General features: G+C 47.5%; 4 protein-coding genes and 2 long non-coding RNA genes across 56 annotated transcripts; 3 read left to right on the plus strand and 3 right to left on the minus strand.

Annotated features, from left to right (window-relative positions):
* Positions 1-4,295: 4,295 nt before the first annotated feature.
* Positions 4,296-55,151, plus strand: MACROH2A2 (macroH2A.2 histone). Of its 2 annotated transcripts, XM_005602433.4 has the most exons (9): positions 4,296-4,782; positions 24,170-24,400; positions 37,572-37,678; positions 38,962-39,159; positions 40,217-40,327; positions 41,771-41,870; positions 46,114-46,203; positions 52,100-52,274; positions 54,364-55,151. In XM_005602433.4, exons 2-9 carry the CDS (start codon positions 24,229-24,231, stop codon positions 54,527-54,529), a joined length of 1,119 nt encoding a protein of 372 aa, XP_005602490.2. In that variant the 5' UTR covers positions 4,296-4,782; positions 24,170-24,228; the 3' UTR covers positions 54,530-55,151. The 2 variants fall into 2 exon arrangements, with proteins under 2 accessions (XP_005602490.2, XP_023499980.1); XM_023644212.2 differs by lacking the exon at positions 46,114-46,203 and having other exon boundaries at positions 4,565-4,782.
* Positions 54,583-70,463, minus strand: AIFM2 (apoptosis inducing factor mitochondria associated 2). 50 transcript variants are annotated; one of them, XM_070226761.1, is made up of 11 exons: positions 70,340-70,417; positions 65,059-65,127; positions 64,267-64,457; positions 63,779-63,894; positions 62,270-62,389; positions 61,422-61,514; positions 59,670-59,778; positions 58,523-58,675; positions 57,188-57,388; positions 56,723-56,893; positions 54,583-54,804 (listed from the first exon to the last, which is right to left on the minus strand). In XM_070226761.1, exons 3-10 carry the CDS (start codon positions 64,442-64,444, stop codon positions 56,742-56,744), a joined length of 1,122 nt encoding a protein of 373 aa, XP_070082862.1. In that variant the 5' UTR covers positions 64,445-64,457; positions 65,059-65,127; positions 70,340-70,417; the 3' UTR covers positions 54,583-54,804; positions 56,723-56,741. The 50 variants fall into 50 exon arrangements, with proteins under 50 accessions (XP_070082862.1, XP_070082841.1, XP_070082832.1 ...); XM_070226740.1 differs by having other exon boundaries at positions 64,267-64,460; XM_070226731.1 differs by having other exon boundaries at positions 64,267-64,478; positions 70,340-70,407.
* An 8,158-nt stretch (positions 70,464-78,621) lies between these two features.
* Positions 78,622-86,666, minus strand: TYSND1 (trypsin like peroxisomal matrix peptidase 1). Its single transcript, XM_023644215.2, has 4 exons — positions 85,342-86,666; positions 83,472-83,602; positions 82,217-82,402; positions 78,622-79,558 (listed from the first exon to the last, which is right to left on the minus strand). Exons 1-4 carry the CDS (start codon positions 86,505-86,507, stop codon positions 79,341-79,343), a joined length of 1,701 nt encoding a protein of 566 aa, XP_023499983.2. The 5' UTR covers positions 86,508-86,666; the 3' UTR covers positions 78,622-79,340.
* On the plus strand, positions 86,219-94,444 carry LOC106782049 (uncharacterized). Its single transcript, XR_001378887.3, has 4 exons — positions 86,219-86,846; positions 87,517-87,644; positions 90,893-92,401; positions 93,017-94,444. It is a non-coding gene; the product is annotated as an uncharacterized lncRNA (long non-coding RNA).
* On the minus strand, positions 88,852-103,427 carry SAR1A (secretion associated Ras related GTPase 1A). The gene is given in 7 exon segments (NM_001301290.1): positions 88,852-91,287; positions 93,038-93,169; positions 95,980-96,083; positions 98,628-98,693; positions 99,117-99,236; positions 99,362-99,435; positions 103,295-103,427. Coding segments are annotated over 6 exon segments (597 nt in total). The 5' UTR covers positions 99,420-99,435; positions 103,295-103,427; the 3' UTR covers positions 88,852-91,170.
* Positions 103,428-103,498: 71 nt separating this feature from the next.
* Positions 103,499-109,682, plus strand: LOC138916202 (uncharacterized). The gene is made up of 2 exons (XR_011423117.1): positions 103,499-103,725; positions 108,291-109,682. It is a non-coding gene; the product is annotated as an uncharacterized lncRNA (long non-coding RNA).
* Positions 109,683-119,291: the final 9,609 nt, after the last annotated feature.

Consider the following 119,291-nt stretch of genomic DNA (forward strand, 5'->3'; position numbering starts at 1 on the left):
CAGTTTTGTTTAGGTGTGAGGCCGCATTGCAGAGATCTCCTGACGCAGATGCTACCATCCAAACTCTCTAGATGTGTCCTGCCACTTCCCATCACAATTGTTGCAAAAAGCCCTGCCTGGAGGTAACCAAACACCTACCCACCTACCGGCACACTCCCCAGCTCCAGGTTCTGTTTCCATTAAATTTAATGACACCACGTGCCTTTTTGTCCTAACGGCAACTTTGCATAATTGGGCTGACAATGTATTTCCCTTAAAAACTTGAAACATTTTATTTTCCTTTACAATATAGTTCATCAGCTAATTGCTAAACATTTGTAGATTCCTTTAAAATCCAAACTAACCCTAACTCTGAGCCTACTGCAATCTCAGTTACTACCTGTCTTATAACGCACACACACATGACACACACACAAATATTAATTTATTCACTAGAGATGTATATACATAGATATGCATCTATACAGACACAGACCTACTTATGTAAATCCCCTTTCCCAGAACCGCAGCATCAGGACTTAGTATCCAAAAGGATATATTTTGTTGTTGTTTATAAGACTCAGGACTAGTAAAATGTTTCTTTTGTTAGGAGATGAAGATGTTCTCTTCAGCCAGAGATATGAAGAATGGGCTTTGTTGGCGTAATGATTGCCTATGTGTCCTTTTTTCTTTTTTTCTTTTTTTTTTTGAGGAAGATTAGCCCTGAGCTAACTGCTGCCAATCTTCCTCTTTTTGCCAAGGAGGACTGGCCCTGAGCTAACATCCATGCCCATCTTCCTCTACTTTATGTGTGGGACATCTGCCACAGCATGGCTTGACAAGAGGTGCCATGCCTGCGCCCGGGATCCGAACCTGTGAACCCTGGGCCGCTGAAGCAGAATGTGCCCACTTAACCGCCAAGCCACTGGGTTGGCCCAATATGTCCTTTCTTTAAGGAAGGTATTCCCTTCCACAACTGATTAAGATCTGAAAACCCACCAGTTCTGATCAAGGAAATAAATGTTTAACAGTAATCATTTTCACTATTTAAAAATATAACAATGGGAAAGACTTTCCATATTTCTAAGTAATAAAAATTTTTAAAGTCCAACTGCCTGGTATCTTCCAGAGGTACATTTAGAAGCTGTATTTACCTCTCAGAATAGTGGGGCACTGCTTAGCTCCGTGCTTTGTCTGCATTCGTAACCCTAGGACCCCATGTTGCTATTTAGAGTTATGCCAGTTGGTGCCTTGAAGGGATTAATACAGCGTCTAGAATTGCCTAACTTACGTTCAAAGAAGACCTTAAGCCAATGATTTCCATCTGTTTTTATGACACTCCCAGGGACTCTCAGGTTACTTCAAAGGAGATCAGAAATCCTCAAATGAAATTAATCTGGACATATAAATCTCACACACAGATACATATGTCAGATATAAATATACACCTACAAGACATAGTCCTTCTGGAAGTGGCGAGGGTCAGAAAAGGAGTAGGGTAATTGCATACCAAGATCTCAGAAGGGTAAAATGATCACAAATTATAATAGGAGTCACAAACTAGATTACAACTAATCACGGAAAATGAAAACCCACTCAATTCACACAACATCATAAATTTGGATCAGAGAAAGTAAAAAGGTTTTGGGGGGCAAAATCGATGAAGCTGTTTCTAAAATAGATGATTTTGTGGATGAATTACTCGTAGACTCAATAGAATATGAACCCAGCTGCACGGCTGATTCATTCTTCCATCTGTAATCACGCTGCGTGCCCGTCTCTCAGTGGAGAGGCAGTGCATCCTGCGTCTCAATAAAATATCTACTAGACGTTCTTGTCGCTCATAGAGTCAACTTACAATGGACACATTTATTCATAGGATTACACACTCATACAGGTCAAAGGTTAAGAAAACATTTTCAGTGCAATGGTAATCCACCAACCTCCTGGAATTAGGCTTTTCACTGACTTCTTGAGGATGTGTACTGGGAACGGCCCAAGGGACTTTCGATCACGTGACCAATCGCAAAATTCCTGTGCTTAAATGAATGCCCACATCCCTGCGGCCAGATTAAGGGAGGGGTGACGAGCATGAATCTGCCACTCCTATCTCTGTAACTGTGGGCCAGTTCCTCATTCACTGTGCCTCAGTTTCCCCATCTGTAAAAAGGAGAAAATAGTGCCCACCCCCCCGGGAGTTGTTGTGAGAATTAAATGAGTTAGTAAGGGTAACTTGCAGCGCACACACTAAGCATTCAATACTTGTAAACTCTTATTATCTCCATTTATTACCCTGTCAAGGGTTTTCTGAGCTAGAGGCCATGGCAGAACTCAAGATCACTGATGAACTTATAATCATGTTGACTATTTTAAATGTATTTTAACTACACAATTATTTGTGTTAAATTTTTGTGCATGCGTTAAATGCTCAATATTAAATACATATGATTTAACTAGAGCTGCATATTAGGCTGCATATTTGTCTCCTATGCATCCTAAGAAGTTTGGAGGTGGTGGAACTGCATTCAGCAGTGCATCTGGAAAGGCACCGGAGTCTCTGCCACTAATTAATTTCCCGTGTGGCCTTGGCTGAGTCCCTTCACCCACCTGAATATCAGATTTCTTCCTATAACATAAAGGGTTTGACCAAGTGGACTCTACGATCCCTTCAATTCTAAGAACAAGAGAATTATGAAGCTGACATTTCCCCAGATTCTCTGAGTTGCGATGGCATCATCTATTCGAAGAAACCAACCAGTAGGAAATGGGAGAATCCTGACTAGTAAATTCCTTAGACCCAGCCTTTCCCTGGATAGCACATAACAAAATCTAGGATGAAATGAGTTACATAAAAGGCACATAAAAATGACCACACATACAATTTTTATTGGGAAGTTACAGGGAGAATGTGAATCTAATATATACGATGAATTATTCAACCATATCTCAGTCAGCCTGGCTGACTGGGTCACAGGTAGGAATATTTTTCAAGCGCTTCCAGAAGGCTCCTGAACCCTCTTGAATGTTGACCTGGAGGTTATTTCTGATCAAGAATGGACACCAGAAATCCATATAAGAAGGGAGATAGGTGCTACCTCTAGGAAGGGGAAATCAAAACCATGATGAGATGCCCCAGGGGATCATTTGAAATCCTTTAAATATATGCCTTGGGAGAAAAGGACTTTATCCTGCCTGGATTTCTGACCTGGAGACTGCGTTCAAAGACAAACAACAGTGAGGGCACACATAGAGGGTAAAAGGAGTGGGAAGAAGAGTGGAGGAAGACCCCGTAAACTGAGACCATTGGGTCCAGGAGGGTTTGAGAAGCCATATGGGATTAAAAGAGAGAGAGGTCTATTTATACCTTGATGATACATGTATGATCTTTTGGGAAGCCGACTGATTTTGCAGCAAAACACTTGTTTAAAATACACATGATCTAAAGCGCTATCTACTAATTCCACCAATAGCCCTGACTAACTAGTATGAATCCAGAGGTGGAAGGCATTTGGGTTCTTCCCACTCAGGCAATTGCAAGCTCTGTCACCCCAAGGTTCCTCATTGCCTAAACATTTACAAGTTTATGGGGCAAATATACACAATATTACCAAATGGGAAAGGCTTTGAAAAGCATCCCTTCCACCAATGCTGGAGAATTGTTTTCCTGAGAGTTTCTTTTTTTTGAAGAGATCAAAATTTTGCTTCTCACGATCCTTTGACTCATCAGGGAGAAATCAGAGGAAGTATGGATGGCCTATAGCAAGTTAGCATTTCCCACTAAAATAAATTCTTTTGACACTCCCCACCTACCCAACCCCCCAGCCATGGAGCCCTGGCCAACATGGCCAGCTCCAAAGGACAGCACTGGCTTCCAGTAGGAACAGAACAACTACTAATCCCATTATGGCAACTGATTTTTGTCTACCATACCCCCATAAAAATATATTTTCTAGAAACTAATAAAAATTGGTCCTTAATAGACTCTTGCTAATCTTAATACCCGCTGCGATATTACAAATTAACACACTATAAAGCAATCAAATTAAAGATTATGTCCATGCACACAGTCTTACCCACCAAAGCATACATCTGCTATTCCCAATATTAGGAATTGCTGGATTCTAAATCGATCTTAATTTATAAAATGCCCACAGGCATGGATATAAATTCTCAGTTCTCGTAGCTGTGGCCACCTTATGCTACCGTGGTGGACATAAACGTTAATGTATTTGTTATTATTTGAGGACCCAGGACGATCGAAGGTGGCATTTTTCGCTTTCACCTTCTAAGGCTCTCCCCAGAACTGCCCGATGAACGCCCACGCCGCCTTCTTCCACCAAAGGTGGATCCTGCTAACAGGAGCCTGGATCGTAACCAGAGCCTCTGTCCTCAGGTCTGGAGAAAACCTCATCTTAGCAAGAGGCCCTGGGCACATCCAGCAGATCCGCCAGCGGCGCGGAGGCCGCGCGGCTTCATCTTTAATGCTCCTGAAGGACAATAGCTCATCGAGCCCCACCGAAAGCCCCGGACCCGTCGCGGAGCCTGGGCTGGCGGGGGATGAGGCTGAGCGACTCCTCCTAGAGGTGGTTATGTGGAGAAGGAGCAATCCCTTCTCCCTCCTCCTCCTCCCCCCGCTACTATCCGCGGCCCGGAGAACTGCCGCTTGCCGCCATTGACACGCACAGATAGAACCCAAAGAAAGGCAAAGAGTCCTGCCCGGCACCGGCGCCGCGCGGGCCGAACCTGCGCCCGGGGAGCGGCGCGCAGAGGGACGGGCGCCCGGAGCAGGCGGCGCAGCACCAGGTGAGCCCGCCATGGCGATGGCATTATTGTTCAGGGGCTTCGGGGTCTGGAAACAAAACGCGCTGCTAGGGCAGTGCAGGGGCCGGAGAGAACCCCCTGCCTCTCTCCGCCACCCAGCCCCCGCGGGCGCACCCCGAATAGTCGACCCTCTCCGCAAAAATGAAAAAAAGAAAAACAAAAATTAAGAAATCAAGCTGCCCAACTTGCTTCCTCGGAAAATAAAGGGGGGTGGGGGGGGGGGAGAGAATTGCTAAAGAAGCGGTAAAATTCCTGCGGTCGGCGAGGAGCCAGGGGCATCTCGGGCGATGAGGAAGGGAGGTGGAGGGATGCCGGGTCCAGCAGCGGGCCCCGGGCGAGGCTGGACCCGGAGGAAGCGCAGGGCTCCTGGGGATGCGGAGTTTGGGGCGCAGAAGAGGGAGGAGGAAGGCGCCCCGCCGCCGAGGGGGACTGGTCCGGGGGCGGTGGGCTGCGCTGGGGCCCAGGGAGCCCGGGCAGGGCCGCTCGGGGGCCTCCGAGGGTGCCCGCCCGAGTTGGGCGCCGGCTGCTCCAGGCTGACAATGGAAAGGGCGCAGAGGCGCCGGGCGGAAGAAACCGGGGTCCAGGGGCGGGCCGCGCCAGGAAGGTCAGGCCGGGGACGCGGGGCGGCGGGGACCAGCACGGGGGGCTGCTGCGCGGCGGGCCGGGCGCCGCGGGCGGCCGTGAGCCCCGGGCCGGCGGGGAGGAGGGCTCGGGGCCGGGCACTCCCCTCCGGTTCCCTTTCCGGGGCGCCCAGTGCCGACGCGCGCTGCGCTTTCCCCGGGAAATGGCGGCCCCTCCGCGGCTCGCTGGGCAGCCCAGGGTTCCCGCTTTGCGCGGGAAAAAAAAAAAATAATAAGAAGGAAAGGGGGAATAAAAGTAAAGTGGCTGCGATGCAGGAAAGGGCTGCGCCTGGCGCCAGACGCTGTGCGAATCACGTTTGGGGCGCGGCGGGCGGGGACCAGCCCTGCCTCCCCGGGCGCCCAGCCCGCTCCGCCCGAGCACCCTAGTTCCAGCCTCGCCCGCCTCCTAAATCGCGCCCGTGAGTGTCTTTCCCCGCCTTTCCTCGTGGGGGCGCCCTCCGCTCCTGCCCTCTTTGTTCCGCACGACAACGGCCCCAGGGGCTTTAAGCCCGCCAAGGCCCGAATGCGCCTCCTTCTCCAGGAGTTTCCAGTCTTTGATTGTCCCTGTTGGTTAGTGGGCCACCGCGGGCATGATTTAGGCCCGGTTACTGCCGGAATTTATCGGCAAGGGGCCCAGGTGGCTGAAGGGATGAAAGGAGGAGAGAAGAAGTGGGCCGAGAAAGGAAAGCGCGGGTCCCTGTGTGTTTGAGGGGTGCGGTGGAATCACGGCCCCGCCGCCCTGATTGTAAAGGCAGCTTTGGTGTTCCATCAGCGCTGGGGAACCGAGGGATCAGTCCAGCCTCTGTCCAGCTCCGAGGAATTCAAACCAGGGCGGGGGTCTAAGCGCCCAGACCTCAGGAGCCCATTCCCCTAGGAGCAATCAAGCCACCATAGCAAATGGTTTCCTCACTTTCCTCATTTGTGTTTGTGTCTAAATACAATTGGACCCTCACTGGGCCGCGCAGTTGCTATTGAAACGGTTCAATAAGTGAGAGAAAAAGGAACATTATTAAGAGCAAAAATGTGTCATCGTTATGTTGTTTCTTATTTAGGACCAGTTCCTTTGTGAAACACAAATTAAGCTACACCTAATTCTCAATTCGTTCATCTTTAACTAAAAATTGTCTCTTATCCCTTTGGAAAACTCCTATTTTCAAATAATGTTCAGAGCACCAAGATTTGGAACCACGCTCATGGATTTTTAGAAATGCTTTAGCCCAAGATTATCATATAAATAAATATAGACACCGCCTGGAGGAAAAGTTTATCTTGAATCGCATAATTCACACCTTTAAAACCTCTCTTTTCTGTATCCTAATTTCCTTTAAAAATATGCCCTGTTCTCCACTCGTTTTTCCTACCCTGCCACATCTTCTCCTCACCTGGGTCCATTTATCGCCATGCTTTAGACATTATTAATGGTTTTCTCTATTTCAAAACTCTATAAAAGAATTTACCTCCTTGGATCCAGAACGTTCCAAAGATTCTGACCTTACTCCCTCACCATTCCATCTCTGTCTAGCTCCCAGGGATTGTGAGGCGCCTCTAGCCTGCTGTTTCCCAGTGGGTGGGACACCCTGCTAGCTATTGTCTGAGACCACCAGGTCTGTTTTCACTGCCTCCTGCCCTAAACCAGGAGGGAATCCTGTCTTAGGCAACTTGAAGGATGTCTGTAACTTGTTCCATGGGAGGGAAGTGCAAAAATTCAACCAACTTTCTTTTTTAAAAATTTTTTTTAATTTATTTTTTTACTGAGGTAACATTGGTTTATAACATTATATACATTTCGAGTTTACATCATTCTGTGTTGACTTTTGTAGAGACTACATTGTGTTCAGCACCAAATGTCTAGTTGCCATCCATGACCATACAAATGTGCCCCTTTACCCCTTTCACCCTCCCCCCAACCCCTTTCCTCTCTGGTAACCACCAATCTGTTGTCTGTATCTATCTGTTTGTTTGTTGTTGTTGTTTATCTTCCACATATGAGTAAAATCTTATGATATTTGGCTTTCTCCATCTGACTTATTTCACTTAGCATAGTACCCTCAAGTTCCATCCGTGTTGTCGCAAATGGCAAAATTTCATCTTTTTTATGGCTGAGTAGTATTCCATGTGTATGTATCACATCTTCTTTATCCATTTATCCTTTGATGGGCACTTAACTTGTTTCCAAGTCTTGGCTATTGTGAATAACGCTGCAACAAACATAGGGGTGTATATATCTTTTCAAGTTAGTGTTTTCATGTTCTTTGGATAAATACCCAGAAGGGGAATAGCAGGCTCATATGGTAGTTCCATTTTTGATTTTTTGAGGAGTCTCTATACTGTTTTCCAGAGTGGCTACACCAGTTTGCATTCCCACCAGCTGTGTATGAGATTCCCTTTTCTCCACATCCTCTCCCACACTTGTTATTTCTTGTCTTTTTAAGACTAGCCATTCTGAAAGTGTGAGGTGATATCTCATTGTAGTTTTGATTTGCGTTTCTCTAATAATTACTGATGTTGAACATCTTTTCACATGCCTGTTGGCCACCTGTATATCTTCTTTGGAAAAATGTCTGTTCAGATCCTCAGCCCATTTTTCACTTGGGTTGTTTGTTTTCAACTGACTTTCTTAAGAATGTTTTTCATTCTGCAGAAATAACGTCAAAGTTAGATGCAATCTCGGTAAATGCTTTGGAAAGGTGTGGATTGTTCAGAGATGAGCAAAGAACTTATGGTTAGAGACCATTCAACAACCATTCATTGAACACCTACCAGATGCGGGAGGGGATGCAGACATGAGGAGGTCGTGGGCCCTGCTCCCAGAGCACTTACAGACCCAAACCTAAGAGATGAAATATATACGCGCCTAAAACAGAGTAAAAAGTGATTAATATGGGCAAGCTAGTGGGAAATGGGTACTTTCATGTACTGCTGACAGGTGTGTAAATTGGTGTAGTCAATTTGGAGGGCCGTTTGGCACTGTTAAAATCAATAATGTGCACATTGTGTAACCCAGCCATTCCATTTCTTGATATGTGTCCTAGAAAAGCAGGCACAGGAGTGCACAAGTTATGTATTTCCCTTCCATGGCAGAGTTTTGGTAGTACTGAAATTGAAAACATCGAATGGCCATCAACAGAGAATGGCTAAATAAACTCTGGTAAATCTATCTTCTGGAAGATCAGGCAAGAGTTAAAAAGAATGGAGTCTGTATATATTGAGATAGAAAGCTCACCCAGACATGTTATTAATGAAAAAAAAACCAAATTGTAGAACAATAATACTGTATAGTACCATTTATGTAAAAACAAAATAAAACTGCATTTCCATAAGTGGAAATGCATACATAAATAGATAGAGAAGGTGTAGAACAAAACACCCACTGGAAGACAAGAATTGTAGGAATTGGCAAGGGGGCATTTAGTCATATCATTATTCGTACCCATCCATAACCATTGTTATAGTAATTGAAATTTTACAATTTGAATTAATTAACGTAAAGCTTGGCTAACTAAATACAATTAACAATTTAAAAGTGATTGACAGTGTGTAATAAAAGTCACAAATAGGGGCCAGCCCTATGGTGTACCGGTAAAGTTCAGGCGCTCCACTTCAGTGGCCTGGGGTTCAAAGGTTCGGATCCCAGGCTCAGACCTACACACTGCTCATAGATCCATGCTGTGGCGGCATCCTACATACAAAATAGAGGAAGATGGGCACAGATGTTAGCTCAGCAACAATCTTCCTCAAGCAAAAAGAGGAAGATTGGCAAGAGATGTCAGCGCAGGGCCAATCTGCCTCACCAGAATAAAAAAGTCACAAATAAAATGCTACAACAATTTTTTAAGGGAAAAGAGAGTTCTAGGCTGGAAGGGAGGGATTGGGGCAGACGGCATAGAGAATGTAGTAGGATTTGGAGGAAAAGGGGAAAAGGGACAAGGCAGGGAGAGGAAGCCTGGCGCAGACACAGAGCTCTAGCCAGCTCTTCCCCTTTCTTAATAAGATTGTGTCAACTCCCTTGCAAGGCTGAGTCCTGGCCCACCCTGCCACAGTTCAGGTTAAGGAGTGAACTGAAGGAATAGTTCACAGTCTCTTCCATCTCTAGGATTCTATGAATACCTTAAATTAGACTTGGGAAGAAAAAAAATGAATAGGAGAGAATGGGAGTTCTTTTTTTCTTTTGAGTAAGATTAGCCCTAAGCTAACTACTGCCAGTCCCCCTCTGTTTTTTTTAGCTGAGGAAGCCTGGCCCTGAGCTAACATCAGTGCCCATCTTCCTCTAGTTTATATGTGGGATGCCTACCACAGCATGGTGTGCCAAGCGGTGCCATGTCCACATCCGGGATTCAAACCGGTGAACCCTGGGCTGCTGGGAAGCAGGACATGTGCACTTAACCACTGTGCACTGGGCTGGCCCCGAGAATGTGAGTTCTAACAATGGTATTGGAAGGTGGTATTTTAAAAAGGAATGCAGTGAAAACTTGAGGATGGGGGATTTTTCTCTCCTGGATGCACACTGGGATGTGTATTGGGAATTAAGCTGGAGGGAAGGATAATGTTGAGAAGATAATTCATTTCCCAAAAAAAATCACAAAAGGAACCCCAAACTGCTGTTGAAATAAATATTTAAGGCTGGTTTCGTTTATTCATTCACTCATTTAAGGAATATTTATTGAGTATCAATTGTGTATGTAAGTGCCATGGGGGATGAAGCATGTGACAGACAGAGTGTAGGAGAAACAGCCCCAGACAGGGGCTCTAGAAGTGGGGTAGGGGCTGGTCCTACGTCTGCTCTCACACAGACTGTGTGGCCATGGACCCATCGTTTCATGACCTCCACCCCTCCCATGCCACACCTTTTATTGTGGCTAAAATTAGGAGGGGTGACTAAGTGATTATTACTTCAGGCCCTTTCAGTCTAAGATTATGATTTTGTGAAATCCTTTGATTCTAACATTGTGATGATTGTGAATTCCCAGGCAGATGGAATTTGGGTAATAGGGGATTGGACTTGGAGGGGCCCAAAAGTGCCCAGCCTTGGGAAAAACCAAAGCGTTCGGTGTCATGAAAGTTCTCAGTAGATTACGTGGCTCTCAGAGTTTTCCCAGGGTTAAAATTTCATTACCATCCCTTTACACCAGCTCCTAAGATCAGTGAGGGAAATAGAAAGATGTTACTGGGTTTTAAGCTTCACATTACCATACACACATCGTCAAGCACTATGGTGTTATAGTACAGTCGTGCAACACATAACAACATTTGGGTCAATGACTGATCAATATACAACGGTGGTCCCATAAGATGAGCACCATACAGCCTAGGTGTGTAAGAGGCTATACCATCTAGGTTGATGTAAGTACACTGATGTTTGCACAGTGACGAAATTGCCTAATGACGGGTTTCTCAGAACGTTTGATTGACAAATGACTGTGGTTGCTTTTGAAATGGAGGGACAACGTTAGCCTGCCTTCTATGAAAATAATTCTCCAAAATTGTTTCCTTTGTGGAAATAGTCATAATAGCTAACGTTTGTTAAATGCCTACTACCTGCCAGGTCCTGTTGCAAGTACTTTATATGTATTAACTCATTTAATTCTTACAACAGCCCTATAGGTAGGTACTGTTACTACACCCATTTTATAGAAAAGAAAAGAGAGGTTAAGAACATGCCCAGGTCGCACAACTAGAGGGTGGTGGAGTTAGGACTCCAGCCCAGGCACCCCCACTTCACAGCCCTGTAGCCTTACATCTGTGTGCTGAAAACAAGGAGCTGCCAGCATTCCAATGATTCTCAGATTATGTCCATTAATATTAGTATACGCAGATTTTTATTTTGACTCCTTTTTTGCCTCACTATTTTATCTATGTCAAATGAAAGATAAAGAGCATCAGATTGAGCCACATAACACTGTACTTTAAACTGTCTTGTCAGAAGTATTAAATAAGATAAATTTGGTGGTTTCTCTGAAGCCCTCGCTGTTCATTTATCCATCTCACCATCCATCATACTTTGCCCGATTTATTTGACTGGCATTGCCAATTTGGACTTGGAATGGAGTGAGTAATTCAAGTCAGAATTCTCGTGCTTTGACAGGAACGTGTGTGGAAATATGTGTAGGACCACCAGCTCAGGACAGGAATGTTTACTTCAGCTGACTCTGTGATGTCAGAAGAATTAGCTACAGCGACCATATTGTTTACAGCGACCAAACTGTGCCACATGGTCTGACCAAAGATTTGGGGGTTGTTTCTGGATATGAGAGGCAGTCCTGATGATATAGTTTAGATGCCTAAATTTGGGATATTTCCATAACAACAAGACAAAAATATAACAAAATAAAATCAAACTTACCCTGGAAAACCCAGGCCCTGTATTTACTGCCCTGGCACTACTAATGGTATGTACACAGGATTATGTAGCTTGTATTTTGTGCTGCCTTCACTGTTCAGTAAAACCATTAAAATTAAATAGTGGTGGTAGACTATGAAAAGGTAAATTCCAGTAGCTTATACATTACACAACATAAACTTTTAGATCAGACAATAATTCACTGGCTTCCTCACCAGAGTGCTAGACTTCCAGATTGATTAGTCTTCCAGAATTTCAGTGAGGCGGTAATCAACTCCAGTGTTGGCCCCTTACTACTAAAATGGATTTTCACCTCGGCTGTTTTTTAGTGAATAGCGTAGATCATTGTCTTGGGGTGGAGAAGAGGCAGCCCCGCAAGCTAAGTAAAGCAGATCTTTTCAGGTCCTGTTTTTGCTTCCTGTGGTTGTCATGGGCGATGAAATAGTGACTTCAAAGGAAAGATGTGACTTAATTCTACCCAGTTGTTCCATCTCTATGAATGTAAGTAACAGACGGGGGTCAGAAGGAGTGACGTTTTTGGCATCTTCGTAGAATAGTAGCTAGCATCTTTCAGGTTAGAAAGGACGTCAGAGGTCACCTGGTACAATGGTTCTCAGGTGAGCTCCACAGAGCCCAGAGTTCCTCAGAGGCCCAGGGCCAGAAAGGTGGGAACCAAGCCATGGAGGTTCCCAGGCACCTCCCCATTCCACCCAGCACAGCTCCCCTTCCTTCCGTTTATTTTATTTATTAGAGCTCCTGAAAGGTTTTATTTGAGCAAATGGGAGGTTATGAAAAATCAACTGATTTGCCTACAGGCCACAGCTAATCAGTGCAGAACTGGAGCCCGCCCCACACACTCTGGTCTACTGCACTTTCCATTCTCCCTCCATGAGGCCCCCTGGAGCTCTAGCTGGTTCCACCCACAGATAGAATGACACTATGGCTGGTGGTTGCCTTTGCCTGGTGCAGCTGATAAAATAGGCCAGGGCCCAGGGGCTATGGGGGACCCACACAGCCATGACCAGGGAGCTACACTGCCTGTCCCCAGCATAGAATACTACAACTGAAGCCACAGCCCCCCAGCCGCTTGTCCCCATAGTACAACCACTGCCTGAGGACTGACGGAAAGGAAAACGGTAGGGAGGAGCAGGCAGGGGAAAGGATGGAGAAAGAGGGGTTCCTGGGCAGCTGCCTCTGCTTAGAGCAGTCTCTTTTAGCTTTGAGAGCCCACAGCTGGTGCCAGCTATGTACTCAGTTGCCCAGCAGACATGGGTGTCTCGGGAAGCCCCTGGTGGGTCAGGCAACACCAGGGGCTGCAGCCCACCTGCTGTCTGGTATTGGTACACTCACTCCCCCGACAAAGGGAGCTCCCCCATCCCCTCACTCCCACCTAAGGAGCTTGTCTTGGCTCAGACAAAGCCAGTCCCCTGCTCAGAGAAGCAAGACAGGCCGCTGTTTATAACCATAAACCTCACTACCAATTTGAAACTATTAGATTTTGAGGAAACAGGACAGCTTGCCCACTGTTTCTGTTTGTCAGTTCTCAAAAAGCAAGATGAGAGACCAGACTAGACCCAGTAAAGGGTTTTGTTTTTGTTTTGTTTTCCATGAATAAATAGATTCAGGAAGGCACATGGGTTCATTTTCTCCTGGCATGCATTACTCAGATTGAAAGAGAAACTGAAGTTATTTTTATTCATCCATTTACATTCATTTCTTGTCCAACTGGTACCATAGGTGGTACCATATTTATATTCGAAATAACGTGCTTAATAACAAAGAAGCAAAATATATATCAACAACTTGTACTTTCAACCTTAGCTCAGGTTCAACAAAGACAACAAAACATGTTCGAAGTCACCGTGTGCTGCAGTAGGAGCAGATACCCTAGACCCACTCCCTGTCCGCCCCCATCCCGGGCCCTGCTCCCCTCCAGAGGGCCCAGACGGCCAGGCAGTCTCTGCCTCTGAATTACAAAGAGCGTGCTGGCAGCTGAGCTTCCCGATACATTATTCCAGGACATGACTTGAAATACTTTTTAAAAAGAGAATGATTTGTAATCCAATAGTGTAATTTAAATAAATTGGGTTAATGCTTGGTTCTAACGTTCATGGTTGGTTAATTTGGTTAATTTGATCCCTGTGTCATTTTGATGAAATTCCACTTGATATAGCTCTTTACATTATAAATTGTTAATGTACTTTAACATATATGACGATAAAATTATTGACTATTCTCATTCACTTAAAGGTGGCCTTGGAAGAAAATGGTTTGGAAAGTATTACTCGTGCAATAATGATTTGCCCTTGGAGTTCATAAATGGAAGTGTAATAGAGCAAGTGATTTAGCTAGTATTACTGAAAATGGTTTTTACAGCTACAAAATAATACTAACAAACTATTATTATTGTAATGCAGTACTTAGGGTAACACACCAAAATATATTAGAATTCTGTTAGGTGTGAGGCTGTCTAAGAGATTTTTTTATGCCCTTTAAAAATATATTTCTACATATAGTCAATATGTTTATATTGAATTCCCTTATGTCCTACCTAGTTTTATTTCCTCTCATTTTATTCTCCCAAAGGATAGTTTTGAACTGACAGAGTAAAGATGCTTCTTTGCAGTGTCTACTTCGTTGTTTCATAAATATTTACAATATAAAATATTCTGAAGCACAGTCCTTCAGATTAGGGAAATATCACGGGGACTAAAATTGAATAAATTGAATAAATTTCAGCAATTTTAAAACAGTACACGAAACCATTAGGGGATGATGTTATGAATTTCATGTTCATGAACATTTCAGAAAACAGTATTTAGAGTTTTTTTAAAATTCATTTCCATCATTACAAATCTATAAGACCTCTTATTTCTAGATTTAAAATAAGATATCTATGGTAGCATTTTGATTTGTATACTTTTGAGGAGAATGATCTCAAATGAGTACTTTAAAGTAAGCTGTCTTGTAATTCCAGATCCTTTGTCAGGGTTCATCGGCCCAACCAAACCTCACCCGTGACACACTGGCCTGTAATTATTGCTCCCAGTCTCCGATGACTGACTGCTCTCTCTTTTTAAGAGCCACTTTGCAGAAGCTTGACTGCAGAGAAATGGTCATTTAACTCAGGATTGCTGGTGGCTAGTTTACCATGTTCCTCATCAGTTTACATATAATAAAAATTTCAAGAAGTTGTTTGAAGCATGAAATAATGGTTTACTCTATCAGCTATTTACGCTTGACAAAGAACTTATTTGAATTAACGGGAAATTTTGGTCTAAAGAAACCAGGCTCTCTTGTCTTTTCATGAAGCTGTCAGTGTATTAAGTAAAGTTTACTGTTTCTTACCAAAAGCAGTTCATTCAATACGGGCAAATGCTTAGGATTCTTCCTTTATTTCCTCTCCTCCCTTCTGGGATTACAGCATAATTTTAAATATTGTTTATAGAATCAGGCAAATACAGACACACTGAATTTTATTCTATTATATTAATGTCTTATATAATCTCTTGGTAGGAAATTTTATACTCTTCAATTATCTCAGGACCAGTTCGTTTCCAACAGCTCACCTGGTGGTGGAGTGATCTAACTTTTTCAGTCTGACATTATCACTCAATTAGAAACCAGTGGAGCTTTTCCTCCTTACCAACACACTCATTTCTAGGCTAATTCCAAAATTATGTTTGTTAAGATGTTGAATTAAAATGACATTTTCAGTTTCCAGTTCAAAATGATGGGCTTGAGCCCTTGTAATTTCCTTCTCTAGAGCCCACAGAAATCATGGTCAAGAAGCACAAAGAAGGGACTGGCCCCGTGGCCAAGTGCTTAAGTTCGCGTGCTCTGCTTTGGCGGCCCAGGGTTTCACCGGTTCAGATCCTGGGCGCGGACACGGCATCGCTCATCAGGCCATGCTGAGGTGGCGTCCCACATGCCACAACTGGAAGGGCCTACAACTAGAATATACAACTGTGTACTTGGGGGTTTTGGGGAGAAGAAAAAAAAAGAAAAGAGGAAGATTGGGCAAGAGCTGTTAGCTCAGGGCCCATCTTTCAAAAAAAAAGAACTACAAAGAAAATCAACAATTAACAGCAAAGGGGCGGGTGCTGGTGTTGGTCATCAGATGGGAGATTTCAGCAAATTTCTGGAAGACTGAAAGTACGTGGGACCAGGGGCACAGTGTCACATGGAACGCCTCAGTAAAAGCAGGAGGGAGCTGCCCTGGAGGTGGACAGAGGAGAAATGGGGTGTCATTGAAGGTCTGTCTCCAAAACAGCCAGGTGAACTAGCCTCTTGCCCTCCCCTACTTCTGGTAGAGTTTCTGGCAATCTGGCATTTATCCTCCAAACTAACAATCTGAGGTTTCCTCTCTAAAGAAATCAAACAACTACAGGGCAAGTCTAGAATTTCTAGGAGTAAAATAAATAAATAAAATACAGCTCCCTCATTCTGGCATTTGGGGGCTCTCACTTCCTACCTGGGCACTCTCAGGTGACTCCTGCTAACTGGCGAGATCTACACACGCGCCCAAACAGATCCCAAACAGGAACCATGCCTTCCAAACCGTAGTGGAGGAAAGCTTTCCTATCCGCTTGTAACATCAGCCTTGTCTTTCATTCTTAACTATAAATGTATGACCAAAGATCACCAAGCATTTAAGGAAAGCCAAGAGAAAGATAAAAATAAATAAATAGGACAACTGACTGGATCAAACAATTTAGAGAACAGAAGATAATGTAAACACATCCTGACAAGTTTCAGAAAGATTTGAAGCCGTGGTGCATTCATGAAAGAACAGGGTGCTATGAAAAAGGAACAGTCAGAGAACAAGGGCAAGCTCTTGGAAATTAATGATAGGATTGCCAAAATTAGATACTGAAAGAACAGAAAAAATAAGAAGGAAAGGATAAGAGACTTGGAGGAGATCAACACCTGGTCCACAGGCCTCCCGGTAAGCGACAAGTAGAGAGAGGGGTGGAGAAATAAAGAAACAGGAGGACATAATCACATACGTAAGAGAAAAGAATTCCTGGAGTTAGGAAAGACGCTAGCCCTCAGGTTGAACAGGCTTATCACCAAGTGTTGAGCAGGATGACCGGGGTAGGGGAGGACCCACACTGGACACATCCTTGTGAAATTTTAGAACATAAAGAGAAAAATCTAAAAGCTTGGAGGGTGGTGGCACCAAACTTCTCTGTAACTCTCGATGCTGAAAATGATGGATCAATGGCTGCAAAATGTTGAAGCAAAATGATTTTGACGCTAAAAATTATTTACCCACTAAACGATAATCCAAAGATCATTCAATAAAGACTGTTCCATTTGTGTAAGAAAACAAAGTTTACATCTCTGTACTGTCTCGGAAGAATGACCAGGAAAACAAGGGAAAAAGCCAAGAAAGAAGTCGAGGGGTCAGGGACGAGCCGGGAACGCAGTCCCAGGCCGACCGCTGGGTAAAACCATCCTTCCAAATGGAGCCCGAGGTCAGAGGGTGCAGCATAAATGTCTCTGGGAAGAAAGTGGCCCCTGCAAAGAGCAACACTGCATGTGTGAGAAGCTGAGTTATTTTTAGGATATGGTAAAGGCCCATTTCTCTTTTGTCAACAAGAACAAAGGAAATTCAGCCAATCCTCGTTATTCGTGGATTCCGTATTTACAAATTCACCTACTCACTAAAATTTATTTGTAACCCCAAAGTCAATACTCATGGCGCTTTTGTGGTCATTCAAGAACATGCAGAGAGCAGGAAAAATAATTGAATCACCCACTGCACACCAGACCCAGCTGAGGTCAAACTAGACCACGCTCAGCCTTTCTGTTTCATCTCTCACGCTGTAAGCTAGTGTCCTTTTCATGGTCTATTTAGTGCCACATTCTCACGTTTTTGTGCTTTCTGTTGGTGATTTCACTGTTTCAAATGGCCCCCAAGTGTAGTGCTGAAGTGCTGTCTGTGTTGTAAGCACAAGAAAGCTGCGAGATGCCTTCTGGAGAAAATGCATGTGTTGGATAAGGGTCATTCAGGCAGGAGTGAAAGTGCTGTGTGCTGCGAGTTCAATGGTAATAAATCAACAGTAACATTAAACAAGGTGTCTTTAAACAGAAACACACACAAAACAAGGTTGTGTGTTGGTCTGCTGATGAAGAAGCTGTGACTGGAGCCTGGTGCACCCTAACCCCGTTAACCCGAGGAGCAGGGCAGCACCCCTGTTCCGGGCTCCAGGGTCCCGGCTGCTTTACAGAACAGAACTGCTGCTGGGAAGAAGTGACTGTAATCAGTAACTCGGGGGTGGGAGGGGGGGCTAGACAAGAAAGACGTGATCCACATGCTGAGCCAAGTAAAATGTGGAATGATTTTGAACAACTCGTTTTCAGAACAAAGAGAATCCACTTCTTATTAAGACGTACGGGTCCTAGCGTTGGACCACAGAGAAGGAATGTGAGGCTAGCACCCACTTGACTCTGAAGGGAACGGTATTTACAAAGTCTTGATCCTATAGATGCTGCTTGTAGGCATTTAATTTTCAAAATAAACCTAGAGACAAAATGAAGATTTCACTGTAATTACAGAACAAAATATAAACTTTATGGGGCCAGCCCAGTGGCATAGTGGTTGAGTTCCTGCGCTCTGCTTCGGCAGCCTGGGGTTCAATGGTTCAGATCCTGGATGCGGACCTACATGCTGCTCATCAAGCCACGCTGTAGCGGCATCCCATGTACAAAATAGAGGAAGACTGGCACAGATATTAGCTCAGGGCCAATCTTCCTCACCAAAAAAAAGTATATAAATATATATATAGAAATAAAATATAAGTAAAATAAATATATGTAAACATTATGAATCAGGACAATGGAAAGTAAGGAAGACAAAGGTGGAAATGAGATGATAAAGTAGGGAGGAGAGGACCAGGGAAAGGTTGGGCGCGCACATCCTCATCTTATATACCAGTGACTCGAGAGATGATCCCTAAAGTCGGTCGAGTCAGAAATAGAGATTGAAGTAAATTATTTAAAGGCTCCAAGGCAATCAGTGGAGGAAATGAAAATGAAAATATGCTGTCAACAGTTGGAAAGGGGAGGAGAAAAGTGAGTTGAGTTCTCATCCTTCTGACACAGGCTTTGATAGACACCGTCTAAAAGTGAAAATAAATCGAGAAGTAGAGGTATAAACGATAGCGGTTTGGGAGGTAACCGCCAGAACTGAAGTTAAACGTTGTTACGTGGAGTCGCCTCTGGCCGTGAGCTGGGAGTAGGAAGAGTGGAGTGGAAGACTGTTGCTTTTCATTTTATGCATTTCTTTACTTTTGGCTTTATTTTACTATGTGCAAGTATTTCTTGGATTTCAAGACATAATGAACGCAAAGTTTTAAATAACTCTTTTAACTTCTTTATTTTCCTTGTTTCAGGGTGACCTTGAGCATGTCAGAATTATCTGTTTCAGCTTGTTGGTGGGCGGCCCTAACAGAGAAGTCCCCAGGCTTTCTCACTTCACAGAGAACTTAGTGTCTGGGTCATTTTTTTCTTGGAGCCCCTAGGCCAGAAGAAATGCCTATCAGCTCCATTTATTAAGGGGTCAGGTTCAAACAACTTAAGTATTTATGTCCTAACAATTTAGTAGCTGTTTGAAAAAATATTAACGCATGAATTAGAAGAAAAAAAGAATATTTCTATCCCATTCTTAAATAACCACAATGAATTATAAATAGGATGTGTGCACCTGTTGGGCACTGCACAACTTCTCAAACCTTAGAATCAGATTGGACACCGCAACTCTCATTTTCTGTTCTACACTGATTTCCACCCGGCACTTGCTTTTTCAATCACAGCAACTGCCAAAAACTCAGCTTTGCAAAGGCAGAACAGCATCAGAGGAAGACAGTGCAATCCACCGTGAACCACCCGGAGAACCACTGTGGGCTGGTAGCTGTGGGGTCTGACAGAGGTCACATATCACTGTATTTCCCTTGAAAGCTTGAATATTCGCTGCTGTGTCCCAAGGTGCCTTGGCTCACAGTTTGAGAGCCGTGTCTCTAGCATCTGTTTGAAACTTTATTGTGGTCTATCATGCAACTTCATTGGAAAATATTGGAAGATGGGGCAGTGTATATTTCACAACATCTGATGTAGTTTCTTGTTCAATAATAAATGCTCCATAAATATTGCCTTTCATTGAACCTATGATGTCATAGATTGCAAGATGCATACTGATGTCTAGAGACAGTAAGATGTAAAAAAAAAGAAGAGTATCATAAAATCAATGAAATACAGTAGTTATTTGAATAGGCTGGTGTGAGTTTATTGCCCGTGTCTGAGTCAGTGCTGCAATTTAATATTTACCCTTGTGATATCTGTAAAATCTAATGCGTCGGTGTCCTTATAGGCTTAAAACTCAATCACAGAAATAAATCCTAGGACAAGAGAGTCTGAACAGGCCCTCTTGCCCAGCGCACACAAACCGGCTCTGTTCTCCCGACGCTGTGCTCTTGGAGGCGAGCGAGTGAGCAGGCAGCACAGCGTTCTCCCCTTTCTTCCCTGAGTTTTGAGTGTATAGTCCTGTCCCCACTGCTAACATGCTTCAAACTCTCCCATTCACTCTGCGAATAATTACGAGACTTCATACCTTGGTTGTCCTTGGTCTCTCAGATATGAAAGGACAGGTGTATCGCAGATCTGGGTTGGGTCTGGTCTGGTTCCCAGTTCCTCTTAAGTACCCCATGAGCAGCCTGGAGGCTGGGGCCGCCTGAGCTTGGCCCCACGGTGCCTATAACCCTCCGAGAGCTTCCTCCAGCCATCTTTCTTCAAACGTGTAAACAAACGTAATGCACTCTAGTCCTTAAGCTTGGCCTAAGTAGAGCAAAATTTGTTTTAGAGCGGAAGGTAAATAAATGTAAACATTTAAGTATTAATCTGATGAAACACGTTTCCCATTGCAATAGTTCTTTTCTCCATCCATGAGTGGCCCCACACAGAGATTCACATTCCCAGGAAGTAGAGAAAACCCCTTTAAGTTTTTAACTCTTGACTTCCCAAGACTGGGTAGAGTCCTGGGAAGGGTGGCCTGGAAAAGAAGGACATTAGGGGTTATAACTGCTCCCCGCTCCAGACAGAGTCCAGCACAGGCTGCGGGGCAGGGGTGGTCTTTGGAAAGCAGGGTCTTCTCTGGAGGGTCTGAGGAGGCGCAGCCCTTCCTTCTGTCTGGGTTCCAGTAGGCCTGACGTGTCAGCTCCCCTCAGCCTCCTCTCTGCTTCCCCCGGGATTCCTGGATGGGGACTGATTCTTGCAACGTGCACGGGCCTCCCAGCCCCTGGGGCCCAGGAGTTAGGTGTCCGTGGCTTAAAGCCAGCACAGTGTCTGAAAGATGGGTTCCCCAGGCACAGAGAGCTCTGCAGCCCTTTTGAAGCACATGCAGCAGTCTCCCACTTCGGCTTCCAATGGAATTGCGTCCCCCACTCTAAAGCCCTAACCTAGAGGAAAGTCTGGAAGCCAGAGAAAGTCTTGTGACAAAGTGCTGGGTGTGGGGTCGCCCCTCCCTCTTACAGTTTCAGCTGCTGTGTTTCTCCGTTTGATCTAACCCTGCTTTTCCTCCCTTGGCTAGTTTGTCTTCATGAATATTTTAGGCGTCAATCCCCTAAAGTCTCCTGTTTTCCTGCTACTGACAGTCCTAATTTCCAATTTTTAGGGCAATTTGTGACTTCTCTTGGCTGATATGGGAAAGTCCCTAGGTTGCTTTATCCTGCACACCTAGTCATTCCCTGGGTGTTTTTGTTTGAGAAAAATGCGGGACGGGGGGATGGAGGGGGCCTGCCCTTGTGGCCTTTGTGCTCCGTGCTCTCTCGGACAGTGGGAAAGATCGTGACCATCCAGTACACACCCTATCCACCAGGGATGTCCACCCTGTGATGGGCTTTTCAGGTGGTTTCCTTGGCAACCAGACCTACTAATCTTCCCCATCCCCTCGCTTACCAGTCACTGAAAAAAGCTTAGTGGAGTCACCATACTAAGACATCGTTATGAACCGGCTCGTAACTCTTTAGAACTCATTTCCTAAAGGGACTAAGCTGCTTTTCCAAAAGCATTTGAAAGTGCATTTCACAAAAATTGGAATGTTAAAGACCAGAGGACCTTCAAGATCAAGTAGTCACCTCCCTGTTTTACAGATGAGGCCTGCGCAGATGACATGTGGAGCCCACATAGCTAGTTATGTAGAAGTGGGACCATGTCCAGGCTTCCTGCTCTGAATCCCAGGCTCTTTCCATTATGGCGGGAGCCACCTCAGTTCTGAACACCGCTACCGGCTAGCGGACCTGTGCGGCGGAGCTCTCTCTGAGGACAGGGGCCATTTCACATTGCTTTATGTGTCCCTGTCCCCTGGGACGGTGATGACCAACAGCAGGTGCTCCAGACATTCACTGATGCCTGCCCTAAGTTTCCTGAACATAAATTGATGGTTGTACCCCTCATATGCCGTCACTTGCTCCCTCCAAGAGAGATATCTGTAAATAGATTTATGAGCGTTAGCAGCGGAAGCGCGGAAAATATGAAAGTTCTAAAAGTGGTGGTACTGTTTTATCCTTGTGCCTTACTGTGAAAGAGAGAATATCCTAAGGCTATTTGCTCATCTTTGCTTGTACTTAACTTTGATGAATACCTACATCTTTTAGTGGCAAAACGACACAACATAGGAGCACAGTAAGTGTGTAAGAGCATTTAAAAATAGTGTGTGTGAAGCATGTAATAAAATGCCTCCAACTTGCATCATTCTCCTCCGGTATGAGAATGGGGTTTGTTGCTCATTCTGTAGTTTTTATATAAAACTCCTCAGTCATAACGGAGCAATCAGATACTTTAAAATTGAGCTCTATGTTCATTCTTCCATCCAGATTAAATAAATCCCAGTTTTGTATTTTTCCTGTTAGCCATGCAGTCATTTAGCACTTTCTTCCATCATCGTTTCAGCCACTTTCTTAGATGTCTTCATTGCCATCTTGGCGGTGTGTAGGCTGACGTAGCCAAAATTTGAGAGGACCACCTCAACATATAGAACCAATTTCAATTTATTTTCGACTTTCTCATTTTCCATCCCCAAAGGAAAATGGCCACTGAGAATGACGTTTCCCCTGGGGCAAACAGCCTTGATGCATTCACGAGTTTCCTGGAAATGTTCTGTTTCCTTTTCTTTGCTCCTGCATGTTAACTCTTTGATATTTGCTTTTACTTATTCTGGATTATCTTCCGTTTTTTGGTCACAGGACTCCCTCAAGCAACAGGTTAAGCTCTATTACAATTCTCTGAATTAGTTTTCGCCTTACAAAGACTTTTTCAGAAGTATATAATTATTTTGTCTTTGCACGAAAGATAGCTTCCTGAAATAACAATGAATTATGTACACATCCCTTGGTGCATTGTACTGAGGTCACCTCTTCAAGCTGATTCTGAAGTGTCTCCCCCAGCTCAGCCTGGATCCCCCACTCCAAGGAGCCGAGGCATGGGCTGCATTATAGCTTTGAATTTGCTATGTTTGGTTCCTCTGCATCAGCATATTCAATAAAATTGCCGCTTCTGGCATGTTTTTTTGTTTAAGAATGCTACATTACTGGAGAATTTAAAAGGGTGTTTCCGTCTGAGAAGTGCACACCAGCTCTGAGTTGCTGGTCAGAGCTAAGCATTGTCAGAGGCGTGGCCAGATTGACTAAGTACTGTATTAAAATAGGCAGAAGCAAAGCCGGGCAGAGGAGCTGGATGAGTTTTCTGGTTGCTGCTGTGGCAGATTACCTTCAAATTTGGTGGCTTAAAACAATACACATTTATTCTCATACACATAGTTCTCAATACACATAGTTCCCGAGGTCAGAGGTGGAAAATCAGTTTCTCTGGACTAAGGGGAAAGTGTTGGCAGGCCTGGTTCCACCTGGAGACTGAGGGGAGAATCCATTTCCTTCTGTCGTCTCTCTTACTACTCCCTCCGATTTCCTGCCGCCCCCTTAATAAGGACCTTGCAATGGCATCAGGCCCACCCGAATGACCCAGGATGATCTCCTCATCTCAAGATCCTTAACTTAACTGCATCTGCAAAATCCCTTTGCCACAGAAGCCAACATATGCACAGGTTCTGGGGATGACATCCTGGACAACTTTGGGGGCCGTTATTCAGCTGACTTGGGAACTGTGATCTCGCTCTCCAGTGACAGTTTCTTTGGCCCCTCCTGTGGAGGTTGGGCTGGCTTGATGATGTGGGGAGGTGTTTATGGGTGGGGCTGCTGATGCCCTGCCCCCTACCTGCACTGCCCTACGGTGGCAGCCAGGTCTCAGCTGCCTCCACTGGGCTGCCAGGCGTGTCACACGGTGCCCTAGGGCCACGCCACTGTTCCCAAGATGTTTGCCAGCCACCCTTCCTCAATGTGCCTTCTTTCCTTTTCAGCACTGAGTTAGTGCCGGGAGGCCACTGTGTCAGCAAGCTGAGAGGGAAACTGAGGCAAGATGTCAGGCCGGAGCGGGAAGAAGAAAATGTCCAAGCTGTCCCGTTCAGCCAGGGCTGGTGTCATCTTCCCCGTTGGAAGACTGATGCGTTACCTGAAGAAGGGGACGTTCAAGTACCGGATCAGCGTGGGTGCTCCCGTCTACATGGCGGCAGTCATCGAGTACCTGGCAGGTAAGGTGCACCCACGGGGCAGGACCCCCCTCCCGGCCCCCAGCCTCCCCTTGGCGCCTCTCGCGCAGGCTGGGAGGGATGCTCTCATTCACCCTGTGGCCGTCTCGGGGCTGCTGTGGGCCATAACAGGGTTTCGGCTTGCCTGCTTGACTAAAATCAGTTTCTGCAGGCTTTAGGGGAGGGAAAGGGGCATGAAGACAGACCATCAGCATGGAAGGAAGAGAATTCCCAAGAAAGTGGTCCTTCTAGACCAGCCCCGAAAAAGATGTGTCCTGCTTTAAGCAAAGGCAACATGTAAAAATCCAGGTTCCTGCAGAAACTACAGGGAGGGCGGGGGCTCACTATTCATCTTGTAACGGGGGGTCTTCACTTGACTTCAAGGTCCTCACTAAACATCGGTTCTCCCGGTGTATTAAACTAGGACTCAGTGTCCGTAAATAACACTGACCTGAGCGTCTGAAGCCTCTTCAGTGGTTCCGTGAAGCCTATACAATAACGTTCTAATTTTGCTCTCCTTTCCGGAGGTGGTTACTGTCTACAGCCGATACATAGGAAATAGTTTTCCATATTGGCTGTTAAAATTATTTTTTCCTAAAAGATGAGATTTTTGCTCTGTGGTCTTTGTATATTTGAGTGGCTTTCTATTTAGCTTTTTTGTTGTTGTCCTCTTATGTCACAGTTAAACAGAAACCAAACTTCACAATTTCAAGGATGCTTTTTAAAAATATATATATACATATATAAAATATATGAAAATAAAGATAGATATATATAAATAAGTGTGATTAGTTCCTTGACGGGTCGTTTTAGCCATGAGCAACAATGTCTGACTTTGCCCGAGGTTAACCAGTCCCTCAGACGCCCAGGTTAGCTCGCTCGGGAAGTCCACGGGTAAAAAGCAAACCTCCCCACACTGTCGCCCCGGGAAGCCGAGCCCCTACAGCCGCAGCATGGAAACCCCTGGGCGCAGCAGGGCTGGACCCAGCTTCTGCCCCAGGTCTCTCTTCCCCTCCTGCTTCTCCCTCAAGAGCAATCCTTCCTCCTCTTTGGATGCTCTGTCCTGCTCTGCCGTCTTGGTGCCCAAGCACTGTCACTGATAAAGGGTTTACCTTGATCTGCTCGCAGAAGCCTTCTCCCCCGGAGCTTCCATCACGCAGACCTCAGCATCTTGAGCCTTTCTCTTCTTGTAAATGAAAGACTTGTTCCTGGGCTAAAAGTTTCTCAAGAGAACCTTTAGGGGGTTGGAGAGAAGGGCTGGAGGGTCCTGAAAGTCGATGCAGTCAAGCGTGACAGAGCAGTGCTTTTCCACTCTGGGGATGTTGTTGACAAGGGGTTGGAGCTGAGACTGCATTTCTTTCCTTTTTTTCTTTTTTTTCTTTCTTTCTTTTTTTTTTTTTTTGGTGAGGGAGATTGGCTCTGGGCTAACATCGGTTGCCAATCTTCCTCTTTTTGCTTGAGGAAGATTGTTGCTGAACTAACAGCTGTGGCAGTCTTTTTCTATTTTGTACTTGGGACGCCACCACAGTGTGGCTTAATGAGTGGGGCATAAGTCTGTGCCCGGGATCAGAACCTGTGAACCCCCCAGCCACCGAAGTGGAGTGCGAGAACTTAACCACTCCACCACTGGGCTGGCGCCCTGACTCTGCATGTCTTAATGCACTCCTAAGGTGATTCTGAGGCCTCTGCTCCAGGAGCCACCAAAAGGAAAAAGATTGTAGCCACTCTTTTAGCAGCAGGCCTGAAGGCTTGGGGAAGACTTGTTTAAAATGCAGGCTCCTGGCTGCACACTCCCCACCCTACCCCCCAGGATCTGATCCGCTGGGTCTGGGGTGGGATCCAAGAATCTGATAGAAAAAGCTCTCCGCTCAGGGAGGGAGAGGAAGGACTTTGAGAGGGGTGCATGAAGCTTTAAGACAATCTGTGAGAGCCTATCACCCACTGAAACTGGAGGACCCTGAGTCTTGGAGGGATCCCGCCTCCAGGTGGGGAGCTGGGTTCCCTGCAGTGCTGCGGCCCTGAGCTATGCGCTTCCTGCTGCGCTGCCCATTGTGATGTCTGTATAATCAAAAAATTAAGTACTTCCTGTGCGTCCACCTGGCAAAAGTCTAAACTTCGAGTATAATAGAACAAACTTTGGCCTTTTGAATCACTGGCATCTCTGTTAGTCTTTGGTTCAGATAAAAGTTAGGGCTGGCCTCGTCGCCAAGTGGTTAGTTTCACGAGCTCCGCTTCAGTGGCCCAGGGTTTCACCAGTTCTGATCCTGGGCACAGACATGGCAGCACTCATCAAGCCATACTGAGGTGGCGTCCCACATAGCACAACTAGAAGGACCCACAACTAAAATATACAACTATGTACTGGGGGGCTTTGGGGAGAAGAAGAAAGAAAAAAAAAGATTAGCAACAGGTGTTAGCTCAGCTGCCAATCTTTAAAAAAAAAAGTTAACATTTTCCTATTCATTCGTTCAACAAATATTTGTTAGACGTCTACATGTCAGTGCACACAGGAAGTCTTATATGACTTTTAATTTATCTGGGATTAAAGCCACCAGACCCCATAGCAATGCATACTCTAACCTGAACGTCACCCTCTGGACTCTGAGCCAGCACATCTTTAAAAATTTATAGTATCTCCCAAAGTAGAAGATCACCCCACTTTTCAAATTGATCTCTCATAGTCCTCCATTCACTCAGCGAGCCTTTACTGAACACCTGCTGTATGCCAGGTGTTGTTCTAGATGCTGAGGATACGGCAGAGACCAAGACAGACAGGAGTCCCTGCCCTGGGACATGGTGCATTCTGGAGGGGAAAAACAGCAAAAAATAAGTGTATATGGCACACATCAGAGGGTGATGAGTGCCAGGGGACACACAGCAGGAAAGGAGAGAGGTGTTCCGGGAAGGGGGAGGTGAGGGGTTGTAAATAGAGCCGTCAGATAAGGTCCCCCGCCAGGGGCGGCACGTGAAGGAGGCAGGGAGCGGCAGGGGCTGTCGGGGCAGAGCTCCAGGCGATGGGAGGGCAGAGCTGGGAGTGCTGGGGGAACTTCAGAGGGCCCAGAGGGCAGGAGCTGAGGGGGCTTGGACTGTAAATGAGGCCCGAGGGAGAATGGGCTGGTGGGGATAAGAGCTTGAGAAGGGAGCTCTGGAGGGTTCTGAGCAGAGGCGAAAGTGAGCTGACCCTGGGGAGAGAGCAGAAGCCTGGAAAGCAGCAAGAAGCTGATGGGGACATCTGATGAGAGCCATGTGGTTGGGGAGTGGGCAGTGAAAGGACCGAGAAGTGGTCAGAGTACTGGTATATTTTGAAGGCAAAGCCAACAGGGTTTGCTGAGAGGTTGGACCTGAAATAGAAGAGAGGATGAGCACCTGGAAGGCTGCTGTTGCCAATAATACTCTTTCCCCTGGTCCAGTCCCAGCATCCAGCATCGTCCTGGGTCAAACGGGGAAGGTGAAGCTGGTCTTCTGAGGCCCAGGCCTGTCTTCTCTGTGTCTCTTCCTTCCCATCTTTTGTGCTTTGTCTCCCCTCCAGACTCAGGCTGGAGTTGAGTGCACAGGTTTAGATGTCGGTTTAAATCTGGTTTATCAATTTACCAGCTCTGTTACTTTGGGTTGATTCCTGAACCTCTCTGAGCTTCAAGTGTTTTCAGAGCTAGCTCATTTAACTCCATTACATGAGCCGATGTGTGTAAAATGCCTGGTGCATAGGATGCACTTAATAAATGGCAATTCTTCTCCTCTCCCTTCTATTAAGAGCTGGTGAAATCATTCAGGGCAAAGTATAATGACTAATTCCGTTAAGATGTTGTATTTTAGAGCTGTATTTACATTTTAATAAGACAAGGAGTTTTAAGTGAAAAATGAATCATTATTAGTGGAATTGCAGGTCATTGTTGAGTAAGTAAAAGGGGGATTTTTGTTAGGGTTTTTTTGGAGGGGGCACCAATCCATTTTGTTAGGAAAGGGGTTCCAAGTGTGAAAGCCTCCTGTCGACACAAATACCGACCGAGACCCTCCTTTGGATCAGGCCTTGAAGACAGGTGGAAGACAGACGACACGGTCCGTCCCTGCAGGGCAGATGATCACTCAACACTGCACGATAAGATGACATGCGCGTTGATCGGGGACGTCAGAGGAGCTTGGGGAAATTGGGGGGCGGCTGCCTCTTACCAAGCAGGGGTGTTAGGACCTAAACCAGGTTCTCAACCATGGTTCTCAAGTTGAGGGATTTAACATCCTCATGCCTAGGTCTGACCCCCGGAGATTCTGGGGTGTGTTCTGCCATCAAGATCTTTTAAATCTCCCCAGACGATTCTGATGGCGGCCAGGGCAGGGAATCCGGAGGAATTAACTAGATTTATTTGGAGTGTTGAACTAGGGAGAGATTGTCAGGTTGGAGAGGAACAAGGGTGAAGGCCTGGAGTCTAGAGGAAGCATGTGGCCCCTGCCAGAAACTGGAGGAAGGTCATGCACCTGGAGCAGAGCTGGGAAATGGGAGGGGGAGAGAGACAAGACGAGGGCCTGGGCAGGCAGGTCCTTGGGGACCGTGATGAGAGTGTGCACATTTTGCACACACGCCAGGGGAAGGCGTCGAAGGAGGAGGCGGAATTTGGGGCATCGCTTAGGCTTTAGGTGGAGAATAGTTGGTAGGAAGCGAGATCAGAGTCCAGGAAACCACTGGGAGCTGTATTGGTGGCATTTTTGAGAATTGACAGTGGCCAGGACTAGGGGTATTCAGTGGGGATGATGAGAAGAAATGGCCAAATTTGGGAGCGATCTGGAGGGCAGGGTCCGCTCTGCCCAATAATCGATTGGATAAGGAGGACGGGGTCAAGGGTGGCAGGAATCTTTCAGCCTTGGGCTGCCATGGGCTGAGGAGTGGAGATGTGAACTCCAGTCCAAGAGGATTGGCCAAGAGGAGGAGAAGAGAGGAAAGTAGCTGGTGCCTGGAGAATGGTGCCTGCAGCTGAAGTAGGAAACAACGGAGGAGAATAGGAAGCAGGGTGAGGGGCTCAGTTTGGGACCTGGCGGGGCTGGTGTCTACAAGGTGCCCTGGAGGGCAGAGTGGTTAGGAACACTGGATTCTGGCTCTGACTCTTATCAGCTAAGAAGTGTCAGCCCTGTGCTTGCTCATAGCGTCACTGTGGGGATTATGTAAGATAATGTGTGAAGGTGCTTAGCACCGCCCCAGGCACATGGTAGCAACTCAGTCCGTGAGGCTATTGCTGGTACTGAGTGAAGACCTACTAGGTGTGTCTGGGGCCCAGGAGGGAGCTGTGGGCTGGAGGTACAGACGCAGGCACCGTGGGCAGGCTGTAGTGAAGGCTGTGGGAGTGAGTGAGGTCACCCAGAGAGAGGGCAGCGACAAGACCAGTATGCCCAGGTAGCGGGGAAAGGGTGGTGAAGGCGGCTGAGGAGGGCAGCCAGAGGTTAGGAGGCAGCGTGAGAGTCAGTGCCCCGGAGACCAAGGGAGAGGAGAGGGAGTCAGTAACCCTCAGAGGTCACGCCGATAAAACCAGACAAGGACAACAGATCTCAAGATCACGGTGACCTTGGCCAGGACAGTGTGGGTGGTCAAAGCCAAACAGCAGTGGGTTGAGGGGTGGGAGGTGTGGACAGGAGAGAAAGGGAGTGGGGACTCTTCTGGGGAGTTTGGCCCAGCAGAAGGGAAGAGGGGGACGACAGCTGGTGGGGTGGGAGGTGGGAGAGGGTGTGACGCAGCAGAGGCTTGAGCCCGGGTCCTCGGATTCCATCTTTAGTTCACTACCACGCCTGAGGTTTAGCGTTTCCTCCCTTTGTGAATGTGGCTACAAACCGCGGTAGTTCTAGCCAGGACTTTTCACCAATTGAAATCACTGACATTTTCTTTTTATTTGCCATGGTTATAGATATCTAGAATATCATTCACATTTATCCTTATGTCACACTCACAGTAGAAGTAGAAATCACCTCCATCAAAACAATAGAAAGAATAAACAAATGGGACTTCATCAGACTAAAGAGCTTCTTCAAGGGAAATGAAAACAGGATTGAAACAAAACAACAACCCACTAACTGGGAAAAAATATTTGCAAGTCATATATCTGACAAAAGCTTAATATCCATAATATATAAAGAACTCACACAGCTGAACAACAAAAAATCAAACAACCTGATCAAAAAATGGGCTGGAGACATGAACAGACATTTCTCCAAAGAAGATATACGGATGGCCAATAGGCACATGAAAAGATGCTCATCATTGCTGATCATCAGGGAAATGCAAATCAAAACTACACTAAGATATCACCTTACACCCATTAGAAAGACAAAAATAACTAAAACAAATAGTAACAAATATTGGAGAGGTTGTGGAGAAAAAGGAACCCTCATACACTGCTGGTGAGAATGCAAACTGGTGCAGCCACTATGGAAAACAGTATGGAGATTCCTCAAAAAATTAAAAATAGAACTACCATACGACCCAGCTGGGTATCTATCCAAAGAGCTTGAAGTCAGCAATTCCAAAAGTCCTATGCACCTCAATGTTCATTGCAGCTTTATTTATAATAGCTAAGACGTGGAAGCAACCTAAGTGCCTATCAACAGATGATTGGATAAAGAAGATGTGGTATATATACAATGGAATACTACTCAGCCATAAAAAAGAACAGAATCGTCCCATTTGCAACAACATGGATGAACCTTGAGGGAATTATTATGTTAAGTGAAATAAGCCAGATAGAGAAGGACAATCTCTGTGTGACTCCACTCATATGAGGAATTTAAACATGTGGACAAAGAGAACAGATTAGTGGCTACCAGGGGAAAGGTGGGGTGGGGGGGTGGGCACAAATGGTGAAGAGGTGCACCTACAACACGACTGACAGACAATAATGTACAACTGAAATTTCACAAGATTGTAACCTATCACTAACTCAATAAAAATGTTTTAAAAAATTAAAAAAGAAGAAATCACCTCCATCAGATCTTATTTAATATGTTAATAAAGAAGCACATAGACTACTATATCCCAGACTTTCTAATACTTTCAAACTATATTTCAGTGTAATTCGTTTCTTTGTCATCCCACATATTTTATTTTATAAATATGTTTAAAACTTGTTTAACAAGTTTAAAACTTGATCCTGACACTCGTTAGGATGGTTATTAAAAAAAGAAAGAAAGAAGGAAAATGGCAAGTGCTGGTGAAGCTGTGGAGAAATTGGAACCCTGTGCCTTGCTGGGGGACGTAATATGGTGTGGTCGCTGTGGGAGACAGTTTGGCGGTTCCTGAAAAAGTGAAACAGAATGACCCTATGACCCAGCAGTTCTGCTCCAAAGTGTATGCCCCAAAGAATTGAAATCAGAGAGTTAAACACACACCTTACACACAAAAGTTCATAGCAGCATTATTCACAACCCAAAGTGGAAACAACCCAAGTGTCCATCAACAGATGAATGGATAAACAAAATGTGGTATATTCATACAATGGACATTATTCAGCCATAAAAAAGAATTAAATTCTGACACCTGCTACAACATGGATGAACCTTGAAGACCTTATGCTAAGTGAAATAAGCCAGATACAAAAGGACAAATATTGTAGGAATCCAGCTATGTGAGGAACCTAGAATAGGAAAATCCATAGAGACAGAGAGGAGAATGGTGTTGCCAGGGCCTGAGGAGGGCTGCGGATGGGATGGGGAGTTATAGTTTAATGGGTATGGAGTTTCCATTTAGGATGATGAAAAAGTTCTGGAGATGGATAGTGGTGATGGTTGTACAACATTGTGAATGTAATTAATGCCACTGAGTTATGCTCTTAAAAATGGTTACAATGGTAAATTTTCTTTATGCATATTTTACTACAATAAAAAAAATCAACCTTTGTTCTGAGAGGGGGTTCAAGAGACTCACCAGACTAGCAAAGGGATTCCTGGCCGACCAGGGCCGCATCCCTGCCGCAGGGAGAGAAGCGACAGATGCTGGAGACCAGCAGCCTGTGGGGAGTGAGGTCCCAGGGTCTCCAAGGCCGGCTGGAGGCTCTGCCAAGAAGGGAAGGACCTCCTCCAGCTCCCAGAAGGGGAGGGGTGGCTGGGAACACATGAGCACATCACACTGTCCCCACGTGGGGACATCAGCCTCTCGCAGCCACCCTCCTCGCACGTCGACTATCACACTCCGTCCTAGCCGACCCTCATAGCACGACTTTCAGTTGCAGCATTGAGCTCCTATCTCCTGCCCTGATCTTGGCTGCAGACAGGGCCCTTCAACCCTGCGGTGACCTGGGGTTCTCCTGCTGACGGCCTGGGAGCCGCCGGCCCTGGTCCTGATTTCCTCTGGCCAGTTTACTTCTCCTCTTGGACTCATGTCTGTGGTTGCTGCAGGTCCCTTCTTCTACTTTCTGCCTCTGCAAGGGAACCTAGGGCCACAGGAATGGCCAGTAAGAGAAGCCTGGGGGCTACTTAGCCAGAAAGAAAGTTGCACGAATTTTCAGCACCTCTGGGTGAGAGAGAGCAGTCTGCCGTGCCGGTTTTCTCGGGGCTGGCCGCCTAGCTGGCCCCTGGTTCACACGTCGTGCTGTCAGAGCCACACAGTGTTTCTGGTCCCAGCTGGGAGGAGGTTGCACAATCTAGTGACAATTGCCAGTTGAACGGCTCGTCCAGATTATCCCGTCCACCTGGGCCAGCCTGAGCCTCCCAGCGTGGACTCACTTTCCTACTTGAGTTTCTCAATCTGTAAGTGTTGGCCCAGTTCACATCTCCAGTGTAAGTGAGGAAAAACGGATTGAAGAAGCAACCCCCAAATTCCAGAAAAAGATTTTGTATTTATCAATAATAGATACAAAGTAAATGTAAGATATTGAAAATGAATAATTTATAATCATTTTTATGTTGAAAAAATGTTCTATAATATATTTTTAATTGACAGGACAAATAGGTCTTAAAACAAGATTTGAAACTCAAGGCACCTCATGAAATTGTTGTGTAACATAGAAACCCATCATTTACACATCATTTCCAGACCACTGGGTTTATCTATTTAACACCAAGCATTTTTTTATCTAATGATTTTCATTTATTACATTGTGTTTTGAAAAGATCACTTTGGCAGCCAGGGCCACATGTATGGTTGTGTACATTGTACACTGCACAAGGACATAGATTTAAGGAAATATCATTCACATCATAGACCTCAAAGATTTGGTTTTTCTTTTGTTTTTTTTTCTGGTGAGGAAGGTTGGCTCTGAGCTAACATCTGTGCCAATCTTCCTCTATTTTTTGTACATGGGATGCTGCCACAGCATGACTTGATGAGTGGTGTGTAGGTCTGCACCTGGGATCCGAACCCATGAAACCTGGGCCACCAAAGCAGAGAGCGCAAACTTACCCACTGTGCCACTGGGCCGGCCCCTAGATTTGTATATTTATTAGGAGCGTTTCCAGCAGATGGCCGTAAAGGGTGTTCTAACAAAATCAGGGAGTGTAAAGTATCTTGAGGAAGGGATGTCTTTTTCAAATTTGCACAAAGGTACCTATCGGCCAGCTGTGGGCTTGTTGGCATGGATCCGAGGACAGAATTGGGGGCAGGGAAACCATTTAGACACCTGTAACAATTAGGGTGTCTGGCTGGCAAGAGAAGCGAGCCTTCACTCAGGCAGTGGCAACAAGCGTCGAGAAAAGGGGGCAGAGGTATGTGAGATTGCCTAGGTGGGGAGGGGATGGGGGCAGGTAGGGAATGACTCCCAGGTCTCTGGAGGCGCAGTCAGTCCCAAGGGCAATGGGAGGAGCAGGGGCGGGGGTTGTGCTTTGGGTTTGGAGATGTGGTGAGTTTGGTTTCCCTGTGGGATGCCCGGGAGAGGCTGTCCTGGTGCCGTCACAGCAGGGCTGGATGTGCCTCTCTGGTGGCGTGGGCAGGCACGTGGAAGCTGGAGCCGTGGATGGATTCGATTTCCCCAGAAGACTCCATAGCCCGAGCAGAGCAGAGGGCCCAGACAGAGCCCCGGGGGCAGCACCACCTATGGGCAAGAGGACAAGCAGGAAACGGCTGGGCAGGAGACAGTCTTGAAGGAGTGGCCGCTCCATGCCCTCTGTCCCCACTCTCCATTTAATGCGGTGTTTCCCATCTCCTGTGGGCTGGGATAGCCAGTGTTGGTTTAGATGGTGTACAAAATGAGAGGACACAGACTCCTCCACAATAATGTGCTTGATGAGCTTTCCAACATCCCTTTTGGCTACAGAAATAATTTTCTGTTACTACCAGACTCTCAGCTATAATCCAGATGGTTACTATTGCTGGAAGTGTGACTTCCGAGAAGTGAGAGGTTTGTATGGAAGTCTATAGACTTCCATGGAATTCACCACTTAGCGGAATAATGATCTTCCCACAAAATTTGCAGCGAAATGAATTTGTACTCTACGAATCTCATTTTCCTATTGATTGCCAATAGAAGGATACTTGTGTTCCCCAGATCAATAAAACCACTCAAAAATGTAGCAAACTTTTATAGTTCGTGTGAGTGTATTGTCATAATAACATTTCAAAATATTAGTAATGGTTAATGTTATTTCAGACATTTAAATGGTGAAGTCCTTGTTCCAAGAAGTGTTCAGACTAAACAGCCAACAGAGAAAAGAGCTCCTTGGTCTCGATGTTCTTCTGTGTATTAGTAAGAAGTTTTGATCTCTAAAGAAAAAAAGTTCTACCTCTGCTTTTGCACTGGAGCACATAGTCAAGGTTTTCCTTCTTATAACTTATTTCAGAAGGGCTGGTCCAGAAGCCCAGGCGCACGCTCCTCACCTGAGGTGCAGCCTCGCCTGCGGGCCCTGTGTTGTGCCACCCGCTGGACCGCTGCCTCTAGTCTCTTCCTGTGCTGCCAGATTTCCCTCCTCTGAATCCAGTGTCTGTGCATCTCTCTGTTAGGCTGACAATAACCTGGCCTTCAGGGGCTGCTTGAAGGTCCAGGCGTATTGGGCTTCCCATTAGCCCTGCTGTCGTGCTGATGGCTAATTCGATGGACTTGGGAGAATGCCCGACTGCTCCATCTAAGTGCAGGTGACAGAGGCAGGCAAGTCATGGTCCAGGGGGCTCGATTAAATTCGATTGCTCAGAAGCTTAAAATTAGGAGGTTCCTTGACTTTGTCCCATCTAGACAAAGAGGTAAATGGAGTGTCCCTTCCTCCCAAGGGGAGGCCCCCACAATGAGCAGGGGCAGGAAACTCCTTCATATTGTGCGCAGTGGGGGCGTGCATTCTAACCTGGAGTCATCGAGCAAGCCTGTCTGTGACAGCTCTCTAGCGACAGCCTTTCACAGGTACCCTTTCTAAGAGAAGGAAAGGGTCAGGCAGCAGCCTGAAGGCAGCACGCCCCATGACCTAATACAGCGTTAATGTCAGACTCTCCCCGTCTTCCCAGCGGCCGTGCTCCTACCTCTCAACCTGCAGCGCCCCAGTCTTTGACTCTGCAGACATGGTCACGCTGTAACAAACTGTTGGCAAACACAACATTCATTGCCTGATCACCTGGAAAACGGTGTGAGAATGAGTTTGCGGTGATTTAGCTCTTTTCATTATGGAAATGCCATATAAATATTTAACTACAGTGCTTATTTTATTCTAAGTTTTTTGTTAATCACATTTGCTTAGTCGATATGGCATACTTATGCCAAGGGGTTTTTTTTATTGCCATAGATTTTATGAATCATGGCAATTTCATGTGCTATTTTGTTTGAAATTAGGTTAATTGTAAAGACTCGTACAGAATCGCCTGTTAATCTTATGGTTTACATTTATGCCATGGTACCAGAAAATCCCTCAACACACACCTGCACAGACACCTGCACACACACTTAAACACACAAGATACTCATGCACACACGCACATACACACACTTTTTCTCCCACGTTATCAGTGAGACAAGACGTTGGCACGTTGCCTCTAGCTTTCTAAGGGAAGTTCTTTTTCTTTAAAGGCTCATTCATACTTTTGGAAGCAGACAAATGTGATTTAGCAGAACATCCTTCTAAAATTGAGGAAGAAAAAAATAAGAAAATAAGACAAAGGGGGGAAGGGGGAAAGCATACAAATGGTGTAAACCAATTCTATAGATTTTTTTAATTTTGAGTCAAAAATTGGGTAGCACGTGAAATGGTTTTGGGAAAATTCTTTTTTACCAACTTGTTTACATTGACGAAGTGACATGTTTGTTAAAGTCAGAGCCATGCTTAAGTCCTGAGGGGTATGTGGGAAACCCTTGGGCCCCAGCCTACCTTCCTTCCCGGGTCTCACAGGATGCCTATTAGGAACTCACTTCTCTGGTTAAGCATTTCCTCCTCCCGCAGTATAAGTGAGTTCTTCCCATCCACTTTCGTTTAGGACAGGAGGGACCTGGGGTCTCATGTGAAGAGGAAAAAGAGATTCTGAAAAGGGTCCCAGTGGGTACCAAAGACAGACTTCACCTGTGTCATTAATCTTCATAGAGATGGTCCTGCTCTCTATAGAATGAAAGAAACTTAGGTCCTATGTTAGAGTTCTGTTTTGGTCAGGATTAACTTCTGCTAACAGTGGCTTAAACAAGAGAGTTTCTCTCTCGTAAAAAGAAGTCTATAGAAGACAGTCCAGGTTGATAAGAAGGCTCCACTGTCATAAGAGATTCAGGTCCCATCTATCTTGTTGCTCTATCATTTATGACTTCTTCCTCTTGGTCAAAGATGGCTGCTCAAATTCCAGCCATCATGTCCCTAGTCCACCAGTAGAAGGGGACGAAGGGCACAATCCCTTCATTGATGGACACTTCTCAGAGGTACCCTACAGCATGACTGCTTGCCTTTCATTGGCCAGAACTTAGTCACGTGACCACACTTATCAACAAACGAGGTTGGGAAATACTGTCTTTGTTCCTGTGGTTATGGGTGCAGCAAAAAGAGGTCCATATATAAGGAAGCTGGGGGAGAATTCATGTCAAGGGATAACTAGAAGACTTTGCCACAGGACCATATATCAAGTCTTGCTAAAATATCTTACTTGTCTGTGACCTGAGTTCTTTTCGGCCTTCTGCATTTTTTTTCCAGGCCCAGACATAAAACTCACAAATGAATAAATGTGATCAAACTCAAAGACAATTTCCAAAGGAAAGCTTTAGAAAGCTCCGACCTTTTTCTGTGATTGCCTGTTAACTCCCCCTTGTAATTTCAGCTGAAATTCTAGAATTGGCTGGGAATGCCGCAAGGGACAACAAGAAGGCGCGGATAGCGCCGAGACACATCCTGCTGGCTGTTGCCAATGACGAGGAGCTCAATCAGGTAGGTGTGAAGCCTGGAGACAGGCCATGGGATGGGTTTGCCAAACACACACTGCACCTGGACCCTGCTGCTTACAAACCGTTCCTGCCTCGGTTCCCGGCACTTTTATACGAAAGAATTCTGATCATACAAGAGAAGAACAAATTCTTCTAGCTAGGTCATTCAGAGTGAAAAGAAAATTGCCTCTGGAATAGGTACCATCATATGTTCTGGATCTTGCCAGGCCTTTTCCTCTTTAAAAGCAAGCTCTGTGTGTGGCTGGGGAACGCGCAGCACACACGTTATTCTCTTTACAGTTTCTTCACCCAGGCTTTCTTGACTATTTATTCTGATGAGGGCAGGAGAGTGCTTCCTTATATATTAGAACTGACCCCCTATATTTCAGAACTGACTCCAGAGTGGAGTGAATCCCCCCTAAGGATGTGCAAAGTGGCAAATAAATAGGATGAGAACTTTTATTTATATTTATTTTTTAATCTCTTTCTTCTCAAGCTGTCTGTGGTGAAGAATCAGTTCTCATTTTAAATCCATCGTGGACTGATAGTTTCCAAAAGTACAATTAAAAAAATTTCTAGAAAAATAAAAAACGAAAACATACAAACTATAAACCATAATTTTTTGTTATTAGATCCAACAGAAGTACAATAATTCTGTCAGTTTGCTATAAGAGTTTCTAGACTCTTCCTTGTGTTTTTGTACTTCCTTTGTCACAGACAGGTAACTAACAGTTTGTGGACCAGCCCTGGTTGCAGACCATACTTTGAGTAGTGCCATTTAGGATGTGCAGAATGTATTCGTGTGGTGGCACATGTCAATTAGTGAGAGGAAACAGATCATTTGGGAGGTGCACGGTCAAGCATGTTTAACCGATGGAATGCATGATCCAAAGAGCGGAGACCACTGGTCTGTTGTTAAGTGGGTCTAGCCTGAGCATTAACCTTTGAACCTAGTTTCGTCAAGCTGCGCTCCCTGCATGTGAAGCTCTTTATCCTCTGTTATGCCTGGAATGCCAGAGCCCTGGACAGCATCCCTGGTTTCAACCTCTATACCCCTTCATTTTGCTTTGCTTGTTTGGCTTTCTGTACAAGATCACAGCTTGCCTTGATCCCTACAGAGACACGCTCTACGAGTGAAACGAGAAAGCCAATTAAACGGCGTACTCTGCAGTATCTTCCAAAGGCAAAGACCAGATTTAACGCTTGTTTTGCCAGCCGTTAGAACCGTATTGAATCCAGAACTAGCAAGCTGTTCGCTGTCCAAGCTCATGCGTTTTCTCTCTTCAGCTATTGAAAGGAGTGACCATCGCCAGTGGAGGCGTTCTGCCCAGAATTCACCCTGAGCTGCTGGCCAAGAAGCGAGGGACCAAAGGCAAGTCAGAAACTATCCTCTCCCCACCCCCAGAGAAAAGAGGAAGGAAGGCCACGTCAGGCAAGAAAGGGGGCAAGAAATCCAAGGCTGCCAAACCACGGACGTCCAAAAAGGTGAGCGCGGCTGCATCTGTGAGCGTGGGATGCTCAGAGCGGGGGGAAAGTCGAATGATCAAGAGATGAGGGTGTAGCCAGCACCGCTGAAGGCTGGGGACTGCTTGGTGCTGGGAGAAAAGCACAAGAAGGTGTATGGAGAAGAATAAAGGGCCCTTGAGACTAGAGCTCGAATCCTTAAGCAGGATCCACTAGAGGTTCCCAAACCCAAAGCGTGGGTTGGTCTTCATGTTTCCAGATCCCTTCCACTGCCCCCAGCAAAACCTGCCGTGAGAGATGATAGCCCAGAAATTTCTTTGCATTTCCCTGCAGAGCTCCCTGTTACATCCTGAAAACCCTCCCGTCTCCCCTGAATAGTTGCCTGAGGTCAGCCGGTGGAACTTCAGGTCTTCAGAGAGTCTATATGCTGAGGAGCTGTAGCTCAGATGCCATTTGTGGCGTGATGCTTCCTGTGCTGCCCAGCACGGTGACTGCTAGCCACATGTGGCTATTTAACTTTGGGAATTAAAATTAATGAAGAGTAAATCAAATTAGAAATACAGTTCCTCAGTTGCACCAGCCACATTTCAAGTGCTCAAAAGCACTGAGCAGCACGGGCATGGAACATTTCTCGGATGGTGGAAAGTTCTATTGGACAGTGCTGCTTCAGAGATGGTCAGATTTTCATTCTACCAACCTCCATGGTAACACAAAAGATTGTACGAGTTTCCCCCACTACCCCCGAGCCCCGGGGAATCCTGGGGAGAAGAGAAGTTGAGCGGTGTGCTGTGAATGGCCCCACACGGTTCTGACGCTTGTCATAAGGAGCAGGTGTTGAAAAGAGCAGAATCACGTGCCGTGTCCAGGGTGCCCTGTAACACACTGTAGTTTTGGCGGGACTCTTGTCTTTCCCTCATATTGCTGTCTCTTGCTTCCCTCCGTCAAAAACAGCAGAACTTAATGCCTGACCACGTCCTTTCCCATCCAAGTTGCTGGTAGCTGTGGGAAGAACTTAATAAAGCCGCTTTGGGCTTTCTCTGGATTATTTTCCATCTGTCATTCTGATTTCTACCCATAGTCCAAACCGAAGGACAGCGATAAAGAAGGAACTTCAAATTCCACCACTGAGGATGGGCCAGGGGATGGATTCACCATCCTGTCTTCTAAGAGCCTTGTTCTAGGGCAGAAGGTAATAAAGAGAATCGTAATACACTGTAGTAAAATAGCAGTGCGTGTCTATAACCTACTGTTTACAGCAATGGTGCCTCCTCCATCCCCCGCTCCCCTAATACGGCTTTCACTCTAGTCTTGAATTATTCATTTTTAAGCTAAAGAGCTACGGCAGTGTCTGCGTTCGTTGTGAGATTAAACAAGCTCTTTAGCACTGAGAATTGTTCATGCTGACATTGGTCAGCCAAAGTAAGCGTAGGGAATCTTTCTAGTCACTAGATGGGATGGCATTACTGGTTTTTCTGGGAATTCCTTATGCTCCAATTATTTCTGTGCCCACCAAAAAATCCATAGCCTGCTATCTCCAGCAGCCTTTGGGAGGGCTGCCTTCCATGGTTCAATGTCATGTATCAAAGAAAGAAAATGGGAATATATGTTTCTTGAATATCCCCGGTGTTAGAAATAAATTATTTGCCAATAATTCAGTCGGCTTGCCTTTCACAACAGCAGAAAGAAAACAAACAGGGCTATACATTTGAACAGCCTTCAGCAGCACAGCAGCCGTCCAGCCAGACATGCAAATAATTCATTCCCACAGGCGTAAAGTTTACGGAACAGATAATTTATCTACCAGTCAACTAGGGCTAAAATAAGATACATGAGGACACAGTCAGTTCATCATATCTTTGGTAGCTGAATGTCTGCAGCCTGACAATAGTGTGAGCCTCTCTTGAAGCCATTTGGAAGGGCATGTTAGAAAGAGCAAAAATGTGGCAGATTCCTACTTCATCTCTGATGAAAGCAGGGAACCGCAGAGGTGGCATTTCTGTCCCCTCTAAGGGCTGTCCAGAGTTCCATGGTGATTAGCTCTCTCTCACTTCTCTAGGGGAGCAGAAAGCTCTTGCTCACATGGGGAGATGATGGTGAATGCCCTCCATTCCGCTCAGCCATGATCGTATGGGGTAGCATTTCACTAGTGTAGCCCAAGACTGTGGTCCCCATACGGCGGGGTGGCCAGGTAGGTCAGAATCCCGGAGCCCATCGCTCCTCTCCAGCAAGGTGGTCCCTGCACCCAAAGGTCTGTACTGAGGGGAAAGGAGAGAGCAAGCCCTGGCTCCCTCACAGGAGCTACTCATAGTCACCGACACCGGGTCACCCAGATTGGGAAGCAAAGGCATAGCTATAAGGACAGAAAGAGGAGGGGAGGTCCCATTCCTACTCCTGGAAAGGGGCAGAGCTGTTACCTGCTCCTAGCCTCAGAGTGAAAATCCCATCCATTGAGCTCAGAAGAGCACACTGAAAACTGAACACCTGGGAAATGAGACGGTTGCTCTGTGAGCAGCCCTTTCTGTTGACATTCGGCATAAACAACTGAGAGAATTAACAGGCGTGAGGTAAAATGTCAAGATTTCTAATAGGATTTGATCCTTCCAATGCTCTCCATCTTTTCTTCCTGACACAGCTCTCCTTGACCCAGAGTGACATCAGCCATATTGGCTCCATGAGAGTAGAGGGCATTGTCCACCCGACCACAGCCGAAATCGACCTCAAGGAAGACATAGGTAAGGTCCTGAGACTTCGGTGGAGGCGCCATAGAATAGCCACTGTTCCGGCAAGTTCTTGTGAAGGCAGTCACTGTCAACTGGGTATCCCCAGCGTGGGCACCGTGTCAAACTCTGCCTTTGTATGCAGTTGAACAGCATTACTAGAGAATAGTTTTGTTTTAAATCTGCATACATTTTTGAAGTTTTCATTGAAGTATTATATAGAAACCAATCATTTGTGCACAGCGTGATGAGTTTTTCTCAGAGTGAGCACAACTGTAACCAGCACCCTGATCATGAGCAGAACCTTACCAGCACCCCAGCAGTCCCCCCCCAACTCACCATTCCCTCCGAGGGTCACCACTGTCCTGTCTCTGACAGCATCTAGGGGTGTCATCCGTTGCGGATTTTATATAGACGAAATCACACATTATGTCTTCTTTTGTGTCTAGCTCCTTTTGCTCAGCTTTGTGTTTGTGAAATCGGCCCATGTTGTTGAGTGTGGTGCAGGTCATTCATTTTCTTGGCTGTGCAGTATTCCACTGTACGAATATACCACAATTTGTTAATCCGTTCTACCATTGGCAGTATTTGGGTAGTTTCCAGTTTGGGCTATAATAAGTAATACTACCATGAACATTGTTGAACATGTTTTGGGTAAAACTTCACGTAAGTTTTAAGCTTGAATATTGAGAATGCCATTGGTGAAAAGGAAACAGACATCTGGGAAAAGTTAGGTCGTCTGAAAGGCTATACCTTGAGTTCCTTTACAAGTGGATTGCCGCCCGTCCCACGAGTGGTGGGAGGAGTTGTCAGCAGGCTGGGCAGAGGAGCTTGGGAGGGTAAGCTATCAAGGGCACTAGAAATAATAGCCTCCTAAATGGTCACCATCTCACCCATGTTACAAGACGGCGGTGCCTTCAACTCTCCGATGAGAGAGTGAAGTGAGCAAAGGGCTTTCTCCCTGGATGCAGCGCTGGCCTCCAAGGTGGGTGATGCCGGGCGAGTGCTAGTCTCAGCCCTGGGTGGGAGCACAGAGGCCCGGGCTGCTGGGCTCACTTACACTTCCTTTTTGGCATCAGAGGCTACCTCCTTTGCTGAAAAGGAGATAGGACAGCACTGGGAGGATAAACATCATTACAGAGAAACAGGACTTCTATTGCAAACGTAGAGAAGGTCTCCACTCTTCAGACCCAGCCCAGGCCCTACCAACTGCCCTCACCTCCTCCTCTGTGGAAAGGCTCCCCCTAGTGGCCTTAATCTTGAGCTCTGTTTGGAAGTGTCCTAGCTTCTCATAAGCAAACAAGTTGCAGTGTTCCTGCTTTATCTATCGTACTTGCATTTTCATATCAGGAAAACAATAAAGATATTTCTCTTTTTTTAAGTGGTGTGGTAATGGTAGAATAGAAAGAATACTGATATTGGAGCAAAAACTCAAGCTCAGATCCCAGCAGTGGAGGTTCTAGAGCCAGCATGGGTCTGTGTCCTGGATTCTCTGAATCACTTCCTAACTGTGTGACTTTAGGCAGGTTTCTTAACCTCTCTGAACCTCAGTTTCCTCATCTGTAAGTGAAGATGACAATCATATGTGTCTCCTGGAGGTGCTGTGAAGATTAAATGAGGTATCACATGGATGGGGCTCAGCACGGTCCCGGGCTCCTAGGCATCTGATAAATGATAGTCTAGCATTGCTGAGTTGTTGGAAAGGGTCCCTCCCATCATGATTCCATTCTCCACTGCCATTGCCCAAACCACTCACCTGTGCAGATAAGGCCCTGACTTATTCTTTTTTTTTTTTTTTTTTCCTTTTTCTCCCCAAAGCCCCCTGGTACATAGTTGTATATTCTTCGTTGTGGGTCTTTCTAGCTGTGGCATGTGGGATGCTGCCTCAGCATGGTTTGATGAGCAGTGCCATGTCCATGCCCAGGATTCGAACCAACGAAACACTGGACCTCCTGGAGCAGAGCGCGCGAACTTAACCACTCGGCCACGGGGCCAGCCCCTGATTTATTCTTTTTAAAGCATTATATGTTATTACAGAAAAGTTCAAGCATACACAAAAATAGCAGAAGAGTATAATTAAACTCCACTCACCCAGCTGCAATATCATCAACCCAAGACCATGTTTCTTTCAGCTCTACCCCCACCCCCTTTCCCCAGATGTCAGACTATTTTATCTGTGAATGTTTCAGAATGACAAGGGCTATTGTTTATCATGTGTGTGAGGAAGATTGTTGCTGAGCTAACATCTGTGCCCATCTTCCTCTATTTTATGTGGGATGCTGCCACAGTGTGGCTTGATGAGTGGTGCTAGGTCCACGCCCAGGATCCAAACCTGTGAACCCTGGGCAGAAGTGGAGTGTGAGAACCTAACCACTATGCCACCGGGCCAGCACCACAAGGGCTGTTTTTTCAATGACATAACCACAGTACCATTAGCCCAACTAAAACAATTAATATCATTAAATATCCAGTCCACGTTCAAGTCCCAATTGCATCATAAGTGTCAGTTTACTTTTTTTATTTTTACTTTTTGATTCAGGATCCAATTAAGTCCACACATTGCATTTGGTTGATAAGTCTCTTATTTCCCATAGGTTCATCTGTCTCTTCATCTCTTTCTCTCTCTCCCTTTTTTTTACTTTTGCAATGTATTTGTTGAGGAAGCCAGGCCCTTTTCCTAGGGGGTTTCCCACGGTCTGGATTTTGTTGATTGCACCCTCCTGGTGTCATTAAACATGTCTCTTCTCTGTCTTTCTTGTAAGTTGGTAGTTGGATCTAGAGGCTTAATGACGTTCAGGTTCACACATTTTGTTAAACCCACGTGGTCAGTGATGGAATGTCTTCTGTCAGGAGACTGTCTCCCCGCCATGCTCCGTCTCCGGGTTTGTCAAGATGGGGCTGTTCTCATGCAAGCGTTCCATCTTCATTTCTCCACTGGAGCTTCCGCAGAGAGACAGTCTCGCGTCATGTCTCCAGGCTACCTTCTGCTTAACCGCTTCCTTCCTTCAGGAAAGGGGTGGACTCACTTCCCTTTGACATGGCCCCATCCAGCCCTGCCCCGAGGGCAGAGAGGAGCCACTCAGACCTAGTTTGCCTGGAGCCAGCGGGAACCTGGCTACCAGCTGCCCTGCCCAGCCTTCTCCAGGCTTCTGTGACCCAGCAGACCAACGCTGGCCGGGAGTCGGAGGGCCAGAAAGGAGACTGAGAGGCACTTGGCCTAGCCCGTGATCACCATTTCCACGTAGTGTCACTGAAACCCAAGCACAGTCATGAAGAAACCCCCTCCCCACTCCTAGAATAGACATTTTTCCTAAATGATCTGCACAATGTACTGTGGCCTCAAAGTATACTTGAGTGTCTGAGTGTGGAGCCCAGCCTCTAGGGAAGCCTCTGAACTGAATAATAAATAATAATAATAACAACAGCAACTAATAACCATAGAGAGAGCTGAGACTTGCCCAGACATCCAGATCACCAAATTCATAAGAAGAAAAAATACCTCATCCCCGACTCGAGAGCAGGCCATCCTAGTCTGGACAGAACACGCACATGTCATCTCAGAGGCCTGAGGTGCACAGAGGTGGAGTCCTGCCAGCTCCCGGGGGTCCACATGGCCTCTGGAAGCCCAGCCCAGAAATAGTGAGTAGGAAATTGAAGACTTGAGGGCTCTCCCAGCAGGACCGTGGTCATGAGATGGGAACAGGACCCCAGAGCTCTCCACCAGACGTTCCGGCTGAGCCATCTGTCACCTTAGGCATGAGTTCCCCATGTGGCTGCATCCCCACCGGTGGCCCTGGGACCACGGAGGAGCTGGTGACTAGAGGCAGGCTGCAGGGTCTGTGAGCTGCTCCCAGTGTGGGGAGCTGCCATGAAATTCGGACACATTTAACCAATACAACGTGGGTACTGAACCCAGAGAACTCAACACTAGAGCCTCAGCTTTTTAAAAAGATCACCTTTAGGATTCATGCTGGCAACTGCTTTATGGCGAAATCACCCCCTAAAACGTTCCTTTAAAACCATTTCTAAAACTAGAATCTAAGTTTCTAAGACTAGAGTCTAAGTCCTGCTGGGCAGAGGCCCAGAGACCCTGCCACCGTGGCCACTGGCAGCCAGTCTCTCAAGTGCAAAGTTTGCTTCCTACTTTCTAGGCATGATTGGGTTGTTTTTTTAAGGCCTAGCAAAAATATGTCAAATAGTATAATTAATGACACTGAAAAGAGCAACTAGAATGGCTTCCCGTTGTTCTCCTTCACAGGTAAGGCCTTGGAAAAGGCTGGGGGAAAAGAGTTCTTGGAAACAGTAAAGGAGCTTCGAAAATCCCAAGGTCCTTTGGAGGTTGCTGAAGGTAAGAGGGGAGCTGGGCCACACCCCCGCACGGCCTCCCCACCCTCCTCTCCAGCAGGATAGGCTTCATGCCCGTTCAGGTTGCAAAGCAAAATATGCCATAACTAATCAGAAAGCTGTTTTGGCGTCTCTTAGATAATTTGAGGAGCCCATGGAGATCATTTCATATACTTCGGGGACTAGAAAGCATCTGGATAGTTCCAGTCAGTTTGCATCAGATCATCCAAAAATGGTCTGGAGCTACTGGATAACTTTGTGTGTGTGGTAAAATGCACATGACATAAGGTCTACCATGGTAACCATTTAAAAGTCTACATACAATTCAGTGGCGTGAAGTGCACTCAGAGTGTTGTTCTGCCATCACCACTTTCTAGTGCCAGAACTTTTTATCACTCCCAGTAGAGCCCAGTTAAGCAGTCAGGCCCTCCCCTAGACACTGGCGACCACCAGTCTGCCTTCTGTCTCAATGGATTTCCTCTTCTGGACATTTCATGTGAGCAAGATTATACAACCCTGAAATATTGAGGAGGCTTCTTTCACTTAACATAATGTTTTTGAGGTTCATCCGTGTCGTAGCATGTGTCAGTGCTTCCTTCTTTTTTATGGCTGATTAATATTCCCTTTTTTTTGTCCATTCATCACTTGGGTTGTTTCCACCTTTGGCTGTTGTAACTAGAGCTGCTATGAACATTTGTGCCCATGTTTTTTTTGAACATCTGTTTTCAAGGCTACTGGGGAGCTTTTTGACAGTTGGGTCCAACTTCAGATCTGGGTTCCCACCCACACCACCCCCAGTGACCACCTAGTTGGTGCCAAGTGCCGCCCTGAAGCTGGGCCTCCAAAGACAGCCCCCACTCCTGCCCTCAGCACTGGACAGTCTGGAAAGAAAGACAGATAGATATACACGTGAGCACAGAGCAGGCAGAGAGGTGGGAACAGCACTGCTGAGCTCTGCCCTGTTGGGGGGCGGGGGGCAGGTCCATGAGGATGTAAGACCCACTTGGGGGCAGGGACATGGTGGCAGTAGGGCACTGTGTGTGAGAAAGCTCGGGTCATGAGCCAGCAGGGAGATGGCAGGTAGGAGAAAACAGCAGCCAGAGATGAGCCTGGGCCCATGGGCTGTGCTAAGATCCAGATCTGACCCTATAGAGACAAGACAGGCACCTTTGAAAGTTTAAGCCAAGGACTGTCATGATCAGATGTGATTGCTCGGAAAGTAATGGGGGCTGCCAGTGAAGAAAGAACAGGAGTCCACACTTTACAGTCTGCCCGTAGCACTCCCCATCCATCTAGCAATGATAGATAGAATTTCTTTAAAATTTTAAGACAGAGCCACACTGAACTATAAGATAAACGTACGTGTGGACAAGGATAGAAGAGCTGCACGCGGCAGCAGCTGGGCACGTCTGGTAATATGCAGGGCCATCTGCAGGTCACCTCTTACACGGTGACGGGACCAGAATCACCTCATGCTTGGAGGGGAGCAGAGCCAAGCTCACTGCTCAAAACAAGGGCTGGATAGAACTCCCATGGCCTTCACAGGAGCCGAAGCTCTGACCTCCATGCAGGACCATGGCCACTGTGAAATCTGTTTCCTCCGGTAGCAGAGAGCCCCTCACCCAGGCCTGGGGCCATGTTGCCCACTGGCTCAGCATGTGGATCTGCCACGTACCCCGTATGACCATGAGACAGAGCTCCGAATCGGCCATATGAGACTGGATCTGGACAGGGGTCTGGGGAGGGACCCAGCAACTGCCTGAGAGGGTAGGAAGGAGAGAAAACCAGCCCCCACATAGAATGGAGGCTCTGCCACACTTCTAAACCAAGTCCCAGAGGCAGACATGGAAGGTAGAGAGCAGTATTTAAAAACTACATGGCTGAGAATTTTCCAGAATGAAAGACATGAGCTCTCAGGTTGAAAATATTGAGTATAATAAATGAAAAAATCCAAAACCAGGCCCATTGTGATGACACTTCACAAGTTCAAATATCAAGAGAGACCTGCAAAGGAACCCAGGAGGAAAGGCTGATTGTTTGTAAAGACGGTTCTCCTGGGCAAAGAATGCCTGGAGGCGGGAAAGAAATATCTTCAAAGCAATGAGGGGAAAAAGCTGTCAACCAAGAATTCCACACGTTGCTATGTTATTATTCAAGAGGGAGGGTAAAAGATGCACAACTTCAGACATGCAGAATTTGAGTCAGAAATCCACGGCCCCTTGCTGAAAGGACTGCAGAAGCCTCACTGGAAGAAACAGAAGTGACTGCAGAAGGAGGAGGGGCTGCAGGAAGCAATCACGAGCTGAGACACTGGTGCACATCTGCTTGGTCTAAGTATCCACAGTCGGGCCAAGAGTGGAAAGAAGGGAATAGTGGAAAAAATACTGGAAAGAAGGGATTGGTGAGGTGAATCTGGAAAAGGGGAGACAGTTCCTCAGGTTTTAATATCATATTTCCTTGAGTTTTAAAACACTATCATTTGTAAGATGTGCTCTTACTGTTTATCCCATTAAGAAAGGATAAATTTCTTGGGCTGGCCCCGTGGCCGAGTGGTTAAGTTTGCGTGCTCCGCTGCAGGCAGCCCAGTGTTTCGTTGGTTCGAATCCTGGGCGCGGACATGGCACTGCTCATCAGACCACGCTGAGGCAGCGTCCCACATGCCACAACTAGAAGAACCCACAATGAAGAATATACAACTATGTACTGGGGGGCTTTGGGGAGAAAAAGGAAATAATAAAATATTTAAAAAAAAAAAAAAGAAAGGATAAATTTCCAAGATGAGGTGTCCAATAGTAGACCCCACATAAAGCCACGACACATTCAGTTTAAAAGCAAGCAAGGCCTGAACCCACCATGCAAAAAGGGCAGCCAGTCCACATCTTGACCTTGGCATTGGGTGGACCGAGGAGAAAAAAGCCTCACTAGAGAATCTGAACCACAAGTCGGTACTCCCACAGATTTGCAGCCAAATCCAGTGTGGCCCAAACATCTCAGGCAAAGAAGTTAGTGGAATATGACCCTGGACTGGTAGTGTTCCCTGGTGGCATAAAAGCAAATGCAACTTCTCTCTGGAAGAACTCGGCTCAGTCCAGGCTGACAGCGACTGTAAGGTGCATCCTGATTTCAGCCGGGAAGCGGGCTGAGACAGGGCTGGGCAGTGGCAGTGGAAATGAAGCAGATGGGTCTGGAAGAGACAAGTCAGAGGAAACTGACTGGTGGGTCCAGTGACAGAGATGGAGAAAGGGGAATTGGGTTTCGGGAGAGAATGATGATCTCATTGGGCACGTGTTGGACCTGGGGCACCAGACGGGGCACCAGGAAGGTCACTGAGGTGCACATCACTGGTAAGCAGTTGGTGAAAGCTGAAAAGAAAAATGGTTTGCAGACGGCTGTTTAGGACCCAGGGCTGAGCACCTCCTGCAGCAGAGAGAAGAGCACTGGGCCGGATGGGCAGGAAGAAGAGAAACTCTTGCAGGAAACTGAGGCAGAAGGAAAACCACGGTGTCTCCGAGACCAGTAGCAGCTTCCCAGTGGGGCAGGGGGACCACCCTGAAGCCCCCTTTCCCTGTGTGACTCTGAGAAGGTGTCAGCCCTTCCACACTGATGGCTCACCAGAGGGAAAGTTCTGGAAGCTCATTGCAGTAGCACTGCCATCCTCAGAGCACAGGTCTTCACCAGGTGAAGGTGACTCACCAGGTGACATCAATCATATCGGATAAAGAGTGTTAATAGAATAATAATTTTCTACCAAATATCAGTGTCCCAGTCCTTGGCCCCTCTAGAGAACACTATAAATCTTTACAGCTACAGCTGCGTTTTCCATTTCCAACTGTCATGGAAATAGTCGTTTTAGGCTGATGTGTGATCATGAAACTTTCAAAATCTAGTGTAAATAGAGGGCATCAAAGGAATGAGAGGCACGCCATTTTTTTCTTGATTAAATGTTTGAGTTAACATTGCCATTAGGAATATATTCCTCTTACTTAAAAATGACTTTACATTAAAAAGAATGACATTCAGCTGGTAACGTGATCATATTTTAAATATACGTCAACCCAGTCAACCCGGATAAGTCAACCCAGTTTGTGAAGAGCCAGAGTCTCTCCAGCATCTGAGAGCAGCCAGGGCCTCGGGAAAATTGCCCCCAGCAGGCGGGGCCAGTCCCCAGGGTACGGGGGTCTCTGCAGAGCAACCCCAGACTCCAAGGCCAGCAGGGATGTTCTGCTTCTGTCCAAATGTACACGGTCGTAGAGTCACCCCACTCATGACCGCTGCCTCCGTAGTAGTGGAGGCTGTTGGCTGATTCTTTCGCTCACTCCCTCCATCAGAAGGCACGGAACATACAGGCTCAGCCGACAGACTGGGGGTGCCCCTGCACCCCCACGTGCAGTCAGAGCTTCTCCAACAGTGTGGATGTCGCTGGGAAACACTGCTCATAAACTAGGTGGGCATCATATATTTCAAATAAATCTTTCAAACCAACCCCACACACCGCTCCAGAAGGCAGCAGGCACACATTTATGTTACAAACGCTGCCCCCAGGGACTGTAGGCTGCCTAAACTGCCCCCAGCTCCCAGAGCCTGGCCACTCAGGAGGGCCAGGGACTCCCACTACACAAGTGGCACAGAGCCCCAGCTCCCCCAGGCGGGTGGCTTTGGAGTGAGCAGCACATGGCTGCAGCCACAGCTGCCCCAGGGGGCTGGAGAGTGGCCAGTGGGTCCGACTGAACCCCTCCTCTGGGGATCAACAGCCACAGGACTTCCCTCGAGCTCCTCAGCACCCACAGAGCTTATCAGCTGTGTCACTGGTGGGAAGTGGGTTTGGGGGAGTAAAAAGCAAAGTAAGGAGTATGATCTGAAATTATGGGATGAGGCTGGCAAAATTCAATTTCACCACCCATTTTGAACCCCTGCTGTTTGCAGACTCCTCGGGGATGTAGAGCTGATCAAAAGGCAGTCCCTGTCCGAGGGAGCATGCAGCCAGGTACAGCGGGTCCTAACATCATCAAGCACAGTCCTAGACCAGACACACTAGGTCAGGAGGTGTGGGTGGCCGGGGATGGACATATCTATTTGTTAAAAACCTAAAAGCCATTATATTGGTTTCCTGTTGCTGCTGTAACAAATTACCACATACCTAGTGGTTTCAAACAACACATGTTTATTCTCTCAGAGCTCTGGAGGTCAGAAGGCCACAGTGAGTCTTAAGACTAAAAATCAAGGTGCTGGCCAAGCTGGTTCCTTCTCAGAGGAGTGGTTCCTTGCCTCTTCCCGCCTGTAGGCTGCAACATCCCTTGGCTCCTGGCTGCATCACTCCAATCTGCTCTGTCGTCATAGGGCCTCCTCCCAGCTTTGACCTTCCTGCCTCCCCGTTACACGGGCCTGGGTGATTACATTTAGGGCTCGCCCAGATAATCCAGGATCACCTCCACATCTCAAAATCCTCCACTTAATAGCATTTGCAAAGTCCCTTTTGCCATGTAAGGTAGCATTCACAGGTTCCAGGGGTTAGGGCGTGGACATTTTGGGGAGGCTGTTCCTCAGCCCGCCACAGCCACCAGAGATGTTTCTGATGTGTACCTCTGGTTAGGAGCCATCGTCAGGAGGCAGCCTGACCTAGTGACTAGCTGGCAGACCGTGTGAAAGTCACATGCTGCCACATCAGCACTGAACACGTTTATCTGAAGCTTGTGCCAACTGTCCAAAGCAACTGCGACACAGCTCCTGCTTTCTGGTAAACGTGCAGTCCCTGCTGGAAGCATGGAACATTGTCCAGCCAACTCCTCCACTGCTTCCTAGTCCCCCCGCATCTAAGAGGTACACATGACGTCCCACCTAACCCCCTGGCTTAAGGTGAAGGCATAGGAAATTACCTGGAGCATTTCTCTCTCATGTCCCAGCTGCCGTCAGCCAATCCAGCGGACTCGCAGCCAAATTTGTCATCCACTGTCACATCCCTCAGTGGGGATCCGACAAATGTGAAGAACAGCTTGAAGAGACCATCAAAAACTGCCTATCAGCAGCAGAGGACAAGAAGCTAAAGTCTGTGGCGTTCCCACCCTTCCCCAGCGGCAGGTAAGTGCCCTCCTCCAGGCGGGCGGGGGGCTCTGAGTCTGGGCCTCTCCCTGGGCACCAGCTGCCCTCCCCTTATTCACACCTAGTCTGCTCATTCTAGAAGACATAACCAAGGACTGCCAGCGCAGCCAAGCTTGCTGACCAGGTGACAGGGCAAGAAACCCAGTTTCCATCCTTCAGAACACAGGGAGAGGGCAGCTTTGGAGAGCACGGAGGGCAGCTTGTTTTCTGAGAGTCTGCCGTGTTCAAAGCCCACGCTCCCACCTGCTGTCCCTGTCTAGGACACATGATCAGAGAAGACCAGGCTCAAAGGCCTGCCGCTCAAAGTGGTCCACGGCCAGTAGCAGCGACCCCACCCCAGACCTATGGTCTCAGCATCCCCAGGGGATTCCTGTGCTGCTCCAGGGGGCAGGAGAGCCAGGAGGCTGAGGCTGTGACAAATACACGCCGAGCAGTGGAAGGTTCTCACCGAGGGTTTGCTTTGGGAGGTTAGGATAAATGATTTTTTGTCACAAACCCCCACTGGGTGCAAGAGCAGCATTTCAGGGAAATAATGAGGCTCTCTGTCCTCACATGCAGCATATCCTCTCCCTGCACGCTCACAGCCAAAGCGAGTCACTGCTTTAATTTTGAACGCCTTCTCCCTTGAGAGATGCCCCTCTAACACAAACATGGTTTACACTCTAAAGAGTCTGTTTGGAGCCGTGGAAAGGCTAAGAGGGAAATAATGAGTCTAGCCTCCTGCTGTAATCCTACCTCACCCTAAGCAATTGGTGCTGGGTCTCCACAGCCCGGGCCCAGGGCACTTCAGGCTGGATTCTTTACATAGCTGGGACCACGTGCACGATGTTCTGGATTGCGACACAATATACAAGTGAGAAGAATTCATATTAGGCAGGGCCCATCCTGAACCCACCCAAGGGGACTTGGCAGCTGACCCCAAATGACCATAATGGCTGCATCCCCAGAGTGTGGTGCCATGATCCAGCCTGGCAGACAGCTCTATGATGGCTTCCTCCTGCTTGGGGCCCTGCCCAGAGTCACTGCTGCTGAAATTAACATTGGCACGTCCATATGCATTAGTGAGAGGAACATTAAGTGCATGAAAAAGGAATTATGAAGATGCACTTTTGAACATACAATTTTGCCCTTTAATACAACAGTCTATTTGGGAGCTGGCCCTGTGGCATAGTAGTTAAGTTCTCTGTGCTCCACTTCAGCGGCCCAGGTTCACGGGTTCAGATCCTGGGTGCTGACCTACACCACTCATCAGCCATGCTGTGGCGGCAACCTACATATAAAGTGGAGGAAGATGGCACAGATGTTAGCTCAGGGCTAATCTGCCTCAGCGAAAAAGAAATAAACTGGTTAGCAGATAAACCAGTCTTAAATATGCTTTTTTTGGTGAGGAAGATTGGCCCTGAGCTAACATCTGTTGCCAATCTTCCTCTTTTTTTTTTTCTCCCCAAAGCCCCAGTCCATGGTTATATATCCCAGCTATAGGTCATTCTAGTTCTTCTATGTGGGATACCGCCACAGAATGACTTGATGAGTGGTGTGTAGGTCCACACCCAGGACCTGAACCAGTGAACCCCAGGCCACTGAAGCAGAACGCGTGAACTTAACCACTCAGCCCAGGGCTGGCATGTAGATAAACCAGTTTTGAGGGAGGTAATAAAACCCATATTTGCTTTTTTGAAGACCAGGTATTTCAAATGCTGAATTGGTAGTGTTTTTAAAGCAGAGCTCGACTTGAGTCAGGTGACATAGATTCAAGCACAGGACACCGCTCACCAGCCAGTCCTATGAACTTGGCTAAAACCATTGCACCTCTCTGCATCAGTGTAGCACCTGTAAAGTGGGGCCAGCGTCCCCTGCCTGTGCCCCGCCCAGGCTGTCCCTCTGACTAGGGTCAAAGGAGACCATGCGTGGACCAGCCTGCACGCAGGGAGACCCCGTGTAATAGGAACGAGGGCCCGGTGCCAGGGTAAGAAGGAACCACACCACCCCCCACCAAAACTGAGGGTAAAGTTACTCCATGGGTCCCAGGGAACAAAGTGACATTGGCTCTTCTTTTCCTTTGGCCCAGAAACTGCTTCCCCAAACAGACGGCCGCCCAGGTGACCCTCAAAGCCATCTCTGCCCACTTTGATGACTCCAGTGCGTCCTCGCTGAAGAACGTCTACTTCCTGCTCTTCGACAGCGAGAGCATCGGCATCTACGTGCAGGAGATGGCCAAGCTCGACACCAAGTAGCCGCCCCGTGCCCGCGGCCGCACTTGCCAGCAGGGATGGGAGGAGGAGCGAAGTCACAGGAGCAGGGCTTTATTTTTTAAAAGGAGAAAGGAAGGGTGACGGCAGGGGAGCAGAGGGTGGCTGAAAGGGAAGCGGGTAGCAGAGGCTTCGGAGCAAGTCCTGCCCATGGAAGGAGCCTCTGCAGTTTATATTCTCCTTAAAAAGAGCCTCAGTCTGTAATAACCAGGTCTCCACGAGGGGTTCTTTCCATGTGTTTTCTTCCTGTTGTTTTAGAACTTTTTAAAAAAAACAGACTTCGTTTTAGATTTATAGCATTGACTTTTACACACACACAGAGAAAGAAAACTCTTTCAAAACTCTTAAAATCTTCTGTTTCTCCTTTTTGCAAGGAAAGAGGGCGTAAAAGTAACTTGGGCTTTGCTGGCTGTCTGTGTTCGTGATAAGAGAAGAAAACAAGGCAGGTATCCCACGGTGCTTGTCTTTCCTGTTTTAGTGCCCCCTCCCCCCCATCTGTAACTACTCCTACAAAAGTTTTGCTTCAGGCTTTTTTTTGTTTTTTGGGTTTTTTTAAAGAAAAAGAAAATGAAAGGAAAAAAAAATAAAAGATCCAGTGTCTTTCTTACAACATATTGTTTTATTGCAACATTTTCCTCAGTTTGGAAAACTGTGTCCCCATGGGTAGATACTTCTAGAGTGCTATAAATAGAACAAGGCCTGTCGCTAATGGGCTGAGACTGCCACCATGCTAGGCCCGCGGTCAGACAGCACCAGAATGGCCTGTGTTTCTCAGGCGGCAGGTCCTGCTTCCAGAAGGGGAGCCTGGTTGGCCTTGGTCCACAGGAACAAAGCCCTGGTGAAGCCTCCAGTGGGGCGGCCATCCTCTGGCAGAGAGGATGTCTCCCTGAGGCCTGGGCAACAAAATGGAACAGACATGGGCCACAGCCAAGAGGGGATGGACTGAGAATCCTAGTGAGGCTGGTGCCCCAGGACTCTGGCCAAGAACCCAGCGGCCACCATCAAAAGGGGGTGGGGTGGGGCAGGGTGGGCAGGTCTGGGCCTGAATTTATTCACATGAACTCATCAACCACTTCTGCTACAGAGATCTAACCCACGTGGTCCAAAATAGGCTCCTCCTGACTGGAAGTTCTCTCGCAAGTAGGAGTCACTTACATAGCTTAACATGGCTGGTGGCAGGCTTTATTGCCACATGGCTGGGCTTCCAGATAGGTGACATTGGGGTTTGCCAGGAAACCGCAAGCACAAAACCACAAAGGTTCCCACAAGGTCCCCTGCCCCCAGCATCAGCTTGAGTTTTGTCACTTACAAATGTGCCATGACAGCAGCCTGGAAGCAAGCAGGGGTTCACCCGACCTCCCTCTACCCCCCGAATGCCAGCCAGATGGCACCCCACGCGAGGGCCACATCAGCTCAGCGGCCTTTCCTTGAACACCTCCCGCAGCTGGCAGGCCAGGCGTTGGTCTTAACCCCCATTTATCTCTGTAAAAGTTCACTCTCTGGTAGGATGAACTAACCAGGAGGGAAACTTTATCTGACTCTTTCTTCTTATATGTAAACCTATGGTATATAATCAGGATCTAAAAAGGAAATACAGAAGTTTCATGAAGATTAAAGACTGTAGGGGCTAACAGTTTAAAATTAGGCTCCTGTTAACCACCTAGGCATTGCAGGATGTGTGGGCTTCCCCAGCCCCACTACGATGGGAGAGGCTGGGGTGCAGGCCATCTCCACCACAGCTCCCCTCCCCTAGCTGGTCTCACTTTGCAGGCTCTCCTTCCTGCCCTCAGAGACAAGATGCCAGCCACCAGGAGACCCAGCTCTCTCTCCAACCCTGAGAGCTGTGAATGCCACACCCCAGGTGGATGAGCACGTGCGCGCACACGTGCACATCCAAGAGGCTCCTGGGGCAGAGACGGCTGGCTGTGCCTTCCTAGGACCAAGTGAACCACTCAGCCAGCACAAGTGCAGGTAGACCTGCCAAACCCAGAAAGAATCCTCTAGGCGGGGTCTTTCTCAAATGCGTCTCTCTCCTAGTTTTTGGTTTTCTGTAAGTTGTGTTTCTGGTCAGTACATCAGTGGCGTTTTACTCCAGAAAAAGCGCTTTTGCCCTCTGGCACTTGTCAGGCAGGTCCCGTTCATCAAGAATTCGATCACCCGGCAGCGGCAGTACCTCACCTCCCGCCTGGCCTCGCCATCAGGGTGGACACTGCCGCATGGTTTTCCAGCTTGTGGAGACCAACAGGTCCCGGCTCTTCGCCAGCCGAACCATGAGCCGCCCCACGTAGAAACCACTGATCTGGCCCACGCCGTCATTTCTCCCCAGGGCCAGGAGGAACGTCAGCGAGCCTGTGGAGCAGAGACACATGCACAAATGAGAACCCTGCCCAGCATTCAGGGGCCTGCAGCTCCCAGAGCGCAAACCCTTCCCGGAGCCTTCAGTCTCAGGGCAAGGAAACGCCTAAGACTTTTAGGGAGGTGGGTGAGTCCCTGATTTATCTTTAAAGAGCTCTAGGGGGCGTTTCTGTAATAAACAGCTTTGAGAGTTTGTTCTAGGAGTCAGTCATCCTGAAGTCCAAAAAGGCTTCACCATGTCTGACCCCAACTCTCCTACAACTGTGACGCATGTGGGCCTCCCCTTACCCGGCACGTAGGCCTTGAGGGGCCTCTGCTGCATGGAGTTGATGATGTTGGCCACAGCGACGTTGGCATGGAGGCTGGCGTGATAGGCCATCTTGGGCTCCTTCACGTCGGCGCAGTCGCCGATGGCATAGATGTGGCTGTAGCCCTCCACCTGGAGATACTTGTTCACTCTCAGAGCACCAGTGCTGGCCAGGTGACTATCTGCTGGGCAAAACCAACCCCAAAACCAGGATCCTGAGCTGCGTGTTCAATGGCGACCAGAACGCGGCACCGATGGGCTCTGGTGTGGTCAGGCTGCCCTCCAGGGTGCATCCTCAGGAGGCAGGCCTCCCACCTAACTGGTTTCTGCCTGAAGTCTCCACCTCAGAACTCTTCCTGCAAAGGTCGCTACTCCAGGGTGGAGGCTGGTCAGAAGGACAGCGAGTACCATTTTATACAATGCATATAAGTCTTTATAATTTACCATGATTAACAATGATTAACTTACAATGATTAAGTTACAACTTAGCCAAGGCTTAAATTTCTTTTTGAACATGGGTCATATTTTTAAGATAAATGCAGGGCTTTAATAAATCATAAACTGCTTTTCTTTTTAAGGGACTTAAAAGAATTTATCTTTGAAACTACAACATTAGGACAATTAAGTGTTAAATTCTCTGCTCTCTATCCATTATAAGCTCTCAATCCCATGCCCACACAGGGACTGAAGTGCCTTCCTTCTTCTGGGACTGGCTAATTCCTGCAGGACACAAAGCAGGAGCTCCTTATCCAGGAATGACGGAGACCTGGGGACACAGCAACCTTGGAGCCTGAGAAGCAGCCACTGAGTGTCCAGCTCAAAGATGGTGGCCATCATCCACCTCCCCCACCTCCAGTTAGCTAGACGGTTCAACGCTGAGCTTTAGAACACAGGCCACATTACTGGCCATACTCCCAAATGGCCAAAAGGTTGGGTCAGAGTGTGGGGAGAGCAGTGAACCCGTGAATAGAGAAAGACCTGACCTGAAATTACCCCGCATCCCTGTAGGAAGGAAAGTGACAGAAAACGGAAATTTTTGGTCCTATCTCTCACCACTAGGGGGCGGGCCCTGATTTTGGAAATCACTTGGGCCACCTTGGGCTAAGTCATCATCACAGCTGAGGAAAGCACAGCAAGAGTGGACCTGAACCTGAACTTAAAGTTGGATGTCACCATTCAGAAGAAACCAAACGAGCTGTTGGGATGGAGGGGGAAGGCAGGGAGATGCCAATTCCTGGGAGACAGGCCTGGGCCTTCTCAGGCGGCTAGAGAGAGGGGGCAGCCTGGGAGCAGCCCTGGCTCAGCCTCCTGCTTACCAAACGCACTGCGGTAGGCAAAGCTGTTGATCTTGATACCGTTGCAGACGATCACCAGGTTGGTGGCCACCTCTGTGCCTTTGTCCGTCTGCACTTTGATGCACTCTCGATACTCATTGAAAGGCAGCTCCTCCAGGTTGCTCACCCGCTCACCTGTCAAGGGAGGTCCATGACCAGCAGGCTGGCAGAGGGTTGGGCATGTCATTAAGGCTGGGGCCCAAGCCAAGGCTGACCTGGGAAAGGCTGGAGACCGTGGAGGCCGAGGAAGCCTGGTCTCCTGTGGCCCAACAAGGCAATCATGCCACTCTCGCCTTCCCTCCCCACTCCCAGGCCACTCTCCCGCCCCAAGAAGCACAATCGGGATATCTGGCCCCGGCCCCAAGGGATCCAATGGGAGGAGAGTTCCAAGAAGCCATTTGGGGAAGTGAGGCTGAGTTTCCCAAGAAATTCTGGGAAAAGCTATTTGAGGAGAACCTCCACCACACCCCCCTATCAGCTTCACCATCCTAACCAGGCAGGAGGAGCCCTCCGGGCACAGCCCCGACAAAGGCGAGAGCAAGAATTGTAAGCAGCAGCCCGCTAGCCGCACCGCCTGAGAGTAAAGTTAGTCAGGGCAGTGCACAGCCAGTTAGGAGGGGACCAGGAGCCGGGGCCATCACAGAGCAGACACCTCCCACCCGCGGAAAGCAAGGAGCTCATGCCCCTGGGGTCAGAGCCCCACACTCTAACCTGCTGGGTGGACTTCTTCCCTCCTGCTCTGGATGCAAACCACACTCCTCACCACCCTCAAAATACAACCTATTCTCTCCACCACAGAGACATAATTCAAGTCAAAGCCTTGAGAGGCTTTTTTTAAAAATCATTCAACAAATAGGTACCACTCATACTGTGGCCAAAGCAACAGCCAGGACAGCACTGCCCCCATGGCATGGAAATCCCACAAGTACCAGGGCTTCTGCCCCACCTGAGGAGACACAACCTCCAGTTGGACAGCAAGGCTCTAACGGGCTTTGACGTTCACACCCAGGACATAGGGACCGCTTGGGATGAGCACAGTCACCCATAAGCTGAAGGCAGTGACCAAGCCGTGGAACCAAACCTCACTAGGCCGGCAGAGGGGCAGGGCAGGAGCAGAACTTGCACGTACTCAGCAGCAGCTGCACGCCTTTCCGGAGCAGGATCTCCTTCACTTCCTGCCGGACACAGGGCAGGAGCTCCTTGTCAGCAAGGGCCATTTGGGAGTGAATGAGAGTGACCTGGGGACAAATGACCACATGGCCTCAGAAGGAGCCACCAAGTCTCCTGCTCACACAAAGAGGCTTAAAAACACATCAGTCCCTCTCCCCCACTTCCTCCCCTGCCTCCAGTTTACAGGTGAGGAAACTGAGGCCCCAGAGAAGTAATGCGCCCAACATCAGAAGAGTTAACAGCGAGCTGGGCTGGAGCCCACCCCGCCTAGTCTAGGATTCTTTCAGCTCTGGCCTACCCCAGGAGCCAAACGACCACAGCCGCACAGTGCTCCACAAGCCACACCTCACCTCGGTCCACATGGAAAATTGTTTTCAAGCATCCCTGGGCACTTATAGTTATGCAGTCTATATATAGGCTGTTGACATTCTAACTAGAAATCGGGCTGACACTTACAGTAAGGCTGGTTCTAAAACTGATGCTTCCAGGCATGTCTGCTTGCTGTCTGGGTCAGCACAGGGAAGTGGGAGGCAGCCTGGAATGATGTTCAAAGCTGAGGCTTTGAAATGACTGCCTGCTGAAATCCCATCTCAGATACTCACTCGGACACTTCCCAGAGACTCAGCAGCACAGGGATCAAGGTCCCACTCACAGGAATTTTGTAATGACAAAATGGGAAAATGTGCTTAAGGCACATAACTCAGCACAGACTGAGTCCTTAATAAAGTGTAGCTGCTATTACTCTTATTTGTCTACTGATTATAAACATATGGAAATTATAGTGAGTTACTCACTACTTCAGACTGCTCTTTACCCCATAAATCAAAATTAAACTTCTATATCAACCACTCATAATAATTTCCAACAATGTGTCAGAGAACAACCATATAATTAAATTAGCCCATATGGATCTTACTTTTCAAAACCAGCCTGCCTTTCCCCAGGGAAAAAAAAACATCCACAGGTTCTGTGTGGCGCTCAGAAGTTGATCTGGCATCAGCTGCAAGCAAGCTCTGGCGTCGAGGACCCACAATTACCGATCGTCACTCAGCCCCTCGCCAAACCTGCCAGCCTGTCGGGATTTCTTCCTCTCCAGGGCTCCAGGCAGGAACTCCGTCCCTCCATCATCAGAAGGGAGCAGGGCCACCCACCCATGGGCAGGAGGCAGCGCTGGCCAGTCCCTCCCCAGCATGGGCAGTCGAGGGGCTGCACTGCAGGCTCCCCACACTGTCACAGGGCATGGACCACCCGGGCTGTCCAGGGTGAGGGCTACCATCTCTTAAACACCAAAAAAGCTGCTGCTTGTCCCAGACAAAAAACCAAGTGAGGGTGTCTTTGACCCAGCTAGTCATCAGCAAAAAGAGGTCACCAAAGTCTCCATTTATATCCCAAAGGCTGGAACACTGCAGGGGACACCGGAGTTAACCCTTTATTAGGTTTCTCCCCGGGCTTGAGCCTTCTGGTTGGACCAGAGGGCAGGGCACCTCACTGAATGAGGACACACCCTGGCTCTCCAGGAAAATTTCACAGCAGAACAGGCCTTTAGGGGACTCCCAAGTGCAGACCAGAGGAGACAGGAGACGGGAAACACACAACCCCACTCCATGCTAAGGGAACTCGGCCTCCCCACCAAGAGAAATGCCTGACAGTCAAGAGACAACACAGAAAGACGCTGACCACTGAGAGTTCAAAGCCAAGGATGCTTGCCCACCTCTTTCTCGGGGTAATCTGTTTTAATCTCTGCTGCCATCTCCACTCCCGCAGAGCCTCCTCCCACCACCACGATGGACTGTGCACGCTGGACCTAGAGAAGAAAAATGGGAAACCCACCCTGAGACCCGCCCCGCCTGGGGGTGCAGCCGAGGGGGTGGGTTCCTCAGCTAAAGAGGAGCAGAGAACCCTTTCCAAACGTGGGGTCAAATGCGCTCCCTCAGGGCCAGGCCCTTGCTGGGCGTCTCCCACATCACCTCCAGGACTCTCACAACAGCCCCAGGCAGGTTTCCCCACCTGCCCACCTTCCAGACCTCGGCCCAGGGCTGTGCGAGTTCAAACCAGGTTCCCAACCTCCACACACGGCTGTGCAAGAAGCCTCGGGCTCCTCGGCAGCTTCGCAGGGAGGGAATGACCTGCCTCCGGCACGCAGCACCCCCGGCACCTACTGTGGGCCTCCACGCCTTGGCTGCTCAGGGCCAACAGCAGGCCTGACCCACCACCTCTCAGGATCCCTGCAACAACTGACTGAGGTCGTGGATCCAAGCCTGCTCCACAAAACACAAAGCCCTGTGCCAACGGGAGCCCCAGGAGAGACGAGTCGGGTCACACAGTCGCTACACAGGCACGTCTGGGGTGCTCATGTCCAGACCTCAACAATAGGTCCAAAGGTCTCCCCTCAGGATCTCGTTCTAGATTTCTCCACCTTTATGGCTGCCACTGCAGCCTCCCGAACACCTCCCAGGGGTCTCCCTGCTGCAGCCCCAGGTGTCACCACAGCTGTTCCACTCTCCCAGGGGGCCCGCCCGGTCTGCCCTCACTGCCCCACCTGGTCAGCGCGCAGCTCACCTGCGTCACCATGTCCTCGTAGAGCTGGATGGCAACCTGCTGGCTGGAAACCTGGTTAAACTTGCCAGGGAAGGGCCCGGTGCTACCCGTGGCCAGGATAAGATGTGAGAAGGGCAGGGCCTGTGAGGGGCAGAGAAAAGAAAGGTGAGGGCAGGCCTGGTGTCTGCGTCCAACCTCAGGCCCACAAGGCAGGGGTACCAGGTGGGAGAGGCCCCTCTGGGTACACCGAGCAGCCCTCCTTTGAGGGGAGAAAACCATCACACTGGTTAGGCCAAAGCGTGGCCCGAGAACCTGGGAAATGCCTAAGGAAGCAGACTCTACCTCCTGCCAGAGCCACCCAACTCAGAACAGGTGGGCAAATGAGCTCCCCATAGTCGAGGACAGCAAACGGGACAGCAAACTGCTTGTGCAGAGGAAGTAGGATTCTAGCTTCCAATGTGCAGCTAGTTTAGAACTGCCTAGGCATTTCAGAAGAAACTTCCCCCTGCCCCACAAAATATGGACAGATGAAAGGAAGGGAGGGAAATTCTGTTTGGAGCCTAAATATATACAAAGTTGACTAAACCAGAGCTGCTCTGCTGGGACGGGACCTGAGGGTGACCTGAGGGTGTGTACCCTACTCAGCCCTCTCTCCCCACCGGAGACCTGAGACGCCCTCATGGGCCCTTCCAGGACTCGGAACAGCATGGCCCAAAGCCACAACACAAAGAGACTCAGTAACCTTGCCAGGCAGGAGATTCTCGGGCCCTACAGTGCTTCAGGGAGGACCAGTTCACACTAAATCACATAAGCACTGAGGACAGGAACTGGGTCTCCTTTGTCCAATCCCCCCGAGCTCTGAACAGAGTAGAGTCCCAGCTGGAGATGACCCTCGATACAACAAGTGGACTGGTGGCAGCTCACCGACAGTGCTCAAGTCACTGAAGGCATGTGCTGGGCCCCACGCTCCACCCCGGGCTAAGGATGCACATACAAGGGAAGAAAATCTCTGCCCCCAATGACTTCCCAATCCAGGGGCTGTGGGGTCATGTGTGTGCCACCCTTTAGACAGCGAGGAGGGTGCCCCTGGGCTGGCTGGGCCTGGAGCCGGTCTGGGACATTGGCCTTCAGAGTGTAGGCTCTGGGGTGAAACTGCCTGGGTTCAAATCCTCACTGAGTCTCTGACCAGCTGGGGGATCCTGGGCAAGCCACTTGGTCTCTCAGTAAAGTGAGGCTACGCCACCTCCCTCGCAGAGTCACAGTGGGCATTACACGAGACTGCATAAGGCTTACGACTATGCCTGGATACAGGACGGGCTCCAGAAACGTCTGCCACCACAATCCTGTGGTTGCTGTGCTCAGGCCTCTCTTATGAGGAATCTGCTCTCTGCTGAGCACCCAGGGTGGCTCAGGGGCCACAGACAACTCTCTCAGCCCTTGAGGAGCCCTGCCCAGGTCTCCTGCCAGCAGCCTCATCCTCCAGGGCCTCCTGAAGACAGCAGAGGGATGGGTCAGGACCGCTGTGCTCACCTCCCCATCCTCGAGCAGCACCGTCTGATTCTTCAGGTCTATCTCAACCACCAGGCCCTGCCGGAAGCTTTCCCGGAAGGTCACTGAGTAGGAAATGAATGTCTTTTTGGCAAACCCTGGTGAATGGACACAAAGGAGGTCACAGTGTAAAACTGGGCTGCCCATGGGAGGCCAGAGCAATTCAGAACCTTTCCTAAGCTGCATTCCAACAGGGGCACCCTGGGCCAAACAGCTGGGCCAGTGGTCTATCTGGGGTACTCGCTACCCCCTCAAGTGCCAGTCAGGGCTCAGATCCTCGGGGAAGCTCAAGCTCTTACTTCTGGGGCCTTGACATGGAAGTTGCTAAAGGCCAGTGACCTTAAGATTCTCCAGGATTTGTCTAATAGTGGAATTTAGGCACCCTGCCGTAAGCAGAGAAAACCACCCCCAGACCCACAGCAGTGACAAGACCACTCTCACAAAGAAAGCCCCAGAAAAGAGTCCATTACCACTTTCCACGGAGGCCCGAAGAGCTGCCACATTGTGGTGGAATGAGTCCTTCATGTCCACGAGCACAAAGGGGATGTTCAGCGCCTGCAGCTTGCTGGCGGCCACAATCCCACCGAAGCCCCCGCCCACGATCACCACATGCACAGCTCCCACATCCATCGACACCTGGGACCCCATCTCGAACAAGGCACTGCTGGGATAGGAAGAGAGACTACATGGGAGTCAGGGGGCTCGAGGGCTGGGAGGGCCAGGGTGGGCCCATAGCAAGAAAGGCCTCGAATGCCAAGACTTGATCTTTTAAAATTATGTAATCATCTATTAATGAAATTCCAATTTCGTAAAACTTGAATTAAATTCCAAAGGAACAGTGTATCCTATTTCCATCCCATCCCCCAACTACGCAGTTCCCTTCTCCAAGGCATCCACTGTTACCAAGTTCATACGAATCCTTCCAGAGAGATTCTGTGCACCCACAATCATGATGATTTTTTGCACACATCAAACAAACTGTTCTGCACTTTTTGTCACTCAATATATTTGTTCACTCAACAACATACATTAACTGAGCTCCTGCTCTTTGACGTGCTCTGTGCTGTGGATCCTGTGGTCAGAGACACACAGACAGCTATGGTCCCTGCCCTTGTAAAGGCAGGCTTGCAAACTCAAAGAGCCAGGTGGATGGTGTAGGTGCACCTGCTCAGGGAGCTGGGCAGGTGTACAATCACAAGAAAGGGTGGGCACACCTGTGGGGAAGTGGCGAGCAGAGGCTGCTCTAAAGGAACAACACAAACCTCCTCGAGCACTGCACGGAAGACACGTGGTACCCAGCTGCCGCCCAGCTCACGAGCACCACGCGAGCCCTGGGTCTAAGCAGAATGATTAGCAGGTTATCACAATGGGCAGGTCATTCCCCTGAGCATTCCTGGGACAGCAAAGGCACACCAGGACGGCTGGGCGACACTCCCCAGCAGACAGGGAGCAGGAAGAAATGTCTGCCAGGAGAAGAAATGGCGCTGGTTAAGGACCGCAAAGGAACGTCTGCTGGTAAGAAAGAGGGTTGGGGAGAAGCGCTGATGACACAGGCTCCAGTGAGGAGGGCAGGGGGACAGTCCTGCTCGAGGCCCAGGACGGGGCAGCTGCCGTCCAGGAGAGAGTCTGCAGAGGGCGGAGGGCCAGGTCTGCAGGCCAGGGCAGCCCAGGGGCATGCTTGCATGTGGACTAGGGGAACCTGACCAGTTCCCAGCAAACTGAGAACAAACCTTGGTTGAGTCCCTGAGGAGCTAAACTTCGAGAACCCTTGGCCCAGAGCCAGACACTGGAGGACACCTGAGGCAGAGGACAGCATTCAGCTGGGTCACTAGACGCTGAACCGCTGAGCACGGAGGAAAAAGGAGAAGCGAGCAAAGTTTGCCTGGACTGCCCCCAACCGGCCTGGGAGGCTGTCCACCAGGCTCGCCCTCCCAAGGGCCTGGGTCACCACGGCATCCCAGAGGCTGCCCCCATGAAGGGCCAGGGGCTGGCCTGGGGCCTTGTCCCCAACCCAGCTTAATCCCAGCTCACGGCACAGGCCTCAGGGCTCTCCAGTGCGGCAGCCCAGCTGTCTGAGGAACAGCCTTGCCTGCAGCTGACATCCTAAGAGCAGGGGCGTTGCTGGGAGATGCTGGCTCAGGGGCGACAGGCAATCAAACCTCCTGGCCTGTGCCAGACTCTAAGGGGAGGCAGAAATAAACCAGCCACCAGGGAGACATGAAGGAAAGAAAGCAAGCTCACAGTGCACAGAACACAGTAAGAGGCCCAACTGCTGCCGTGGGCCACGGGGTGGGGCGCTTCATAGTAGGGGACAAGGAAGCAGGTGGGTGGCAAGGAAGGAGAAAGTGGACTCAGGTCAACCGTGAAGACAGACAGCAAGCTGCCAAAAGGCTTGATGGGAAAGCGTGTTCCAGCCCATCTGGGACCCTCTCAGGTGACACTGCAGCAGCTGGAAGGCCACCACTCTGTCCTAAATCATCTGTATGCCTGGGGCACAACCCCATCCCTCTCTGGGCCTCCATTTAGCCCCCATAATGGGAGGGGACACCCTGAGATGTCCTTGCACAAGTAGGTTTCCAAGACTTGGTGGCCCCCAAGATGGTCCCCAGATCTTCCCACATATGCAGGTAGTTTACGGTTGGACCTCCAGGCACTGTCCTCAGTGGTATTCAAATGCCCACTGCCTAATTCTCCCCTGGCGTGGGGAGAGCCCGGGCAAGGGGCGGGAGATCTGGCACAGGAGATTGAAGGGATTTAACTTTGCTTCTCATTGGCTAAATGGTCCCCATTGCATTGAGGCTTGTGCATACTACCCATTTTACACAGGAGGACACTGACCCTTCAGCAGGACTAGGATCAGCACAAGTCCCCAGCAGGCAGTGCCACCTTCCCTGCTCCAGGCTCCCAGAAAAGTTGTCCAGAGATGGTCCCCTGAGTGTTCATCAGACTGAATCTGCCAAGTGGGCCAGAAGGAGAATGTCTCCTGCGGACCAGGACCAAGAGGGTCCAGCAGCCCAGGCAGAGGCCAGGAGTGGACACCAGTTGCTGAGCAGGGCCTGGGAATGTGGCAGGAGATGAGGCAGGCTACAGACGGGGTGCATTTCACCTGCCCCCTTCAGCATGGCCCCCTCCATACCGGCCTGCCCTTGGGGCCTGCAGCCAGCGAGGAGGTCAGGAAAACACCCAGAGTTCTGCTTCTAAGCTGGCTAGGCACAGGCCTGAAAGAGATTACATAGCTTGTTGGGGAGATAAGTCCACCAGGGGTCAGGTCACACTGGACAACCCCAGGAAGCTAAGGGAGGAGCCTTGAAAAACAGCTGGTGCCAGGGGCCTTCTTAGGCCAGGAAGTCCAGTGGCAGAATGAGAGTAGGTAGGAGGAGTTCAGGGAACAAGGTGGGGAGGCCAGGAGGGTGACAGGAGGCAGCACACACAGCGGGCCTGTCACACCAAGGCAGCGTTCGGGCCTACATGCTCGCCAGCTCTGACCACCAGGCCCGCCCTGAGCCCCTCACAGGGTCTCCCTCCTGGGGAAGAGAGAAACCCCAGAGACCCCAGCACAGGCCTGATCAGCAGTGGGTTGGCCAAAGGAGTTGAACCCCTGCTCCCTCTGCACCCCAGAATCATCAACTGGCTTCCCCAAAGGGCAAATGCTGGCCTCACCCAACTACACACACCTCTCAATGAAGGCAAACTGCTTCTCCGGAGTTCCCAGTGGTGGGTCTGAGGCCTGAGGGTGGACCCAAGCCCATGCGGGGCTGCCACAGCAGGGCAAGGGGAGGGAAGGCACTTTCACACTCCAAGCCTCCTGAGCCCTCTCCGGGAATCTGTTCTTCTCTCTCCTCTCCTGACCTCTGACACTCCCACTTGGGGAATGGGGGCTGGCAGTGCTCAAGCAGATTCCACCCTCCTCCTCGCAGCCTCCCTTGCCCAACACTCTTGGACACGCCAACTCTCCTTTGGCTTTTCCCGTGCCAATTCTTGCCTGGCCCTCAAGGACAGCTGGACTCCCCTCTGCTCAGCCACAACCTGCTTTGCCAGACACCTAAACTGTGGACTTCAGCCATGGACCTGCATTCCCAGCCACACATGCTATAGGTGCTCAGAAAGCATGTGTGCAATTGATGATGTGGAATTAGATGTTCTAATGTAGCAGTAGTGCTGGGAAACAGCCTCAGTGGGAGAATCCATCAATCAGTGGAAAACTCCAGCAATGGGAGACTACAGGATACACTATTATACACCCAGACACCCATGCAGTGGAATATTCTGGAGCCATTTTGTTTTCAGAGTGGATGCTTTTTTGCATGAAAAGTTTGTTTATGATTTGTCCACACCTAAAGAATGTACAAGAGCAAAAGTGAACCATAATGTAAACTATGGTCTTTGGGTGATTATGCCAGTGTAGGTTCATCAACTAACAAATGGACCACTCTGATGAGTGATGTTGACAATGGGAGAGCCTATGCATGCATGGGGGCAGGGCAGATGGGACATCTCCATACCTTCCCCACAGTTTTGCTGTGACCCTAAAACTACTCTAAAAAACCAAAGTCTTAAAAAAAAAAAAAAAAAAAGTTTGTTCATGAAAAAGCCAAGTAATAGAACAGCACGTCGAGCCTAATCCCACCTACGGGCAGTCACACACATGTACCTAGCGACATATACACACAGGTCTGTAATGACTGCAACAGCTGGCATTCTCTGATCAAAGAAGGTCCAAGAGAACACATCCCAACTGCCCAGCAACTCTCAAGTAACTCTACCTTTGCCTCCCACCAACACACACACACACAATCTGGTTTACATAGAAACTTTCTCAGTAAATCCTGTTTTCTCTGCTAAGGGCACCCAGCCTGATCCCAGGCGGATTCTTCTCTAATAATACAGACCCAGGGCTTTTAGGAATCCAATGAAAAATGAGGAAGTCACATTTATGCCAAAACTGTAGAGAGGTCATGCCTTAGAAGATGGACAGCAGGAACCACACGGGCTCTGCTCAGAGCAAGGATGCCGCCCAGGATAGCTTCACAGAGATTACAAATAAAACACGCAGCTTTCTGAGTTGTTACTGGTTACATCGAGGGTGCATCTCCACAGCCATGTTTCCAGGGTGGCCGTCCTGGATGAGAGGGCTGCTAAAGTGTGACTCCCGGCGCCATGAACATCCCCTCTCCACCTGGGGCGCAGGGCTGGGTGGCCTCCCTCACTGGACACTGGGGACCAGGCTGACAGTGGGCATTCCATGGCCAGCCTCCCAGGGAACACAAACGAAATATAACTCAAAAAAGACCAATTTCTGAAAGGGACTCAAAATCTGAAGACGGGGTGTCCTTTCCTCCCCCAGGAAAGGGTAGGTCTGGGAAGACAGGCTCCTTCCAGTGTCACAGACACTCCCATCCTGAAAACCTAGGCCACGAAACTTGTCCATCCCCCCGGGGAGCCAGTCATTTTGTAGCTCCCTCAACATCCCCAGGGCCTGCTCACTGCCTGTGTCTGGACCCTGGCTTCCTCATTTCACTACCAGACAGTGACCAGGCTGGCCCTGGAGTACCCAGGCTCTGCCCCACTCCACCACTTAACCGCTGAGTCCTCAGCAAGGCAGGCCCTCAGTCTCCTCCCCGGGACCGGGGCTGTTCCAGGTGCAGGGTCACACACAGTGCTCCCCGGAGGGCTCCAGGGCTGGGGTGAGGGCAGGCCGGGTCTGAGAGCTTGGGGCGTGTGCACATGAACACACACGGACACACACACTAGAATCTGAGCAGGTTTCCCTGTAATTTTACATATTTATATATTTTACATATATATGTAAACAGAAGGCGCAGAGCCGGGACACCTGGAAGCCCCTTCCCAAACTATGTCTGACCCTCCCGCCCGTGCTGTCCTCCCGAGGGATCAGCAGCTCCCACGCGCCTCCTCCGTCCCCGCCTCACTGTACATTCAGGGTCAGAGGGACTTTTGTTGGAGGGGAAAGGCCGGCTGTGTTTAGCGGGTGGGGTTGGAAAGTCAGCGCCCGGCGGACTTCGGGCGTCCCAGGCTCCCCCAGCCCCATCAGAGTTAGTTCAGCGACCGCCGGCCTTTGCTCCCGCGGAACCCTGGGCTTCGCGGAGGGGAGAAGCGGACTTCACGGTGCCCCCTGAGCCCATGGACACTCAGGTAACCCAGGCACTTCCCTCCTAGAGCCGGAGGCTTTCCCCTGCCTGTGACTCCAGCCCCACCCGGCGGCGACCCTCGGAGCACTCCCAGGATGGGGGGAGTGGAAGCCCGTCTTACCTGGGAGACCTAGCACGGATTTCGGGGGGCGGACGGGGAGGGGGTGAGTTTGCCATGCCCTCGCCAGAACAAACCTCCCTGGTTTGTGTTTTGGGGGAACTAGGGTGGTGCAGGGCTAAGCCCCGTATCCTAGCCGACCACCCTCTCCCCTAAAGGCCAAAACTCCGGCGCACCGACCTCCCGACGCCGGCCGTTGCGTTTTCCGGGCCCCGACGCGCCCCAGCGGGCCCTGCGGGCGCGGGGAGCCCGAAAGCCCGCCCAGGTGCCCCTCACCTGCCGGCCGCCCCGCGCCGCGTCGCGCCGCTCCCGCGGGCCGCTCCCGTTACTCTGCTAGCGTTCCTCGGCCGGCGTGACTCAGCGCCCGCCCGGCCACGCCCCCGCCGGCCACGCCCCCCCGGGCACTGCCGCCGCCGGCCACGCCCCCGGGCCGCGGGCCCCCTGCCAGACGCTGGAGCAGACCTGGGAGCCCGGAAACGCCTTCTGGGACTGCTCAGAGTTCGCCCGACTTTCTGCCAGACTCCTTTAAAGACTCCGGGACCTCCGAGCGCGGGCTCCGGGCGCTGGCTCTGCGACTTCGGGCGGATACCAACTTCCTGGCATCACGCATGTAAATAAGAACTCTGCCAAGCCGGCTGAGCACTCACTGTGTGCCTGGCGCCGTGCTAGGCGATGGGGGATAAAATGGAGAACAAAACAGGCATGGTTTCTGCTGCCGTTGCGGCAATAGCCTGGGAAGGACGTATATTAAACCAATAAAAACATGTATCACTAATTGCAGTAAGAAAGACTGGGGGCAAAGCAAGGGCGCCAAGGCCTCTCTCCAAGGGTGAGAAGGAGTGAGCCGTAGGTGGAGAGGAGGCAACTGTGCTCTGGGTGTGCAGTGACTCCCAGGCAGGCAAAGTGCTGCTGGCCCGAGCCTTGCAGAGGCAGCCAGAGGACAGAGTGGCCAGTGTGGGCAGGTGGTACAGGCCTCCAGGACCTGGTGAAGACTGTGCTATCCCAAGGCAGTGGATGCCACTGCAGGGTCTTAAGCAGAAGAGTGACAGGTCTGAGTTATGTTCTGTGGCGAAAGGACAGGGGAGTGGGAGGGCTGCCTGAAATTACAGAAACTAGTTAGGAGGGGAGTCTAGGAAGAAAAAAAGAGCTTGGACTAGGATCTGTACAGAAATGGACTGATGCAAGCTGCAACCTGGAGGTGGGATCAAGCTAATTTGGTGATAGATAAGCCATCTCCATCTATTTAATGCAAATATTAGCACTTATGTGAAGTGTTTTAACATGGTGCCTGGCACACAGCAGCAACAAATGTACAGCAGGCATTTATTATAGCTGTAAGGGCTATATAAAATACATGCCATATATTTTATATGGGCAAATTAGCTTGTCCAAGGCCACAAAGTACGTTGGCAGCTTCCTTGTTCCCAGCCCAATGCTCTTTTGAATACTGCCCTTCACCTTCCTAGTTTTCATGAACGTTTATACAAGAAGTGGGCACTTCTATACCTTTTCCAAAAGCTGTGGTCAAAGACCTGTCTCCAGTACCGCGTATAGGGAGCATTGTGATCAACTCCATCTAGGAGACGTTGGTACCCGGAATCATCTCAAGCTGGGAGGGAAGCTGGTGTCCTTTCATAAGCATTCTGCTCTCGTTATTAGCCCACACAGCCCAGGCCACATCTTCCAGTGCTCTAGAATCCTTGTCTCTCTTCCTATGCCAGCTGTCACCCTGCCCCATGAATGTGGGCTGAAGAAGGGACTATAGTCAAAGGTGTGGGAATCTCTACCTCCTTCTCTTGGCTCCTGGGGCCAGAGAAGAGCAACGGTGCCAGAGTTTGGGTGCATAGAGCCCCTGGGCCTGCCCATCCTAATGCTGTCTCACAGGGAACCATCAGAGAACCATGGGCTGGATTTGATGCTCTAGGAGCAGCGAGCCGTGCAGTCCTCCTGGGCTTTGCACAGCTCCAAATAGCTTTATCTCCTTTCTTTCCTCCTGAAACCCTGAGAGGAAAGTAGGGCGGGGATTAAACTCTGACATGGAGGAGGGCACCAACCCCTTTGGACCAGCTCTTTGGGGCAGAGACCTTGCTTTGCTGGACTTTGGGTCCCCACTGTCTGGCACTGACCCCAGCATCTGGTTCCCTAGGAGTTCACGAATGTTTGCTTAAATGAATGAGTATTAAAAATTAAGATATAATTTGGGCCGGCCCCGTGGCTGAGTGGTTGAGTTCGCACGCTCTGCTTCCGCCACCCAGGGTTTCGCCGGTTCGGATCCTGGGCACAGACATGGCACTGCTCATTAGGCCATGCTGAGGTGGCATCCCACACAGCACAACCAGAGGCACTCACAGCTAGAATCTACGACTATGTACGGTGGTGGGGTGGTTGGGGGCGGGGCATGGCTTTGGGGAGAAGAAGAAGAAGAAAAAAAAGAAGATAGGCAAGAAATGTTAGCTCAGGTGCCAATCTTTAAAAAAAAATAAGATATAATTCAAATCTCATAAAATTCAGTCTTTTATAGTATACAATTTTGTCATGGTAAAGTTGTGCAACCATCACCATTATCCAACTCCAGGACATTTTCATCACTTCAAAAAGAAACCCCATACCCTCTAGTAGTCGTACCCCATTCCTCCCTCCATCCAGCCCCTGGCAACCAGAAGGATCCATTTCTTTTTTTCTTTTTTTAAAGATTGGCGCCTGAGCTAACATCTGTTGTCAATCTTCTTTTTCTTCTTCTTCTTCTTCTCCCCAAAGTCCCCCCAGCACACAGTTGTATATTCTGATTATCAGTACCTCGGGTTGTGCTGTGTGGGACGCCGCCTCAGCGTGGCCTGATGAGCGGCGCCATATCCACACCCGGAATCTGAACCAGTGAAACCCTGGGCCGCAGAGGCGGAGCGGGCGAACTTAACCACTCAGTCCCGGGCCTGCCCCGAAAGATCCATTTCTGATGAAACAATCCTACTGGTATTCCTAGAAAAATAATAGCTAATGTTTATTGAACACAAACTAAGTTCTTTGGATAGCTTCTCAAATTTACTTTTCACATGGGTCCTCCAAGGTAAGGTCTATTAATCTCCATTTCACAGATGAGGAAACTGAAGCTCATGGGCTAAGAACTTAGGCAAAATCATGCAGCTAGTAAATAAAGTAGAGGAACTGGGCCTTGACCCTAAAGTCAGGAAACCCCTCAGCAGGACATCATCCCTAAGGGAGCCGGAGGTCACTGAGAAGGCAAAGGAGAGTCTCAACTGTGAGTCAAGCAAGCCCCGGAAACTTACTGGACACATGCCCTGGCCCTGTGGGAGACAGAGAGATGAACAGAGAGCACTGTCCAGATCAGGGAGATGGCCCTGGGGCTTCGGAGGGTCAGGGAAGATTGCACACAGGCACCGGGCCTACATGGATGAGGAGGATTCCAACTGGCAGGATACAAAGGAAGGGCTCAAAATACCGCAGCCCAAACCTGACGCTGGGAGGGAGGAGAGAGAAGTGTGGGGTGGCCCCATTTTGGGCTTGGGGCTTGGCTTGTCAGAGCTGGTGTGGTCCATCTCCAAGGACCTGCCTCAAACCACGAAAGTCCGGGAAGTTGTCTAATTGTCATTCACCACCTTCTTGATGACCAGAGGACACTTTGGTCCAAGAGAGGGGAGAGGGTTTCAGTGCGAACCCTCTTGTGACCTTTCCCAGGCAGTTTACCCCACATCCCTCCTCTCTTCTGACTCAACAGTGCCCATCACTTTGGAACTGAAAATCAGGGCTCCTTGCCTAACAAAGGACTTTTGTCTTTGAACTTCCAGGTGCCAGAGGCAGTAAGAAGGTGTGGTTTGGATGCTGAAACACTGGAAGTTCTATAGAATTTTTTTTTTTGAGGAAGATTAGCCCTGAGCGAACTACTGCCAATCCTCCTCTTTTTGCTGAGGAAGACTGGCCCTGAGCTAACATTCATGCCCATCTTCCTCTATTTTATACGTGGGACGCCTACCACAGCATGACCTTTGCCAAGTGGTGCCATATCCGCACCCAGGATCCAAACCCATGAACCCCAGGACGCCAAGAAGTGGAACGTGCGAACTTAACCACTGTGCCACCCGGCCGGCCCCTGTACGGAACTTTAATGATTAGGAGGAATGGCAGGCAGATTGTCTAACATCACTGAATTTAAGAGGAGAAAGCATTGCTAGCTCTCAGCCATAATGAGCTCAGCCATGAGGATGAGCCAGAGGATATTCCCTGACAGACAACAGGTGACTTCACTGCTGGCTCCCAGGGCTGGGCGGAGCTCTAAGGTACTGGGGTCACCTCAGAGGCCCGAGACACAAAGGGTGTATCCCCACTTGAGGAAGAGTCAATCTTTAACTCTAAAGAGCCCCTGAAGTGTTTTCCTTTTCCATCTGTAGTTCCAGCTGAATTCACGAGCCCCTCCCCGAAACTGTGGTCTGGTGTAGAACTCCCAGCCACAGAAAGACTATATTCGTGAGGATAAGTTCTACTCTTGTGACAAATAGACCCCCAAATCTAATGGCTCAAATACAACAGAAGTGCATTTCTTGCCTGGGTACTAGTACAGGCTGGTGGACTGGTTAATGAGGCTGCCACCTCCGTACAGTTATCCAGGGACCAGACTGACAGAGGCCATCTTTAGCAAGTGGCTTCCAAGGTCTCTTTTTAGGGGTAGCCTCCATTCCCACCAGGGGGAGGGGGAAGAGCACGGAGAAGGCCAGGTAGAAGGTAATCTTATGGGCCACGCCTGGCAGTGGTGCACCTTGCTTCTATTCTCCTTCCAGGAGCTGGAACTCACGGACACACCTCACTGAGGGTGGCCAGGAAATGCCGTCTACTGTATGCCCAGGAAGAAGGGGGAAAGCAGATTTTGGTGAGGGGCTAACGGGTGTCTGCCCTGGTGCCCTAGGTCCAGGCCTCCCTGGTTTCTTCCCTGTGCCTCTGCTTGTCTCTTTTCAGCCCCTTGCAGGCTCCTGCTCTGCCTCTAGGCCTTACACACTGGTGGCCCCAGGCCCTTCACTGCACCTTCTCGCACAGCTTCAGCTGGCAGCACCCAGCTTCGCTGCAGCCCAGACCATGGTGTAGATCCTCTCGCAGCCTAAAGGAGTCCACCCTGCCCACCGCTTCTCTGAAGGGATAGCCCCCGGTGTAGCAAGGCATGAGAAGAGGATGGGCCCAATCAGATATTTGCTCTCTTGGGCATTTATTGAGGAAATCTGATAATGGGGAATGTGATAAGGAGAGCTAGATAAAAGGTCAGGGAGAGAAGGGCCAGAAAGGTCTGGATGGCCAAATGCAAACTGTACTTATGAGGAAGGAGAGACTCTGCAGAGGAGGCCAGAGGGACTGAACAAAGCAGAGAAGGATACTGAGTCATCACTTACACTTGGTGGCCCCTAGAGTTTCTCCAGGTCAAGGAGCTTTCTGGCACCTGTCCAGGAGGGTCTGAACACTAAACCTGCTTTTATTTAGGTCACAGGAGTGAGTCTGTGGTTCCAAAGCAGCACTAGGAAAAGATCCAGCTTGGCAGAGCCGGCCAGCTCTCTGCAAAGGTCATTCTCCCTACTGTGGCACAGGGGGTCTGCTGAAGAGCATCTGCCCAGCCACGGGACTACATCTCCCGCCACTACCCCTCGCTTCTGGGTAGGGCCAAACTCTTACCAAAGGAATGTGGGCAGGAGTGATATGTGTCACTTCTGGGCTGCAGCAGTTAAGAAGGGTGGCTTCCTTCCCTCTCCTTAATGAAGCCGAAAACCACTAGGCAGGCTTGTGTGGAAGAGTAATGGTGGCCCATGTAAGAACAGCATCAGAGCAGGGTGGCAGGGGCAGCCTGGTGGTGTTAAAAGATTGGCCACATGCAGGGGATGGAGCAAACAAGTAAATGGAGGAAGACGGAGCCATGTTTCTCACTCAGGGGAGGGGAGTACAAATATGACCAGCGGAAAGCTAGAATGAATCTTGTATTGAATTTGAATTGGAACTACTCGTGTTAACTCACGGCTTATGATATACAGAGATACAAATATACATGTAAGGTCTGTCTACCAGGAGGGCCTAGGAGCAGCAACACCTCAGCATAATAAGCACACCCAGTACCTAGATCTTGGCTTCTAAATATCATTCTCCAGTAAAAGGAATCCTGGAGAAATGGCTGATTCCAGGGAAATTGCAAGGTAAGCCTAGAACATTTTGTTTTGAAAGAAGTACTCAAAGAATGATGGGGAGATGCCAAAAGAACACAGAAGCTAGTTTAAAGCTCTCACCAGCCAATATAGGACAATTTGAGCGCCAAAATAAATAATGATAATAACAGATTATAATCCATTGAATAAAATATGAGTCCACAAAGATATAATTAAACAGAGAGAAGGGAAAGCTCTTACTTACAATAGAATGCCAACTAATAAATGTAGGAGGAATAATGAAAATTTAAAAATTGCCATCTGGCATCCATTAAAGTTATTCAGCCAAGAGACATCAATGGATGATAAATATAGTAGGAGAAAGTGGGATAAGAAACAGTATATTTACATAGTCTCAAAGTATTTCCATACAAAACACTAAGTACAAAGGAAAAAAAACAACTTTACAGTGGAAAAACCTAGCAGGCACCACCTTATTCAAATGATCAATGTTATCATCTGTAGTGAGACAAATAAACATCATAAGGCGCCCAGTAGGACACTAATGAGAAGACAACATCACTAATGTGATATCCCAGCCAAAGATGCTCATCCTCAATCTAATGATGAGGAAGGGTGGCAAAACCCAAGCTAGGCACATTCTCTGAAATGACTGCCCTGTTATCTTTGGGAAGGTCAAGGGCATCGACCTCAAAGACTGAGGAGCTGCTCCAAGTCGAGGCGGAAGAGAGCCCTGGCAAGTGGGTGCAACTCATGATCCCAAATGAGATGTTTTTGTTACAAAGACCATCACTGGGGCATTTGGCAAAAGTGAAACAGGGTGTCTGGGTGAAGGGTGTAGGAGGATTCTTGCAACTTTTCTGTAAGTTTGAAATTGTTTCAAGATTTTTTTTTAAAAGCAGGAATATCTTCTCTCTCCCTTCCCCCATCCCCAGCCAGATACAGAAGACCTGGCAGAGGACTCTGAGGTGCCAGACCCAATGACAGAGCCACAGGAGAAGGAGGCTGGGTCCCTCAACCATCATTGCACGAGTGCCACCCTCGCCTTCCCGGTCAGGTACACTGTACACTGGACTTTATATGAGCAAGAAGTAAACTTCCATTGTCTTAAGCCACTGAGATGGTGGGAGTGGGACGGGGTGGGGGGATCTTTCACTGCATTATCCTAACTCATCCACTTATTCAACAGCCTGCTATACCACTCTACTTGAGGTCCCACAGACACCTCAAGGGAAACATCTTGTCCCTAACCTTGTCAGCCACTCATCATTATCCCAGTCAGAAGTTCAGGCACCATCTGACCTTTTTCTCTCTCTGCATTGCCCCACTTCCATTCAGTTCCACCTCCTCTGTCATCACTTGATCTCCATGCCCACCAGTCCTGCTTTAGCCGTCGTCTCCCTCAGCAGGGCCATTGTAACTGGTTCTCCAGCCGGCAGTCCTACTCCTTTCCAGTTTTCTCTCCGCCTAGCAATGCCAGAACATGCACGTGGTTTCACACTTCCTTGTTCCAACTCCTACTGCTCTCAATCTGGGACACCCCCCTGTTCCCAGTCTATTTGGTAAACACCTACTCTCCTTGCGGGGTTCAGCTCATGAGTCACCTTGATGAAGCCTTGCCTGATCCTCCCTCCCTGGGCCCCTGAACATAGTCTTCCATCTGAGCAGGACAGAGCTGCCCTCCTCATGGCACTAATGGGTTGACACACCAGTCTCCCCATAACAGCCAGAGCTCCTTGATACCCACACATGCTATGTAAATCCTCCTTCTCCCCTCCCAGCAAAGTCAGACCTCAGCCCCTGCCTCCATTAATGTATTATGGGATTTCTCTCAAGCTACCTTTGCCCTCTGGACACATTCCTAATCCACAAAGGGGAGAACAACCATCACAGGTAGCACAGGCCTGGGCACAGCCGGGCACTCTATAAACACTGGCTGCCAGGCCAAAACCACCACCTTACAGGATATGCAAGCCCCACCTAGTGCTGATTGGTGTCATGAACAGCTACAAGGACCAGTCTGGCATAAGAATATCCTGTTAGATTAAACCCTGCCAAGAAAGCAGGACAGAAAAGGTGTATTTCTGGGGCCGGCCCCATGGCCGAGTGGTTAAGTTCGTGCGCTCCACTGCGGCGGCCCAGGGTTTCACCGGTTCGGATCCTGGGTACGAACATGGCACCGCTCGTCAGGCCATGCTGAGGCAGCATCCCACGTGCCACAACTAGAAGGATCCACAACTAAAGAATATATACAACTATGTACCAGGGGGCTTTGGGGAGAAAAAGGGAAAAAAATAAAATCTTTAAAAAAAAAAAAAAAGTAAAGGTGTATTTCTGTGCCTGGCACTTTCCTATTCCCAATTCCATTCTCCAAACAAAGAGAAAAAAAGAATCTGATCTATAGAAGTATAGAGGTCCTTCTGTATGTCCTGTTTATTCCCAAACCCCAACAATACATTCCACCCTCCAAGATCCCTGAGGCCCATTTTATGGGTTGGAAAATCAAGGCACTGTGTCAGAATGCCCCTGTAGGTCAGCAACGCTTGACATACAGACCCAGGAGTCCTGACTTTCAGGAACGCTGCCTCCCCGTAGACCTGGCAGAACAGGAAGATGCTCTTTTCCTTTTGTCTCAGGTCCTCAGAGCAGGGCCTCTCTGCCAAGGTTTCCTGAGGAAGCCCCAGTGCCGTGTCAGCCCAAGTCTGACTGAGAGCAGAAAGGAGCCAAGGCCCCAGTGAAGCGGCGGCCCCAGGTGGCCAGTGGCTATCAGGAGACAGGGAACAGATGCAAAACCAGGGCTGGACCTGCCTTCCAGCCAGCATCTGTCAGGACCAGGGCTGATGTGTAGTTGTACTGGGCTCCCCACAAGGGGAAACAACAGAGCTGAGTCTAGTGCAAGGGGGCAGAGAGTGGTGGGGGCTCCAGAAAGCACCCCAAAACAAGCTGCCAGGTTGGAGACCCACGGGGCTGAAGAGAAGTTTGATCCAGTCTCCAGGGCTGAACACGGTGGGTGGTAATGGGGAGGCAGCCCAGTTGGGGCGTGCCGTGTCAGGATCCTGAGGCTGCCAGCCTCAGCACTTCTCATGGCATAAAATGGTTGCTCTTCTATCCAGAGGGGTGACACAGCCTCAGAGCTTGCTCCGCAGGGCCTCTGCCAGGGGCCGTTGCAGCCGCCACACCACCCTCACTGGCTCAGTGGCACGGTCCAGCTCACGGAGGCCGCCCAGGTCACCTGTCTGACTGTACTTCTGCAGGGCTGGTTGGAGCACTGTGATGGGGATGCTGAAGTTCAGGTGGGGGTAGGTGGCCCCCGTGTTATTGTCCCGGGTGTTGCTGGCAACGATGCCTGTTGAGGAGTCAAAGAGGAAAAGAGGGTATGAGCCAGGGGATAGATAGACAGGTGGGAAGGGAGGCCCATCTCCATGCTGGAGGCCCTACACCTGTTGGGGTCTTGAAGCCTCCTCACTGAGACAGACTGTAGGCTTCCCTTCACGGACACCAGCTCCCCACATCCTGGTCCCCCTTCCCAGCTTTACTTTCTCCTTAACATTATCAGTATCTAACACAGTTTCACTTACAGTTGTGCGCTGCTTAATGAGGGGGATACGTTCTAAGAAAGGCATCATTAGGTGATTTCGTCATGGCACAAACATCACAGAACAAATCTAGATAGTATAGCCTATTACACACCTAGGCTATATGGTACTAATCTTATGGGAACACAGTCGTATCTGCATCTGTTGTTGACAGAAATGTTATGCGGTGCATGACTGTACTTTGTTGTCTTTCTCTCCAACTAGTGTCAGCTCCCTGAGGGTAGGACTTTTGTGCCTTGTTCAGGCAGTCTCCCCAGGACCTAGAAGAGCGCCTGGCACAGAGGAGGCACTCAACAAACACTTGCTGAGTGAAAGAATAAATGAATCAGACCCACAGACAAGTTTTGTTTGGCCTGCTTAGTGCACATGTATGTACGTATTTTTTGAGACAATTTTAGACTTACAGAAGCCTTGCCAAAAGTTCCTGTATATCCTTCATCCAGCTTTCGCTTACATTAGTATCTTATGTCACCATACAACACTTACCAAAACCAAGAAATTAACCTTTATACAATGATATGAACTAAAGTACAGGACTCCTTTGGATTTCACCAGTGTTTCCATTGCAGCTCTTTTTCTGTCCCAGGATGCAATCCAGGACCCCACACGGCATTTAGTTGTCATGTCTCCTAAGTCTCCTCTAATCTGAATCAGTTCCTTAGTCTGTCTTTCTCTCTCATGTCCTTGACACTTTGAAGAGTACAGGTCAGTTATTCTGTAGAATGTCTCTCAATCTGGGTTTACTTGATGTTTTCTCATGATAAGACTGAGGTTATATATAATTGAGAAGACTCCCATAGAAGCGATGCATCCTTCTCAGGGCATCGAATCAGGAGGTGTATGATGTCTACAAGCATTACTTGTGATGTTAACTTTGATCTCTTGGCTAAGGTGCTCTGCCAGGTTTCTCCACTCTGGACTTACTATATTCCTCTTTGTAAAGTACTAAATATTTTAGGGTTATGCACATATTCTGTTTCTACTTAAACTTTGCCCACTGATTTTAGCATCCATCGGTACATCCTCCTGTGGTGTCCTAATAGTGAGCTTCTATTTCCCTCATTTCTTCTACGTTTACTAATTGAAAATCTGGAAGGAAGAGTTGTCGCTTGTCTCTATTTTTAAATTGATTTGGTTATTTATTTACATCAGTGTGGACTCATAGATATTCATTCTTTCTGGGGGGTTATAACCAATACTATTGTCTGTTCTGTGGCTCAAGTTGTTCCAGTGGAGCTCCTTCAAGTTGGCTCTTGGTTCTCTCAACATTTGACAAGCCCAGCATTTTGTTGTTGTTGCTAGCATTTCCTTCTTTTCCAGCACCACAAAGTGCTCCAGGCTCCTCTTGGATTGTCCCTGTCCCAGTCCTGGAATCAATCAGTTCCAGGTTCCTTTCATTAGAGAATGGCTCTTAGCAACCAAGATCTGTGCTCTTGGCGTGCTCGCTGCAGCTGGGGTGTTACTGCTTCTAGCCCTTCTCAGCAGACAGAGCTAGGATATACATATACGATATATATCATATATCATATATATATATACACACACACACATACACTAACTCATGTATACACACATCTATATTTATTTCTGCATCCACTTATCTGTGTATATATTTTAAAAACTCATGGTTGATTTCATTTGTATGCTACGGTTGAAGAAATAAGTAAATCCATTGTAGCCAGCAAGAGCAAGGTCTCTCACTGTGGGAGGAGAAGTCAGAAATTAGAGAAGGGGATGCTCACAGGAACCCTGTGTGCTGGACTGCAGTTGGAGGTATCCATATGGACTCGTGGTTGGCTTTTTTTAAAATAGATAAACAGATTTTTTTTAAAAAATGTGAATTAATTACAAAAATTTTAAAATGGAAAGATTTAACAACTACATATTATTATTATTATTTTTTTAAAAAAAGGTTCACAGCTTCCTGTGAAAAATTGGAGAATCAGCCAGTGTGAGGCCACATTCCTTCACAAGGAGGCAACAACGTACAGGTGCTGAGTTGTGTTCACCCCAGTTCACCCTTGACTCTCCGCTTCCTGTTGTCTCCACTCACTCATTCATTCACTTTACCTGCGCAGCCTCTGTAGACTTTTGAGTTTGTGACCCTTGGACTAATCCAACTCCTGAGTGTGACAGATCAAATGAGATTAAGTGACTTACCTAAGGTGAGCAGTGGCTTAGTGGCAGAGAAGGGACCAGAACCCAGATCTCTTCCCTCCCAGCTCAGCATCCTTCCCTTCCCGCCTTCAGGAGCAAAACAGCCTGAAAACCATGGCTAACTACCTCCTGGGCATAAGGACCACCGCTTCCCAGACAGAGTGGCACCCAGGGCTGGACGCCAAGCACTCGCTAGATGGGACTGAGGCTCTGGCAAGGCGAAGCTGGGAGAGGGCCAAGGAGCTGGTTACCCAGGAGTTCTCCTGAGCCAGTGGAGAAGAGGGGTCCCCCACTGGAGCCGCCATGCACAGCACATGTGGTCTGAAGCATCACTGGTGTGTCATCCACCTGCACCACAGCTGACAGGATGCCTGTGGTCACCGAGGGCCCACAAGTCTGGCCGAAGACGCCGAAGCCCACCACACTGACAGCCTCACCTGCCAGGGAGGAAAGGAGGGTGAAGCTGGGGAGCCCCTCCATCTGGCAGGACTCCCATTCCCCAAGCCCATCCCTGCCCTCTCCAAAGTTCCAAACCCTGTCTGTCCTTGGAGTTTCTGCTCAGATACTCCTGTCTCCAGAGAGCCTTCCCCAGGTCCCCACAGGAAGAGGCCAGGACCTCCCCTGAGCTCCCAGCACTGCCCCTGCTCAGCCACTTCTCCTCAGCGTCAGGCTGTTCTCCAGCCTTGGTCCCTGCTGGACTGGGCAGTCATTTTTTAGGTTCTTACACTTAGCCACGTGCTCAATAAATGTTTGGGGAATTAATACCCATCTCCTTCTGGGACTAAGAAGTCTCCTGGTGAAAAAAAATGGGGATGAGGACTACAAAGTAGCCACCTTCCTTTATCAAGTACTTTGAAGGCACGGGGCATGGAGCTAAGTGCTTTACAAGCAACATTTCACCCAAGCCTCACAACAGCCAGGAGCAAGGAGCATTAGGCCCATTTTTCAGATGTGGAAACTGAGACAGGGCACATTAAGTTGCCAGTCCAAGGACACAGGGCTAGTAAATGGCAGGAGATGCCAACTCAGAGAGCCCGTACTTTGTCATTATATGACATCACATCCATAAAGTGAGACCTCTGCTACTTCTATGGCAGCAACACGGAGCCTTTTGTTAAATCATGCCATTGGAGCCTCAAAAGCACGACACCTCTCCAGCCAGTCTGCAGTGTTATAAGGAGCCCCCAAGGCTCAGCACATCCAGAGTACACTGCTGCAGGGCCTCAGGAAGAGGTGTGCCTGAGCCTTCCCCGGAGATTCCTCCTGCCTCCCAGCCCCTTGGGCATGCTGGGCACAAGCAGGGAGGCCTCCAAGAGCAGCCCGGAGCCAAGGACTACAACCAGAGGATTTCCCGCCAGTTTGATGCCGCCCTGACTCATTAATCTAGGAGGGGTAGGAAGGGAGCTGGCCTAGGGGACTGGCCCCTGATCTGCAGGGTTGGAGGGCCCCACGCTGACTTTCCTTTCCGAGGCCCACCCCACACCAGAAGGCACCTTTGCTCTTTACCTTCATGGAAATGCTCAGCAGGCACAGGCATGGGGATACCATCTAGGTCCTCGTCCAGGCTCACCACGGCTATATCATAGGGAGATGTCTCCTGGGTGGCAAATACCACATGTCCCCAGATCATGGCACTCCTGGGAGCAAGGAAAGCAAAATGACAAGCTAGCTTTCTGACCCTTTAGTGCTGGGAAGAAGCAAGATGAGTGACGGTAAGTCATGGACTTGAGAGTCAAAAGATCTGGTGTCAGGCCTGAAACCTACCAGGCAGCAACTCTGGGCACGTCACTGAAGCATTCTGTGGTATTCCCCAACAAGCTTTACCAACTGTAGAGTACTTCTATGTAAAGGTGCCTGGCCCTCAACACTATCATAGACACCTGCCACCTAGCGAGCACTGTGGGCCAGGCCTGGTGTTAATGCTTTATGAACATCATTCCATTCAGTCCTCACAGCAGCCCTAGGAACTGGGCACTGGTATTATCTCCATTTTAGATAGTGCATTTGAGGCCCAGAGAGGTTGAGTAACTTTCCCAAGGTCACAGAGTAAGTCATAGGAGCCAGGGAAAACATTCCCAGTATTTTCCTTCACTGCCTCATTTGATACTGACAATCCTGTCAGTTGGTGGGGCAAGTATGGTATGATTTCATCCCTCTGGGCCCTGGTTTACATAGATGCTAGCACTTCTATAGCTCTTACTATGTGCCAGGCTCTGTTCCAAGACTTTACATGTCAACTCATGGGGAGGCAGCTTAGACAGATTAAGTGACTTGCCCAAGATCACACAGGGGATTCCTGCTACACACTCTGCAGGGGTAGCTTCCCGCAGACCTGGTGATTTCCCTAGAAGCAAGAGTGTGGGGGAGTGGGGGAGAGGTTAAGGAATTGGGGGCCACACTGGGAAATTCTCATCAGTCTTCCCTATAAAGTCATGGCTGTCCTGTGGGCTGCCAGTGTGGACCTCTATGGCAAAGCCGGGCTAGGCTAACCTCAGAAACTCAGCGGAGAGATCTGGAAAGGCCTGGGCTGTGAGGCTGGGTTGAGCCAGGTACAGGAGAACATCAGGCATTAACACCAAGGTGCTTTGCTTTGGCCAAATTAAGCACCTGGGACTACAGAGAAAACAGAACGAAGAGGTACTGGAACAAGAAGCCAGGGAGCCAAGGTCACTGCACCATCAGAGCAAATGGAAGTAAAGGAGGCAAGAGTGCTTTTCCCGACAGAGAGGGAACAAATGACTGTCTGAAGTCCCAAGCCGGCTGCCAGGATCACCCAAAGTTTGTTCAAAATATATCTATCTGCCCCGGCCCTACTCCCAGTCTAATTAGGTGGAATCCCACACCTGTAATTTTGATGCAGATGGACAGCTCTGGTCAAGATCTAAGAGAGAAATCAAGTAAGAGTGGCAGGCCCCTCTCATTACCGCAAGAGGGTAGCATCCTGGGCCCCTGGGACCTCACTGCGTTTCAGGGGAGAGAGGGCGGGGTTAGGAAGTCTCCACTCAAAGGGCCAGTGGTGTGTGGGTGTAGGGCTACGAGACAGAGAAGTCGTGCAGAAGGAATTCAGACTGGGAAGGGAGCTCAAAGGTGCCCAGGCGCGGACGCAGGGACGCCCCACAGTTCTCAAAATCAGAGCTGCTTGGTATCTTGCCCAAGCCTCATTCACTGCCCGCCAGGAGGCCCAGAATCCCTTACACTGGGATTCGGGGTGCCAAGGATGAGAGAAGGGTCCCAGGTGTCTACCCACATTACACCACCAAAGCATCAGCGTCACGCTAGAAGGCCTCCATAATCCTCAGAATGATGACCCGAGACCTGAGATCCAGACCTCAGACCTGGTGAGGGGGTAGAGCGGGAGTAACTTTGCAGGCCTTACTTGGGGGTGGTGGAGCGCACCAGAACCCTGGTCGCCTCCCGAGGAGCCACATGCCGGCAGGTCACCACGAGGCGGGGCGCCACGGCCACTCCGGAGCCCCATACGGTGCTGCACTCCACCAGCACGGCTGCGGTTGCCCACGGGGGTCCCGGGTCTCGGAGGGGCAGGCCCCACGGGGCACCCATCTCGGGCGGCAGGAGGGCAGCCAGGGCCGTGGCGCCGGGGTGCAGGCGGCCGAGCGCGGCTCGGGCGGCGCGGAGGAGAGGGGCAGCGGCGCAGAGTAGGGTGAGGCCCACCCACTCGCGGGCCTTCCAGCAGAGGGGGGCCGCCACTAGCGCCACCAGCGCCCCCGCGGGCCGCGCCGCGAACACGCCTCCGCCCTCTGTGCCCGGCAGGCAGCGCGCGTCAGTGAGCAACAGCGGGCCGGCCGAGTTGCTGAGCACGCCCCGGCTGAGCGTGTTGAGAAAGATGTCCGGGCAGAAGGCCCCGAACGGGGAGCCGCAGGCCAGCAGCGGCGCGCCCTTGGGCACGGCCCCGAGAGGCGCCACGGCCACGGCCGGCCCGCGCTCCTCCGCCTCCTCCCCATGACCCGGCCGCACGCGCAGCAGCGCGAACCAGCCCAGAGCTCTCAACTGATCCTCCTCTTCGTCCTCCGACACCTCGTCGTCCGGCGCCGCATTCGCGAAGTGCCACTGCTCGGCCGCCTCGCCCCCGAAGAGGCGCGCGAAGTGGGCCCGGAAGGCCGGGCAGCTCAGCAGCAGCAGCAGCTCGGCGGGGCGCGGGGGCCGCAGGGGCCGCCCGCGGGGCCGGGCCGGTGGGCTGGGCTCCAGGCCGGCGCAGTGGGGCGTGCACAGCCCGGTGCGGCCCCGCTCCGCGCGGCCTGCGGGACTCGCGGCCGTTGGGCCCCACTGCACGTGTAGGCGCAGGTCGTCGCCGCAACTGTCGCCGGGCAGGAAGGCGGCGCCCGCCGCTGTCAGCGCCCCACTGCCGGCCCGCAGGAACGGGGTGAAAATGCCCCCGTGGCACAGCACTAGGCCCGGCCTGCGGCTCAGGATCACCCCGCTGCAGCTCCACGAGCCCGCCTCCGGCTGCCCGGCCCGGGAGGCGCTCACCACGCAGCCCGCCTGCTCGGCCGCCCTCATGGCGGGCCCCCACTGTCGCCCCATGGCCTCCAGGAGAGTGCACACCGGCTTCGCGGAGAACTAGGGGGCGAGGGAGGACCCCGGCCAAGACCCGCCGACAGCACGCAGCGCCGCCCAGAGCTGGAAGCGAGAGGCGCAGGCACTGACTCAGGCGCACGTCTTCCTTGTCAGGCTGGATTGGCTGAGCCCCAGCTGGCCCGGCCCGATTGGCTGGGCACGGGGCCGAGTCCCGATTGGCTGCAGAGGCTGACCCCACCTTTCCCCGCCCTGGTTTAGGCTACCTGTGCAACGTAGGGGGCGAAGCACTCCCGGAAGGACGAGCCACGGGAATGACAGGCTTGTGGCTTTACCGGGAGATGGGAGGTGAGCAGGTTTCTCGGAACTCAGTCTCTTCTCTGTTCGCTGGGCTGCGGGAAGGGGAACAGAAATGAGCGCTGACGTGGCTAGGCTTGCCCAGGCCATGACAGGACCTGTCAGCATCCGTCCAGGTCTAGGCGACATTCAGCCCCTAACCCCTAGGATAATACGGGCAAAGAAATCTTTGGCAGATTCGGTATTTTGAAATGTTGAAAGTAAACCCTACGGCAATCCACTAGGGGACATGGAGTTCACGAGATTACGTCTAAGGCCTTTTGATGCCAAAGCCCACCGACAAATCTCATAGAAACTGGATTTGCTCAAAATGAAAGTGCCCTTTAAAATTGACTATGACGAACAGTAACTGAGGTCAAAGTTTTTAATTATACAACCCTATATTTTGCAGTATGTACATTTAACATGGCATTTATAACCACCAACCAGGATTTATCTAGGTCCGGGGCCAAAAGCTTCTCCTGTAAAGGACCAGAGTGTAAATAGTTCAGTTTTGTGGGCCATACGTTCCTGTCTGAAATACTCAACTCTGCAGTTGTAGCATGCAAAAGCTAAAGGAATGAGGTGGCTGTGTTCTAACAAAACTGCACTTATAGACAATGAAATTTGAATTTCACATAATTTTCATGTCACAAAGCAGCATCCTTTTTTTTTCTCACAGGCCATACAAAAACGGGCAGCAGGCCAGATTTGGACCACCAGCTGTGTTCTGCCATCCCTGATCTAATCTAACATAAACGTCCCGACTTTCCCAAAGAAGTATCCCTGAGGACACAGGAGCACGAACAAGTATGTTTTGGGCACTTCAGGCTATCCCCAAAGCAGTCACCACAAGCTAGACATTTTACAAAGGTCTGTTTATCACTCTATCACTAAAATACACATTAATTTTTAAGATTTTAGTATTTATGTCAGCATTAATGAAAACAATATCCAATTACTACTTAAATTACCTAACTTTTCTGCCTCAAACTTTTAAATAAAACTAATGGTGCTTGGTGTATCCCCAGCACAACACAGGGCAATGCTCGCAATGCTCCCAGGGACTCAAGTCTGAGAAAGGCAAATGATGATCCATTACAGTGAAGTAGGTCTGAAATTAGCAGTCTTCCCAGAGGAGGCACCATCCTTTAAGTTCTGTAACACAGAAGATGGCTTGATCGCAGTAAAACCTCTTGACTACCCCTACTTCCTGGCAATTAGGAGTTTCTCTCTCAAGCCCCCAGCATGAACTGTTATGCATCAGACTGTGTGTGTTTACGGCATCACAGTACAGAGTCCCAAGTCACGGCCAACAGCCAAGGTGAGACCCCTTGAGTGCTGGACTCAGTGATTCCACCTTTAATTCTCATGTTCCACACCAAACTTGGACACAAACAAATCCACATAAACACAGAACCCACGGCATCATTTCATAGTAACAGGGACATTAGTTTCAATCACAAGATGCCTTCAATAATTTTAATACTCATCAAAAAGAAACTGTTCCATTTTGCTTCCCAATCTATTTGTCCTAATACCTTAGTTTTAGGATCTCATTTGGGTTTTCTAAAAGCAAGTCTTCCTACAAGCCTCGTAAATGCACAAGCACAGGTTTCATTCCTCTATTTTGCCAAATGTAGCAGTCAACTGAATCTCTCCTATTTTGTAGAAAATGATTAGTGAAACACAGCTAAACTGGATCTAGTCCTTGCTAGCATGTTAATGTGGTTTTGTTCAAAAGTCTGCCATGTCCATCCTGTTGCAGACATGACCACCAATCCTGGGACCACCGCATGTCCCAAGGCTCTCACACAGTCCTAAATTGATGACTTCTAGTGGAATGTGTGAACTGGCCTAGCCCTTCTTTTTTTTCCTGATAGCAAAACTTAAGCCCACCACATCCACTGTAAATATTTCTTCCCAGAAAGAATTTGTGCTTTCCCCCCAAGAACAAATGTCATGATATGTTCAAATCAAAACAAACCAACACACACATAGGAATGAAGCCAGCAAGTTTCTTTTAAGTTTTTATTAAAATGCTAAGGATACAGATTGACTTTCTTTTGTAAATGACCATTTTACTTTTCCTGAAATAGGACATATATGCACTCTGATAAAACAGAATGAAAAGTCTCAGTTCATGGGGGTTCCTGTACAAAGCTCCAATCCTCACTGTTAGGAGCCAAGCTCCTCACATCAGCTTCTTTCCACTATCTTAGTACAGGAAGGGTGTTTTCTGTGGGGTAAGGAGTAGACTGGTGCCACGTGACTTTTCAATCCCCTTTCTCCAGTGGCCAAAATAAGCCACTTTCACAAAGAGCTGCCCTGTCTAGAATCCATAGTTTTCTAGCTTGCTACAAAGTGACTAGGGAAAAATAGGAAAAAAACAAAAACAAGAAAACTAACACTGAAGCACTCATACTTCTCATGTCTCTGAATGGAGAAGTATGGGTTACCTTTAGACAAAGGAAATTAAAAGTATGCAAGTTAACTAGCCAGTTCATTCCCCGTTAGCTACATTTGTTCACTTAAGGCTTTAACCCTTTTCCAAACCCACCATTTTGTCTTAATCCAGCTATGCTTGCTAATAAATGAAAGGCATGCTCTTCCCAGACTTATACTTCATTGAGCCTCTGCATTTGGTACCTGTAAAAAAGTATGCTTTCCCAACAGTCAGTAGTGAAGACTAACAATGAGAAATCCAACTAAAGAACAATATCTCACTCCTGGAATATGTTATCCACACCTTCCCTACCCTCACATTAGAAGCAAGAATCCACTCAATTTAGTTCAATCCTCTGTAAATAAGCATCATTATAACTTTGAATTTTAACAAAACTACCTTTAATCTTTCATTAAAGGAAAAAGAATGAAGGTATTCTCCTATCTTAAGACCACCTCCTATTCCTTCATCTTTTACTACAAGGGTAGAATATTAGCTAAGATCATGAAAATCCAATTTCATACGTGGCATTAAGAAAATGGAATGCTATAAAAATAGTCATCACACTACAGGGGATGCTGGGGTGCTTACTGACAATAAGTGATGCTGGCTCAAAAGGAACAGCTCTACACAAAGTTCTTGGATTAGAGTTTCCCCAGCTTATTTCTGGAATGGAGAAAGGCAATTTCATACCAAAAAAAAAAAAAAATCTGGAAAAGCTACAGATGTTAACCTTTAGACACCAAAAAAATTGGTAACTGATCAAAAGACAGAGCTTATGAACAGTCCAATAGAGACCAAATTCTGCAAGTGAAAATTTGAAAGCTCACTGCGTAAATCCTTCCTAGATTCAAACAAATGCTGCACCACCAGATTTTTAAGTTCTCAACTCAGAGAATTCAGAGCTCTTAAGCTGTTAAGTTTGTCCTGTGTGACTCTCCAATTCAGAAGATATTCTCTGAAAGGAATCTGTGCAAAAGTAACTGAGACATACTGCAGTGTATGACAACATGAGAGATGTTCTCAACTTTGAGGCGAAAGTCACTTTTTAGAACTGAAAATGAAAAAGGTGCTAGAGAGAAATGAGATTTCCCAACAGTATAAAAGCAGAGACTAGCTGAAATTTGTAACTTTCTAAGTAAAAATAGTAATAGCAACAACCCACTATACGATTAACTCCTCTGCAGTGAACAATCTGCTGTGCATTCCGTGATGAGGAATGACCCCAGCATGCCAGTGGAAACCTGCCGCAAATGTGAGGCCAGGGCTCTACCCTTTCCTGTTCTCGGTGCTCAAGGTGACGCCACCCACTAGAAGGCAGTGAGAAACAGGGGCGCATCTCTCACATCTCTCACTTGCCTGCTAACCAACAGGAGTAAGTTCACTTGACTGAGCGCTGGCCTCCAAGATGTATCTGTGCATAATTTTATGAAGTATCTAAATGCCATTCACTAGATTAAAAAAAAAAAAGGATAGAAAACTCTGGACCAAGTAAATTGTTAACTCAAAAAGTTAGGAGGGACACCAATTACATTAACAACACCATCTTTAAAAAATAGAATCACTTTCTTTTGAAATCAACCACAGTGGTGAGACGTGTTTTTCTTTTCAGGTGCCCCATGATGGCACACAGCTTTACCCGGCAAATCCTGCCAGCTTCCAAGTCCCGGGATGCTGACCTGCACCAGCACGTGGGGCAGCGTTACCTCCCAACAGTGTGGAGAAGAGCACATGTCACCACTGGGCGATGAGAGCTGACAGAGACTCTTGGCTTCTCAACGCCAGACATGGTTGGAGAGCTTTCCTTGTTCTATTATAAAAGTTCATGAGGAAGCTGTGAATAGGATCAGTCCAGAGAAGTAAAACTCTTTTATTTTCACTGTCCAAACATCAGTCAATATACTGGGAGAGCCAGCGGAAGCCCTCGCCGTAGCCTTGCCTCTTGAGCACACTGCACATGAACACTTCCATGGGGCGGGCATTCAGTTCCTTCAGGGTCACATTACCCTAAGGGAGACAAAACCAAGAAAGGCCTGTTAGCATCTCCATGGTGGAAAGGCTTGAAAGGGGGATCACAGAAATCACTTTCTGCATTCCTCAAAAGCAAATCTAAACAGGGATTAATTACAGAAATGTGGTCAAGGCCCTACAGATGACTTCCCCAGGGCTTCATCCTTTCAGGATAGAATAGTCTCTCATTCCTAGCCTCTCTCTCTCCCTGCGAAGAACATTTGCTTTGAACACATCAATATTCATCTGGAAAGCTATGGCAGCAAACCAAGAAAAAGGCCACTGGGACCCAGAGAACCAGCATGCTCTTTAATGGACAAAAGGAGTTTGGGACTTTTTGGAAATAAGGACACTCTCATTAACACAAGCATTCAGAAATATACACTAATAAGAGGTTACATCAAGGAAATTAAGAATTCATGTGTAACACTCATGCAGAAGAGGGGAAACTAAGTGAATTAAAGGAAGCATTTCTAGAAAGAAAGAACCAAGAAGAGGCAAGACTAAGGAACCATGTAAAAAGTCACGAAATTATCACAGATCTCAGAAAAGGAAAATTTTAAAAAGTAAATATGGGGCCAGCCCCATGGCCAAGTGGTTAAGTTCGTGCGTTCTGCTTTGGCAGCCCAGAGTTTCGCCAGTTCGCATCCCGGGCGCAGACATGGCACTGCTCATCAAGCCATGCTGAGGTGGCGTCCCACATAGCACAACCAGAGGCACCCACAACAACAACAGACAACTATGTACTGGGGGGCTTTGGGAAGAAAAAAAAAGAAGACTGACAACAGTTGTTAGCTCAGGTGCCAATCTTTAAAAAAATAAAAATAAAATGTAAATATGCCAAAATCTGAGCTGAAAAGACCAGGATTCACGCTTAATTATAGCTAATCTAGATTTTCTCTCTCACAAGCATACTTTTCTGCAACAGAGTTCCCCTTCCAACTGGAGACAGCATAACCTACTGATCCGGAAGACTCAGGTTCTATTCCTAGTTTTATCACCGACTTACAAATCACTCTCAGAGTTTCCTCATCTTCGAAATAGGACAACAGTCCTACCAATCTCAGCAAAGAGCACTGAGGATAATCCAGAGCTTTGATTTCAATGCTTGGTAAGTGACATAAATGATCACTCTTCTTCATAACCTGAAATCTCCAGTCAAACAAAAAGATTTCTGGCTAAGAAGGGCTCTTTCAAAAGAGATTTCCCAGAATCAGATTTGAAAGACAGTCAGAAAATTCTTAAAATAGCAAGGGTGCCTTTTCTACCATTCTCTTCATCTTTAAATACCTGAGGAATATATCTTATTAGAAAATGGTTAGGGGCTGGCCCCGTGGCCGAGTGGTTAAGTTTGTGCGCTCTGCTTGGTGGCCCAGGATTTCGCCAGCTCAGATCCTGGGCGTGGACATGGCACCACTCATCAGGCCATGCTGAGGTGGCATCCTACATAGCACAACCACAGGCACTCACAAGTAGAGTATACAACTATGTATGGTGGGCTTTGGGGAGAAGGAGGCGGCAAACAAAAAGAAGACTGGCAACAGATGTTAGCTCAGGTGCCAATCTTAAAAAAGAAAAAATGGTTAAACTAAGAACATGTTTGTCTTCAGAGAGTTTACCTAGAGGAAAACAAATCTTGAGCCCAGGTAAACTTTTTAAAGCAAAGTAAAATCTAGACAGCAAAACATGAACGTTAAAAAAAAGCTGTGAATTTCTTTTATAATAGGTTCCCTGAAGATTTTCTTACCTTTCCTGTGGTCTGTCCATAAAGCCCAAAAATCTCACGGAGTTTTTCTTCACTGATTGCATCTGTTCTGTCAATTTTGTTACCCAAAATAAGGATTGGCACATTGGATATTGTCTCATCAGTCATTAACGCCTAGACGAGATAAAGAGGAGCTGAGTGAAGATGTGCGCGAGCCCACTAGGTCATGGAGCGACTGTGACTTCCACTTGTCTGTAACGCAGCAGACGTAAAGCGGAAATGCGATCATCTTTAGACCTGAGCGATCAACTAAAAGTTCATCTTGACATTATATAACACCCTTAGCATTACATAAAAATTACCTTGACATTAGGTAAATATCCTCAAAACAATTTCAACTTAAGGCTGTATCTATTTACAAGGCAGCAGAACTGCCCAACCTTAACTGTGAGCTAAATCACTCACCAAAGACCATCCTCGGGCTACCCACTGAGCACAATCCTCCGAGAGCGAATGCTCTGACTCCAGAGCCTCAGAGATGGCTACAGGACCCCCCAAGGATTTACTGAGTGCCCCATGTGTGCAAAGAGCAATCTCAGGCACTGAGAGGGCTACAAAAGAAAGGATGAGACACATTCCTGGCCTCAAGAAATCCTCACTCTACGTTCACATATCTGTCAACAAAGCAAGGCAAGTGGATGATTAAGTGTCACAACAAGTGGGGACAGAATATAAGTACTTAAAAGACGTTCAGGGAAATAAAATGGCAAGGTGGGCTTGAGGGAAGTCTAATTAGCAAAGAGGTGGAACCTAAACTGGGCTCTGAAGGAGGGGGAGGATTTCAATAGGTGGAAAGGAGAAGGAAGAATACAAGCAATGGCTTTACAGTAGGAAAAGAATTCAGGAAGCCAGATGGAGTACCACCCGACTGGATTAAAGCATTTACACTGACATGTAATGACAGAGTAAATGGGATGGGAAGCGATGACCAACATCATGGCATCAGTCTGAGAAGCTAGCTGCAACAGATCCTAAAGACCCTAAATTCAGAAATTACTGGATAGAATCTGCACTTTTAGTACAATGAATTCACAAACAGTATCTATCTGTGGTGCTCAAGCAAGAGATGATGATCTAGCCTAAGATGGAAGCATGTAATAAATAGTGTAGCAGGCATTTTGAAGAAGTGAAGAGACTGATGTCTAAATGACAAGAGACGAGGAGTCAAAGCTGACAGATTTCAAGCCTGGGAATCTAGTTCTCACTGATAGGAAAAGCTAGGAAAGGAGAGTGGAGTTGAAGGAATAAAGGGGAACATGCTTTGACCATCTTCAGTTCCAGGAGATGTTAGACAAAATCAAAGTAAGGATGTCATTCATTTATTAAATACTAACAAAGTACCTACTATGTATCCAATGTTTTGCTAGGTGCAGAGGTTTCACAAAGAAATAAGATAAGGTCCTTACCATCTAAATTCATGGTCCAGCGGGACAGACCTATACAAAACCAGTAAATACAACAGACACTGATAAGGTGCAGAGTCTAACAGTCTGAGAGGTCAGGAAAGGATTCCTAGAAATGCTCATATCTGAACTCTGAGATCTCTTAAAAGACATTTCGAAATTTACCAGCAAATGGAGGTAGGGGGTCAGGTAAGAAAGCCAGGCAGGGATAACTACTTCCGTATACTTAAGGAAGGACAAGTTGTTCTCTATGTCTCAAATATAGTTCAAGGTAGGCAGTAGAGAGAAAAGAAGTTGGAGAAATAAATAGAGGAAAGATCGTGAAAGATCCTCTGTGCTGTGCAAAAGATTTGTGGATTTCATCCCAAAGGTGACAGAGATTAACGGATATTAAGTAGGGCAATGACAAGTCTGAGAAAGTTCCTTCTACTGGAAGCTACACTAATTCACAGGATTCTGGATTGTGTACCCAGGTAGATGATGGGAAAGATGAATAGTTCCATTCTAGGAGAACAGATTGGTAGGTGGAGCTGTCTAGTAGCCTGCATTAAGTATGAGGCTGGAGCTCAAGAGAGGTTTAGACGAGAGAAATCCATTTGGGAGTCATTAGCATGGGGGTGGCAGATGAAGGAAAGGAGTAGCCTGGACTAGCCTAGGAGAGAGTACAGACTCTGGGGAACACCAAGATTTAAGGCCTAAGCAGAGGAACAGGGGCTTATGAAAGAGCTTGTGAGGTACTGGCCAGAGACAGAGCACCCAAACCAAGAATGTAAAGGGGAGTTTAAAGAAAGAAAGAATGGCCAGTGCCAAGAGGTCAAGTAACGGAAGGACTGCCTTGCAGGTGATTCTACATGAGACTAGAACTATGGATTCAAGAAACATACTTACAAACAAACTTGAGACAGGTTCAAACTGCCAGGACCAAGAGTGCAGAGAGAGAGTTAAATCACAGAGAAAGAAGAGGCGCAGGGTGAAGCAGTAGGGATAATAAAGGCAACATTACAGAAATTGTCAAGGCAAGAAAATGCACTGTTGAGAAAAGAAAAAACTTGAAGCAAGTCCTTGATAGTACCAAACGCTGCACAAGACCAAAACTGAAGACAGAACAGACTGCTAAGTGCAAAGGTGGGCAGGTACAAGCTGAGAATGTAGATCTAAAAATGTAAAGAATTCTAATCCCTCTTTCAAGTTTTCACTATGCCCACACTTCATCAAGAGTGACCATATGTGACACATGAAGGGAAAGACACTGATTATGCTGGGACAGGCATACTCTGAGGGGTGTCCTGAGCAAATCAGACATACAGTCACCCTATGATAGCTATAAACAAAGTTAGTTTACTCAATTCAAGCTGAGTTTCCTCAAGACATTGAAAAGCAATGCCTTAGATTTTAAAACACTTTCTTCTTGTAACGAGGACTTTCATGAAATGCTAACTGGAATGATTAAGTATTGGCACTACTGAGCCGTATTCCTTCAAAGAAACAGAGGCCAAAAAAGGAAAAAAAATATAAACGTACATTAAGCTCAACTTTGGATTCCATGAGGCGAGGATGGTCTGCACAGTCCACCAGAAAGACAATCCCATTAATGGCGGGGAGGTAATTTTTCCAAACCCGACGTGCTAAAAGACAAAGTTTGTAGCTGCATCAATTAAAAAATAGATATATTTTGAAATCAAATAACCTAATGGTCTATAAAGTAGGAAAATCTTGGCCAGGTTTCAATAGCATTAGACTTCATATGGATTCTCCAAGTCCTAGCCAGTATTAAGTCAGAACAGAGGGTATAAACTGATGGTCCATGAACTTAATCTGATTTTTTAAAATTCGAAAATCAGGGTTTTGTGCCTGATTTTCTGAAAATCCCATGCCTACCTACTCACACATCAATAATCAGCAGGAACTGAGTTGTGGCTGCCCCTTTAGACGAGGTCTGGGCTCTTCGGTTTGCCAAAGTTTCCACCACTCCCTACTGTCTTCTACACTCAATGTCACTCACGTAAATGACCTACCTCACCCCTCGGGTCAATTCAGTTTGCAACCTCTGAGTTAAAATATCAGGATACAAATTGTCCATATAACTTTAGTCCCAAGTTAGTTCCTGCCTAACCAGTATATAACTTATCCACTCAGCCCTCAGGTACATTGGGCCTGACAGGTGGTTGAAGTTCCCAGGCCAATTACCTCAGCCTCCTATATTTAACCCAGTGTGCTCTATACATTTTTTTTGGTTTGACATGAAGTGATAATGTTTTGGAAAGCAATGCTTTAATTATATAATTTCTAAGCCACTCATTTCTAGTCCTTTCAATGGGCTGAATACAGACGCATCTCTACATGAGACAGTTAACAATGATGGCCTGTGAAGCGCCGGACTGGGAAGGAGAGCGGGAGGAACTTTCACTCTTCCCTTCCCTATCTATATACTGATTGTCGACTGAATTTGTTATATTGACCCTGGACTACTTCTATAAATTAAATTTTTTAAGTTATACAAAAAAAAGGAAACCTCCAAATGTACTCTAGTCAGCATTGTAGCCACTTCTGTAAAACAGTGGCGAGGTTATGATGAAAAAGTGTTTCTGTAAGTAACTCTTCCTCAAACAAAACAACACTACATACATCAACACATTTCCCTTGTTAGTCTATCAAAAGCTGAAAGCTAAATTTATCACACCAAATAATACACAATTCTCAGTTCAGGTGTCTTAAAAACACCTACTCCTGCATTCTCCAGATGGTCTATATGCAACTTACAATTGTATTACCTCTGAATTTAAATTTGTAAGCAGTTATAAATCCTTTTGAAAGAAGCAGAAAAGACACCATACAGCCACTCCTATCCAAATGAAAATAATACAATCTCATCATAGAAAAAAAGGAAGTAAGATAATCTATAATCCTCCATCAAAACACAGTCACTGCTAATGTTTCTGTATATTTTCTTTCAATCTTTTTTCTGTACAGGTATTTTATGTGATTGTGATCATACTACATATATGTAGGATATAAATATTCAATAAAATAAATATAATTATATGTTAACGAAATCACTGACTATAAAATTACTTGGACCGCTTCTCAGCCTTTTGGCCAAAATTATTTGGCTGAATGATTAAAATTACCAATATTCTCTTTTTTTAACTCTATTTTTAAAAAACTATACTAGATTAAACCTAATATAATGCTTCAAATGCTCTCAACTCAATTTAAAAACAAATGAATAAATCTGACAGAATCTGAATAGTTTCTTTTTTCTACTTTCCCAAAATATTTATCCCCGCATCTTAAATGTTTTACGCCTAAGCCTAGAGTCTTGCCAAATGTAAAGTGAGTGTCCATCACATAAAGATGCCTCATTCTGTGTATCTCTAAAACACATACAAGACACCTAAGAGGAGCCTGGGAAGCAGACAGACACACCTGAGTAAGGCAAAAGCACTGGAGGAGAACAAGAAGGCAGAAGCAAATGCTCCCCAACTGCTCCAAACAGGGAGAGCACACAAAATATCGATTTACATCAGTGTCACAAGTAGTCACTGTATTATTCTCGCAACTTTTGACAAGTCTGAAACTACTTACAAAGAATAACAATTTTCTACATATTTATACTCCATTAATAAAGAATACAAAAGAGACGATTAAATGTGATGTGTGATATTGTACTGGCTCTTGATTAAGAGGAAAAATGCTATAAGGGAGATCATTGGGACAATCGACAAAAAAGGAGTATACACTATACAGTAGATAAAAATAAAACCACTTGGGTTTGATAACCATTATGACTATATAGGGAATATTCTTGTTCTTAGGAAATATGCATTAAAGAATTAAGGAATAAAAGAGTATGATGAATTCAGAAATGTTTGAAGAAAAATAATATTAACATGCATTGTATAAAGAGAGAGACTAATAAATCTGGGCAAAAAGTATAAAGGAGTAGATTTCTCTGTATTAATTATGCAACTTTCAACAAATTTGAAATTACTTAAAAATAAGTGAATAAAACAATTTCATTAAAGGAATAAGATCTCAATTCTAAATGACATATTCTAAATAAATGACAAATTCTAAATTAAAAAAATGACACCCTGCTTTAAAAAAAAGAGGAGGGGCATGAAATAAACCACAAGTCAATACCATCCTTCCACTGAATTGTCTCTTACCTTGCTCATGCCCACCAAGATCAAAAGTTGTAAAAGTCATTCCAGCAATTGTCAGCTCTTCTGATGCTGAAAAATTGTCAGAAAAGAAGAAAGAAATAAACTTCTCCATCCAACAAGGCCCAGTAACCCAATACCATTGCAAAACCTAATGAAGCTTTCACCTTGTAAAGAGAATAATATAGGGTGAAAATGTTCCTAAATTATTCTAAAAAGCCAATTTTCTTTTTCTCCAAGGTGTTCGCTGCTTTTTAGAAGTAGATATAGGAGATGTGTCCCATTACAGGACTGGTAAGAATAGATAGTGACAAAGTTCCAAAGGTTCAGATTTACGACTATGTGACGTGAGTGTGTGCTATAGAGAATTTTTCTCAAGTGAGCTGTGTTTTGGGACCTCAGTTAATACAAGAACTGCATCAATTGGGGATTCATCCTCTGACCCTGACAGTGACCTTCAAATATCAAAAGGTCACCTGGTATTTTCAAACCTACTCGGATGCAATGTTGGAACATGCTGGCCCAATCTGTCATCTTTGAGCATATGTAGAAGAGTGGTTTTGCCTGCATTGTCCAAACCCAAGAATACAAGTTTTCCAGATTTCTTGTAGAGTCCTAAAAGAGAAAAAAAATTGAACGTAATTTTGCTCTATACATACCAAAGGCTGCTTATATTTAAATTGTTGAAGGAAATACACACAGTCTGAAACCTATGATATATTCCAAGGAAATGGCTTTACCTAGGAATTGGAGCACACTGCTGAAGCCATTGTAGATCCACTCAAAGATGAAAGACATTATTAATGCTTACTACCTGTATGAAAGACGAAAGCAACAAACATTAGCTTTCTGAATGCCAGTACAGTTTTGGAGAAGTTAACAGTTATTCCCTGGCCTTGATGCATGTTTACAGTCCCATGTATTCAGGCATAAGAAAACAAATGATTGTGCATCCTGGAGGGCAATCTCTGGGGGCCTCGGATCTGCACAAACTCCTGGTTTGGTTTGGTTTACCATTTGGTTTTTAGGCAGAACCAAACAGTTTTCAATCTATGATACTTAGAGAACTAGGAGTTGAAGATATACTTTCCTCTTTTACTATCTGACTCACTCCTCCAGGTAGCTGCTCATTCACATTCCCTAGATACATCACTGCTGTCTACCAGTTAGCAAAACCTCCAGGAAATCAGCCCCGTCAATAATCTGGATCAAAATGTCACATTGATGCAGTAAGTAGAAAAAAATGAAAGGCATATTAACCTGAACAAAAAGCAGATTAACCCATCCTTGTATACAGCTCTAAAACACAAAGTCACCAAAATCCTACCAGCTGGCACAATTTGCCCTGCTCCATTTACCAGTGCTATCCCTTCTTAAACAATATTTATTTAACCCCTCTTGCAGATATGTGTCTCAACTTAAAAAAGAGATGATATCACTATTTTGGAGAGCTATGAAACGATAAAAAGAGAATCTTTTCATAATGTGAATCAAGATCGAACCCATTTTATAAATATAGATTTTCTTTTTTTTTTTTTTAAAAGATTGGCACCTGAGCTAATAACTGTTGCCAATCTTCTTTTTTTTCCCCTGCTTTTTTTTTTCTCCCCAAATCCCCCCAGTACATAGTTGTATATTTTTAGTTGTGGGTCCTTCTAGTTGTGGCATGTGGGGCACCGCCTCAACACGGCCTAATGAGTGGTGCCATGTCTGCGCCCAGGATCCGAACCATGGGCCGCTGAAGCGGAGAGCGAGAACTTAACCACTTGGCCACGGGGCTAGCCCCTAGATTTTCTTAAAATAACAATATTCACGGGGCCAGGCCGGTGGCCGAGTGGTTAAGTTCTCCAGCTCCGCTTCGGCAGCCCAGGGTTTTGCCAGTTCGAATCCTGGGCGCGGACATGGCACCGCTCATCAGGCCATGCTGAGGTGGCGTCCCACATGCCACAACTAGAAGGACCCACAACGAAAAAAAAATACACATCTATGTACCGGGGAGCTTTGGGGAGAAAAAAGAAAAATAAAATCTTAAAAATAAATAAATAAAAATAAGAATATTCATTCAGAGCATAGTGGTAGGTTCCTAGCTAAGTAAATATCTTAATTAGTACTGCTACTAATACCACTTTTCCTGTTTCCCATAGGCCTAGACAAAATAAAAGCTGACCCAGAGGCACTAAAAGGTGTACACTGGTACATGGGTAATAAGCAAGGGGACCTGTGAATGGAGTTAAGAGGGTAGGATCTAGAGCCAATGGTGGGTGTTAGGGTTTCTCAGAGGCAGCATTTCCTGGTCACACTGAACTTTTGCCTCAATATCTCAGATGTGCTACAGAAAAAAGAAGGATCCTGCACTTCCTTCCTCTCAATCAGCAACAGCATCTGAACACAAGGCTTTATACTAGATGTGACCAACTGCTACCAAACAAAACTTTAATGAAGTTTTGTTTTTTTAAGAAAGCAAACAAGGGGCCGGCCCGGTAGTGCAGCGGTTAAGTTCACATGTTCCGCTTCGGTGGCGCAGCGTTTGCTGGTTGCGATCACGGGCGCAGACCTACGCACTGCTTCTCAAGCCATGCTGTGGTAGGCAAGATGGGCACAGATGTTAGCTCAGGGCCAGTCTTCCTCAGCAAAAAGAGGAGGATCGGCAGCAGATGTTAGCTCAGGGCTAATCTTCCTCAAAAAAGAAAGCAAACAAAAGTTGTTTTATTACTTTTACTGGTGACCTGTAAAAGGATCATCCACAAAAACCCACCTATATTCTCCATTCAAAGAATACTAGATGAAAAAGAAACTGAAAAATGGATAGTATATGTTAATTTTCTTTTTCATCCAATTACTGGGTTTTTTAATTAGTCCTGTGGCTTGATAAACTTTAGGGACTGCTTAATGATTCTTTTCTATGGCTGTTACCCCGGCGGGCCAAACGAAGCTTGGGAGTTTGGGTGGGGGGTGGAAACTAAAGGCAAAAGCTTTTATGAAAAGATAATAAGGTTTTTTTGCCTTTTTCAGTAAAATCAAAATATATTTTGGCAGAAAGACCAAATCTAGCATGTTAAGTAATAATTTTGACTGGAAACTTAGTCCACACTTTAAGAAGTCCAATAACGTAAATTCACTAACAAAGCTCCTGCGTTAACTTTCCATTATAGGAAAGTAAGAGAACAATGTGCCTCTCCTCTGTACCACCTCATGAGTATTTTTACAGTACCTACACATATATCTCATTTCAACCTCACACCAACCCTAACAGGCAAGAATCCTTGGCCTCATTTAACAAGATGAGGATGCTGACACCCCTAGTTTAGCTGGCTTAACCAGGACTGCTCAACTGAAAAAGTTTTAACAGTGCCAGGACTTACACTCTCCTCTTTTGAAGCCAAAGCCAAAGCCCTTCCTGTTACTATCACATATATTTCAAATCCAAATAAAAAGATAAAACTTCCACCAACTACACATGATAATCTTGTAGTTTTCTTCCTTACAAGACATCATATCTTTTGAATGGTATGTTAATAAGTAGCATTCTATTCATTTCCTATCCTTGATCCACTCTACCACTTTATAGCATCTTGTGGCAAATTAGAGTACTCTGAAATTTAAGGGCTCTAAACTACCAACAAAAGGACTGCCAATGGACCGAAAACTAAAATTTGCAAATTCCAGGACTGACTGATTCAAATAAAAAAGAGGAGCAGCAAGCTGACCATTAGCCCATAAAGAATCCATACACCACTTCTTATACATACTCATTACTTTTTATACATCCTCAGAGCAACTTTGAGACACCATTCCAGACACATCTGGAGTAGCAGGGAGCTGGCTTTTAGCTAAGAAACTCTGCTTAGCTGCAGGGCAAATGTCAAGGGTCAGTCCTCTTGTAAAGCTCCATAGGCCCCCTGTCACAACCTATGCAGATGGAACGAGGTAAAGGGGAAAAGCCAAGGGCAAGGGAGAATGCTAACAGAAAATTTAGTGCCAACTCTCACAAGTGTGCTCCTGACATCTCGGCTAGAATTGTGCAGAAAGCATCAATCCATATAGGAAATGCACATGAAAGAATTTTTCCATGCACTGAAGAGAGAGAGGAAAAAAGAGGGAGGTGGAACGAGAAAGCACGGGGTTCGACCCAGGACATCAGATAACACAGGGCTGCAGTGGGGAGTGGGGAGTGGGGGATGGGGGATGGGGGGTGGGGGGTGGGGGGTGGGGGGTGGGGGGGGTGCCTTGGACTGGGAGCCAGGAGACCTGTTTGGAACTCTCACACTCGCGACATGCGGGGCCTCGGCCAATTCGGCGATCCTCAGCCCCCGAGTGTGTAAAACAAGGATAATCATCAAGGACTTCCACTCGCCTCCGCCGAGGCTCATCCGAGACAGGGGATGTGAGGCCGCTTCGTAAACTGGAGCGCACAGTACAGGCTGTTACCCCGCCCAGCAGCGGCAACCCCCCGAGCGGAACGCAGATCGACCCGACACCCCAGAGGCCGGCCGGGGACCGAGCAGACCCGGCCGGTCCCCGCCCAGAACCAGCCCCGCGGCCCCACAGAACCGCCTGCGTGTCACTTCCCCCCCACGACCCCGCCTGCGCCGGCCTCCGCCCCGACCCTCCTCGCCGTCCGCCCCAGCCCCTCCGGCCCCGGCTCCCTCCCTCGCCGCGGCCCCCTGACTCACGGCCCCAGGGGCTCCTCCGGCGGCGGCGGGCAGCTTCGACCCTCCCTCACAGCACACAGCGAAACAGCACCCGGGACCGCCAGCTACTCGCCGGATATACGTCACACCCCTCCCCCAGCACTTCCGGGCGCGTGCTTGCCCCCGCCCCTTCGTAGCGTCACGGCGCTCCGCATCCCCGGTGCCGCGCTCCCAGCGACGCGGGCCGCGGAGGGGCGGGCCTCAGGCGTGATGCAGCGCGCTCGGGGACGGGCCCGACTCGGCCCCGCCTCCTTCCGTACGGCGAACTGGGCGCGCGAGACGTGGCAGCGCCGCGGCCCGGGGGTGGGGGCGACCTCCTGGAGTCCCGCGGTGGGTCTGGGCGCTAGCGATCGCGGCTTCCGATGCGACTGTCTACCCGGGGGCACGGGGAAAATCAGAAGTGGCGAGTGACGGTGAGTGGGCTCTCGGAAAAAAGAGTTGACCTGAGAGCCCTCGACCTAAGGTGGATCCCAGCAGGCTTTTGCTTTAAGTCACGTTTCCCTGTGATAGCCCGTTTTTTAGAACAGCTGATAGTCGTTGGGCACTTATGCTCCAGGCAGGGCGCGGTACTTTGCATGTCTCATCTCCTTTGACCGTCATTACAGTCCTGTGAAGCAGATACTGTTATAACCATCCCCAGCTTACAAATGAAAGAACGAAGTTCAGGATTATCTAGGAAGGAAGCCCCAGTTCAGACGCTAGGAAGCAGCCAAGCAACTCCTTGGCTCCTACTATGCTGTCCTTCACGCTTTCTCGTTAAATTCTGAGGACAGCCCTATGAGATTGGTATTATGACTCCCATTTTACAGATAAGAAAAATGAGTCAAATGGTGGAAGGATGAATGATGTTTTTGGATAGGAAGATTCAATATCATAAAGATCTCAATTCTCCTTAAGTAAGATTATAAATTTAACATAATTCGTATACAAGTACTAATAGGATTAATAGGTTATGCGTGTGCTTTTTAAACTACCCTGTTTGTTCCTAAAATTCAAATGGAAAAATAAACAAGACTAGTCAGGAAACAGGCTCTGAAAAAGTAGAACAAGGACGGGGCTGGCCCCGTGGCCGAGTGATTGAGTTCGCGCGCTCCGCTGCAGGCGGCCCAGTGTTTCGTTGGTTCGAATCCTGGGCGCGGACATGGCACTGCTCATCGGGCCACGCTGAGGCGGCGTCCCGCATGCCACAGCTGGAGGGACCCACAGCGAAGAATATACAACTGTGTACCGGGGGGCTTTGGGGAGAAAAAGGAAAAATAAAATCTTTAATTAAAAAAAAAAAAAAAAGTAGAACAAGGAGAGGGGAAGCACTATCAGATATTACAACATATTATAGATCCCCAGTAATTCAAACAGTTTGGTACCAGTGCAGAGAAAGCCAAACAAACCAATGGAACAAAGTACAGAAATAGACCCACGTACATGCAGAAATAAAATTAAAGTGGCACCTGGCACCTCCAACTATACTCAGAGGAGGCTGGATGGGCAAAGCCCCCCCTTTCATCCTGTGGGTCTTCTGCATTGAGTCTGAATCCTGCCCAGACACACAACGGGGTCAGGCCGTGTTCTAAGGCGTCTCACCAGCTTGAGCTAAACCAGGGGAACTGTGTCCAGAGGGTTTGGAACCCCAGTGTATGCACCCTGGAGGCACAGGGCTGCCCCAGTGCAAGCTAATGCATTGGATTGCCGGCCCTGCTATAAGACTGGTTGCAAGAAGTAGGGGGGGTCCCAAACCACAAGGACGTCTTGGGGGCCTCAGGAGGAAAGAGGAAGCACGAGGGCAGATTCTCAAGGGAGCTGCGAACTCTGTTTACCAGCTGGGCAGTCTTGGGATTGTTGACAAATGCCCTAGGTCACAGTATACTCACCTCTAAAATGGGTGAAAGAGGCATTGTTGTGCATGGAAGCAATTTTTCAAGAGTCTATTTTCAATAAATGTTTCAATTATGTTTTTAAAATAAATAAATAATAAAAAGGTTGAGGCAATTGGTAGTCAAAAAACCCTAAAAGTTGAATCCATAAGTCACATACTACACCAAGTCACTTCCAAATGATTCAAAGGTCTGTCTATTTTAAAATGACACCGTAAAGGTACTAGAAAAATAGAAGAAAGCATGGATGAATTCCTTATAATCTTGGAACGGACAAGACCTTTCCGGTTGTGATTGAAAATCTAGAAGCCATAAAATATTGATAAATTCAACTACAGAAACATTAAAAGCTTTTATATGGCAAAAAAACAACAATGATAACGCTATGAACTCAAAAGACCGATAAGTTGAGAAAAAATATGTGTAATCACGTCATAGGCCAGTGAAAAATGTATGTGCAAAAGACTAATAATACAATAGAAAAATAGATAAAGGATAGGACGAAACAAGTCACAGGAAATATAAATAGTTCTTAAGCATAATAAACTAATAATAGAAATATAATAGGTGTTGTAAAGTATATATAGAAAATAAAGATAAATTTAAAACTCAGTGAGATATCATTTTCACCTATCAGATTGGCAAAAGTCCACCTGTTTACTGGTGGCAAGGCTATTTTAAATAGAGGAGTTGAGGAAGGCCGGTGAAGGTGCCATTTGGACAGAACCTGAGGGATGTCGGGTGGTGAAATGTTCCAGGCTGACAGCAGAGCATGTGCAGAGCCCCTGCGGCAGGTGTGTGCTCAGCAGGTTCCAGGAACAGCTGGGAGGCCAGTGTAGCCAGGCAGGGTGACGAGGGAGGAGCAGGAGATGAGATGAGAGAGGTGTGGGATAGGCAGATAAGAACTGGGAAGGTCCAAGACTTTATGTCACTTGCCAGCTAATGGTTTAGCCTGGCACAATACTGGCAGAGACACGAGACTCCTGGGGCAGAGATAAAGAATTTTATTACCTTAAGCATAGCAAGTAGCATGAGGTTCATGTTTGTATCTTTTCCATTTGGCTCCCTCAAGTCCTTTGGGGGCGATGCAGAGCAGTCCAGGTGGATGCTGCCCATAGAGTGGGTTTGCATCACAGGTGAGGAACCCAGAACTTAGGGAACCCAAATCTTGCATAATGGACAGCAAGCAAACCTGCCTGACCTTTGACTCAGTGGGAGACATTACGACACCGGACAGTAAACGAACCTGTCCCCTGCCCCAGACGGAGATCCTGTCTTTGAGCCTGTGTGTTATATAAACATCCTTGAAAAGAGAGTCCAAACAAAGGCAGCCACTACCTCTGCTCCAAGAAGTGCAGAAATGCAAGAAATTCATGGAGAATTGCCTCCCAACAGGGGGCAAATTTTTAGAGCCTTGTAGGCCACTGTGAGGACGTTAACTTTTATTGTGAGTGAGCTGGAGAGCCAATGGAGGGTTTGAGCAGAGGAGTTTTATGTAATTCTCCCCACTGTATTCTTACTCCCCTTCGCATGCTCAATATTAGGTAGACAGGCTCTCAGAAACTAAAATGGAGACTGACAAGTATCTATATCAATCAGGGTTCTGAGAGACAGAACCAATAGGATGTACGGACATATATGCAAGAGAAGATTTATTATTGGAATTGGCTCACACAGTTATGGAGGCCAAGAAATCCTACGATCTACCATCTGCAAGCTGGAGAACCAGGAAAGTCACTGGTATAATTCAGTTTGAGTTCAAAGGCCTGACAATCAGGGGGCTCCTGGTGTAAGTCCTGGAGTTTGAAGCCCTGAGAACCAGGAGCTCTGATGTCCAAGGGCAGGAAAGGTGGATGTCCCAGCTCAAGAAGAGAGAGAGAGAATTTGCCCTTCCTTTGCATTTTTGTTCCATTTGGGCCCTGAGTGGATTGCATGATGCCCACCCACATTGTTGAGGGTGGTCTTCTTTATTCAGTCTACTGAATCAAATGCTAATCTCTTCCAGAAACATCCTCACAGACACACCCAGAAGTAATGTTTTACCTGCTATATCTGTTTCACCTGTTTTATCTGGGCATCCCTTAGCCCAGTCAAATTGACACATAAAATTAACCGTCACGTCATCTATTGGAATTGTCAGCATGGAGGTCATGGGTGACCTTGATAAATGCAGTTTCGGGGGAGAATTGGGGATGGATGCTGGACTGGAGTGAACTGAGGAGAGACTGAGAGGGGAGGAAATGGGGCAGTGACCCTGGACAATGCCATTTAGAATGTGGCTGTGAAGGAGAGGAGAGACCAGGAAGCAGAAAGGGCATGGATAAGGAAAATTAATTATTCCTTCCTGCTCAGTATGGTAAAAACTAGAATACCATCTGTGTTCATAGATAAAAATTCATTCAATGCTTGAGAAGAAGTAAATGCTTGGCCTTTTATCAGCTAGAGGATTTCATATAATGTTGATTAGAAAAATCATTCTGGAGAGCAGTCCATCTAAAATTTGAGGAGGTAAAAATCTTAAGATTTCCAAATGTTTTATCTTGACATAATCTAGAGTGCAATTAGGAAAACTTAATTCTTCTTTAAGTAATTGTATGTTCTCCAGTTTACAAAGAAGTTGGCAGGGGCATCTAACTTTAAGTCCTTTCCTGAAATATGTTTTTATAAATTTCTCTCTGGTTGGTTTCTAATTTCCCTGATCATGATAATTATATAAACGCAAGTTTTAATTTTTAAATGTAGCTTCTTAAATCAAATGCAAGATGCAATTCTTGACTGTTCTCCGTGTATCATAGTTTAAAATGACACTCATCTAAAGGAGGCAGAGATAGAAAATGTCAATAAAATTTCTTGGATAATTAAGTTTATTGTCAAATATGATTAGATGAGCAGATTGTGGTCAACCAGGGAAGATCTGTGAGATCTTAATGACTTACCTTAGATTTCCTCCTGGACAGCGAATCCGTCCAAAACTGAAAGGGTTTTGGAGTCAGCAAAATCACACAAAGAAACAATTATTTTTTTCCATTGTATTTTTATTCCAAATACACCCCACATCCTTCTGAATAGTAAATTACTGTTGTTCATCCCTTGTTGTATCTTTGTAGGAGTTGAGGACCCTGATAAGCAAAATAGTCCCTTCTCCCACTCTTTCCAAAATGACTAAGAAGAAAAAGGCTAATCAGAGCTTCCTGTGTCTTCAGTGGAAAATACTGGGGCCGGCCCCGTGGCCGAGTGGTTGAGTTCGCGCACTCTGCTTCGGTGGCCCAGGGTTTCACCGGTTCGGATCCTGGGTGCAGACACGGCACCGCTCATCAAGCCATGCTGAGGCGGCGTCCCCCACGGCAGAACCAGAAGCACCTACAAGTAGAATATACAACCATGTACTTGGAGGCTTTGGGGAGAAGAAGAAGAAGAAGAAGAAGAAAAGATTGGGAACAGGTGTCAGCTCAGGTGCCAAAAAAAGGAGAAAGAAAGAAAATACCTTTACACCTTTAATCTACCAAGAAACTAGATTACAGCAAATGAGCTGTGACACTCAGGGAGAATTTTCAAGCCTTTTTTATCTTGTTTATAGTCATAATAATGCCTTATCTTTGTATCAGTGGTTTTACATAATACCATTTCATTCCAGTCAAATAGAGCACTCTCAAAAAGGGGAAAAAAATGGGCAAAAGCCTTGAATAGATATTTCTCCAACGATACACAAATGGCCAACCAGTGTAAAAAGATGCCCAATATCATTAATCATCAGAGAAATGCAAATCAAACCCACAATGAAATACCACTGCACACCTATTGGGATGTCTATCAAAAAAACAGAAAATAAGTGTTAGTGAGGACGGGGAGATCGTGAAACCCTCAGGCACTGTTGGTGAGAATGTGAACTGGTGCAACCCTTATGGAAAACAGTATGCAGGCTGCTCAAAAATTTGAAAACAGAATTACCTTCTGATCCAGCAATTCCACTTCTGAATACATATCCCAAAGAATTGAAAGAAGAGTCTCAGATATTTGTACACTCACAGCAGCATTATTTGCAATAGCCAAGAGGTGGAAGCCACACAAGTGTCCATCAATCGCTGAGTGGATAAACAAAATGTGGTATATACACACAATGAATGTTATTCGGCCTTAAAAAGGAAGGCAATTCTGATGGATACTATGCAATGTGAATGAATCTGGAAGACATGCTAATTGAAATAAGCCAGTAACAAAAAGATAAATATTATATAATTCCATTTATATGCAGTACCTAGGGTAGTCAAATTCATAGAGACAGAAAGTAGAAGGGGGGCTGCCAAGGGCTGGGAGGAGGGGGAAATGGGGAGTTGTTTAATGCCTATAAAGTTTCAGTTTTACAAGATGAAAAGAATTCTGGAGATCTGTTGCACAACATTGTGAATGTACTTAACACTATTGAACTGTACATTTAAAAATGGTTAAGATGGTAAATTTTGTGTGTATTTTGCCACAATTAAAAAAATTTTTTTTCTGTGCCTGTGTGTTTTGGCATCTCCATCTTCTGCAGAGTTATTCCCATCCTTGTCAGCATTGGCTTTCCCCTTGTTTTCTTTGGGTCCCGTCTCTCCTTTCTTTGCAGGGGCCTTTTTAGTCTTGGGCTCTTGCTTTGGAGGAGCAGGTTCAGCAGATAACCTCGCAGATCAGCTCTGTGGTTGTCGTTCACCTTGGCTTTATCTCCTTTAGCATGCCCTTCAGCCTTTCTCTTGGGCCTGGTGGTGATGGAGCCTGGTGGTGATGGTGATCATGGGCACTAGATGCCAGGAGGCAGTAGTGTGCAGACTTTGGTCGTCCAGGTCTCTCTTCTTCTTTACACTGCTCTGTTTTTTAATGTGTGTTAAATGCATTAATTTGGTAAATGTAAACATTTAAAAATATGTAAATGTAGACATTTAAAATATTCCATGACTCTTGTGACCCTGATTTGGCATGTCTTAAATTTTTTTTTTTCATTAAGGTTATGAAAGTTAACATCCTTGTGAAATTGCAGTTGTACATCATTATTAGTCATGTTGTAGGTACACCACTTCACCCCTAGTGCCCTCCCCCCACCCCCCTTTCCCCTGGCAACCACCAATCAGTTCTCTTTGTCCATATGTTAACTACCACCTATGAGTGGAGTCATACAGAGTTCATCTTTCTCTGTCTGGCTTATTTCACTCAACATAATACCCTCAAGGTCTATCCATGTTGTTGTGAATGGGACGACTTTGTCCTTTTTTATGGGTGACTAGTATTCCATTGTATATATATACCACATCTTCTTTATCCAATCATCAGTTGCTGGGCACTTAGGTTGGTTCCATGACTTGGCTATTGTGAATAATGCTACAATGAACATAGGGGCTCATGGAACTTTTGGAATTGCTGATTTCAGGTTCTTGGGATAGATACCCAGTAGTGGGATGGCTGGGTCATAAGGTATTTCTATTCTTAACTTTTTGAGGAATCTCCATACTGTTTTCAATAGTGGCTGCACCAGTTTGCATTCCCACCAACAGTGTATGAGGGTTCCCTTTTCTTCACAGCCTCTCCAACATTTGTCACTCTTGGTTTTGGATATTTTTGCCTTTCTAACAGGTGTAAGGTGATATCTTAGTGTAGTTTTGATTTGCATTTCCCTGATGATTAGTGATGATGAGCATCTTCTCATGTGTCTATTTGCCATCCGTATATCTTCTTTGGAGAAATGTCTGTTCATGTCCCCTGCCCATTTTGTGATTGGGTTGTTTGATTTTTTATTGTTGAGTTGTGTGAGTTCTTTGTATATTATGGAGATTAACCCTTTGTCGGATAAATAACTTGTGAATATTTTTTCCCAATTAGTGGGCTGTTTTTTTGTTTCAATCCTGTTTTCCCTTGCCTTGAAGAAGCTCTTTAGTCTGATGAAGTCCCATTTGTTTATTCTTTCTATTGTTTCCCTCATGTGAGGGGTTATGGTGTCCGAAAAGATTCTTTTGAAGCTGATGTCAAAGAGTGTACTGCCAATATTCTCTTCTAGAAGACTTATTGTTTCAGGACTAATCTTTAGGTCTTTGATCCATTTTGAGTTTATTTTAGTAAATGGTGAAAAAGAATGGTCGATTTTCATTCTTTTACATGTGGCTGTCCAGTTTTCCCAGCACCATTTGTTGAAGAGACTTTCTTTCCTCCATTGTAGGCCTTCAGCTCCTTCGTCAAAGATTAGCTGTCCATAGATGTGTGGTTTTATTTCTGGGCTTTCAATTCTGTTCCATCGATCTGTGCATCTGTTTTTGTACCAGTACCATGCTGTTTTGATTACTGTAGCTTTGTAGTATGTTTTGAAGTCAGGGATTGTGATGCCTCCAGCTTTGTTCTTCTTTCTCAGGATTGCTTTAGCAATTCGGGGTCTTTTGTTGCCCCATATGAATTTTAGGATTCTTTGTTCAATTTCTGTAAAGAATGATGTTGGAATTCTGATTGGGATAGCATTGAATCTGTAGATTGCTTTAGGTAGTATGGACATTTTAACTATGTTTATTCTTCCAATCCATGTGCATGGAATATCTTTCCATCTCTTTATGTCGTCATCGATTTCTTTCAAGAAGGTCTTGTAGTTTTCGTTGTATAGGTCTTTCACTTCCTTGGTTAAATTTATCCCAAGGTATTTTATTCTTTTGTTTGCGATCGTGAATGGGATTGAGTTCTTGAGATCTTTTTCTGTTAGTTCATTGTTAGCATATAGAAATGCTACTGATTTATGTATGTTGATTTTATACCCTGCAACTTTTCTTCAGTTGTTGATTGTTTCTAATAGTTTTTCTATGGATTCTTTGGGGTTTTCTATATATAAGATCATGTCATCTGCAAACAGCGAGAGTTTTACTTCTTCATTGCCTCTTTGGATTCCTTTTATTTCTTTTTCCTGCCGAATTGCTCTGGCCAAAACCTCCAGTACTATGTTGAATAAGAGTGGTGAAAGTGGGCACCCTTGTCTTGTTCCTGTTCTGAGAGGGATGGGTTTCAGTTTTTGTCCGTTGAGTATGATGTTGGCTGTGGGTTTGTCATATATGGCCTTTATTATGTTGAGGTACTTTCCTTCTATACCTATTTTATTGAGGGTTTTTATCATAAATGGATGTTGGTTCTTGTCGAATGCTTTCTCTGCATCTATTGAGATGATCCTGTGATTTTTGTTTCTCATTTTGTTAATGCAGTGAATCACATTGATTCACTTGTGGATGTTGAACCATCCCTGTGTCCCTGGTATAAATCCTACTTGATCATGGTGTATAATCTTTTTGATATATTGCTGTATTCTGTTTGCCAAAATTTTGTTGAGGATTTTTGCATCTATGTTCATCAGTGATATTGGCCTGTAGTTTTCCTTCTTTGTGTTGTCCTTGTCAGATTTGGGGATCACGGTGATGTTGGCTTCATAGAATGTATTAGGGAGTGCTCCATCTTCCTCTATTTTCTCGAATAGTTTGAGAAGGATAGGTATTAAATCTTCTTTGAATGTTGGGTAGAATTCTCCAGAGAAGCCGTCTGGTCCTGGACTCTATTTTTGGGGAGGTTTTTGATTACTGTTTCTGTTTCTTTACTTGTGATTGGTCTATTCAGATTCTCTATTTCTTCCTGATTCAGTTTGCGTAGGTTGTATGAGTCTAGGAATTTATCCATTTCTTCTAGGTTGTTCAATTTGTTGGTATATAGTTTTTCATAGTATTGTCTTATGATCCTTTGTATTTCTTTGGTATCTGTTGTGATTTCTCCTCTCTCGTTTCTAATTTTATTTATTTGAGACTTCTCTCTTTTTTTTTTAGTGAGTCTGGCTAAGGGTTTGTCAATTTTGTTAATTTTTTCGAAGAATCAACTCTTCGTTTCAGTGATCCTTTCTACTGTCTTTTTTGTTTCAATATCATTTATTTCTGCTCTAATTTTTATTATTTCCCTCCTTCTACTGACTTTGGGCTTTGTTTGTTCTTCTTTTTCTAATTCCATTAGGTGTCGTTTGAGGTTGTTTGTGTAAGATTTTTCTTGCTCATTGAGGTGAGCCTGTATTGCAATGAATTTCCCTCTTACGACTGCCTTTGCTGCGTCCCAAATCATTTGGTACGGTGTGTTTTCATTTTCATTTGTCTCCAGATAATATTTGATTTCTTCTTTAATTTCTTCAATAATCCATTGTTTGTTCAGTAGCATGTTGTTTAGTCTCCACATTTTTGGCCCTTTCCCAGCTTTATTCTTGTAGTTGATTTCTGGTTTCATAGCATTATGATCAGAAGAGATGCTTGATATTATTTCAACCCTCTTGAACTTATTGATGCTTGCTTTGTTTCCCAAGATATGGTCTATCCTTGAGAATGTTCCATGCGCGCTTGAGAAGAATGTGTAACCTGCTGTTTTTGGATGAAGTGTCCTATATATATCTATTAGGTCCATCTGATCTAATTTTTCATTTAATTCTATAATTTCCTTGTTGATTTTCTGTCTGGATGATCTGTCCATTGGTGTTAATGGGGTGTTGAGGTCCCCTACTATTGTTGTATTGCTTTTGATGTCTGCTTTTAGTTTTGTTAATAGTTTCTTTACGAATTTTGGTGCTCCTGTGTTAGGTGCATATATATTTATAAGTGTTATGTCATCTTGGTGGAACATCCCTTTTATCGTTATATACTGCCCCTCTTTGTCTTTCTTTATCTGTTTTGCTTTGAAGTCTACTTTGTCTGATATAAGTATGGCAACACTTGCTTTCTTTTGTTCATTATTAGCTTGGAGTATTGTCTTCCATCCCTTCACTTAGAGTCTGTATTTGTCTTTAGGGCTGAGGTGTGTTTCCTGGAGGCAGCATATTGTTGGATCTTGTTCTTTGATCCATCCTGCCACTCTGTGCCTTTTGATTGGAGAGTTCAATCCATTCATGTTTAGAGTGATTATTGAGATGTGGGGGCCTACTGTTGCCATTTTATCACTTGTTTTCCGGTTCTTTTGCATTTTGTCCTGATAGAGAGCTGTTACTTTGTGTTATTGTCCTTCTGCTTATCTCCTTTCTTCTGGATTTTGTAACCCCTTTCCTTTTTTTGATTTTTCAGGAATGAGGTTCTTCCTGAGCATTTCTTGAAGAGGAGGTTTTGTGGCGATGAACTCCCTTAACTTTTGTTTATCTGGGAAAGTTTTTATTTCTCCATTGTATTTGAAGGATATTTTTGCTGGGTAGAGTATTCTTGGCTGCACGTTTTTGTCCTTCAGAGTTTTGAATATTTCATTCCAATCTTTTCTAGCCTGTAAGGTCTCTCCTGAGAAATCTGCTGATAGCCTTATGGGGTTTCCTTTGTAAGTTATTTTCTTCTGCCTGGCTGCCCTTAGTATTTTCTCTTTGTCATTGACTTTTGCTAGTTTCACTACTATATGCCTTCGGGTTGGTCTTCTTGCCTTAATAAAGTTTGGAGATCTGTTGGCTTCTGTCACATGAAGTTCCATCTCTCTTCCCAAGTTTGGAAAGTTCTCAGCTATTATTTCTTTGAACAGGCCTTCTGCCCCCTTCTCCTACTCTTCTTCCTCTTCTATACCTATAATCCTTATGTTGCATCTCCTAATTGAGTCAGATAATTCTCGGAGAGTTTCTTCATTTTTTTTTAGTCTTAGTTCTCTCTCCTCCTCTGTCTGCAACATTTCTATATTCCTATCCTCCAAATTGCTAATTCTGTCCTCCATATTATCAACTCTACTGTTCAGAGAGTCCAGATTTTTCTTAATCTCCTCCATTTTGTTCTTCATCTCCAGTATTTCTAATTGGTTCTTCTTTATAGTGTCAAGCTCTTTTGTGACATAGCTCCTGAACTCATTGAGTTGTCTATCTGAATTCTCTTTTAACTCGTTGAGTTTTTTAATAATGGCAGTTTTGAAATCATCATCATTTAGGTTATAGATTTCATTGTCTTTGGGATTGTTTTCTGGGTGTTTATCGTTTTCCTCCTGTTCTGGAGATTTAATATATTTTTTCATACTGCTTGATGGCATGGATTTGTGCCTCCACATAGAGTTTAGTTGCTTCTTCCACTTGTTGTGACTGGTGTGTGTGTGTGGGGGGGGGGCAGCTGTTTAGACTGCACCAACCAGGAACCCTGTCAACTGTTACTGACTGGACCTGGACCCCTCCTCGTAGTCACAGTGGTCCTGTGGGGGTCCCTCATCAGTTGTGGGGGCAATCGCAAGGCTGCCTCAGGCTGCTGGTGCCTACTGTTGCAGCCCACTTAGACGCGCTCCCTCCTTGTGATCTGCAGCAGTGTTGTGGGCTTTCCCAGCAGCCAGGAGCAGGATCACCTGTAATTGCTGCTTTGTCCCTAATAGAGCCCACAAGATCACACTTGTCCACTATGGGTCCCAGCAGAGCTATGGGTATCTTCTGCAGTCTGTCGTTAGCTCACCTAGCTGTGCTACTTTTGCCCTAGGGCCTTCCCACCTTGCGATTGCCAGTCGGGACCTCTCCACTAGTGCTGTGCAGAGGCTTTCACTCAGGCTGCTGTAGGAACCTGGAGTTCCCCCCTGGGCTATGTAGCTGTTTCACCGGAACTCCACTCTGCCCCACTCCACTCTCACGGGATCTCTGGGAGCCCCTTGCCTCGTCTGGGACACGGCCAGAGTCCGTGGGCCTGGGAGTGGCTTGTAAGCTGCTGCCTTGTGGGGAATTCTGCTCCAGGGAGCTTCCTGGTGTTCTGAATGCTGGGCGGAGCCTCCCTGCCAATGGCGAGCAGAGGCCCTCCCTGCTGGGGGGGTGCAGGACCCTGGACTGTCACCCTGGGCTGCAGAGCCGGGTGTTGGAGCTCCACCCAGTCCCCAAGCATGTCCACGGGAAGTCCGGGTGCCCCCTGCACCGACCTGTGCGCCGGAGACCATGGGCCCAGCAGCAGCTTGCGGTCTGGTGCCGTGCCGGGGAATCCGCCCGCCGGGAGCTTCCCTTTGTTCTGGATTCTGGGCGGGGCCTCCCTGCTAATGGCAAGCGGAGGCCTTCCCTGCCAGTGGGTGTGGGACCCTGGGGATTCCCCCTGGGCTTAGGTGTAATTGCAGGGGGCTTGAGTAGGGCTGTTGTCACCTGTTTCCACTGTCACTCTGCTGGTGAGTGCACACTCCCGCCCTTGGTGTGTGGCGATGCTATGGGGGAGTCCGCTGGAAGAGAGCCTCCTGCAGGAACTAGGCTGTCCGGGGGTCAGGGGTCGGAGAGTTTTCACCTATTTCCACCTCCTCCTGGGGGGGAAGTCCGTCCACCTTCCGATGTATAGTAGCAGGAGACTCTTAGGCGTCTTGAGATGCTATCTGGATATCCTTTGTTAATTGGTGAATGTCCAATTAGTTGTAGATTCGATGGGGGAGAGACAAAGAAGACCACTCACTCTGCCATCTTGGTCCCGCCTATTAGCACACTCTTATTGCAATTGTCCTCTTAATTGGGTGGGTACCCAGTGTAGCTGGTTGCTAGGCTCAGGGGTATACAGTTGTGATGGGCCTGAGGCCAACAAGGCTGATGTCAGTTCTCTTAGGAGTGCAGCTGAGTAGGGCTAGCCCTTGGCATGGAGGCACTCAGTTGTTTCAGGCTTTGGAAGGTGGGGCTGATCCTTGTTATGGCTATTTGTGAAACACAAGTCTTCTGCCTCTGATAACCCTCACCCCCCTCTGGACCACATACACTGTCAGCACAGTCCTGGTCCGTGCACACTTCTCAACCCCCTGGAGCGTACCCCACCGCCACACTGCAGAGGCCCCCACCTCTGCCCCAATGCCCCCCACAGTCCACCTGGTCCTCACACAAGCCCTGCCCCACAGAGGCAGACACCTTTGCCTGCCTGTAGAGGATCAAGGCACTCAGTCAGTGCAGGCTGAAAAGTAGCCTGAGGGCTTGCTGTTAGGTGGGGCCAGCCCCTAGGGCGGGTAGCCTGCCCTGGCTGAACTGGATTAAATCTGTGCTCTAGTGGGTGTGGCAGACCCCTGGGCTAACAGCCCAAGGGACGCACCTCACTGGCCCCCACCTGGTCCGTATCAGCACGCCTGGACCAGCTCAGAACAACGGCCCCCACCAATGTCTCAGTCTCTGGCGAGGATCCTCCTCTCACCAAGATGCCCCCAGAGCCCACCAGGTGAGTCTCGTTTCACCAAAGGACAGTCAGCCTTCTCTCTGGTGATTTTAGGTTGCTGCAATGAGTGTGTGCGTGGGCCCTTTAAGACCCGGATCTTTTCGGCCGAAGCCGATAGCTTTTCTGGGGTGTCCTTGCTGCAGTTAATAGCTAGCAAAGCCAGACAGAAGACCTGCCTCTCAGTTGGGCTGAGTCCGAAGGATGGTTATAGCAGTATTGCCCCCGCTCCGGACCTCACTCCTCCAGGGAGGGCTGGTTCCTTAGGTTGGCTCCTGCCTGGCCAGCTGAGAAGCTCCACCACTCCCAAAGGTGGCTTTTTTCCTCTCTGGCCGGAGTTACTGCCTCTTCTGCTTTCGTCAGGACTGTCCCTTGTTGTGGGGGTTCTTTTTATCCAGTTTTCAGTTTTCAATCCAGGGTGATTCTTCCTAAAATTGTTGTAACCTGGTTGTGTTTGTGGGAGGAGGCGAGTTCAGCGTCTGCAGTCAACAACGTCAACAGTGCCATCTTGACGAGAACTCTCTTAAATTTTTTTTTTTAAAGATTGGCACCTGAGCTAACAACTGTTGCCAATCTTTTGTGTGTGTGTGTGTGCTTTTTCTCCCCAAATCCCCCGAGTACATAGTTGTATATTTTTTTAGTTGGGGGTCCTTCTAGTCGTGGCATATGGGATGCCGCCTCAGCATGGCCTGACGAGTGGTGCCATGTCTGTGCCCAGGATCTGAACCAGCAGAACCCTGGGCCGCTGAAGCAGAGCGCGTGAACTTAACCACTCAGCCATGAGGCCGGCCCTAACATGTCTTCAATTTGACAAGACCCCGTCATCTCCTGAAGTGTAAGTATCCCAGCCTTCTCTGACCTCAGCAAGGCGCAGCCTGTGAAAACCAAGGATGCTGGCCTCTCTCCTGTGCCCTGTGGCTGTCTCTGTATGCTCCCACATCAGGCCCAAGGACTAGCAAAAGAGCTTCTCACTCCCCAGACACATCACTGCTTTCTGGAATTCCCGACCCGTCTCTCTTCGTGACAGGGCATCCAAAGGAACTTTAAGATTGTTCAGGACAAAGCTCTCATGACAGTGAGCTGCCACCCTGGGAGGGAAAAGGACTTGCCCAAGGCCACAGAGCATTCCAGAAGCAGGATAGCAATCCAGGTCATTTCACCTAAGCCCCAGCTCCCACCCCTGCCCAGGTGGCCTTTCCTGTTCTCTTGATGTACCTTGGGCTGACCTACTTTCACCTCCTCTGGAAAGCCGCCTCACTTCTTCCATTGAGCGGGCAGCAAGAGAGGAGCTGCTTTGTTGGATCTGCTTGGATTATACTTGGCAAGAATCGTAGTCCCTCCTCACGGAGTTCACTAGTCCATGAGGTCCTGTTCGCGAAGGCCATGTTGCTTCAGAGGGCCTGGCACACGTGGGACTCAGTCTGCCTCCTTCCTGTATGTTGGGAAGTCCTTCCATCTTACAGAACTCATGAGTCTTCTCTCTCTCACAGACCACAACAGCAACTGTTATTAAGTCCACAGGATTTTTCCAGAAATAGTTCCTTCTCTAATTGGTTGAGACCAAGCTAGCCTCTGGAGCTCCAGGTAGGGCAACCAACTCCTCCCAGTTTGCCCAGGACCACCCAATTTTAAAACCGGAAATCCTGCGTCATGGGAACCACCTCAGCCCCTGCTCCTGGGCAGACCAGAGTGCAGAAATCCTCCTGCCTAAGCAATCGGGTGACTCAAACTGGTCTTCTTCTTCTTCTTCCTTTTTTTTTATTTTGAGGAAGATTAGCCCTAAGCTAACATCTGCTGCCAACCCTCCTCTTTTTGCTGAGGAAGACTGGCCCTGAGCCAACATCCGTGCCCATCTTCCTCTATTTTATATGTGGGACGCCTACCACGGCATGGCTTGCCAAGCAGTGCTGTGTCCGCACCCGGGATCCGAACCGGCGAACCTGGGGCCCCCGAAGCGGAGTGTGCAAACTTAACTGCTGCACCACGGGTTCGGCCCCC

Source organism: Equus caballus, chromosome 1 (assembly GCF_041296265.1).
Source record: "Equus caballus isolate H_3958 breed thoroughbred chromosome 1, TB-T2T, whole genome shotgun sequence".
In the NCBI taxonomy this organism is placed as follows: Eukaryota; Metazoa; Chordata; class Mammalia; order Perissodactyla; family Equidae; genus Equus; species Equus caballus.

Bases quoted from the DNA above. Each gene is read 5' to 3' on its own strand.
- TYSND1 (XM_023644215.2), bottom strand. From the start codon at position 86,507: ATGGGGCGACAGTGGGGGCCCGCCATGAGGGCGGCCGAGCAGGCGGGC. The intron at 82,403-83,471 runs GTAAAGAGCAAA...CCTCCCTGGCAG, and splicing joins TGCTGAGCATTTCCATGAAG to GTGAGGCTGTCAGTGTGGTG. The intron at 79,559-82,216 runs GTAACCAGCTCC...ACTCCTCAACAG, and splicing joins TGGCTCAGGAGAACTCCTGG to GCATCGTTGCCAGCAACACC.
- MACROH2A2 (XM_005602433.4), top strand. From the start codon at position 24,229: ATGTCAGGCCGGAGCGGGAAGAAGAAAATGTCCAAGCTGTCCCGTTCA. The intron at 24,401-37,571 runs GTAAGGTGCACC...TTGTAATTTCAG, and splicing joins AGTCATCGAGTACCTGGCAG to CTGAAATTCTAGAATTGGCT. The intron at 41,871-46,113 runs GTAAGGTCCTGA...TCTCCTTCACAG, and splicing joins CGACCTCAAGGAAGACATAG to GTAAGGCCTTGGAAAAGGCT.
- AIFM2 (XM_005602427.4), bottom strand. From the start codon at position 70,122: ATGGCAAACTCACCCCCTCCCCGTCCGCCCCCCGAAATCCGTGCTAGG. The intron at 59,779-61,421 runs GTGGGCAAGCAT...ATTTGTCCCCAG, and splicing joins CAGATTACCCCGAGAAAGAG to GTCACTCTCATTCACTCCCA. The intron at 57,392-58,522 runs GTAAGCAGGAGG...GGTTTTGCCCAG, and splicing joins TGCCTACCGCAGTGCGTTTG to CAGATAGTCACCTGGCCAGC.